A 108101-nucleotide genomic window follows, 5' to 3' on the forward strand; every position below is an offset into this window, starting at 1 on the left:
AGAGAGAGAGAGAGAGAGAGAGAGAGAGAGAGAGAGAGAGAGCTTGAAGATGTTTAATGTGATATCGTGGAAGTGACATAGACGGCACTAGTAACACTGTCCATTATTCATAAAACTCTGTTTTTCAAATGTATCGATATATAAACATATATAAACTGTATGAAAATGTATGCAACTTAACATACTAATGCGTGCGTAGTAATCATCTACTATGCATGTTAACATATGTCCTCACTATATACAGTATACCTGTACACTTTCAGTCAGTCATTTTGCCACACAGCTTTAACATATATCAATATATGTTATCATGAAAAAATTGTCAGAGGGCGAAAATGGCGAAAGTAAAATCGCGATGAACGTTTTCTCTGCATACAGTATGTACATGGATAACTCCATATATAATATGATTTTAAAAAAAATATGTATACTGTACATGTCCTATGTATATACAGTGTACATGTATTGTACACAAATATATATAGCATACATAATGTACATACACGTGTTAAATACATTTAACAGAGTATTCAGATCATATGTATCTACATGTAAAATTATATATGTTTTATGTTTTCATTAATGGATGTTCTGCATAATATCAATAGTAGAAATATATTATACATTGTTTTATAAATGTTTTTTGTTCTATTGTCCTCTTCATTTATAAATATACTATTAACGGTTTGGGTTTTGTTTTATATTGTTTGACGTCCTATTAACAGCTGAGGTCATTTAAGGACGTGCCTCCATGTGCGTAATGTAAGCGTGCATGTGTCTATGTGTGATAGGGATATTGACCGTTATTTTATCGGCTCATTACGAAAGTACGGACCTGATGCCGACTGTATAGTGCTATCTCACTGAAATACTATGCCTGATGCACCAAACATATCATTCCACCGACACACGTAATATCAACTTTACACGTACACTTCTACCTACTGCATAAACTTAGGGATAAGATGGATTCGTTTTAGCATTCAAGGCAGTATGAAATTATATAATCCCGTATACGTTATATGTACATCCTAACAATACAAGAAGGAGAAGAAAACACAGAGGTCCTGATTTGTAGCATCTTTATTAACCTGTACAATAACAAATGGCGGTAGATTATACCCTCTAAACACTATGACCCTCAAATTTGCACTCAATTTATACGAAGAACGACATTCCACTCAAGTATAATGGTACACGTAGCTGCTTTCGTCCATGGTTTCTCGAGTTGCACTTAGTGCTATTTATAAAGGCAATGCATTCCTATAAATACATTTAGTAATTGTTCGAAGTAAGGTCATTTACATTAAAAAACTTGTGTAAAACGTTGGAGGCACATGGTGAGTATTTATATGAATTGCAAAAAACGATTTGCTTATAACAATCTGTGCAATTAAGATGCGATTTACGAGTAATGCTTTAGCAATGATCTTCTCAAACCAAGTTATAGACACAAATTGGAGAAAAAATGCAATGAAAATTAAATATTGATTTCCTTTTTTGTTATTACATTTTGAAAACCTTTGATCTTATTAACATCCCACTAGAAATATTTGTGCGTTAACCCGTTCATATTATCGATTTAAACTTCAAATAGTTTGAGAAAGTATAACAAACAGTCTAATAAGGACAACACATTAAAATTCAGTCGTTATCACACTTGGGCTAATACTTCTGTCACCGACACTGGTTTATACGTGTATTTCAGTAAAGTGACACCATATTTTATATTTCAAGCAGTTTATCCTTGGTATAGTATTCCAATCATCAGTACTGGATTTAATGACAACACAGCACATTTTTAAGTCATTGATATAGCATTGATATAATTTAGTCATCAACACTGTATATTGCTCTGCAGTTATTGACACTGTACTATAATATATATTGTATAACACACAATGTTTTCTACACCCTTATTGGCTGGATCACAATCATGTAGAGGCCGGTGATTTGTGATATTGACTTGGTGTTACTATTTTTAGAAACAATAGGTCAGCATTAATTCTACGATGTCATTCGGTTGTACATGTAACGTCACAATGCTCTCAGCCACATGAAGTGCATTCTTCCTCATATCTGTTCATATGTTCCATCTTGTTTTCTCCTGACATTTTTCATATGTACCAACTTGTTTCATCCTGACAGTTTTCATATGTTCCATCTTGTTTCCCCCTGAGATTTTTCATATGTTTCATCTTCTTTAGTTATATGAACATCATATCAATGTAGCATTTAATGTAACAACTGATAAAAGAGCTTTTCCTTCATCTCGGTTAACATACCTTTCTCGTGTTCATATAACCACATGTTCACATCAAGAACAGTTCATAATTGATAACTGATAACTCAAACTGTAGTTTATATTTTCGTCACCGACAGTGTTAGTTTTATTGAAAGTTTTCACATCGTGGTTTACATTACAGTCGTCGACACTATGATATATTATTTTATTAACACTAAATTTATTCACTTCTACTCTGCTGTTATGTATTTTAAAACAATACTATATTGTGTGTGCCTCTATTGGATTAACGGATTAACTGCTCCGACACTTCCCTGAGTGTACAGAAGTTAAAACCATCGGGACTGTATGACTATACGTTTTTATTACAACTGCTAACTAATATTAACGCTCGCTAGGCTATAATGTTCCCCTTACGAACTCATTATCACGTATATATATGTTTGAAGCAGCGAGAATCTTTGATGTTGTAAATCCTCAACACAACCTAGACGCAATGTGCGTCATAGATTGTACTATCACGAGGAAAAGCTTACAAATGATAGGATTGTACCGAGAAATGGAGTACAAAAGGTCATCGAGGTCAGATCATCATTTAAGTGGTCAATTAACCATTGGCTAAATGTCATTGTGCACGTGTGGCGGTGTATATATGAACAATGCGAACAAATGGTTTATGTCACAAGGAATAGCTGATAAATCTAATGTTTTCTCCACTAATCTGTGAGCGTTAATGTCGTTTGTTTGACTACACAAGTGTTTGTTGTTTACTTGAGATACATGTACACATGTGTGATAATATGAGCAGTATAATAGCTTTACAACAAACACAGCGTTTTATTTCCTGCTGCACTGAATTAGCGAAAATGTCTGTAGGATTTACGTGCGCATAGTTGAAATGGCCATTGAGAAGACCATTATTTTAACATTAAAAGCGCTCTGCTATTGATTCTACAGATTTCAAGGGATATGAATGGAAGATTTAAATATAAAAAAAATCCTCACTAATTAACCCGCATAACAGCATCTTTGTTAAACGATTTTGGATAGAAATGGTTATTTGTTCTATATGTGGGTCAGTTAAATCTAAAAGTGGCCTCAGTTTATTAGGAGGATTGTTGAAATTATGAAGCCTGAACGTCTGGTTCATTCACAAATTGCCTACTCGATCAGAAAGTAACATTGGCATTGGAGAATAAAAGATAATTTTCCGTGAACAGTACTGAAATGTATATCAAAATCTTAAATGGGTTTTCATTAACGTATGATTTGTTATGAACCGAGCATCTGCGAGTTTCAAAATTTTCAGCCAGAATTTGTACGATCTTGAGACTCTCTTTATCATATAATTAACAAAAATATACACCACTATTAAGTTTGCGATCAATTTAGCACGTGAACATCAAAGGAATTACATTTTTGCCTTTTATCAGTATTCTTTTGACACCAAATAGTAGCATTATTTTTTAGTCAAAATGGGGTGAGATGATATTTCCCCATAGTACATATAGCATCCTGCGTAATCGCGTTTTTTGGTTTATTTATATTTTTTGTTTTTCAGATGACCCCTGCACTGACCCAGACAACACCAATTGTGTAGCACCGCCATTTGTCTTAGCTAACTAATAATCTCACTTGAGTAGTAATTGGTAATTGCCTATATTATTTGCTTGCGCCATACCTGAGTATAACTGTGTCCATCTGGTAAAGATTACCTCCTGTCTTTTTTACGTCCCTGCCAACAACACTGATGGACTAATAGTCACTAATATCCCATTCTGCCTTGTACATGTATTCGGACCGCAGTTATCGTTGATCATGCTGTTTCCAAGAACCACATGCATATGATTTATTTCAATTACCAGCACTGACGTAGAGAGATAGCAGGTGCAAGTTTGTGTTCTTGCTGTTCGAGTCTGAATAGATGTAATCACACGATAAACTATATCACCAGGTTTTTAGCTTGGGGACTCTTTTTTACTGCCGCAAACCTCCATCCGGGTCTTTGCTAATAATTTATCAGGCATTTGTCTTTGTAAGGAATGTTGTAAAAAGGGGCTCTTATTGTATTGTTTGTTTGGGTGGGGTTTTTTTGTTCAAAACGAAACGTGAAATACAATTTATTTTATTTTATTTTAAAACATCGGATATTCATTTAAATGTCACAGATGTTTTGAAACTTTATGTACTATTTTCAAATATTGTGCCATGCACATGCATTTATAATTATTGTTTTCATGTTACAGAGGTAACGTTGATAGGAAATATTGCCATCCTTTTTGTTGAGGTATTTTTACAGAAAACTAATATCCACTAGTCTAGCAAAACAAATCATACCAGAAAGAACAATGGATCCTCATCCTTACATATTATGGACAGAGATTCAAATGGTATTTAAACGCACTGCTATATGTAAAAAGATCAAATTGTCACCTTTAAAATCAACATAAGCAAACTGGCTTGATCTTTGATCACATCGTTCTGAAGTTAGATCTTCGAAATCCAAAGATTATTTTCTGTAATCTTGTCATGTTAAAATCTAATGCTCACTGTTAACCACTTCGTACAGAGAGAAATGATTAATCGATTGCAAGGTTGATACCGGTCCTTTTACAAAGGAGCTTCACTAATCAAAAGCGATGATACCTTTTATTTTGTATCAACACTGGTATACATAATGCTGTAACATTTTTAGACAGGTCTATTGACGTATTGACAGCTGGTCATCTCACTTTCATCACTTCTGTTGAGATTTTCACCAAGATGCATCGAACTTAGGGATTTTGAAAAACAAGCACTTAATCTATTGCAATAACAAAGACGAACAAATTCCAAAAAATGATTTTATGTATTTAAACTGTAACGTTAACATGACAACCATTGCACAAACCATCACTATATATATATATATATTGCACATCTTACACTCTTAATTTGCATATTCACACCTTTTTAACTGGTTGAAATAGTTATATGTACAATATGTACATGGACAACCTTTGGAAGCTGAAAGACACTGTTTTATGCTCGGGTTCACAGGGACTTGAATGAAAAGCACCTTTAACTGAATATACGAAATGACATTATTTCCCTTATAATGTAAATACATTTCTACAATTACATGTGCAACTCTGTATTACCAAATATACTCTTCTATTCAAGTCCCTGTTTGGTAGTTCACACTTGTTAGCAGATTAATACACACATAGTTTACATATAATACATTACATGTATCAGCTGTGAATAATTTACTCGCACATACACTCACACCTTTTACTCATTGTTGAACACATTGTATAACCGATATTTCCTAACCCTAACATCTCCAGTCAGTCGTGATACGCTAGAACTATATGCAGCTCGTTTAGGCAGTGAAGGGAATACAATACTCTCACCCCAATGAGCATCAATTACATATTCCGTCTTTGCGTATTGCAGAGTTATCTTCTCTTGTGAGCACGTATTGATTGTAACGTCATTGGTTTGTGAGAGTAACATCATCAATTTTTGAGAAAACGATGTAATCTTCTCACACAAACCAACGACGTAAACAATCAATACCTGCTCACAAGAGAATATAACTCTGCAATACGCAAAGACGGAATAGGTGAATGTTGGCAAATATATGTGTATATGGAGGAGAAAAAATGAATATGTCAATAGTCTTTATTTGAAATAAATATTGTTTCATGAAGTAAAAGACAATTCTTTTAAATATTTTTCAACCAGTGTGTCCTACCATGTGTAATGTTGGGTATATTCACAAAAAAACACAGTGTTTGCTCCTTTAGCAGTCACCTCGTATAAACATTGCACAACAAACATTACTGTCAACAACTAGAAGACGGTAATATAGTTTAATATTAGATATGACACTTTTTCTGTCAAGAATCTGTTCCTATCAGAAAGAAATATACAGCTCTTGAACCATGTGTCACACCACTGTTATATGATCATAGTCTATGAATAGGGGCACTAACCTGGGCATAGCAAACGCTTAATACTTTTCCTTTTCATACCGAGGAGATAGTATTGCAATCGGGAAATATGTAAAACCTTTTTATGATAGTAAGTCCTTAAACTACCACACGACTGAAAATGATTTCGAGATCTACAGTGTAGTCGAAATATCGAAGTGAGTAATAACAGTTACATTCTTACGAAATATGTACATTGACGTAAGGATACTGAACCCAGTCTCCCTACCCCGAACGAATTGCTGCAACCTCTTTTGTTGCAATGATCATTGAATACTATTATAGAAAAGGGAATATGTTTATCTTATCATGAAAGTACATGGCAATTTAATATTTCTCTTAAACAAAATGCACTTGCACTTCTTAGAATCACGTATGAGTTTCACGTTGAGTGCATTTCGTTTGAAATCAAGCAGATGTACTGGAGTCGTATGCCTACACTTATCCTATGTTTTTGTTAGACATGTGGACTTTACCATTATAATGTATCCATAGACTTGTCAAAATATATCGCTGTTATCTGTTTTCATAGTAAAGTGCGGGTTTCCCTGCTAATGAATTATTCTTCGTAAAAGCTAGTTATGTGTTTTTTTTCCTTTTCGCAACACGCCCAAAAACTTCATTAAAGACATGCATTGTTATCTGCAGACAGACTTTTCAGTTTTTCCAATTTTGATAAGATTAAGGTGCAGATGTGGTTTTATGATGATAACAAGCTTAACGTTAACTGTTTTTGGGATTTAACGTTAATATAGTCCGACAGATTTGGACGACTAATTGTGATGAAGTACTTTCCTAACAAACATTGTCGGACTGTTGGTTAATATTCAAAATACACCAAGAGTGTGTACCATATAATATGGTATCATATATTTTAGATTTTGGATGAATTATTCAACTGGATTTTCAAACAACCGATGGTCCTTTGTTAACGGGCGTCATATCATCTGGGGCATATCCGAATTCCTCATTTAAATACAACTGCTTAATTGTACATGCGAGTACATGTTTTATTGATTGTAATAATGTTGCGTGTTGAAATAAGGCCCAATGCCTCACAATATACAAAGTTAGGGTGGTTAATCACCGTACGTCCTCGCACCGATGATATCTCCGCATATATTGTTGCAACTTTATTATGAGAAATGTGAGGATGGCTGAGTATCCAGTACTAGGACCCAGTCTCGTATCCCCTTTTTACACAGTTATAGTGACCTTGATTCACTGATTCACTTTGTCTGAGACATATTGTATTTAATTTCAATTTGTCAATTTCGTATGTGAGAGTCTCTTTCGATGGCAAAGTATCGCGTAGTGACAGGTACGTTCTGGAGTCATGGTCATTGGTTAACAGTGCGTCAGTTTGTCATATATCATTTATTCTGTTACCTACAAGTCATAGATGTTGTATTTGTGTACATCTGATGATCGAGGACTGTTGCATATTGAAATAGCATTCCCAACTCTACACAGAGCGATGGGCCTTTATTTACTGCGAAACAGCCAAAGTTTTCTCATCCCCAGACAAATTTTGACTTTCGCAATAGTTGGCCTAAATATTACAAGTGATAAATGGCAAATTCCTATTCAATCTGATTGCATTTTTCAATATCCAAACAACTTGTTGCATAAAATTAAGTTGTAGTTATACAAATTAATCAACTAATCTACAGTTGTAAGTGTTGGGTAAATATATTTATACATAATGATGTTTCTTGTGTAACATTATAAAAAGTAGTAAGTTCCAACAATGTAACACAATGTCAGATAGTGTTTTTGCTGTATAAAGGCAAGGCAACATCAGCACAATCAAACAGAAATGCTGTAGTACAATGAAACATGCATATATGCACTTACAATAACAAAGACAATGGGATCAAAAAGAAAACATAGCGATGGAAGTCCTTTAAATTGGAGATTTGCTATATGCAAATATAAATCTTATTATTGTTTTCATAACTGAGACATGTGAAATGGAATTAGAATAAATAGGATTAAAGTTTCTCTCATTTCCCTGTGTATAAAATAGAGATGTCCAGTGTAAGAAAGGGATGTAGGAAATTTCTATCTTACACCCCATTTCACGTGACGTGACGTCACAATGACTCAACGATGACTTGACGTCATGAATTTGGAACTCTCCAATGCAGCAATGCGGAAAAGGCGACGTGATGAAATTAAAACCTTTTATTATATATTTATCGTACATGTTAGAAAGATGTGATTATTTTTTTTCTGCGCAAACAGTGTCTGCAAATATGGGATATATGCTTAATCTGGCCGGCTAATTCGATTTCGTCCAAAACGCTCAGGGGGAAAATTGATATTTTTAAAATGGTGGCCAGTCCAAACGCATTTTCATGGTTTCTGAGCTTACTCTGGTGATTGGAATGAGAGAAAAATACTCTTTCATGCCCAATGGTGTAGGATAGGGAAATTACACCCGTTGAGATTTTCAAAATTGGCAAAATCCCGAGGCTTTACCAAATTTGCAAATTCCTCGGGTGGAATTTCCCTATCATACACCCCTAGGCATGAAAGAGTCTTATAATCTTCATATTGATATCGTTTAAGCACTTGTTTTATAAGCTATCTTATCACTTCCGATTAAAAGTTACATGTGCTTTCACAAACATGTATTGCTATCGTGAACACAAGCCATTGCACTCACATTCGTACTTTTGTCACGATCACTTTTTAAGCTGCTGCTCCTTCAATAAAAAATGTGTCTTCCTTTTTGATTGGGATTGGCAGAGATAGAGTAAAAGAAATAGAAACAATTTAGCAAACAATGAAACAGAGGTACAACATGTCAATAAGTACTAAAACAGATGCGAAATCGTTGGCAATGTAAAATTAAAAAAAAAACAAATCTGGGGTAAAATGAGGGGAATACAACTCTGGCCGCTTTAATGTCAATTAACTCAAATCGACATTAGGAATATAATATGTACGTGACTATTTACAAATAATAGTTTTCTGAAGATTCTTCCTCTCTCTGTTTTTCTCCTCACAAGATTGTTTTCTCTTAGGATGGCAGTGGTTTAGACGTAAACCTCAGGGAGAAAACTAAGTACGGTTCGATATATGAAAAGACTGCTTACTCGTCTCACCCCTCAAGAAATATGAGTATTATGGCACATGATGCAGCAATGATTTAGACTGACGTTTTGGAATTTAAAGCAGCATGTTATTTCTAAAGACTAATTAAAAGCATAAAGATAACGGGGAAGTCAGGATGATTTTAAATGTTAACTAATCATATAGATAACACTAATCACTATATGCATTGCTAATATGTATGGTCTTAATGATTCTGCAGGACTCTTATATAAAATATGTACTTGGATGAACTACATAATGACCAATATCCACAGCACTTCCACGTATACCATAGGCCAGATACAGATTTACAAATTGTGAAGGATCAGGGAATTCGAGAAAATGCATGTTAAATCCCATCCGTAAATAATTAAGATATAAATACTTAAAATATAACCAGAATCCTAATGTTCAAAGCCTGTTTAGCTTGATGAAAATTCAATACGCTGTCTTCATCAGAAAACTAGAGCATTATGGACTGGTATATTTTTCTGACATTAACTTGATTTATGAGGATGGAAATGAGTGAGGAGTTTTTCACACCATTGTAATGTGTGTTTCCACAAATATAAAATAATTGAGGGCTGATGTAAAACGAAAATAGATATATTTCTTTCATGTTGCTATTTGAGGAGGGTTTTGAAAAAAATCGAATGACAATTGATATCTAACTTTGAACAAATCACATCTTCGTTTTCACATAAAGTGTTAACAGAATTACATGACTGAGCAGCTATGTCATATCAATAGCATTCTCTATTTATGAAAGTCACATCATTCTGTGGTCACTACCTTCTCTGTTGCATGCGAGTCGACTATTTTAATTATAAATTATAATACATTGAAAAAGAAACTCCTTGCTTTAGTGATAGGTTATTCAATTCATATCCATACTTTAAAATGATCAAACAGGTAAAAACAGAAACACAAATCGTTTGTAAAAGCGGAACATGTATCTTAAAGTATGTGAACTATTTGATGAGTGATAACCAGAGGAACACTTACCACATATAATTCATGAACAGAACGTTTGCATTGACGGCATAGAGAACCATTAGTCATATATATTACAAATGCACATGATAAAAACACCTGTTTGACCATGACTTATTGCACTCTTCCACATTTAGTATCTTCTATTATAATGGAAACGAACGGCAAACCACTTTAGACGAGTTCCACGATTTGCCTTTTTTTAAATCGTTTGATCCATCTACCAATCAAAGTTTTTTGAGTTAACACGTGCCATCGACAGTCATCGCTTGGCTTGATATCTTTGATTGACTACTTGGTAAATTTCTTTGCTTTTCTTATGATCCACTTATGGTTGCATACCAACCTATTGCTACTTTTCTAAATTACTATATATATGGAGCAGTGATTTCCTTCGTCAGACAGTTTCAAACGTACAATGTACAAGTACGAAACAAAGATTTCTCTTCTATCGGGTGCTTTGCCATCGCAGCATTATCGAAGGGGAATTTCATAAGAAAACACTTTAATAGTCTTCCTATGCATGATTCGTATAGAACATCGTAGGTTTGCATCAAATGTTGAACATAAGATATCAAATGATGCCTATTTTCCCTCCAAGCCATCGACACTTGGCCTTCACATCTTCTTGAACTAAGTTGAAACACATAGCAATAAGCGAGAGTCCAAACACAAGGTACATCGCGCACAGGACGAGTTTCTGTTCATTCGCCCACTGGTCCATAGCAGTCCCTGGGACTACGTCACCGAAACCAATGGTACTTAGAGTAATAAAGGAAAAGTAAGTTCCGGTAATGACATCCCAACCTTCCCAAATTGAGAAAAGAAGTGTCCCTAGCAATATGTACGCTGTCATTACTAGTATACATAATGATGTAGGCACATGGATTGTTTCCCCTGGTGATTTCTCCTCTCCTTGGACAACCATTTCTTCCTCGATGCCTTTTTCTGGATCTGGTAGTCGACGTTTTGTTGGACTGAACAACACACAGCACACACCACAGCAAACTTTAGCATAAAGCATTCGGAACCCTGTGGCCATTAGGTCACCTATGTTTGTTAGGCACAATAACGTTAGAGGTATTCCAAGCACAGCGTAACCAATGGTAACAATCCTACCATAATCCGTCTTCGGAGCCACGTGACCATAACCTGTAAAAATCATAAACATTGTTATAAAATTTAAGTATACTCTAATATATTGATACGTATTCAAAACTGTATTCGATGAGTATGGTCGTTTTATGATGTGAAAAATTTCAGCTGTGTTTGCTCATAAAAAGGCACACTGATATTTAAGAAAATACCTCTCCGGTAAGATTACCAATATAAATTAATTACATTTCCATCGGTTGTGTTATCACGATAAAGTTTCATGGAAAACAATGAAAGAAAATCACCAATGGTCATGGAAAACTGAAATGGATTAAATTGACTAACCACGACTTAGAAATATGTAACATTCACTGCAAATAATAATGTCATTAATACCAATAAAATCAAAAGGTACTTCTATAATTTATATCATTCAGGCGTTACAACCATGTATTGGTAACATAACAGGCATACCAGTTGTCCACATAAATGTTTTGGGGTACTAGTAATTGTAGGTTGTACACTAGTTATTATACTGTTTTCTATAAAACATATCCTGGGGAGACATAAAATGGTTGCGTCATCATGTTCAGTGTAGCACCGGAATATGAACTAGAACCTTTATTGACATCATTTCGTTCCTGTTACGGTTTATGTGTTTATATTCATCTATAAAAACAAACAAGTGTATCACTTATGTTTTACGTCCGTGCACGAAACTGTCTTGCGATTGATATATTGGATATATAGATGTTCCATTCAGTTTTCACATCGTCAAAGATGTGCATGCATGAATATTCAAAATTAATTTGTATTCTTGGACCATCGGCATATCATCAACGCCGCTATCTTTACTGTGTGTTTTATGTCGTCATTCTGACGTCCCCACAGATCCATAGTAGGTATTGAAGCCTTGAATGCACAAACAAATATATTACATCATTATCTCGTGATGAATGGTAATTTTCGACCACACACTTGTGTTGACATAACTTGAAATGTACAGGACATGTCAGCCACTAATCATATTAATGCAATGCAAATGATAATTACAGCAACGAGATGCAATTTGAACGTACATGTAACTCAAATAAATGCCCTTTTGCTAAGACAATGGTTCCAATATGGTTTGTTTTATAAAAAGCAAAACTGATGAATATAATCTCGATTAAGATATTATTATACTTATGTAAACTTCAGGACATTCATGAAATTGTAGACTTAGTGACGACACATATGTACAATTAAAACCTTTGATTTTATTCCACAAACCTAGAGTGTTAGTTATTCAGGAGGTTGGTCTTTAAATACCACGTTACCACGGTTAGGTTTGGTGATGGCTATTTCGTCAAAACAGTTTCAGCATCAAAGTTGACAGCCACTTAGTTTGTATGTAAATGCCAATACATAGTTTCTATAATTGTTCAGGTATGTGCATACAACGAAATACATTCTCACTGGCAGACAAAATAATGAAGTGTGTATGTTTTTCATTAGCTCTTTTTCTCATCGAAGAACAATAATGCATACTGTTTTATTTGTAGATGCTATCTGTAGATGATCATAGAGATACACTTGATTTACATAAAGTAATTTTCAAAAACAAAATTGATAAAACTAGGTCAGACTATGAACAATGGAATTAATAACGCGGACTAACTGTGCGAAGGTACATTATCGGGTATTAAGGACCGATACGTGATATATCAAGGCACATTTTATTATTTTTACATAGTAAAAACAACGTAAGTGATTTTTTTCGCCAATATGTCTGACATAGGTTTGTATGCATACGTTGAAAAATACAATTTAACTTCTTGGTTGAAAGAGATGATTGAATGACAGCCACAGAAAATTAAAATACCTAATAGATTTGTGTAATTTACAATAAAAAGATAAAAATGAAGGCAGAGGGAAGGAAGGAAAGAAAGGAAAACGATCAAAATATGAATCAAATATAAAATATATCAAACATTAAGGCTGCAACCAAGCAATAGTAGATTAATAAAAAGAACCAACCTTTTATCAAACAAGACGTGAATAAATAAAAGAAAAAATATTCAATAGCAACGCACGTTTGTTTTAAATTCAGTATAAATCATAGAGAAGCGTTTTCAAGGTCGACAAATGAGTTAATTACTGCTGATTTACATTCATTTTCGCTGTTAGAGGATGTTAACTGCATACGAGTAAATGATTGGTTCTATACTTACATATATCATCGCATGCATTACAATAGACCCAGAAATCTAACAGCACAGCGTAACATATAGTCATGGATTTTACGATTTGCACCAGACAAGAATTCTTTTGAACCTAACCAGCTGAGATATGACCTAATTCAATCCAGGTTTGTGTAAAAGCAAAATACATCTTGTTTTATTCTCAGGAATAATTCGAAAAGCTCATTAATTCACCTAGAAAATTAGACGCATCTTCGCTGGAAACACGTGTTCGTTAGTAAGGAAAACCTGCATTTATCATGGCATATGCTCGCAAGTACACAGACAGGAAGGGTCTGATGTATGTATGCTCACGATACCGGGTAAACCAACAGACTGACTATCACCAATGCACTCCCAGTAATGAGAGTCTGCAGATAAATGATAGTGTTCTGATTGATTTATAGACACATCTCGGAATATTCTGTCAAACTAAAACAGATCCAGTGCTAATGATAAGTGACAAATGGATAGCTCTGACTATTGCGAGAGGTTCGCGTATGTATGGATTACCTATTGGGCGGGGTTTAATGTATGGTTGCACTTTTGAAACGTTTCTAATGAGGTTGACCTACATTTTCGGGAAAACAGATGTACATGTATTAAAACTTCACAATAGAGTTTCATCAATCTGTACCGTCTCTACAGACAATAATACCTAGGCCAAAAGTGACTCGCAAGATGACTTTAAAATAATAAGTGATCAATTAATTATGTTTCACCTCTCAAGCCTGTGATGTATTATGTTATTTAAAAACACATCCTTAGTTTGTCTAAGCGAGTCATGCAATGCACGCGACACCTGTCGTAATATGAAAACAATTCCGAAGAGTACTCTGGTGTGTATAAGATTATGATTTATAATGTATTATTAATTATCTTTTGCATTAGTAGGTGTCAGTTGCAATTAGTAGACTAGACTTTGTGCACATCGACGCCGTAGGTGTATGGAAAATGATTCTTCAAAGTGGATCCAATTAACTGTTTTCGACAATTTTATACACACATTGAAAAAAGCTGATCGTGTGCACTCATATTGTCGACGATAGATATAATGTTCATACATACATAATTATAGGTCGTCAAAGAAACACGTGACATTATTTATCTAAATGTCTAGGGTTGGGTCAATGTGATGTAACTTTGAACGTCCTATAGCTTGTGCCTCAAGCTACTCAATTAACTCATTGGCTTTGCCGCAAAGAAATCATTAAGGAATATGCTTAAGTTGTGATGTAGACTAATCTAGCTGCTTATGAACCCTATGACACGTGTGCGCTCGTTTTATATATCTTTATCATTAGGTGTGTTGGCGAGGTTACAAAGATAAGCAACAGGTGACAAAGAGTTGAAGGAGGTACAAACTACCAAGGATAGTATTCCTATGTCATCAGATCCTGAAGTCAATTGCTATTCGCCTTGTACGGTGTCGTAGAATACCAAGCTGAATGGCTACAACCCTCAGGTGTGTTATCGTACTCAAAGCGCTTTAGACGAATTTTTGGTGAAAAGTGTATTCTTTTCAATCATACAATAGCATCGTCAAAGTCAGAAAATGAATCACCAAGCTGTGGACAGACAAAAGAAGTTCAAGACACGTGACACTCCTCGTATTGGAACACATAATGTAAATGCATAGTTGAATGGCAAGTCTTGTGACTTTTCAGGCATTCATAATGATTAGGATTACAGTATCTAAATTATATATCACATAACCTGATCTTGAAAATCGGAAAACATTACAAACGAAGTCATACAAGGAATAGTAGAGAATCAAGCAAACTACACATCTACGGAAGGCTAAAACAGAAATAATCTGAGTTAAAAATGAGCCTTAGTTATGAAACTTGCACATGCATGTTTTCCGGAAATCAAGTTTTCGTTGAGTTGATTGACGAATGCATCATATATTTATATGTGTTTTTAAACTGAGATTGACAGCCTATTTTTTAAGAATATTTAGTGTTTTCATCATGCAGACATGCAGACAGATAAACCAATATTATAAAGTGGGACTAATTATGTCAAAGAATGAAAAGTGTGTGTCTAAAGTGTACCATATGAAGAAATGCATCCCAAGGAAAGGCGCATATAAAGTCATCTTCAATACAACATCAACGTTACAAGTTTTCACCGTTTGTCTACATAAAACCCACGTATCACTATTTAGAAACCTACAGTGTTACATATACCTATCACTTTCTTATTATATATTGTACATCTGTTGTAATTTGACTGCCGCTTGCACTATATATAGATATATGTTATAAACATTTTCCCCAATACAAGACATTGGGGTAACTATTCCTAGCAGACCTACTAGAAATACCGAGCATGCTGACGGACCTTGGTATTAGTGAGAGCTCACGTGTCAGCGCGTGCACTAGTTGGTTGTGGTACGGAGCTATGGCTGCGGAACATGCGTGAATTTAGGCGCGTGCATTGCGCGTGGTTGATGACAGAGGTCTTTCAACGCATAGCGGTGTCAGTATCCCTGTTGTAATATACCCTCGCTCACACAGGAAGAAGTGTTCTGTATTAACCATAAACACCAATCATGAGACAAGGCAGTTCAGTATAAAAGACATGATATGTTAGGCGCTAGTAAAGAGTTGAATTTGTTTTATGTTTGTGTTTTTGATTATAATGGTAGTTTTAATCGATCGACTTTATTTTTAACCTGATATACATGTATAAGAGTAGTATGAAGTTGCAATTTGATATAGGTATTGTATTTGATATAACAATGCGTAAAACAAAACTACCAAGGTGACTGGTGCATATGCTTCAAGAGGTAATACTACATGTACTATACTTTGCTCTTGCTGTTTGTATATATAGACACTTTCGTCTGTTTAGACTATGCATTAAAACTATCCTCATAGTTTTCGTCCACAGACGTGAATAGCTTAACAATCAGTTAAAAGCATTCATGGTCAAGAAATGTTATATTTAGTTTGAAAATTAATTATATTGTATTGTTTACATTAAATATGCATCAGAACATATCTGAAACCTTAAAACAATCTTAATATAAAAATGTAAAAAAAAAGTTAAGACTTCGGCAAGAGCTTTTGTTTTATGATGAAGGTTTTGTGTCAAAACCATTTTAGAATAAAATTCATAAAAATCATGCCAAATTGATTTTTTTAATGATAAGTTTACATTTGATATATACAAACTTTTAGAAAAAATAGTATTTCAATCATTTTCAAACTTTAAAGGGACATCACGTGAAAAGGCGTTTTTTTTAATGAATGTATGTATTGTATGCACTTCCACTTATGTTACCTCGCTATCCCCATATTCAAAGTCCGTTCCAAATGTCCAGTTTGACCACTTGAATTGTTCGGGAAAGCCCTGCTAAAAATAGCACCGATAACGTCACCTGACTAGGCAGTAAACACAAGTGGTGCGAGCGAGATGAAACGGTTTCCAACGGGGCCCCCAGAGAGGGGCCGTCGGGCAACTGCAACCTCTTACCGCACTATAAAACCAAGTTATATGATTTCTAAGTCCGTATTCAAACTTATTGAACAGTAATTATTCATCATTAGAAGTTAATTGCACACTTGCCAGTGTTCAGAATTGAAATTTATTTAGCTTTAAACATAAATTTGTTGCCAATAAAATTAAACAAGGGATGGGCACAAGTTTTTACAATTTATCACAGCCTTCTCCCGTCATACATTTACAATTAAATGTCAACAATGATAATAGGCATAAACATAAAGTAGATATTTAAATAAATATTGAATTTAATACCAGAATGTGGCCGGTACAGATGGTACGGGGCTAAACACCTTCCCTACACCAAGGGACAAACCTTTCTGATTTTTTTTTTATATATTGCCGGGGCAGAGGAGGCCGGGGATTCATATTAGTACTAATTTAAATCTTGCATGTAAAAACAAAAATAATCGTTTAATTCAGCAATATAATTAAATCATACCATTTTATTGAACCCGGTAATATTGTAAATTATGTAAATCCACGGACTTAGATAACACGTATCTCGGTGACCCAGAAAATACGCCGTGGGCCATCACAACAGTTATCCTTGGAGGGCCTCATGGCAAAATCAAACTAAGCAGTCACTTATCCCTTCCTTTCGCATAAACCACTGTAAACTCTCTCCAATACATGCCCATTAACATACTGAACTAAGTTCATCTGTGTTCAAACTCAGACAAAGATACTAGCGAGCTTAATAGTTTAAGATATTTATTCATAACATAAACAGCGCTAGCATTTCTGTTGATTCCATATCAGCTTAACCGGCCATCCGGAAGAATACATGCACCGTACTAACTGCTACGGCAGTTATTTTCTCCTTTGAATTCTGCCCACCTGCAATAATGATTCCGTAACGTACTCCTTGCGCTATCTTTTGACCATTTGGCACATTTCGTTTCGTAGCTGACACGGTACAACACTTTTCTTTCGCTTACTTCACACGGCGAGTCATTTTGTTTACAAAGTAATGGAGTGCTATGCGCATGCGCTAGTAGAGGGAAATCCCTGAACAAAACGTTGGTCAGACAGGTAGAAATACCGATGATTTTCTTAGATTTAATCATTTTTATGAATCTATTTCAGCCAAATCCGATCGTTATTTTCCATAAGGAGTCTCACTTGATATGTTTATGTAGTATTTGAAAAAAAGACAAAAAATAAAGTTACTTCACCGTGATGCCCCTTTAAGGCAATCTAATGATCACATTTAATCGAAAAATGTACAGTTTGAATTAAATCACATGTTATATGAAAATGTTGCATTAAATTGTCTTCAAACTTATCAGATTCTTGACAATTGAACTGGTTAATAATTAAATCAGTCAGACGCAGCAGTAAAAAAGAAATTCATCAACTTTCGTTATGCTTCTATATAAAGCATTATAACTTTAAGTATCTGCATGACAGGGTTTATGTGATACTGTGACACTCACTTATTCGGAAACATTTTTGGATTCAACAAATAGGCCGATCAATAGGAACCTTAGAATATTTACACATAATACAAAATTTGTAATTTCGCTTTCTTACATGTTATTGTTCTATTGTTATTTTTGAAATTTTATTTGTATATTATTTCATGAATCAAGTGAAAAGAAGATACTCGCAAAATATACCTAATATACATGTACGGTATAACAGGATGTCAGATCAATAGGGGACCGGATAAAACAGGATTTACGGTATCACAATGGTATAACTAGAGAGTTGCACCTGTTATCAACTCTCGTCATTAAAAGCAAGCTGCATTTATAACATTTTGATTACGTGTATGGATTTCAGAAGGAAAAAAATCAAAATGAAGATTCGTCAAAACAAAGTCAAAAATCACAACAACAAGATTCACAGCTCCACAAAAGGTTACACGAGTCATACCAAACAACAAGGTATACATTATAATGTCAACCTTAACAGCAGTATAATGTATCTGCTTCTGATGGACTCCAGGAGAGAGCATCAAAACTCTAAACAAAACAACTTCTGACAATACAATTGTTTAAACATACAAACATTCAAAGAAATAGTCATGAGGAACAATACGGTATATTGCCTGATTTTGAGTTCCTTCTTGCACTGTAACCAACCCCTAGGATATCGTTAACATTATCTATACAATAGTGTACTGAATATGTCTATGTACCTACGACCATATCGGATTCCACGAGCATATGCTCGGCAGTGTTTGCCATTCCTCGTGTAGAGTCAGGTCGGCACTTACAAAATATCTCCATACTCCTGCGTTGTTTCAGTAAACAATATTGTGTTATGACAACATCCGTACATTACATTTATAGATTTAATATGCGGTCAACACCTTGTTTTCATTACCAGTGATACCGCCTCCGTATACGTGCAGTGGTAATGGGGGTCTACCGTTAGGTTCACGGTTAAACCAGAATTTACTTTGCTGTTTACTGTCGATTGCATTCATATTCAAGGTTGCGACTTTAATATCAACTTTCTTTTTCATTTATGATTATTACTTCATTTGTCTTCAGTATTTCATATCATTATTTTTTGTAATTATCAGCCATGTCTTTTCTTCTGTGTTGGTTGCTAATACAATACTTGATGTCACTAACCAATTATTGAAGGTATCAGTTAACATACTTGTTAAAATGTTGTTGTTTTTAATCTTTATACGAAAATATGATATGGAAAACAAACACCATAATGTTAACATTTAAGGGCAATATTTGAAAACCGATCCCAAGAAACACCAAACAACATATAATGACCCCTGTAACTACCCTGCAAGTGAAAGCATGTGCTCCGGAGACTTTTCAGTGCACTATTTCATACCACAAGGATAGCTCTCGTTAATTCCAGGAAAATATGTCGGTCACCTACGATCAAAGACACAGCAAACATGGCTTCCAAGATGTAAAGAGCTTTGTTTATTATTGAATCTTTATTACTACCTGTGTACTTATTGCTTACACGTTGGACTTGTATTTTGTATACTACTGTTTACAATTAATACCTACATTATAGAAGAACGTATTAATATGTGCTTTCAAGTAACAGATGTTGGGTGGACGGTTTCGCCGCTTCCAAGAAGCAAATAATGGGTGGATGGTTCCTCACTTTGTAGGCATGTTTGATGTCAAAATTAAAGAAGTATTGGAGATCTACTTGTCAAAAGACACAATTTGTTTGTTCCATTTGTCTCGATGCTAATACACATGTCAAGGTCAGCTTTAACGTTTACGGAAACATAATGTACTACAAACATGAGCTCCTTCCGCAAGTTATGTAATGGCAAAGTTTTCTGCATGAATCTTGATATGTGAACTGGCCCGATATCTCGATAATAGTTAGCTTGCATCTCATCTCACTACCAAAGTATGTTACAAGCATTACAATTTTAAATTAACACTCGTTAAATTTCTGTTTTCAATGTTGTAGCATATGAACCTCCTATGCATGTAGATGTTACAGGTCACATGTTGTTTGCTATGTCAAAGCCTATTACAAGTATCCGGGTTTTTTACCATTTTTATCCTGCTTGCCAATAAATTAAAGTTGTATTCCAGTTTGAGACTAATGCACATTAAATAAATTGGGGGTGGCCATAATGAGTATTGATATCAAACTATAGTAACAGATTACGCACAATAATTGAATTTTACGACTTTTAAATATCGATATTCTGCCGTACTCGTAATTATTACATGGTATTCAACTGTAAACAATGCCTTCTTTCTTTTATATCAATTTCATTTCAAAGTGAAAAGCCAAAAAAACAAATTCGTCAAACATCTACTACATGTGAAGACAAGGTAAATAGGACACCTTACGTTTTTGTATCACATTGTTTGACGTAGCGTTTATCATAATAAATAAAGACTATAGACGATAAACAGAAACCTTACTTTTTAATGACCCGTTTCCCACAGGAATGTCTTCATCTTGCAGACCAATTGGTATCACTGTTGTGCTTTGTGGTCGTTCGTGAGTTTGTGTAATTTAGTGTATCTGTGCTATTTTTCAATTTTGTTTTAAATCATTTCGTCAGAAAGTGTATGATCGTATGACGTATTTTTATGATTATTAATGTTATTTTAACATGGTTGAGTATATTCCTCTATCTTTTACGATAAACAATAATTATGTTCAAGGACTGTGTTCTTTAGGTTCTTATCATTTGATAAATATAACAGCATTCCCATCTTTAATGATGTAACACTATAACTGATAACTTAGTTACAACAGATATCAGGTTCAAGTTCTGTTAATAGGTGCTTTTTGAAATATCATCTCCCCTCCTAACCAAAATCAAGATAACATATAAAACGCGAAGAGTCGTATTCGTCAGATATCACACGTTAATCTATTCAAGTTCACTTCTGTTATAAGATGTTATGTAAAATAAATTCAACAACACACTTTGGCCGTCGATTTAATGGTTCAATATATCTCAAATTTCAACAGTTTTGTCAACTGAAATGTTTTCGTGTTATATTAGCAGCTCTACAGTTCAGGTATATTGCAGACACGAAGTGAATGAACCTCCATCAAAGATTGCTTTAGTTCATCCAAAACATCGTGTAAATCACACGGACAGTGTTAAGTAATTGCACTTGGTATCAGTATCTATTTTTTTCATTTTTTCATTTTCCTTTTTTTTCTTTCTTTTTCTGGGTATTAGGGGTGAGGTGTAGCGGTTATGAGGGGGATTTAATATATTGTTAGAAAATATAACCTTCAATTAAAATGTGTAATTGTCATTGAGGTTAAGTTGATATGAAGAATTGTTAACTTTCTTGAAACCACTAACTATAATCAATATAAACTTTTTTTATAGCATAGGAACTAACGGGCGACTCAACACGATAGACAACAAGAACTTAAAAGACTTAAAAACATAGAAAAGGAGAGATACCATTGACTTCACATAAAAAAAGAAAAGATATCAGGTTATCTAGAAGAATGCATGTTTCTCCACTACACTTGGTACCGGGCATTATAGTTCCCGTCAAAATCCAGTGGAAGAAATGGCCATTGAGTACTGTTTTAGATCCACCTGTTTTATGTATGTGTTTATGTAATCTGTACTACAAACATATCAATCTCATTTCGAGAAACAGCGTTACGTAGATTTGAATGGAAGGAGAAAAGCATTAACTGCCAGCTGTGCACGATTTAAAAGACGGTTGGAAATGGTTATTGAAATGTTAAAGTACAAGCTATAAAATAAATTAATTGGCACCTGATAGCTAATGTCTGTGAGATCTGACAACATACTTATTTCTGCTAAATGGAACAAGTGCCATCCGTGCGAGGTTGTGTCATCTTGAGAAAAAGTGTTTGTAAAAGCATAATTTGACCCAAAATTGTTTAACTCAGGCAAGATATAGACAAAAAAAGGTTAAACATGGAAACCATTGGAAAAAGTCAAAGAGCGTCAAACGACGTATTCCGAAAGGTTAGGCTTCCTCTGTCACTTTCTACTTAAATCTATATCTAAAGTAAGGGATCTCATGTTTTCAAAGGGACATCAATGTTGCAACAACAAAACTACAAGGAATACTTCCTTTCATAATGAAAATGTTTGTTTATTCGCGCTTTAATAATTAAGACGTTTATCTATTTTTTTAATATTGTACTGTATTTGCATATTTTGTATCCTTATGCTTTAGTTTTAACCTTTCAAAACATATCAAATTTTAATATGTTCAAAGACTTTTGGAAAAGAATTGTGTGTCTTTAAGAGGGTTTTTACCTTTTCCTGTCTACTTCTGTATTTGAAATCTATATTAAAAACAAGCATGTTGAGGAATATCCGAGCACCTGTTTACGAAGCTCACTATATCTTCTCTTATTGTCGTAAGAAAGTATTGTTTATTGTCATATTCGAGATGTTTTGTTTATGTCACAAACCTAAATGTATTATGTTTGATTCTCAAATAATTACTTTTACACTCTGAATACCAGCCAAAGTTATTAAAACTGACGAGTAAATATACAACAAAATAAATAGCCTTTTGTAAAAACAGCTACAATGTAAGTGATTAATTTCCATAAATAAATTCCTTAACTATTTTTTTATACAATTTCATTTATTTCACAAAGCAAAAGGCGATTTCTCATTAAAATGTGCATGCAAAGATTAAAAAGCCGTTTTATATATAGCAACCAAAGAGTTTCTACTTACATAGCCGTGTACATGTGCCGTTATTTCAATTTCATTGTATAACCATTCACTGTTTCTGACATACTGATATACATTTTAACTATAATTATGAGAATTTGCATATGCAATACCAATTCCATTCAAATGAATTCCAAAGAAAATTTCAAACTGAATAGAATATTTATTTCAAAATGTTGTTATATAACGCACGTGTATTTATTTGAACGGCTTTAGATGAATTCTAAAAATAACAACAGGCACTGTATCTCATGGAAAGGCGGTATGTAGTTTAAACCTTTTTTATTTGACACATAATTTAAATGTTGGCATGTTAACACGTTGCTCCATTACGTGTGTTGCTTTTTATGATTCGTCCCAGATTTCTATCCTAAGTCTTAGTAGGTTTGACTTTCTTGACGAACAGCATTACGCTAGACATATTTCTATTCTTCACCTAGATTCAGCGCAATAGTAGTAATTATTTTACATTAAATGCATCAAAATACCAAAACATAATTGAGAGCATATCCTCGGCTTTCCTTTAAAACGATTCTATGATGATGTAAATCTGGGTTTGGGAATTTTAATAACGTTCGTTTTCCGAAAACGACTATTCGATCAGCGCAAAGGGTCTCCGAAATAAGCGTGATTTTCTAGAAATATTTTCAATATATTTTCAGCAATTCTTGCCAACTGTCTCCTTTTAAGCCTTCTTTTACCTAGTTAAATAATGTGCGTCCCGTTGGTATGATTAATTAAGTACTAGCTTAAAGGTGTGTCATGCTATTAATTGCAGGAAGAAAACAGTAAGATCAACTGGTATTTGGTCATACTGGAAATTTAACCTTATTTCCTGTTCGGATTCAGTGAACGCACAAACATTGGGGAATGGTGGTAAATAATTAGGTAACACTATGGCGACATTGTCAAAAGTCATACATTGCTTAACATGTTTTCGTCATTCGTCGGTAAACTGTTGTTAGAGTGGAGCTGATACAATGTCCAGTTAATTATATGACAGCTATTTACAATAAGCTTGGTAAGCTGCCACGTCTATGTTTATAGTTTTACATAATATATAACATCTGCATAGAGATGTATAGATAGTGTAGTCTGGTGTATAAGTGTGCGGAGCTACCAGGTCAGGGCGACTTTATACGCATTTGTTTTTAGTTTGTTATTGGTAAAGTGACATTTATATATCAAAGCATGACGTAAGTAACCTCATGACGTGAAAGTAGATTATTTAAAGATAAGCAATGCCGTCTAAAAACAATACGCCAAAATTCCCCAAGATTATGCCAACTTTTTAGACAGAAAATTCTTATTACTAAGTATTTCGTGAGACATTTATGAGATTAGCAATGGAAAATGTGACTTTAAAATTTCTTTTGTAAAATATTATTTTATATAGCAAGATTTAAACAATGGAGTTTATATTAGAATCTAAAATGACGCGAATAGTTGGATTATTTTCAATGTAGTTTGAATTATTACATGTTGATAAACTTTTCGTTGTTAGATCGATTCTGAGAAATAGGTTAAAGGGTTCATAAACGTGTGTGTAATAATTATCAAAACATTCATGATTTATCAGCACTTCATGTATTATATACCTTTTCCTAACAAAACACATAATCTTAATTTACATTTATTGTCCTCCATTTGCCTTTAGCGCGCTAAATCGAAAATTATTAAACAAAAACAAACAAAATAAAATGTATATGAAACACATATAAATGTTACCAAGCTTAATCAGGGTTTCTTGCAATGATTGAAAAAAACCTTGCCTTTAATCTACATGTCTGAATCTTCATACCTCTACATGGATATCCCTATTGTGACGTCATAATATAATCTTGTGGTCTGAGACGTTATTTCATTATCATTTTCATACGTGATCCACATGACATGTATTTGCACAAAATAGCATGGTAGTTATGTGATAGATATATTTGAATACCAAACACTTGCAAACACCTAACGTTACATCCATGTAAAACCTACAATAAAGTTTTTAAAATGATAACGAATATATCATGTACTTCTTCGAATAATGTAGAGGCATTGTTGACATGTTAACGGCTCCTTAAAAAAGAATATACATTTTCTTCACAATAGTCCTCTAGTCGCCCCATTGTCTCCAGTAAACGCCACAGAAATATGGTAACACTCCGTCTCAACATGTCATGTCTCTTTTGATAAAAGTGGCACTCGTGGATTGTTCATCATTACACTACAGTCTTCCGCATTAACGCCACTTCACATTGTCGACTGGACCATGTGCTGTCGTCGTGAGGGGGTATAGTTACATTGTAGTATAAGTACTGATAGACACTTAAGATTGTCATAGTAGGTATTATACTAATGCTTTATTGTCACCAGCATATGACATATCATACACAGCTGTTAGATGTTCCGCCATAAATAACGTCTAATAAAAATATAAGTATCGACTGACAATGTTAAAAAAACAATTAAAATCGAAAACTGCTCCTACATTTCCAAAATAAAATATCTTGATAATTTATCATTCTTACATATTTTGTTTGTTGTAGCGAGAAGTATGTCTAGCCCTGAGACGTATATAGGATATCACAGCGTGTTTCATCTTCGCTTTCACATCTCGGCGTTTGGCATCTACAGCAGTCCTCAATCAGCCGAATCAAAATACCCAGGGCATGTTGTTTCTAAAGCCTTGCTAGCTTTATATATCTTCAATTCATACTTTAAAAAGGGAGTAATTTCTTATCATTTCTTAATAAACAAAAGAGGTTTTTTTATTTCGTGCCCTTAGTTTATTGTTGAGAACTCCTACACGTGTGAAATGTCGTTTCGGTAAAAAATAACAATGTGTTTTTTTAAACACAAGAATCAGAAAGAATTTGAAATCATTTGTTAAGTTGGTAAGGCTGTTACCATCTGGCACTGATTCCAGTTTGTCGCTGATTTGTTAGGTTGACAATATAGCTTCAAGCATAAATAAAGGTTTGTTGTATTTAGGTAAACATTGAGAATAATAAACAATAGGCGTACGTGTGGGATATGTGTGATAAACAGTTAAATGTCATAAACCTTTTCGTGGTTTTGGGAATGGTTAGGTTAAGAAAACAGTTTGGAGAACTTGATTTTGCTTCTACTAAGCTATCCGCCATTGTTCGTAGCTGAGCTCTGCCGTGTATATTATCTTACTGCGAAATGTGACGTCACCGTGGAAAGGTCGACTTGTGGGAGGATAAAAGAAATAATTCGAACAATATGATGGCACACACATGTTACCCAAAAAATTATAATATTATTTGTAGACGTGTATAATTCCCATGTGGGTTGACCGAATATATCATGCCTGATGCCAAAATCCGCATGTTTCTATGACCAATGTATACGAATAGCCTCGGTTAATGGTTATTTTTCATCGCTGCAGGTGGGGGATCGGGAAAAGAATACACCTGCTGTTCAACCCACTGCATGTATCGTAGGAGGCGAGTGGGAACACCTTGCACAACTGGGGATTTGCTTTGGTGTCCTCTATTTGGGGACACAAAAGCGACCAAAATAAATCTGCTGCACCCAATGCAAATTTTGGAATCTTTATCTTTCTTTCTACTTTTAACTACCTTTTATTTCCTAGCGCCTTGCTTGGCAATACCTCCCTTTTTGCCTTAATGTTGAGCGTTCGCCCAAGTGAGATAGGCAATGGGTTCTGTTCCCAGGCCGGGACATACGAAAGTCCTTAAAAATGGTAGTTGGTATTCCCTGCTTAACGTTCAGCATTTAGGGAAATGGCACCAACTTGTTAACCCGTTGTCAGTATAATGTGACCAGTCGGAATGCTGTGATGGATGCCTTCGACGCGGTGTTTCAGTGAGATAGCACTATCAAATCGGCATCAGATCCGCGCTATCACAAGGAGGCAAGCACGCCAACATACCCTGTCTCCCGCATACACACATGCAAGCACGCATACACTACACACGTGGAGGCACGTCCTTAAATGACATTAGCTGTTAATAGGACGTTAAACAAAATTAAACCAAACCAAACCAAATAGGCTGAATTTTATATAGCGATACTTAATCCTTATATCTTGTTACCTGTTGCTTCCTGGAGGATCTCAAGCAAGTTTACCTTACATTGTACGTGCGATTGGTATCAAATGAGCGTCAAAACTATTGAACCGGTTATAAATAATCTGAACACATACTTAACAATTATTTACATTAATTACTAACAATTGATGGAAACGCAATAAGCACTAATGAGCAGATTCAAAGACGTCGATATCCATATCAAATAAAATAGAATGTTTCCAATTGAGGTCTTGATAGCGACCATAGTCTTCAACAACCTGCATCTCTTGAAATACTTTTTTTTTCATTAAATTTGGATCACGAGAATTGCGATATTCAGAGCAACCATTTGACTATGGAATCATCTCCAAAGGGTACAATATATACTGTTGGTCAGAAAGGGGAGATATTACAGTTTAGAACGTTCACGATAGAAAATCGAAGCTTTCACGCTTATACAGAATATTATCCGTGTTACATGTAGTTATGGTTTTTTTTGAGTAACGATTTTGGAAATTTGCTAATGTTGAAGAGTTTATATAAAAATGTATGATTTTAATTAAACCGTTTTTTATGAATTTGAATCTTCAAGGTAGATTGTTTAGGTATAGTCGTAAAATAAAATATTCGTAAAAAGGTGACACTGTCGATGTTTCAAAATATGTTGAGTTATGTTGTGACGTCAGTGCTGATATATGCCGTAGCTGTGAAATAGAATGTCACGTGACGCATGCTTTCAGCAAGACATGCATTCATTACGTGTTATATAATAACGCGATACATTCTCAAATGTATAACGTCAAAAGAACGGGTCTCGAGCATGGCAAACAATTAGTGTAGGTCATAAATAACCAACAGAAATATTACTCACGTTACAAGGACAATCACATAAGCTTTTAACAACACCAACTTGTTGTATTTACAAACAATATCGCGTCAATAAAAAGAGCATATACATGTTATAAGTACGAACTTATGTCAAACGTAAAGTTCTTTGGAATGCTAAAAATGCCAAGGTCGGGACTACAGACATCGTTACTTACTATAATTTAGTACGTCTGTATGTGTCTGGGACCATCTGTTAGGCATACAATTAGCTTAGGTCCATGTGGTTATGATCATTGTTAAAAATGTGCATATCTCCATCGATCACTGGAATATGTCGCCGAGTCAATATTCCCGCGAACACGTTTTTCTTATTTCCAAGTTCTAAGCAGACGTGAAGGCAAAACAAACACTCTTAAAATGTGATATTACGTTAATATGCATGTAAAATTTATTACATGTAAATAAATAATTTATATTTCGTTATTAATGAAATTCTATTTGCGAATATTATGTAATCAAGTGGGCCACCCAAAGTATGGTTATCATTTAAATAAGGGTAAATATACTGTAACATATCGAAGATGTTCCGAATCATCACATTACATCTATAAACTTTGACAATGTATCTCCTTGCAAGGAAAAATACCTATTTGTAAAAGTAAACATGTTTTGAAAGACTGTGATACTCTTTATAAGCATTGGCCAACTGGTGTTCAGCCACATCAGTAAATCGTCGGTATTAGCAACACTGTACGGATTCCAGCTATTCTCCTGAATCAGTTCAATTAAAAACACATGGAGGGGCGACAGAGTCCTATTATAAGGCGGTCTGCCTCTGGGATTGACGTCCAAACGCATGCTTGCCCCGGAGCTGCCATTATTGTGTCGATTCGGGTTTCGTGTGGTGTTTACCTTAGCACTAAAATATTATTGTTTGTAGGTATACTGATGATCTCATTTATTTTGCGAGACATCCGTTCGTATATTATTCAAACACTGTCGCAAACTGAGCTTTACAGGGGAAGCAAAGCAGCGCCATCCAAACGGATATTTGCGACAGCATAATCACGATATACATAAACAGATATCAAAACGCGGTCAACAGCTCTATAGAGCTTATGTAATTTGTTTTTAAAAGTGCCCACCGACTTTAAATAAAATTTATCTTATCTGATTTAGTCTTACAGTGTGACACTTAATTATTGTTGTTCATGAATGCAATTTCTGGTTAGTGAATCGTATAAAGTCATTCCACTCATTCAGTTGTTAAATGCACTTTGCAGAAATATGTTTAAATTGTAACAGACAGGATATACATATTTCCTATTGATAAAACATTCTATATTTAATATTAATTCAACTACATTTTAAATGGAAATAGCGTTATTATTAACTTTTGTAAACAACGTTGGTAAAAAATAACAGCAATGTAATAATACCTATAGCTTGTTAGGATGTAATAGCAATTGTATTAATGTATCGGCATTTAGGGATGATACTGTTTAACTGTCACACTGTTTTAGATATGAAAAAGACGTCACACAGATACCAAAATGTTTTTGCCCACAAAAACTATGTTTAGTTAGTAGTTCATGTCTTGTTCAAAGCGGACAAGCCGTATGAACACACATGTACATACACATTTGAAGAATAATATATGCAATTACATGTGACGTAGAGAGAGACAGATAGAAAGGCAAATACTCGCTAGGGTTAATGAGTAATCCTAGTTGCCGTACGTGCCACAGTAGAGCGATATGGCATTTTAGCGCAGAGTGTCTTATAATTATGTTAGATTTACAGCTAATTTTGCGATTCATGAAAATAAGTATTCATGCAGTATGAAAGCCTAGTCAGTGGCCTAGCTTATTGACTCATTTAATTTAACGTTGTAGCCGTGCATGTGACGTCATATCTCTGGTTAACAATGAATACAATTGGTGTATAACTACAGTGACGCACAACTATGAGGGGGATATTGTTTTCCTGTCTTGCTCCCTTTTCTGTGCACATTAAAACTAGAAGTGACCAAAATGATGGCCGTATTACGAGTTATTGAAGTTTTCGGATATCTGTATCGAGTCCAAGTTATAATTCATGCCAGTGTTCATTAAATGTTAAATTTCCATTTTCTGGTTCCGGCTGTACCCGATGACCGCATTTCTTAAATATGGACTTTTATTCCCACGAGCTGATCCCGATTTTACCCCATGCCTGTTATACTGTATGCCCGTCTATAACACAAGGTTTATGCATCCCACCTAACCAATGTTACCGTTTCATATCACAGGGNACCCCCCACCCCCTGTATGTCTGATACAGCAGCTGTCTCTAACAACGTCTAGCCCCTGTTACCTACCCATCAAATCCTATACAGAAAACCTGTTTGATCCGGGTAATCTGATACATTTAGTCATAACTATGTAGCTACACTGCCGAAGTGTTACATTTGGAACGCATAGACGGAATGTGATGGTTGTAGCAACGAGACAAATAGACGGAACATGGAGGCTGCTACAATTGGAAATGGAGACAATGAGATAACATTACATATTGTTCTTATACTTATATAAAAATGATAAACTTCAACATTATAAAAATACTTAAAACAGTTCAAATATATGTATGTATGACCTTTTATTGAATCATTATTTCACGGTCCCTTGATAATATGATAAATATCATATTCTTTGACTTTGCTACCCTGTCTTCGTAATACAAGGCATCATTTATATTTGAAATGTATTTAAAATGTGACAAGCTGTAAATGGTGAAACAAAATTGACATTGATAAATACTAAACGGGTGAAGGGGAATAGATGGTCGACCCACCAACACAGTGTGTTATATTTGTGAGTTTTAAATATACATTTGTATAAAAGCATGTGATCGATATAGATTATAAATGGTAACCACGTACAGCTTTACCGTCACGTTTGAGGTACTACATGTAATAGACAAAGAAAGGTCGCAAACATCTTAATTCTTTTTGATTACATATTTCTTTACAATTTCCTGGTAGACACCGTTGATATCAAATAACTGATAACTGCAAGACTCTTTCCATTCGGAACCTGTCATGGTGTGTCGCCAACTTCAAATAGTGACGAAGATATCTGATTGGCGTTTTCCACTAGCCGGTAATAGAACCAATATAATTAAAACACGACATTACTCCTGTGAAAATGTCTGTTTCTAAATACGCTCACCTACGCTCTCTGCATCCCTGAAATTTGTCACCTAGTTTGATTGGTCTCATGTAAAAAAAAAACACCAATACGAATGGCTGTTGCTTGCCCTTTGAAGATCACAGAGAAGCCATACCCGACTTCAAAGCCGATATCACCAACAAGATGACGCACCACTGAGCTTTCTTTCTTGTCATAACATATTTCAAGGGTAGAGAGAACGTATGCGAGCGTCACTTCTGGAGTAGCATGCTACGACATGTTATGAAATGGGTTGGAATGGGGTCATCATAAATGCGAAAATAGTACACTTCAATCCTTAAGAATAGCAATATTATATACTACAGATCACACAGACACACACACATATATGCTACACCTAATCGGATTCTTTTTTATATTATAGTAACTACTTGATAGAAGTCACACATTACTTAAAACACAATAGTCCACCTTAATGTTCATGTATACTCAGGTTATTTATTGATTGACGATTCGGATCAAGTAGACATATAAAGGCTGAGAAAAACATTAAAATTATGTATGAAAGCTCTCAACATCAATCATTTTGTCTGTTTACAAAATAAACTGAAGTGAACCAAACTTACAAAATGTATAAGAACAAAACAAACTTTAAGCTAAGTCTTCCTATATTGGTACATGTAAGTGCCTACAGACAGTGCCTTAATAGTTTTATCGGTCACTATAGATAATACGTGCGTACACATGTTACGTGACTAGTGGTGCCTATATACATGTCACGTGACAAGTTGTGCCTATCTACGTGTCACGTGACGAATATAGCCTATAAACATGTCAAGTGACAAGTGGTGCCTGCATACATGTCTCGTGACCAGTTGGGCCTATCTACATGTCACGTGACAAGTGGTGGCAATATACCGGTTGGTCAAAACCACTAATGATATAATTATATAGGAGGTGATGAGACTAGACGCTCGGCAATCTGTACACCGGACAGGGAGTTGTAAACTTAATAAGGACCCAAAGACCTGGCGACGTTTAGGCTAACTGAACGATGCATCGGCTACTGTGACTGGAAGACATTCCAGCATGCATGTGTCATACATTCTGGGGCACCATAGAGTTTTTCGTAATAAACCGCCCTTATATGTAAAAGATTCTCGTAACACGAAATATTTGTAAGTTTGGTTGATGAAACATTATCAATATCGATGTAGATATATTCCGGTCGTTCTAATAGCGATATCTTTAACACATACATGGATAAAGTAATACGTAATCTTCCTAAGTATTTAACCCGCCGATGGGCCCCTTTCCCTCTGGTCTGCTGCTGTCAATGCGTAGCATATCTCTGACCACGCTATGATGGATGCCATTCTCTACACGTTCGCAGATTCTACTGTTAAGAAATGTTGCGGATGAATGTCATGTGTACATGGTGATGGTACAGTGGTCAGCACTTGACCCGATTGCTACCTGTTCCAGCACATATTAAAAGTAGTACAAGGTCAGTTGGCACGTCACGCTTTTACGATAGGCTATAACCATGCGCAGTTAATCGCACGAACATCATAGAACTGGTCACTTTTTTTATAAACGACAGAAACATTTAGTTAAAAAACAAACAGGTACTGAACATCAAACACAATAATCTAGTATAATATTATAGATTTTCAACTAAAATGAACCTCTTGTGATATGTACACTCATTTCTAGAGGAAGATCCAAAGACAAGTCTATAAGTGAATTTCAAATGTTCCTCGGGTTTCGAAAAGGGAGAAATTGATATAATATGTGTTTTTTGTAATGATCAAGTGATGTCATCTTTCAAAGACTAGAAAACCGGTTTTTTATCCGACTCTGCACGCAGAAGGAAGAGAAAATATGCAATATTTATTAAATGTCATAATTAAGACAATGAAACCCCTACCATGCGGTGAGGTAATACTAGTAAATACGTGTATTAACGGGCTGAAATCAAACTTTCGTTCTCTTTCATTGATGCTGCCGTGAAAAAGAACGTCAATTATTTCCTCCTCCTCCCCAAGAGTCTTTTAATCGTAAAACTGAACATTACTCAACGATATACACGAGTTCTACATTCTCTATCAATTTATACACGATAAAATTCGAGTATCTCGGATATTGTAAAGAAATAAAACTGAAGCGTGCATAAGACATCTGATGGAGATGCGATCTTGGATTGGTGTTTATAGTGTGGTGGTTATAGTTTTATGTCAGTGTGGATGAGTAAGCTGTACAGATGTTAAAATCGTATTCCTGCACGTGAAATACACGGGCGGAGATAGCGTGTTTACTGCTGACGTACATTGCAAGTTTTACGTATCGTATGTTTAAGACTCTGCTAGCTTGAAATATTGTGTTATTTATAGCAGTGTTCATTAACCATACGGAACGTATTGAAAATACACATAATGAAAACAACAGCGCAAACTTTGCATTCCCAGCTTCAATTCTTTTCCATCCGAACATCCCACCATCCCGTCCCCAAACACGAATCTCTTCACCGCCTACCCCACAAACACAACTACTAACTACAACCTCTGATCGTATTCAAAACAATGGCATTTCACAACATTACACTACCCATTTCAACACTTGTGCTTCCGATTTCCCCCATTTATAAATATTGAAATAGAAATATCATCACGTCCAGTTGCAAGCACAGAAAACCGAAGCAATATAATAAATGTGAAAACGAATGGAGAACAAGAAAATACCAAAATATAAAAAAAAAATATATGAAGTTTTCTAGTTAATTTATATTAAGGTCGATGTTATAAAGCAGAATTAAAGATTACCAATGACTATTTGGGAACATCCTGCTGAATTTCAAAATGAAGCTGTGGGGGCTTTGCTCGATACCACAGCCAGGAAACGGAAGTGATTTGCTCACTTTAACAGAGAGAACCGAAGCCAGTTTCCTACTCTCCGGGATTTTTACTGTGTAACCTATATTACGTTGCTTGTGTACTACTACAAATAGATAACTGCGGACCAACAACCTGTTGAATGCATTCTTTGTAATGTGAAAGAATGTAACGCAAGAAAACGTTAGCGTTCCAGTCCATCTTAAAGATTTTCGACGGATATGTCAGTGTGATATGTACACGCCAGCCTGATTGTTTTGTATCTTTTTGCAAAACCCTCCTCCGCGCGCGGTACAATTTTCAAACGATGGAATGCATTCATGAACATCTTCGTCGGTTTACCAAAATATGGAAAGCTAATAAACTGTTGGTGGTTTCTCTTTCTCCTTTTGCTGTAGTCAAAGGCCGTTATGTTTCGTATACAACTTTTTTTTTTTCATTTTTTTTTAAGCTGGTACAGGACATTTATCTTTAGAACTGTAAACTATTGAAAATATCATTAAACTATCACAACTTAAATAAAAATTTTGATATGCCAACTATCTTGGTTCGAATCCTGATTTTGACTCCAATGTTAACCGCGCTAACCACCATGGTTTGAACCTATCCCCTATTCTAGGTTGCATTAGCTTCGAAGTCAGACTTGCTAAGAACAGGGGTTCGAACCCACACTATTTTGCTCTGAAATCAGGGTACACAATTGGCACCAGGAATCAACTACACAACCCTAAGTTCTGAAGAATAGCGTATTAACAACAGGATTCGGGCGAGCAGGCGTCAAAATTAAATTATTTTGCTGGATTATATTTACTGAAACCGAACTTTACAGAAATCAGACATTTTATTGAGACAAATTTTCAGGAATCGAACATTAGCGGTTTGTTTGTAAACGTAATTTATTTAAAGAGGTCTAATTTTTCTTAGATTTTTTTAAGAAATGGGATGGGATTTTTTTTTTACACTAGAGCATGATATATGGAAAGCACAATATTAGTATTACAGATTTATTACATAGTTTTGTTTTTAGATATTGCCTATACAATGTTCAATTCGATTCAATATTTTATTACTCATTTTCAGTTGCATTATCCCTTGAAGGCAAAAATCAAACATACAAAGAAACTGTACAAAGGAAGCTACACTTGTAACACTAGTGTTAAAACGTGTGTGTTGATTAATTTGGTTCCAATCTGTATACTTATACGTCAAAATTCTTAATTTTATACCGTAGGCCGTACTCTATAATACTACATACTCTTTAGTGTATAAGAATTAAGCAGCAGTAACAGAATCGTTATTGTATAAACGGAGTCTAATTAACCACTGACTGCACGCGCACGTTGAATACTCTATTTGATACACCGTAATAGTGTAATCCTTCAAGGATCTTAAGGAAGTTGGCTGCAAATGTTTGAAACCTTTGGGGAAAAAAACAAATTCATTTCTGAGTGACGTGGACTACCGCCCTGAGATTAGAGAACTGAAATTTTAAAACAAGGGTGGTCTTTAAAAATATTTGGAAGTAAAACATACACAATTCTTAAAAAGTACAAGAGTACACGTTGAATAAAAACAGATGATCGTAAATTTTGAGAGAACAAAAAAAAAATATCTCTCTAAAAGAGAATGAGGTAGCTGTACATGATCTCTGCTTATAGTGGAAGAGGTTTGGCTTACATTTGAAATGCTGGAATTTATCCCGAGATGTGCTGATAGAAAGGTGTGTGGTTTTGTCTGTTCCTTTCTCAACCAGTAGTGTGTATGTCAGGAATGGGGCTCGTTTGCAAAGTCATCATTTTTGGAAGAGAATGCAACTCATGTAGTTTTTATTTTTCAAATGGTGCAACAATTTAGGCTAATGGTACAAGCATACTTCACAGCATTCTCAATGTTATTGAAAAAAGTCGTTCATTTTAAACTGAACGCATTTCACGGTAGATAAAGTATACTTTAAAGTTGACAAAATATACTATTCACGGGGAAAGTGTGCAGTTTATGGTACACAAACTACAATTCACAGTAGATCATGAACGTTTCAGAATAAACAAATACAAATGTACAATTCATAATAGACAAATTACACTTCAGGGCACACAAAATTAAATTAAATTCGTCAAAGAGAAATTTACAGAAATCAAAGAACAACTCTTATTAGACAGAATGTAATAAAGTATTATCCATTGTCGGGCAATTTTAATCCACAGTGGATTATAATTTAGAAGACTCTTTCATGCCTAGAAGTGAAGACTAGGGAAATTCCACCCTCAGGATTTTCAAATTTGTGCCACGACGTTTGCACATATTATGGGATGTCCCTACACGCTTGGGCATACAAGAGTATGATTGTTTTATTCCAATCGGCTTAGCAATATTTTCATTGCGGCATCGAAAAGTTCCCGATTTTATGACGTCATGTCATTTTTGTCACATTGTGATGTCACGCACGCGAAATGGAATGTAATAAAGAAATGTCTTGCATCCCTTTCTTACCCTGAACTCTTCTGTCAGAAACACACAGGAATGAGAGCAACAAGTTTTATGTAATGAATTTATTCTTTACTTATTTGTAACGGAGAATCGCCCATAACGCCTTGACATAAGTTCATAATACAAATGCTTGTAACCATGTCATTTAAATAAAAACAAATATCAGATTTAAGTAAATGATACTTGTGATGAACGAATTTTTGATCTGGAAGTAAATGGGAAGGCTAAAAATCGAACACTTTCAAACGAATTAATATTTTTTCCAATTCCAAATATACCTACTGGTGTCAAATTGATCAGATACACACTGGATACCTCAATAAACGTACTGGTTGCAAACGGTTATATCAAAACAGCTCATTATCTATGCACACGATAATCCATAGCGTAAACACTGAAACAGTTAGAACGACTATATCTCGTGGTCTGTTTTAAATGATGCAATGAAATTATCCCAAACGAGCATAATCAGACGCATTTTGCAGTTTTCTGCTCATTTGTTGTTGTTTTTAAATCACCACACCAATAAAAGCCTGTCGACATGAGTGTCAATGTTCTGTGACATTTTCATGACATTTTTCGTGACAATATACGATATTTTCGAGACTGTCATCTGTATAGCCTTGTGACAATTATTTAACTTCGAATCAAATATAATAGTAATATCTATCCATTTAAAATGAATTAAATTATCAATGCTTGAGGAAAGATCTCAAACTGAACAACCCCGGCCCGGACCTGACAACTTCAGAATAGTATCTCAAATGATATATGTGTCCATGCCACCCTGTAGGGGACAAATTATTATTTTCAACGAATAATATGAATTCTTTTCGTAGAAAACAATGTCTTATGCGCAAAGTACCTAGCCATACTATCATTATCAGATTATTTAAAAGTTGCCGACATTCAGCTGCTTTCATTCTGAAACGTTTAGACAGAAAACTGTAGTGTCTTATCATATGGCGTGAAGAGAAAATTCCTTAATATAAACTCACGGGAACGTCCATATCGACGGTAACAGAAATTTGATTCTGAGCTCGAACAATTTACTTTTCAGTTACGATTATCTCCACACATCACCAGCTATAAGTTCATCTCCCTGTATTGGTACACATACCGTGGGAATAGCATCTTACAGTTTGTTAAGGTTGAACTGTGAGATATTTAACACTTCACAGGTGCATTTCTGTTTTTGCTAGGTGAGAGATAAATATGTTTTGCCCACCTAAAGAAAGACAGTTTGCACTCGGCTTATTTCTGAAACTATCATCACAATTATTTTTTTTTCCTTTTTCTTTTTCTTTTTATTATATCTTTAGACGCGAAAGCCTTGTTTTCACTGGCTGGAAGCACGGAGCTTAGATCAATATCTTTGCGTCATTCATGATTATGCAGCATATGCAGCATATGGTGCCTACGCGATTACANGGGGGGGGGGCGGAGGAAACAATTATCATTCACGTGAGATAAGATTTTACTATCAACATACGACACCCCATAGGTCCAAGTCACCGTCGGAAGTAATCGAAGTTGCTGGAGCGGCTGAAACCCAGAAGTGAGGGTTGACATGGATTCGATTTCCGTGATTTGAGACAACTTATATATATAGCACACTATACGCATAGATGTATCATTGTTTCGCAGCAGTCAGTGTTATAGAGAAAGTATCGCTTGTCAATGTCATATAGTTGATGTAGAGAAACATGAAGGGAATATGAATTACATGTAAGTGGTAGTCATTGTTTCCTAAAACTCCTTAAACATCACTATCGTATCTGAATTTCATCACCACAAACAGTAAGTCTGTTTTATTTTGTGATCACTTATTTATCGCCTCGAGCTATTAATCAACAGTTTACTAAAGTTGCCAACACGGAGACCCCCCCTGAATAAACAGAGTTGTTGATAAGGGTACTTCACACACGAATCAAGAGAAATATCACGTTAAAAGTTTTTAATATGGATATATCACTTTGTAAAAGTACGCAAGCTTGCAATATCCAGGCGTTGAATTTCGTTGTTATCATAGCATTTTAGGAAATTAATTACTAAAGATGTTTTAAAGCACCGATGAAATGTCCTGTTAACAGTGTAACCCGTATGCATACACAAATGACGTCATGTGTTCTGAGGTTTAATGAGTACGTCGTCATTAAGTGGACCCCATGCCGCCATGTCGGCTAGTGTTTGGAGTTATCCATCATCAATGCATCCCGAAATACAAGTGCATAGCTCATCCCTGTTATTTTGATCTGGAGGAATATGGACTATGGGAAACCTTGGGACGACAAACCTGTCACCTATGACGGTAGCTGTAGGAGACTGATAGGGAAATCACGTACAAATACCCCCTGGAGTATGAACATATGGTCTGTTTTACGTTATCCCGGCTAGTGTTTTGGTAAGAACACGAATTCTCCTACATTGGAATCGACAGCAGGTTGGATTCAATACAGTCTCTGTTGGACTTATAAAAGGTATACATATAAACAATTTTACCATGTGGTGCTGAGCAAAATCTCCCAGTGTGAAGCGAAATGAAAGAATAAATGTACAAAGTCCATGCTCCCAAATATCTTTTTTCTCTCTATTTATATTCCTTTGGAAATTTCGTTTCACGATTGATGCATTGGTTTAAGAAATACGTTTCCATTTGTCGTTTAAGATAACGGTTTCTTGCTCTATCAAATTTTTCAAATATGGCACTTACGTATACAATTCTATTAGAACTATTGCTTGAAACGAATAATATCTTTATGACTTTGCAAAAAAAAAGCAAATAGTGAATTTAAAAAATCTTTGATACTGAAACGTTTTAATAGGGAATAATGGTATGCATAGTTATTATTCATTTCAAAATCAAATTTATCGTGATTCAATCATTTTGACATGATCGAAAATAAGTAGATAAAACGTGCATATTAAATAAATACAAAATGTAGATTTCTGTTTTGGTCTGGTTATAGGGTGATAACTACAGTGGACCCCGTGTTAACTGAATAGATGGCGAAGGCATCTTTAATAACTCGTGCTCATATATTTACTTTTTCTGTCAACTTTTTTATTCCTTAGTATGATCAGCTTATACATGTGTCATTTCTCAAACGTGTTATCGGTTCAATAACAATAACAGCCTGATATTTGCAGAAACTACATTTATTGTTGATGACGTCACACAATTGTGTTGCAACCGTGAAAAATTTACATAACTCCGCCCACATGTATAGGTTACGAAATAATAACTTCAGTTTGCGGAGACAATGGTTATCAAGTGAATGTCATGGCTCTGTAGGCTAAAAACATTGATGAAAACTAATAAAGAAATGTGGCATCTGTTATTTTCTCTCTTCTGACGTACAACACAAAATACGATGACGTATCACACAATTACGAAAAAAATGTAATACAGCATGCCTTAAATTATCGGGTATGTGCTGTCAAAGTCTTGGTTGCTGATACGCTTGTCCTACCTCCTAACAAACGTCGCAATGACCATGACAGAAGCATGCCTATTTATCATACTATTATATATAATTATATCCAGACGTACGCTATGCATACCATAGTTCGTCGCCTGACACGAAATACCAGCGTTTCGTTTCGGGACTATTGTATTTTGGTAACGTTAACGTTGTGGTGATATTTCTTCTGATATGCTTTGACAATATTCGAGTAATATATCTTGCTTGGTTAATGAAGTTTTGATGTATCAGTTGTTAATACCTGAATATTGCACAATATAGAAAAAGTACAAGCAGCATGTACAATTATTGCTTAGGTCATTATATCTTATGATAAATATAGATCATTCTACTAATGCAGAGGCAACACCCTTTATAATACGCAATGTATTCTGTTTGGCATTGTTATCATTTTTGGCAATAATACGATAACTGAATTTGATATAAAAACGATTTATGATGTAATATATACATCATTATCAGACAGCCTCGCCCACCTTTGTATTCTATTTGGCACAGTTTACAACATCTTTTGTCGAAACGCGAACTAAATGCATCAAATCCAGAATGATAGTTTCTTTGTGATATTTACATAAAACATCCCTAAATCTATTTCCCTATACCCGGTTTATGTGTATAGAGATGAGAGGTCGCTTGACAGACATGCTGTCTAGAAAGTTATAAAAAGCACAGGAAGACCTCCATTTGTGTATCAGGTGCGGTGAACCTATGTTATAGTATGACACATACATGTACATATTCATATATAAATCTCATTATTATAAAATAATAGGCATTTAGAAGTCTCAAAGCCAGATCTTTTTTTCCTGTTGCCTTAATTTTAAGTCGTAACGACTACGGCTTTGTTAAGTGGAGGTGCCATTTTTGCTATTTTTGTCATGGATAAATAATTCGTTGTACATGGTACAGCGGCACACGGCAACTTGTCGTTTCTACTATCCTTTATACTTTGTGAAATAAATATAATATAATATCATATAATATGAATATCAATGTTAATATGTTAACATAATTTTGAATAATTGTGTATCTGATCTGGGAGGTATGGAAGGGCTTTGAGAACACGGAACGGTTACGAGTGGATCTACAGAATGCAGCTTTATGGAATGTGATGGACACAGTTTATGAAAGTGTTGATTGATGTTTCTCAGCCAGTCAGATTACTGTTAACCAAATATTGTTTTAAACTGTATATTATATATATATATATATTTAGGGGATGATCCTACCTATCGTTTACCCTTCTTTTCTTGCTTTCCTTCTCTCACTGTGTCTACTATATGATCGGATAAAGTTAATTCACTGCTGTCCATTATGTATTATACAACATGATGTATTGAGGATAGGGCGTTACTAAGTTGGCAAAACTTGTGCTCAATCCTAATTGTCCTTATTTACGACAATAAAAATATGTTTGAATCCGTAAATTGAACAAATATGTTCTGTACCGGCCAAAATCATCTGTCTTTTTACCTAATATTAACTGCAGCATGTTTTCGGCATCCTTGTAAACCAATGAATAATGTAAAGATACAATATACACAAAGTTGAAACTTACTATGTTTTGTCATATTCTTGTTATATTAATTGTTCTGTTTACCATTTTTTAAAAGAGAATCTAAAACCAAATAAAACAATAAATCACAACAAAAACATAATCTCGTTTCTTACAGAAAACGTTTTTACACTTTTTTGTGCGGAAATGCGCTTCAAATAATTAGTTGACAGCTTGTAATCAAATTTCTTCGATCAGGGATGTGTTCACCACCACTTGGAGTTACAGGATCCCTTTATTTACTGAAACCTTAAAGTAAATTCAGACGGCAAAACAAGGATACACGTTGTAGTGCATACAGGTCAGCAGTTAAAATAACAACAGGGGGAAACCGAAATGTCACCAAAACACAATCCGAAATCAAACTGATAGTACTTGTACACAATATGAACTGATGAGCATATTTTAACATCGACCTTCACATCACCCAGGAAAATAGCATATTGTGAGATCATACTAGTGACCATAGAACGTGCCCATAGTCTGAGTCAACCTGTATCTGGCCGTTCAAAAGCAGGACTGTATCAACATGCACGGGATACCATAAAACTATCTTCTTAATTAGACCGACAAAAAGCGTTTTAGTTGTTTCAGAGGATAACATTATTTGCTATACATTAAAGAAGGTTTGATATAATCTTACATTAGATAATGATGTAAATGTACAAAGAAGACACGGTAATGTAGTGGTAGGACGCCATGCTCGTGACTGAAGGGTTATGGGTTCGAGTCACGGCACGGCACTGTGTTGTATCTTTGAGCAAGGTACTTTACTCCGCTTGTTCTAGTCTACTCAGCTACAAATGAGTACTTGGTTGGGCAGTGCTAAAATTGTAGAATGCTAGCTATGAGCGCCGAAATGGCAGCACCGTCTGTATACTCCGCTGGGAGTTGAAAAATATATTGGCTGGTTGCAAAGGCCCTATAACCAAGGATAACAATTTGTGAACCGCTTGTGAGACGTCCTACGAACTAGGTTGTGAAAAAAGCGGTATATAAGAACCTCGAATTATTATTATTATTTATTATTACTAGTTAATAAAACAAATATCAATACATTGTAAATATTATTTTCTTGAATGTTTGCGAAGCAGACGACGTTTGATCATAATCTGGAAACTAGAACATTTTTTCCAAAAAAATGTGTTTTAACATTTGAAAGAAAAAAAAAATTGAAGGGGAAAAAATAAATTTGTTCTTTTATGAATTAATGAAAGTGATACAGAAAAGAAATATAGTGAATAACTGATAGTAAATTTATCAAAATCATCATCCTTAGAGAGTATGTTCTGGGCACGATCGTTTAGAAGCTTTGCAATACTTGAACCTCTTTCAAACGCGCATCAGCTCGAGATTAGGTCCTGTTTACAAAATGGCGACTGGAAGTAGCAAGGCGGATTAAATTGGAATTTAAATTGCGGCAAGTAAGCATTGCTCACAAAGCCCATGTGGTCTGTTCATCTAATTTAGTCAAGATGTACTCAGAACAGTCGTTGTTTAGTCGCTAGGGTCATTTACAAAATAATTAGGATTATCATATAAACTTATTGTAATTATTAAATATAAATAAATAAATAATATGAACAATTTAATTTTCAGAAAATAATAATATAAACAAATTGACCTGTTAGAATCGAAATTCCATCATGTCCATATAGGTATTACGAGGTATAATTGTTCTTGCTGAGAAATCAGCTTAGTGTTGTCTGCTGGCTTTCCGGCGCGTGCTATAGATATTATGGCGGGAAGAAGCACGCGCTTTGCCAATCAAGCCCAGTGATTATCCGGTTACGCCTTAGATCAAAAGCCACTATTTTATTACTCAGGGTAAACAAGTCTCGAATGATTGAGCAATGTCAATAAATAACGATTCATTATTAGGAAGGAAAACGCATCAATGCTTATCAGCATAGAGTCGGTTGTTTATCGTTATTCAGTGAATGGATTCGTATAATGATGAGAAAGACTTACCTAAGTCCCCAGACTTCAAGATTGAATAAACTTATAAATAACCCTGAATAAGACTACGTGAAGCCTGCATATGAAGTATAATTCCTTTACAAAAGTGTTTCACGTTGAAATACATTAAACTAGTTTTCTATAAAAAGTAAAATTTGGTATCAATATCAATTTACAGCACATTTCAAATACAAAAACAGTCTTTACTAATACTACCGTAAAAAACAAGATATGATACAATTAAAATAGATTACACCTCAAACATAAATCAAAAGGAATGGGTAAGTTAGCCTGATCAACACCAAGAGATTAATACAAAAAAGGCATTTCTTGATTATGGTATCAACGTATTGTTACAATAATTGTTTTTATTTATTTTATTAACCCAAATAATGTAATGGTCAAACACATGTAAACAAAGAGAAAGCAAACAAACAAAAGTAGATTAGCACCAAGTTGTTCAACATTTTTCGATAATAAAAGAAAATAAGATTGTTGGCAAACAGTAGATGTGACTGCGGCGTTATAATGATATAACAGATACAAATATAGCCTTAACCAAACGTGATATCAAACATTTTGATTTTATTGCAATGTGTTCCATACAAAAACAGTAGTAACCCCTGTTTAACAGTAATACAGGTACCTTAGTGTCACAATAATAATCACTCGATATAAGAAATCACCTGGTTGGAAAGGTTTGAATTTCCATACAGAAAGCAAAACAATAGTAAATATTTACTGCATCATATCACCATTTTGTTCTCATAAACCTCCGTAATGGTATAAGAGGCCAACATAATAAAATATGTCTAGAATATCTCAACACCTATGTAGAAATAAAGCGAAAGGGAAAGGTTCCTGAAAGCCGTTTAGAGCCTTGGCGGTTACAGTTACAAGGTATTCACACGCTCACATTCACAGAATACATTCTATAAGTAAGAAGGTTAGAGAAAGACTCGTATATTCCAGTACAACATATTTACCAAATATAATCAGACTCTGCACAGTTTGATAAGAGACATACAGACTATAAACGAAATAAAATTTGCAATTGTAAGCATGCGCCAACACAAATGCGGGTTTATAGCATCACTGTCAAATATTGTTAATCAAGTCGTCCTAGACGGATGTGGTTAAATCATAGCAGCGTTGACTACAAATCCATTAAACACATAAGCTTTTCTCTTGGTTTATTAAAGAATCCTAGTTACTCTCTGTCAAATTTGATGTCCTGGAAGCTTCATATAATTCCAGCTTGGTGGATAATAACAATCATTTAATCAACATTTATATAGGGCCCAAATAAGTAAGCGAAATTACCCCGGGGTGCTTTTCAGTAAATGAATAATGATCGTTCAAGATGTATGCATTTATTTATTTATATGAAGAATATATATATCCTCATAATATAATTAGTGAGCATGTCGTTTATCTTCGTGTGTATATAGGGTAGTATGGTATTTAAAAGACGTCTGCAGTCTTAAATGCAAACGTAAACAGATAAGTTTTACGAGAGGGCTCCTTTCAAAATGTTAAGTTCGGTATTTCACGGGAAGTTAAGTCAACAGAAACATATATATATATATTATCAGAAATGACATGAGTTGCACCAGATATTTAATAAAAAATACTGATATATCACTATACCTTATAACTTAATAAATCTAAGTGGGCTTAGTTCCCAGCGTAACACTGTGTAATTGGATAAAATGACGGACGTTAACGTTTCTTACAATCTGAAGATATTTTCAGTTTATGAAATAAATATGATTTCTTATCTCTTGTGTTATTTGTTGGCATGTAATTTTAAATAATTCCTTCCCAGACAAAATATTTATTACTATGTACGTAATATATATGTAAACAAAAAGTAGCTTATATTTCTATGTCTACCGCAGTGCTCCTACTTATATTAGGTTACTCATTCCCAAACAAACGGCCAATCTGAAGTGACGGAATACAAGTGTTGTTGGGGTCTGGTTTGTATCAAACTCTAGTGCTGTCCGAATCGTTCGTAACACAACGCTTACGGCCACATTCCCTAGCACATACGGTAACCGAGCAATTGGCTGGGTACCTGTAAATTATCATTTATATGTATGGTTCCCGTCATAGCGGTGGTCAATCTTGACCTTTATGATTTTGTCATAAGATTTCAATTAAAGATTGTAATGTATTACATTGCTTTTTTACAACCATTGACGTTAAACGGTGCATTTATATCCTTATAATCCAAGAAATGAAATCATGATTTAAGAAACGACGTAGTGCCATAATCACATGAAGTACCCGTTTATTCTATACATTACATAGGAAAAACCGAAAATGCGTCCAATCATGAATTGATTATGTGTATTTGTTCTGATGTTATTTGTTTATGACAACATCCCCCTTAGTAGAGTTGATTACATACATCGACCCAGGGGTTTTTCATCGACCCCTGATACATGTACTACGCTGTATTGCTTTAGTACGTAAACATATAATAAAAATATGAATACCTGACAAGTTTGTTAAGTGTAGCTATTTGAAGAAACACAAATCTTACTTGACAACACAACCTCTAAGTATACAAATAATGGATTCCCCTTACTTATGTCACTCAACCTTATTTAATATTCACACTATAACACTGATCATCAAAATGACACCATTTCATCAAAGATTATTCAGCTGGGTTTCAGAAAATAAGAACTGAAATTGTGTATAAAATAGTTACTTAGCAACCAAACTACATTTAATTACGTAACGACTGCTTATGTAGAAAGAGAACTTTGTTAGTCCCATTGTCAGTTTTTCTGGAGGTCAATTCACGTACATTTGTTCGTATATATAGCTCCATATAATTATATATGTGTTTGATTTATTGAAGTTAAGGAGAACTTATTGGTCTTTGTGAATTTAAATAATAACTTATTTTTCAAACCACAGCATTAGTGCCAATTCCTCAGGCATCCTACGGTCTGTGTACCTTACGACCTCTAATATATAATCAGGTGCGTTTTAACATGTAATTCGTATAAAGAATATATATATATATATATATATATATATATATATTTCACATCGACAATACTGAGATAAGCGAGCCTCGTTCTATCTTTGTATAATCGGTAAATGTTATATACCACGGCTGTATTCTTCAGGTTCGGTAATACATAGTTCTGGAGTCATAAAGCAACGTTTTAATATTTAACTATGGCCACTCTCATTAACGTTTTGCAAGAAATTGATTCCAATTTTCAAAATGTTGTATTTGTTATGATGTAGGAATGCAGATATTGATTTGTGGTTTGGGTTCAATTTTTAATTACATGAACAATATTCAAACCTACGTGTCTATTTAACAAATGTAAAAAATCCTAAATAAATATATCTGTCGATATATCAATAAATATAAAGGAACTCTAAGTATGCAAAGTTTGAAAGTTTGTAAAATTGTCGTACTTGTCGATTGCACTGTGACCATATGTTATGATACCGCTTTGCAAATCCACCGTCGTATTTTAATGCAGGTTTTCGCTGTACTTCAGTATATATTTACAGGTGATGCATCGAACGTTTGTGCATTATAAAGTTATAGAAAAACAACAACAGGATATAAAAGTATCAACAAAACCATAAGTCCAACTCATTTGGACAAAATATACATATAAAAAGTACAAGGACAACAAAACCATGTGTTCGTGAGGCGTAAGAATATTCTGCTTGATTGGTGTAAAGGCACACTCCACTTTAAGCGCCCATGAGTATGGCACGTCACTAGAGTGAGAGCTAGAGTAGTGACAACGAGTCCACAAGGCACTATAATGAGTATTGGTCAAATAGTATCGACTTTCACATCAAACAGTAAAAATTCCATTCATCATACTTTATTGAGTAAACAACAGGATTGAACAGCAGGCTAGGCCTATATAAGTTCTCTCCTTAGGTTGACATGAAAAAGACAAAGATGAAACGGTTAGTAAGAAAATATTGATGCAAATTATATATTATAACTAGCATAAATTCTCAGTCTAAATATAGCAAATGGTATAAGGGAGATAAATCCATGTATGTTTCATTTATATACAAATATTTAATTGATATTTTGAGCTATACAATGCTCTTACTAAAAGTCAATCAGATGTAATTAGTATTAGTCAAGCAATGCCCCAATGATGTATTAAACAGAGGAATTGCTACAATTTTCTTTTTATGCAAGTCATTAATGCCCCTTGTTCATATCCTGCTGCTGTTACACGAAGTAGTTAAAAGTATAGAACAATGTAGTATCAATATTTATCCATTGGTTGGAGTGATACAAAATAATAAAAAGATGTTTTTTAAAGACTTTTGTAGACAAATGTATATGCACCACTTCTATAGATACATAACAAACTATGGGAATCATCGTGACACTGATACTTTGTTATGCGGGTATCGTTAGATACGATGAGTAGAGTTCAAGGCTCAATTATAAAGATACAAATTTTGACATACACATGTATATATGGTTAAAACTGACGATATCGGTATTGTTTTTCAGAAAACAAGATTTCCTTTTTCGTAAAATGTTATGGTAATCATCATCAGAATCTATCCTCAAGACGGGCTGAACCCAAGTGGTCTGAGGTGCGAAACCAAAAAGGGTAAATTGGCTTAAATTTGACAATCTTCTTTCTTAGTTCCATATATGTTAGAATCCAATCCTATTCCTTGATAAAGAAGCCCAAGGTGCTTTATCCAAACTTTTAATTTCATTACCTCCGATTTTCCTCTTTTCAACTGAAGAGGAGATAATATTGATCTTACGCTATTTAGTTATAGGATATTTCAATGACTGAAATATATTAGAAGTAGCTTTAAGCTTACTCACCAGGAGAAAATATCTTTTACGAAGATGTTGTTTTTTTTTTTGTTTTTTTTATTATCATTTGATTATTTGTTCTTTACAGCTTCCAAAAATGATCACTGTATAAAAGAGTAAAACTATACCACGTATATTAGTGAACTTAGCGTTAACAAAGCAATGTGACACCTTTGTTTCATTCCTTCCAAATACACGTTTGATTTGATTTTATGTAAACTATTCTTAACATGTTGAAACTTATGATATAATTATATAATTATGCCCCATAAAAAACTAACGTGCAGACAGAAAGGTATCAAAATCAATCTTCAATATATAGTTTTCAAGCAAACATTAAGCTTACACAGCTTGCAACGAGAGTTTTGTGTATAAAAACATGTATGCCAACTCGTTATTTGTACAGAAGTCAACGTTATTTACAATCTGTCCAACAGAACAATTCTAGTTGCTTAATTACTTATTCATCAACAACTTTTAACTTGACATATTGTGTACATATTGGATTAGCAACTGTTAGGTATTGCCAAAGTCGTTTATTCTGATGCATAAAAAATACCCAGCAATGTATCGCGTTATTTCAAAATGATATAATGTTTTCATACTGAATTACCTAATGTTTTATATTGCCAAAACTATAATAAAGATAAATTTACAAACAAATGTATTAACTCTGCTTAATTCGGTGATTCGTAAGTGAAACTACAACTTGACAAATTGTTTATACATTAGGCACAACAACACAAATTATGTCTATCATGTCTGAAGTCAAGTATACCCATCAGGGTATGCATTACCTCATTATGTATCTCCTATGCAAAAGAGTTCTCACATTACCTCATTATGTATCTCCCATGCAAAATAGTTCCCACATTACCTCATGATGTATCTCCCATGCAAAAAAGTTCCCACACTACCTCATTATGTATATCCAATGCAAAAGAGTTCCAACATTTCCTCTCTGTACATGTCATACTAATATCCAAGAAAGTTCTAATATTTCTTCTCTATTTATATCTTGTTCGACCATAACGAAGTTGTTTATCTCCCAACCAAAATATTTCCAACATTATCTCACTTTATATCTCCTACCTAAGGGATTTCCAACGTTTCTTCACTATATATCTCCTACCTAAGGAAATTCCAACGTGTCTTCACTGTGTATTTCCCAAAGCGTTCCACCCTTACACTATTGTGTTGCTGCTAAGTAAAGGTAATTCAGCCATTACATATGTAATCACTATGCATCCCCTATCAAAACCAGCACCAACATTACCTCATAATGTATCTCCTACCCAAAACATTTCCACCATTACTTCACGCAGTATCTCCTATCCATTAACCTAGACATTGGTTACAAAAGTGTAGGACTGGATTAATGATTAATCACCTGTTATAGATTGGACATGTAATCTTAATCCTAAAGGTTTTAATGTAAATAAAGTAATTTTAGAGATATTATTCAGGTACAGTTCACGCTTTCTGTGATAATGTACAGTGTAAGTTAATTAGTGCTAACTTTTGGAAGACTTGTTTTCTCAAGAATGCTTTCTCAAAGAAAGCGGTCGCGGTTGCGGATTGGTAAATGCGTCTGACCGTCGATGGCCCTTCACAATTGGGTCACAGGTACGAGGCGTATGTGGGGTATTGTAGCATGTAGGTATTTGTTCTCCGGGTATCCTTGTTATCCTCTACCAAAAAGCTGGCTCGTCCTTGAATTATTGTAGCTATTAATAGGACGTAAAATACAAACAAACCATACCAAAATGTAGGCATGATTTTGCTTGCGCTTTTGGATTGGAGTATTTATGAACGCTAAAATAGAGGTGCATTTTAAGATCAAATATATCTCTAGGGGGCTAAAGGACGATTGCACGTTCAGATCAAATGGAATCTTGATCGGTAAAATAAGGGTGCACTCTTAGATCGAATGCACTTCTGAACTCTTAAATATGAATGCGATTCCGGAGGAAACACACATAGTCCAGCAGGTGAACCCATACTTTTTCATATCCGAAACGGGGAATCGAAACCCAGCCGCCACCTAACCACCCATGAATATTGTTTTGACAGTACCTTTTTCGTTAAAACTAGGGTTTTCTGGGTGTTTTTTTCCTGATCTGTTTTACTCAATTATTTCCATTACTTGACATTTTAATGCGCTTCAGATTTATAATAATCATTCATTTTATTCCCTCACTGAAAAACTAACACCCCGTCAAAAACCGCACACAGACACATATACTTAATACACACACACTCGTCACTGACACCTATGACTAGCACCAACATCCCATGCACATATAACAAGATTTTAAAGGAACTTAGACAACGTTCTCGCCAGATGTACCGATATGTAGTAAATATTCCTTTGTTGTGAATCACGTGTGTCCTAATGAACAGTGAACCCCTGGACTCCAGATATCTGCTTTGTTAATCAACAATGCTTTCCTCTCGTTCATGGGTAATAAACATTCTCTAATATCTCTTTTTGTTTTCGTTTCCCACCCCGTTTCCATACTTTGGCCCCATAATCTCTGTGCGTGTGACTGCGTGTCCTACCTAGACAGTATATAGGTTAGAGTATGGCCGGAATTACTCTTAAACGAACATTACCCAAGTCCATTAAGACAAAAATGTAAATAATCTAGCACAGTGTAATAGAAATGTCAGTCTGAACTCTATAGAGGTGCAGAGGGCGGTAGCAATTGCCACTGAACAAAGGAATACAACAGGTATGTGACTACAACTTCACCGGTAAGTTAGCGGGGGCGGAACACTTTCTCCAAAAATACCGAGAGTATGAACATGTCAAGATTTCTTGTCATTTCTCGCGGGTCATATATGTGTGACAGACATTTACACAGCTTGACATCAATTTTTTAATTACGAACATGAGTTGTCATCTTAAGCTTCAACATGGCGATGAATATCAATAAAATGACACGTTTAAGGTAAAATATATGTACTGTTTCACCTGGACAGTCTATTGTGTATAACTACGAATTGGACTCTTCATTCCAGCCGTCAGAGATCTGGTGACTCTTGTAAACGGACATAGTTGTGGAATAAATGGCTGTTCTTTTAGTTTTTTTTGCATTTTGCATTTTGTTGAAACTACTTGAGGGTTCGAAACATAAAAGTTATCTTTAACATTCATGTTCTAAATATATCTAATATTCCTTAGAATAGCCAAATTTTGACGTCGCAATGTTTTTCATTTGGCTTTCATAGTCCATATAAACGCCAACTTGTCAAACACACGCAAATATCAAGAAGAATGATAAGTCATTTGGCAATCATATCGAATATGAATGCCAATAAAACTAATGCAGAGCCTATAGTTATTTTTTGTATATATTTAATGTAGAATAATCCAGTTTTTTACAATACTGTGACATCGACATTTGATGTGATCAGATGAAGCAATCGTGTACAATATAGCAATTAAGTAACTTGGTCACTACAGCACATATGTAGTTGTGACGTCAATATCACGTGATAACAATAACTATGTCACAATTCTGCCATGACCTTCATGGCTTAGATGATTGGCTGCCAATGGAATGTTGGTACATGTATGGTACATAGTAGCAATGTCATTCGGAAGGAAACATACACACGTGATGTAGGGGATTTGTTACATGGGGAATGAGTGATTTGAAAACCAACATACCAGCTAACATAGCTTGGAGGCTGTTTTAAATATTGTTCAAGAGAACGATTGGAAGTACTGAATAAAATGTTGAGGATATATACATTACGTATTAAGGTGGTATTGATCGTTTACTGTGCTTAATGTTGTTTAAAACTGTTGTTACAACCCCGTTTAAAGAATGTGTTACAATTTGTTTACCTGCATCTATGTTAATTACGTTTTAATCAGTTTACACTGTTCCTCGTATGAACACAGTAACAAAATATCATCGCGTTCCTAAACACAACCCCACAAAATAATCAATCTACCAATTGTTCACAAGTTTGCATCACACACTTTATCTTCATTGAAGTGCATACTGTGTGCGATATTGATAAATTCAGTTACAAAATGGTAAATTGAGATATATTAGGATCTGAGATAAAGCAATAATGCACCAAAGCTCTTCAAAGCTGTCTAGCCGTGCCACACGTCAGATAACCGTAAACAATCTTCTACGCTGTCACGGTAACAATGGCACATCAGACAACCAGCATGCTTTATACATTTTATCGGATTTACGTAAACTAATATGCAAAGTTGGTGTAGCCTTGTTGCAACAGGTAGATACTGGTGTCTTGAAATCGACCAAATGTTGTACATGGACAGTCAGTTATCTTTCAGTGAGACAATGAGGGTCTTGAAATAATAATAAAATAAATTTGAAGGTGTTATATATGTCTTATGTCTGATCAAAATGAAGACATTGATTAATTGGCCGCTGAAATAAAAAAACATATTTTTGAGTACATGTTTGAATTATAATACAAAAGAGAAGCTTGATGTTTTGACAACACTGTCTTCTTGAAATATGGAGCATATATTCATTTCAAAACGTGTGGTTTATGTAAACTGAAACATCAGCGTACTAGAAAACAAATAGTGTTATCTCAGTTTGGTTATCTTCGTCGTGTGGTTTGATCCACTGCTGACTGTATATGCCTATTATTTATCAGAAGTTTCTAAATGGTATAAAGAAACAAGTTGACTGCTATTACGTAACAATGACACAATTTTGGACTTACATTTGTGAGGATATTTTACATACTGTAGGTGATTATGGTAAGCTGAGTAAAACGAGGTTTGGTAATGAAACTTTGTAATAATTAGTGATTTTTTTAAAAATCAATCATTATATCGTAACATGGACAATTAGTTGGTAACATAAAGACATAAACAACAAGCGTGCCGTAGGAGTTTTACATTGCATTTTTATTCTCATAGCTGTGTTGTCTTGGTGGTATCAATTTCGTCATACGAAAGTCAGTGAAAATCGCTCATATATCGAACATCTCTTTAAATCGTTCGTTTACCTCTTGATCTCTATTATTTGATAAACTAAACACATAAATGCATTTCGAATGCAGCACATTATAATAAACATATACAATGTGGGTCACGTAATTTAGGTAACTACATAGAAAAATGTTCATGTTGAAAGTATCTTATACATATTTATTTTACAATTTATTGAATTTTTCAGTGTATAAAATAATTCCTTTTTTTTGGACAAGTAAGTTCAAGAAAGGTATTCCTTCTATCAGTATAATATGTAACATCAGCTTCAATGCAAGTCCATAGATGCTTAACCACACCTGACAGAAATTGACAGTATATTAAAATGGTCTGCATACTTATTTTTTGCATCAAAATACGTGTGTACCGTAACCTCAACTGAATCTTCTACAAGTTCGAGGAATTTTAATTGGAACCAACCAACATCTTACATCCCTCTTTATCATCGTTTAATTAACACAGATACACGTATTACTTGCATATAGGAAGTACAACACGTGTTTCTGCATCTGACGTCACAGATAGCACGATTTTCGGTAAGGGAAGAAAACGTCAGGAGTACACATACATACGTAGAGCACAAATGGATGTATCTCTCAGGGAAACCAAGGGAAACTATCTTTTAAGTCGGGTAAAATTATATGGGGGTATTTCTTATCATTACATTCCAATAATCGTTCTTGTTTTTCTATATATTCACATTTAAACCTGTGCAGAAATGCCTAGTTCCTTATTTTTGCGGAAGTACAATTTACGTAAGCTTTATTTCAAATGTACTTTTTGTTTAATATCATTCTGAGTGTAAAAATAATACAAATTACCATTATAAAATATTGAAACAATGCCGGTAAAATACCTGATTCCAGTACATATAACGTAAAGCAGGCGTGCCATACTGCAATGATCATTTGTCTAGCGTTATATGTTGTTGAATTCGTTATGGTAAGTGTTAGTATTAAAATCAGATGTAAAGCAAAGTTTGTTTAACAGCATGAACATATTTGCACACAATCTGCATAACAGCGAATAAATATTGTTGATGATGTTGAAGAAATCATTCGTCGACAAGTATGTAATATATATATAGCATTATATAAAGCTATCTCTAGGTCAAATATCTGCATGGAATGCCAGAATGTTAGTACGCACATCTGCCCAGGAGGCTCATAACACGGCATTCACTGCAAATCGTGTATCAACGCATTGCATAATCTTTCAACTATCGACCTTGAGAAAGTGATATATATAAATATATCATTTATTTTATTTATTTATTGACGTGTCATTCATAAATAAATGTTTTTTATTAAAAAAATAAATGTAACATAGCAAAACTGTTGCAACAAATAGTTTCATTAACATGAGGCAAGGGACTCCTATTTTAAACATACAACTTCACCAACTAAAACAGACTGGGGTAAGCAAACCTACTATATAACAAGAAACGAAATATTAATAGGATCAAACAACTGATTTCGTAAATCAAATGCGTCATTTTTGTTCAAAAGTTGGTTAGCTTAATCACAGTTTAACGACATTTTTCAACCAAATATTTTGTCAATATACAATGTAAATTTTCACAATATTGCATGAAAATTTACTCTACTAAATATTTGATACATGGTAAGTTGTTACTAATTCAATGGTTATGTCTTAACGATACACAAAACTAATCACTGATTGAACAACTGGGCCCTGGGATACTCTTGCCCAATCATATACAGTGTATTGGCCCTTTGTGGCTAAAATCTATATTTGTCAAGCGTTATTTGTATTTTCTATCTAAAGTCTATTTTGTGTTATAGAATTCCCTGTCATGATACAGCCTCATTGCAGAAAGCGAAAAGGGCAAAAGGTAAACTGTGGTGACAAAATCCCGGTATACCTCTAATAAATGACATTTTTACATGCATTAAAAACTAATTTATCTGATGATCTTGAAAAACGAGCACTTTGATCTGTATAAATATTAAACTGCACTATCAGCATATGCGTATTATAATTACAAAACACTAAATATGATTTTGATGAACACTTTAAATGATTTAAACGTCTGTACAAAGTGTGGTACCGTATTATGTATATATTCTTCAAAATTGAAACAAACATCAATTTAAAGCAAGGGCAAAATGTCTACTGGATCAGACGTAAATGTCATAGTCTGTATTTACATCCTGAGAAGCAATGAAATTTGATTTTTGATAAGATTATAAGAATTTTATGCACTTCCTGCTTGAATTTTATATTCTATTAAATAGATGGGTTCATCAGACAGACAAGAAAAACCCGTCTGTAATAAGAGCAGTTACAACAGCAGACACAGACGTGTAAAAACAGTGGGTAGAGAAACATGGTAACGCCAGAACTCATCTTGTATTAAAAGCACCATTAACGTTCAAGTGCACATGACAACACAATATTTCTGGATAGTTATTTCTAACTGTCTTAACATGTATATTCTTAAATCATGTTATATTAGAAAGCAAAAGCATCTATCTGAAAGGATTATAAATAAATATTAGCGGATATCCGTGTAATCATATCAGGAGAAAAACGTTATACATTCGAATCTGCTCGAAACCTCCTCTGTTAAAGTCTATTAAGAAACACTTTTTCATGTTTCCGATTTTAGTTTGAATAATACCTGTATTAAGAACAATGTACAAAAATATATGAGTTAACTGACCTAACCAGTTTTACTTAGTTTTGATCAAACTCTAATACCCCAAAACAACAATTCACTTGTAACCTGACAATTTTGCACGAATTGTATTCCCCACAGACTAGTTTTAATCGTGACAGCCGCGAAATGATAGCCCCGGAAAAACAAACAGCCTAACGGTAAGTGTCTCAAAACCCAGAGGTCCACATTCCCATCACTGCTACCGGGATTGAGAGTGACTGGGGTAATGACATTCCAATTTACTTTAAAGTAAATAATATAACAGAATAACGAGACGTGATATTATCATATGAAGTCGACATATTTGTTCACCTTTATCTCCTCCATTCCAATCTTTAGAGTTAAAGTTCTTATGTCAGGTTATTTTTTTCGTTCGCAATTGCTGAAACCTTTTCAACGTCGTATACGTTTTTTTCGGTGATATTTCTTTATCAGCATCGAAAATAAGGCACTGCTGTTATTCTTATCAGATGAAAGATTTAGCAACGACTGCAGCTGATTATAGATCACTCGGGTTGCGCATCAAAGAATAATTATACACGATATAAGCGGCATTGCAAACACTGACAATGACTCAAGCGACTTAGCTGGTACTTCTGAGTAGCATGTTATGTACCATGCCCAGTCATAGGACTTTCTGTGTGGGGACGACACAGATTGCCAGTAAAAACCGTACAAATGCGGCTTTCATATAACATCTTTATTACAACCAGATGGAAGGATAAAGAACAATAAGATACTAGGGAACCTGCATTACGCAATGAGAATAACTCTATCTTATAAGTTGGCGATCACCAAAAAGAGAATAAGAGGAAACGATTACAGAAGAAGTGTGATTGAAAGTCTGTCTACATGCCTCGGTGGTATCGACACATAAAAAACCCAGCATGTCTTTTATGCTACCAGATTGTACAAGGAGTCTTCTAACGTGGGCAATATACAGCGTAACTGTCTTTAAGTACCTACTTAGATAGGTAGTTGTCCGGGCTTCTTACTGTTTTGTCGGCTTTGAGGTATTGCTGTCCCCTTTATGAGGAGAGCAATGTTCATGTGTTAGAATCATAGATCTATGGATACAGTAGATGTGTCTCATGTATGAATACATATCGAAAAAGGTGTTTCATGTATGAATACAAACCGAAAAAAAGGTATCCCACGTTTTAATACAGACAGAAAAGGGTGTTCAAGGTATAAAAACAGACAGAAATGGGTGTCCCACGTATGAATACAGACAGATAAAGGTTTGCTACGTATGAATACAGATAAAACAATGTTTCCCACCTATAAATACAGACATACAAAGGTGTCCAATTTAATTTATGAATACAAACGTGCACAAAAACTAACGACATAAGTATGGTAGCACATAGGTACACATCGAATTTAAAGAAGCACATTATATCGTCATATCTTACCAAGCTTGTGCCGCATTTTTGTTGGTGTCAGTTTACAACGTCAAGATTGCTATTGTAAGTCAGACGAAGTTTTATTATTTCCGTGATCATGTCTCAATGGGCTTGAATTCCAAATAGAGAACAATGAAAGGGACGTTAAGCATTAACGTAATATGCAGCATGAACATTAGTAAATTAAATTATTAAAGTAACATAAATTCGTAGTGTGAGTGGCAATACAGGAACTGGACGACCAATGTAATATCGGGTAAACATAACAGGAAGTATATACAAACAAATCTGTTGGCACAGTCTCAATTGGAGTAAGGAAGGAGCTAGACAATCGGTGCTGCAGGAATTTCAATTAGCTAAGGAAAACAGACGATGCAGATAGCACCCCGGTCTTCACGCAATGGGCGCCTTCCTGATGTTACAGAATCAAGTCATGATGAAACTGTTTAACACTTGTAATTTAACTTTGACTTATTTTGTATGAAAAACGTACGCATTGACTTTTTGTTTTGTTTTATGTTTCTTGAGTATGATTTCGATAACATAACGCTTCTAAAATTGAAACTGTTCCTTGTGAAAGGATATATATATTACCCTGCAAGGAAAGCGTGATTGCCCAGTAAGAAAAGCGTGATTGCCCAGTAAGACAAGCGTGATTGCCCAGTAAGAAAAGCTTGATTACCCAGTAAGAAAAGCTTGATTACCCAGTAAGAAAAGCTTGATTGCCCAATAAGACAAGCGTGATTGCCCAGTAAGAAAAGCGTGATTGCCCAGTAAGAAAAGCTTGATTGTCCAGTAAGAAAAGCTTGATTGCCCAATAAGACAAGCGTGATTGCCCAGTAAGAAAAGTGTGATTGCCCAGTAAGACAAGCGTGATTGCCCAGTAAGAAAAGCTTGATTACCCAGTAAGAAAAGCTTGATTACCCAGTAAGAAAAGCTTGATTGCCCAATAAGACAAGCGTGATTGCCCAGTAAGAAAAGCGTGATTGCCCAGTAAGAAAAGCTTGATTGTCCAGTAAGAAAAGCTTGATTGCCCAATAAGACAAGCGTGATTGCCCAGTAAGAAACGCGTGATTGCCCAGTAAGAAAAGCTTGATTGTCCAGTAAGAAAAGCTTGATTGCCCAATAAGACAAGCGTGATTGCCGAGTAAGAAAAGCGTGATTGCCCAGTAAGACAAGCGTGATTGCCCAGTAAGAAAAGCGTGATTGCCCAGTAAGAAAAACGGGATTTCCCAGTAAGAAAAGCGTGATTACCCAATAAGCAAAGCTTGATTACCCAGTAAGCAAAACGTTATTTTTTTCCTGCGTAAATGTCAACATATTTCACTATATATTTCGAGCAAATGATTGATTGGTTGATTGATTGATTGATTGGTTTTACGTCCGCTTCACTACCGAGTAGTTGGTTATTCAGCAGACGAATCGAACAAATATACCATAAAGTAAATAACCTCAATGATGTTTCTATGAATACGATAAATGTAAAGTTATATATTTAGTTATCCTTTGGTTAACCAAAACTGCACAATAGACAGGTTCTGCATTTTTACAATTATTTTTATTATATTTCATGTATTGCTTGTACAGAAAGACTAAATCTCAGTACGTAGAAGTTATCATGTAGCAATATGAAACACATATATTTAAACACCATTTTAATTATCATGTGCTTAGCAAGCTCTAAATGTGATAATAGTTTGATGTTGAAAACCTCATTTTGAATGATATTATCTTCACAAATCTATTTTCAATGAAGTTGTAATTGTGTTTCTAAATTGTTAACGATATCAAATGTGCTGTTTTTGTAACGATTTTACATATATCAGGTATTAAAATTAATGCCATTTCAAAATTAAAATGATGATGAAATGGTTGTACGGGAACAAATAATGTCACCCATCATGCAAAAACTAAAACACAACATATGTAATTTTAAGGGGAATCTGCCCAAACCGACAAAACTAGGTTACCTTCCACTGTCGGTAATACGATAATATTTCTTCTAGATATGTTTAATTCCCCCAGCTATACGTGTAACACAATCGCAATTCTGTGATTAAGTTTATCATGCATCATAAAGGGGGAAAGAGAATTATACACGCTGTATACCAACAGTGCATAGGGTCAGTTTGTCCGTGATAAAGTCAGTTCTAAATCAGGTAGAGAGTCGATGTTATTATACTTGTAGTTCTTTGTTACTCGGACAAGAACTGTAACATGGCCATACTATTAAAACGTTATGGAAGGTTTGGTATCTACATGTACTGTACCTAGATTTCGCAGAGTTTGGATTAAACAATATGCATATTATATATTAATAAATATCCAAATAAGATATCCAAAACGTATATCACGGAACCATTCGTATTAAAGTATAAGAGAACCAATGATTCAAACGTGTGGTTTAAAACAAGGATGTACACGTCTCGTATAGACCCCCACCCCCCACCCCCCGCCATTTTAGAGAGTTGCTTGTGACTTGTAAAAATGCAACGGTAAATTACCTTGAACACAAATACAAATCATTCTCTCAAGTGTTGTGTAGTTGAAAATAAGAACAATTAGACGCTACAGACATATATATTTATATATATACATATATATTCTTCAAAGATGAGTCATATGCTTAGATAAAATATTTCCAGTAAAGATGTTGTAGCTATGAACGTTAAATCAACTCCTCAATATCTATTTCCAGATGTGAATCCTATACAAATATATGAATTTCCTCACGTATAAGAATCCTAACTACCTTCCAGTAGTCATGTGTGTCTATTCAGATGCTGAAAGTGGATGAACATATGTGCTGTATTTCTAGACATTTAGTTGATTATTTATGTTAAAAGTAAATTCGCAATGCGAATTGGTCGCGAATTCAAGTAATTTCTTTGTTGTAACATTAATGAAAAACTTCAGTTAGGTATGGAGCTATTTCGCGACTATATATTTCTCTAAATAAAATACGTTATATGCGAAATCATCTCGAATATTAAAATTCGCAAAAAGTCAGTAATGTAAAGATATATGTTTTGCTGAAAAAAATGTAATTGCAAAGATATCAACTTACTTTGAGATTACTTAGATAACAGGGCTTCGGATGTATCATGACCTATTTATTATTCAGTCCTGAAGTATGAAAAGCAACATTTTTCACAATGGAAGGAATTTTCTAAACATGCTCGCTGTCCAATATATCGTTTGGTTTGTATGTCCTTACAAAACAATTTAACGGTTTTATTGTTTTCGGTGCTATGCATAATTTAATCTATACCTCTGCAAAGTATAAAAAGGCACGTGCTGACGTAAAAATAGAATGTCTAGGGGTACCTTCGCATACTTAAAGACGTGATTGAATCTGAGCACTCTGTATGCTATTACGTTGTGTGCTATATTTAGATACACAGCACGTGTTTATGATTAAAGTGAAGAAAAAATAAACATTCAATGTGACTTGTAAGCGCAGGTAAACAGTCAGTAGCCTTGAGAATTATAACCAAATTATTCTGAAACGCGTACTTAATGAATAGGGTTGATTAAATATGACGGCTTAGTTAAAGTATAATATCACCATGGAAACAGTGTACATGAGGACGTCTTTTTCTTGGTTATGTCATTATTACATATATATGAACTAACAGGACTTTTTTCAAAGCGTTATTTTATTCCAAAAGACATCATATTTTTACTAAGTGCCAAAATGTATTACAAAACAGGCATCATTCCAAAATGAAATTTTCAAAAGAAACTGTAAACGTTGATAGCCAGTCACGTTAGACTCATCAAATCCGGAAACCTGTGTAAACTATATATTGGACCCGGAAGTGATCGATCAGATATAGGTTTCAATTTGATACATTATATTTTATTGATCAGAATATTTAAAATTATGTACCCCTTTACAGTGTTGTAAAATTGCCCCTCGGTACACTTTCTTAAAATACAGTGAAACCAGTTCAAATACAAATATCGTAGGACTAAGATGTTTTTATAATGATTGCCTAATTCTAAGGCCAATAGAAAAACTAAAAAGTCTGGTAGGAAGAAATATATTTCGCTTTAAACTTTTTTTTCCTTCTTTATTTTTAGTACACATACTTCATGAATACCCTGATACTATTTTCTTTTTTATTCTGCTATACTTAATTCATATCAACATTGTATTAGATAAATAAACGTATGACCAATATTCAACTATACTCTTATTCATTTATAAAATTCGCAGGAAACAGCAGAACGAGTATTAAATTTCTCGATGATAAGTATCGATTTATTGCTTTAAGAATAAAAATGAAAGTAATCGTATTCGCAACGAATTCCATTCCTTGACGAATTATCTTTAACAATTTGTGCAATTCAGTATCTTTTACTACGTAACGTGTTCATTCAATCTTATTACACCAAATGTGAAATAATAACAGAATTCCTTATCAAAAACGCCGAGTGAAAGATGCAATAACTCATTTTTCTTCGGTAAGTCTCGTAACCAAAGTATGTCACGTTATGGCATACATAGGGCACAGATATTGTTCTTTTTTTTCATTTTGTTTGTGCGGTGTATGCTAAATTCGGCCCAGCCATTGCTGCCTTAAACGATTGCAATGAATATAGTATACTCCAGAAATTAAGGTAACACGTACTGGTCTATGTTACGACCTAAGTGACGATGGCGTTTATGAGACCTTACATCTGTATCTGTATGTACATCAGTATTTATTTGATTTCCACGTTGTTACTCTTCACAAAAACACATCCTTTGTATGTCTCAGTCAGGTAATGAAAACACACAAAGGGTCACAGCGGTAAATTCCGCTTTGGGTTGGTCACAGATATTCTTGACATCTGTGAAATAGTTGTTATTCATAAATAATACGCAAACATAGCGTGTGTGTAACATATGATAGTTAATACTGTTCATGGAGAAGGCGACATATATAATACTCCTTACAAAAAAGGACTCACAATCCGCTTGATCATCCCAGTTTTAACTGCGTGTATGACCGACATACCTCGAACACAAAGTGTAATAATATCTATTTATAGTCTATATAGCTTTTTACTTAAGGCAGCATACATATTGAAATTACATAATCCTATCTTCTTTTCTGAACAACAAACAAGTCACGCCTCCAACATCCCCTGTCTATCATGTAGCACGTGTTTAGATAACAATTCAATACTTACTTCATATATTTGCAATTTTGTTTTTCAAATTAATCAAAATAATAGTTGAATTATCAAAGAATCTGGTATTTTACCAGATAGATTATTATATATTTATGGTAAAACGACGAGAGCAATATTAAGCCCACACAACTTTCTTGTATTATATAGCAAATATTGGATATCAAAGGACGATTTGGTCGGTATTTTCATATTATTTTGCACGGGAACTGTTCTGGTACGTAGGCCGCTAATCTAAACACACATTACACAAGCAAGTCAGATATTCATAAGTTTGTGTTGTTAATTGTTAACATATTTAATTGTAGTACTTACCAATGGTTGTCATCACAGTGATAGCAAAAAGAAGAGAACTTGCAAAAGACCACTGTAATTCGGACTCGCTTTGATCATCTTTGTTGTTCCACCCATTCATTTCCGTCGCCTTCCACACTTCCGTTTGGAAACTCACTAGAAGTGAGTTCACCTCTTTGGTAAAATTATCCCGGCTGCGTTTGTTCATTTCTAATTCAATTGCTAGTTGCATAATTTGCGTGATAGCAGATTCCCTTTCGTTTTTCACACGAATTCTGGTCTGTTGCTCGAATGGAGCTTCGAGAGCCTGGAAAATGAATCCGCCGAGAATGGAATAAGCTACAACGAGGGAACACAACCCTATATGGGAAAACAAGAACGCTATAAATTGCTTACAACAACTGATCACTTTCCGACGTTTTTCTAACATCCGACTCTCCCGTCTTGTTGCTAGGTGACGAGGTGGCGGTATAGCAGGTTCGTCGTCAAGTGGTTCATCCGAGGCCACTGGTTCATCACCCGGTTCAAATTTAATATGTTTCTTTGGAAGGTCATCGTTTAAATCGATGAAGTCATCCACAATGTCTGTTTCCTGTAGTAAAGCGAGTTTACTGAGGCTTAGATTAGTTTCGTTTTCTATGATTACCTTTGTGTCAGTTTTGACATGCGGTTCCCCAGTTTTATCCGATTTTTTCTCCGCGTCTTTTTTCTTGTTTTCTTTCACATCTTCTTTGTCTAATGACTTAACTGATCGCTTACTTGCCCTTCTTTTAGATAAATCCGATTTCTTACGATGTTTTGAAAGTCGTCTTTTCATTGTTATAATGTCCATAAGGGAAAGCTTTTTCGGAGGTTTTGGAGTGTCCTCCTCTTTTTCACACTCCGTGTTTACAATCGGGTCACCTGTTGAATGTTTTAGAATCCCAGCGAGTCTCGGGGCGCTATCAGGTGTGTCAAAGTCCTTTTGTACCTCCGCCGATAGAGTCTGAATTTCACTTAGGGGTGGCAATTTTTTACGCTTAAAAGCTGGAGTGGATTCGGGTGTTTTAAAAACTGAATAATCATCAATTTCTGATATATCAATAGCCATGTCGCTATCTGAGCTAGAATTTCGAGACGATTTTCTCTTTGTTTTATCAAGAATAACTTTTGATGTCGTAATCTTGTCATCAGATTTACCTTGTTCGTCCGAGGAGCAGCCTACGTTTTGTTGGTGTGTTTTCTTCATAATCCCTTCAGCGGTGGTGCGAAGATTCACTTTACTTTTTGACATTTCATCCTTTTTATCATATTTGAGACTTTCCAGCGAGGTTTGAACACTTCTAGATATAGGAGTGCTACGCTTTCGTTTCTCTACATCTTCGATTTCAGATTGTGTTCCCGTTGTATATACCAACGGCTTCGCAACGTTTCCTTTATTTGTTTTCTCTAGCAAGTTATTTGTAACATTAGTAATCCTTGGTGATTCGGATAACAAGGGAAATCCTTTTTTCGGAATGTCTGAAATCGATGCAATATCAGCGTGACTTTTATCATCTTTATGTAATCGCAGTTCTTTCTGTGTTTTTTTCTGTTCTCTTTCGGAGTCTTGTTTTCCTTTGTCGTACACTTTCTCCTCAATCATTTCACCTTGTTTATCCGAATCTTTTGAATCTTTTACTTTGGATTCTTTGTCTTTACCTTTTGATAAACTCCTTCCACTAAATCGCCGAGGAGATTTGTATGTACTTCTTGACAATGTCCTGCTCTGTTTTTGATCTTTTTGATCGGAAGCATCTCTGCCTCGCTCACGAGACTCAGCATTACTAAAATCAGATTCAATATTTTTCTTTTCATCGAGAGGAGTGGTACTGTCGCTTAACTTTAATCCTCTTTTCTCTTTTCTGATCGTATCCTGAGAACCAGTCAGCCACGCTGTTACATGGTCACCACCTTGTGATGCAGGTAGATCTTTAATGTTTTGTTTTGAAAACGGATATGTCCTTTTTTCCTCGACTTTATCTTTACTGTCCTGTAGTATATCATTATTTGTTATCTTTTGCGCTTTGTCATTAACATTTATAACCTCTTGTTCAACCTTAGATTTACCAAGAAACAATGATAAAGAGTCTGGAATCTTACCTTTTGTACATATTTCCGCTTCCGGTATTGGAACTGTCTCACTCTCACTTTTTGTATCATATTTCTCCTCATTATTATGTTTCACTAGTTTAGGTCCAAATGAACCTGAATGTAGAGGTAGATTCTGACTAAGATTCATGAAGTTAGAAAACGATTCTTTACGATTCTTTTCAAGTTGTTCAGCATCAATGGGGTCAGTGGAAGTAGAAGTACTTAGGGTTTTATCAAGGTTACTGGTTGTATGGCTAGAATGAGGGGGTTGTTTGTTTGATTCAAGCGAGTGTGGCGTTGCTACTGAATTCTGGCTTTTAACTCCATCGTTTCCTTCATCGATAAATGCACTGTTAGATACCATGTTTGATAATGGAACGTTGCTAGGAACTGCCTGAGATGTGGATGATGGATCGTTTTTGTTTTCAAGTTGTGTTTCACTTTTAGGGTTTTCATAATTACCCAATCCTGAATGTGTATGACTCACTGGGTCTTTATTTCGTCGTCCTATATCTGCACTAACTGACCTTCTGTATATTTTTTTATCTTCGTCATTTTTCGAAAATGGAATAGAACACTCGATATTTGTGAGATCTGGTAAAGATGACGAATGCGATTCCATAGATTCCGACTTCCCTACACCCTCTAATGTCGGTTTCAATTGGAATACATCCATAGGAGATAACTCACTAACCGGGGACTTACTGGTACTTTTTACCTTTTTAGCTTCCCCAACAGTCATACGTTTAATTTTGACACGTGGATCAGATGGAGAATCAATTTTGTCGACCAATCCAAATTCTCCCGCCAGTTTCCGATCCGTGGGGGTGACAGTGTCCCCTCGCAACGCTGCTACAACTGTGACGTCATTTCCCGCAGCGTCCTGTATCCCACCTGTACTAAGTGACCTTTGTTTCTGAAGTTTAGGCTTCCGGAAAAGATTTTTTAAACTCCGGCGTTCTGAAGTACTCCTTGAACGGGTTGCTCTTGGCAACGTGTTAACTCTTTCATTGCTAGGCTTATTTTCAGCACCATCGACATTTTTATCGTCCAATTTTCTTGTCTGCTCCTTCTGAGACCCGTTTTCCTCTTTATTCTCGTTTCCGGCGACAAACACTTCATCCGTTTCATTTTCTATTGCTATTTTAGGTTCGTTTTCTTTTCCCGCGACTTTCTTTTTCTTTTCTTTCTTTTTCGAACCTTTCCTGCGTTTTGCTTTGACTGCTTGCTCGGTTTCATCGTCTTCGTTCTTCATTCTGTTTTTTCCGGACTACATTTAGGTCTGTACAGTTCAATCACTATAGCTCAATGAAGGGTTGCTATGCCTAATGTCATATATTTAGGTATCGTAGCATTTCGTAGAGTCTCCGAGTAGCACGTGCATAGTCCTTATATCACAGCAGTTTGTCCATCAAATATTTAAAGATCCTGTTTCCACCTTTTGGTAAAGAAATCCTTGCCGGTTTTTTTGTTATTGCTTGCAAGAAAATATATCACATTTTAGAATCCCTATAAACAGAAGTGTGACGTTGTTGAATGTTATTTATTGCTAATTTGATCCATAAATAACATTGAAAAGTCTGTCCCAAACACACGTCTTCATATTTATGTATTACCAACTGTTGTACCAAAGCATGGCTTCTCACTGCGACTGTAGCGGAGAGGGTTCCCTCGTGCGATAGGGTAGTGTAAATGTCCTGATGTATTCGCCACGCGCGCCATCTGTAAATATACACACCGACTCTCTCCTCTGCAGCAAACCGGCCGTGCAAGCATGTACAGTTAGTTCTATCGACTGTCGGCGCTAATTCCACGCGCGTGTATTACTTTGTAAACTATGAACGCCTGCGTTTTATGCCTCTATTGTAGTGCCGGTGTTACTGACACCGATAGAAAGTGTCTTATACAAAAAACGCGATTTAAAAAAAATATATACACATCCTGTATCTGTCGTCTTCCGTGATGTAAAATTAACTTATCACTGTTAATTAGTTAATAGCGGTGAACAGTTGAGTATGACTCGCACTGTTTCTTACTAATTCTCTACTATCATCCAGGTAGTCAGCGTAAGACTACAGAGATTAACATGCCTGATATGTAAACTGCCTTCTGATTGGTTTATTGATAAGCACGTGCGCCCCATGAATAATGACCGATACCTCTCACAGTTTCCTAATAATTAACACACCATGTCAACGTAATGACCTGAAGGACCCTCCCAAATAACTTCTTTTACATCTCAGCATAGAGCCAGCTTGTTGAATCACCGACTTCAGAAGTGAATGAAGTTGTTCATGAAGTTCTAAAAAATAAAAGCGGATCGTAATTACAACACCACCTGTCGGCGTACTTGATTAAGATCAAGACATGTATCTGCATCAAAGTAAATCAATTCCCTATGAAAGACCTTTCTTGTTTTTGTAATTATCTTATCATTGTAATTTGAACTATTGAACTTGTTATGGCTATTTTGGTTGATCAATATTACTGAATGAAAAACATCCGGAAGGCTCGTATGGAATAAGATACACTGTATGCATACTTTCTCATCATATTATTTACATATTATTTACAATTTCACAATGCGTGTTATATGATTATACAGTGACTGTTAGAAAAAACGGGGATTTGGATCCAAAGTAACAAACAGGTTAATTACATTTTGATGAGTGACCGGAGCTTTACCTTGCGCCCTGTGCCTGAAATAGAGAGCTGATCACAATTGGACTGAAATTATTTGTTATTTGCATTCATTTTGGCCTTCACCTGGATATCGCACCTTGACGAGTTACGTAAGTGTCCCGTGTGGGGAAAGCTACGGTCCATGTAAATGTATAGGGTGGCTAGGTTTACCTGTATATGTGGTCCGGTCCATATGTGTTATAATTTTACATGTGTCGATTCGGGTTGTTTAAAAAACATCACCGAAACACCATTTTTAAATTTAAGAAAAAATATAAATATCAGCTTATATATGTAGCTAGAATATAGAAACATATTTCAATAATCAAGTTTATATGTTTGAACACGAAACCGTATATATTGTTAAGCCATTTCTCAATTTACTCCAACCGCGATTGTCATCGCACAACGTTCGTCCATCGTCCGCACAAATGTGCGCAAGCAATAATCGTCCTGATTTTGAGCGTTTGCCCATCGTGCATACATCGTGCACACACCGCACATTGTGTAACGTTGTGCAATCCCACAACTGTATATACAGGTGGTTGATATTTAAAGGTGACTCATCTAAACAGAGGATCGATATTTACAGGTGGCTATTATAGATATAGAGATGATTGATTGATTGATATATACGAGTGGTTGATATAAACATATTGATGGCCGTTATTAACGGGTTGTTGATGTATACAGATGGTCGATATTCACAGGTGGTTGATACATAAATATTGTCGATATACAAATGGTCGTTACAGTATTTACGGGTTGTTGACATATAGAGATGGACGATATTTACAGGTGGTTGATATATACCGGTGATCGATATTTACAGGTGGTTGATATATAAAGATTGTCGTTATTTACAGGTGGTTGATATATGCAGATGATCGATATTTACAGGTATTCTTACATATATCTATTGGTTGATTAATTCTATAATTCAATACTTGCAAGGAGAAACGGCTTTTGGTATGTAGTTGTTTTAAAGCGAATAAATATGTAGGTCGAATAGTGTTTGAATGTCTTGTTCTTTAATCTTGAATGTCTTTGTACATGTACATTAACCGTATGCGTCTAAAACTTGAGGACTGTAACACTCAAACACGCATCTGACCCGCAAAGGTGATACATTACATTCAGCTTGTAGCTTAGTCGATAAACAGGTTTATATACCAACGAAAATAAATATTAACATCAACTGCGCTTTAAGATTACTTCATTCTTCATGGTTTATGCATTTATGTATCGACCTCTGTCGAAGTCTATGTTTGTATAATAGACTCTATGTCTTCCACGTTATACAAATGTACAGGCATACAGGCGCTGTATCGTGGCTGTGATTCATTACGACTATTGCGACATACAATATTGGAACTGGACCAAAATAAAAGGTCGAGCGGATCAAATTTAACGTAGACATGATGTACACCGACTGACAGTAGTCATGAAGGACGTGGACAGATTGGAACCTATGTATGTCTGGAGGCTGAGAGTTGAGAGGCTCAGTGCTGTACAGTGTATATTGGGGGCATGTAACTTTCTGTTGTTTTTGAAGAATGAATATGGCACCTCTACCCCTACTAAGTCTTACGTCATTCATTAGCCTTGAATTTTTCCCATTTTTTAAAATTGTAACAAGACTAATTGTAAACTATTTTCCGGGTGGAGTATTTTTTTACTTAAATGTCGTTTTGTTGAATTTTCTTGTCGCATCTATTCGTATGTTTCGACAAACACATGTGTTTATTTGGAAACTGACACGATTTCCTCGCTTTCCTCTTCGGAACGTTCGTCAGTTTTAATTAGCATCGACGAAAAAAGTTAAACAATATAAGCCAACATTTTGGAACTGTTTGAATCCTTGCTATTCTTTACACGTTGTTTATTAGACAAATCAAATCACAACTTCGTTTTTTACGTGTATATGTACAAAAACTCAAATTTTATAGGTCGATTTTTTCTTTTCATGTGAAAAAACCACAAGACAATTTACACATATAAACTTTAACGAAGACGTCATAACAACGTCAAACAGCAACGAATGATGACGTCACTTTGACTATTGTTCCTGGAGTTGAAAACATTACTCTGGACATGCTGTATTATGTTCGCCGTTTTACGGAAACCATCAACTGCGAATTCCACAATGCAGCGAAAAATTCCTCTTCCAGACATTATTGAAAGACTAAAAAGAGTATAACAAGAATAAGAGTACAGTTTCATTTGTTCAGTTTAAATTTCACAGAACGAATTCTGGTACTTCTTGATGAAAACGCAAACACTCTCCTGTGCTAATTCAAATCTGTATACAGCAGGGCAAGTGGTAAACAAGCGTTTTTTACTTATTTTTTTTAACTTATTTTCAAGTTGATGAGAATGTTTTTAATTGTCATATAGGTAAGAAAATAGGCATAATCTTTTTTTAAGTATATGCTCTTCTATGTCGCAGGGTCTCTTTTAATTTTATTTCTAGTCACAAGCCCTATTAATTGATTCAAACTCCCATTATTGTTGTGGTCTGCAGGACTACTGTGAAAACTATTTATTGAAGGAATGTTTTCACCCCAAAACTATTCTTAGAAATGTTTAAGGGCAATACTACATAAAATAGCGGCAAGATTAGTGTGTGTCTAGGTGTACCTACTTAATTAAAGGCACGCGTTTACAGAAAGCAGACACTGCACTGGATAATATGTATATAATAAAGCGTTTATGTGAAGCAGAAGTTCTACTGACCCGCCTGGAGAAAAAAAAACAGTCCGGCTGTACATATCTAAATGTTTAAGAGAAGCAGACGTTGTATGGACCACAGTGTATGCATGTACATATTAAACGCTTTATGGGAAGCAGAACGTGTGGCCCAAGGCTTAAAAAAAGTGCAAAACTAAATATGCATGCAAAGAAGACGTTGTACTGGCCTAGTGTGAATAAACATACATAGTCAAGCGTTTATTGGAGGCAGTAGTTTTGTCGGTTAACCCTGAAACGGATTTAAACATAAAATAATGTTAGATTTGCAGCGGTGGTGTCCTTGACAGCACAGAACTCTGACGTCATAATTGATTTAAATTGAAAAAAAAACATTGTATTTTGATAAGAGAAAATTGGTTGTTTTTTTTTAATTTGAAGATATTTATTCAATCTACTCTATGTTTAAGTTTATGTTTAAGTCCATGGAGTAATGTTTGTACAAGCACAGTTCCTCAAGGATAAGAAATTAATGTATAAATACCAATTATCAGTAATTCGTCCCAGATTCCCACTGGGTGATCTTCAAGGCGATCTAAGCCCTTCTATCTGGCTGCTGTTATTTATTAAGTTTGTGTTTCTTTTCTACAGTAATTTTGTGATTTCTTTAAGGTGTAGATTTATTTATTTCCATGCCAAAAACGTTTATCCCACAAGTCGATTTTTTATGTTTGTTAAAGCTCAAAACACAAAAAAGTCCCGTTTCCCGGAATAAAATACAATTGGATTATCATAACAGACAATTTAGACAAACTTCTGGCAATAGTTTTACCGAATCAGCTCTGTAATTACATTTTCTATAGTCCACATATGATACCACACAGCAACTTAGTCATGTTAAAGATCTTACCACTGGTCTTACAAAACCTGATTTTAAATTATTTCCGCAGTCCCCATGTTCATCACGTGCACACCTCCTGCTATTGGTACAAGTGCCTGAGCCCTAAGCTGGCAACATGTTGACGAGAGTTTGAGAAAGACTGATGACAAAATAACGGAGTATGATAAATTACTGGATATGTTTCATTAACAGTCATTGATTGGACCAGTATAACATTTCCAATATCTCTGCGGTAGTCTCGTCATAGAACCTGAAATAAGCATCGCTAAATCGATGTCCCCTGTCTGAGCACTGTTCATCTGTGTCATAATTTGTCAAAGCAATGTCCCAGATTCTTAGGGAGTTATTGGCTTTCGGACCTGTAGACCTCTAGGCTATGACGTCAGAGAACGCGGGACGGACTTGTATTTCGTTAATTAGCGTAGAAGTCGTATTAAAATCTAAATATAAATATGTGAGAGAAATTGATTATATACCGAAATAGAAATCAAAATTGTTCCATTGCAGTGATTGACACATAAATGGATTACCATTGAATTAGTTTATTGTGAAATCGTCACCGCGATCGCAGTTACATGTAACTCACCGTATCTCAGGTTTTTGCTGGACTATTTGAATACGTAATTCTAAATGTATTTGAGAGGTGCACAAATAAGCTAAATGGTGTATATGTACAAACGATAAAGTTTAAATCCAACTCCGGAAGAAAAAGAGTTCCAAACTAAAAGTTAAATCTACCTGAACAGGTTCGAGGAAAAACTGACCTGCTGTATCTCATTGAATGATTAGTGTTGTATCCATAGGTTTTTTTTTAAGTGGAGCTTGAATAGCATGCTCTTTGGTATCAACCCCCTATACAATTGTGTCTATGCACTCCTCACCCGGAATTGGAAGAAACATGTTTAGGTCACACTTAAGAACGTTTACATACACATGTATATCCGTCTGCCACCTGTTTGCTGATTTATATAATAAATAACAGTTCAACAAAAAACTGAGTTTTTCTGATCATTGTGTTTATTGTTATACCAGCCTACAATACCGAACTATATTTTGAGAGTTGATTTTGCCTGAAGCGTCTGACCTTGCCTAATTTCAATATATAAACGTCATTCACACGGTTTTACCTTGTAGGTGAGATCGGTAAATAGCAACCCCTTGGATACAGATTTACCGAAGTATCACCCAAATGATTAAACGGCTATATTATTTATTTTCTTAAGCTTGATTTACAGAGAATTTCTCTTTGAATCAATCTGTATCATATTCTCATAGGTTCGTGTATATTTACTGCTTGTCTACCTTAAAATCAAAGAAAATAAAACGACGCTTGGAGACTTCTTCTGGCCATGTTGACGTCACGATCACTGCTCTATTGTTTTATTACGTCAAAATGGTGATCAAGACCCAGGGGGCAAGAAACACGTTTCTTCACCACAAGGGCAATTTATATTTAAACCAAAATAATAAAAGAATAAAAATATGATCCGGCTTATGCGTCGTTGTTTGGTGAGGTTTGTATGAGTTTTATATCTTATTGACACATATGCCATTAAAAGGACGAGTCAGGTTTAAAGTGATGGAGGAAAAATGGAGTACCAGGAGAAATAACACCGACCTACGACAATACCTGGCGACAGCCCTACATAGGCCTCGAACCCGCGACCTAGTGGTGGAGGGCTATAAGAATCGGTGTAATGTGATAGAGTACAATGTTATACTTTATACATTATATATATCATTGAAGTACTATGTTATACTTTATACATTATATATATCATTGAAGTACCATGTTATACTTTATACATTTTATATATCGTTGAAGTAAAATGTTATACTTTATACATTATATATAACATGGAAGTGCAATGTTATACTTTATACATTATATATATCATTGAAGTACAATGTTATACTTCATACATTATATATATCATTGAAGTACAATATCATACTTCATACGTTATATATATCATTGAAGAACAATGTTATACTTCATACATTATATATATCATTGAAGTTCAATGTAATACTTCATACATTATATATATCATTGAAGTTCAATGTTATACTTCATACATTATGTATATCATTGAAGTACAGTGTTATAGTTTAGCATTATATATATCACTGGAGTTCAATGTTATACTTCATGCATTATATATATCACTGAAGGTCAATGTTATACTTCATGCATTATATATATCACTGAAGGTCAATGTTATACTTCATGCATTATATATATCACCGAAGTTCAATGTTATACTTCATGCATTATATATATCACCGAAGTTCAATGTTATACTTCATGCATTATATATATCACTGAAGGTCAATGTTATACTTCATGCATTATATATATCACAGAAGTTCAATGTTATACTTCATGCATTATATATATCACTGAAGGTCAATGTTATACTTCATGCATTATATATATCACTGAAGGTCAATGTTATACTTCATGCATTATATATATCACAGAAGTACAATGTTATACTTTATACATTATATATATCATTGAAGTTCAATGTAATACTTCATACATTATATATATCATTGAAGTTCAATGTTATACTTCATACATTATGTATATCATTGAAGTACAGTGTTATAGTTTAGCATTATATATATCACTGGAGTTCAATGTTATACTTCATGCATTATATATATCACTGAAGGTCAATGTTATACTTCATGCATTATATATATCACCGAAGTTCAATGTTATACTTCATGCATTATATATATCACTGAAGGTCAATGTTATACTTCATGCATTATATATATCACAGAAGTACAATGTTATACTTTATACATTATATATATCATTGAAGTTCAATGTAATACTTCATACATTATATATATCATTGAAGTTCAATGTTATACTTCATACATTATGTATATCATTGAAGTACAGTGTTATAGTTTAGCATTATATATATCACTGGAGTTCAATGTTATACTTCATGCATTATATATATCACAGAAGTACAATGTTATACTTTATAAATTATATATATATCATTGAAGTACAATGTTATACTTCATACATTATATATATCATTGAAGTTCAATGTTATACTTCATACATTATGTATATCATTGAAGTACAGTGTTATAGTTTAGCATTATATATATCACTGGAGTTCAATGTTATACTTCATGCATTATATATATCACAGAAGTACAATGTTATACTTTATACATTATATATATATCATTGAAGTACAATGTTATACTTCATACATTATATGTACCATTGAAGTACAATGTTGAACTTCATACATTATATATATCATTGAAGTTCGATGCTATACTTTATGTACATTATATATATCATTGAAGTACAATGTTATACTTCATACACTATATATATCATTGTACATGTAGCACAATGTTATACATCATACATTATGTATATCATTGAAGAACAATGTTATTCTTCATACATTATATATATCGTTGAAGAACAATGTTATACTTCATACATTCTATATATCATTGAAGTTCGATGCTATACTTTATGTACATTATATATAACATTGAAGTACAATGTTATACTTCATGCATTATATATATCACTAAAGTTCAATGTTATACTTCATGCATTATATATATCACAGAAGTTCAATGTTATACTTCATACACTAGATATATCATTGTACATGTAGTACAATGTTATACATCATACATTATGTATATCATTGAAGTACAATATCATACTTCATACATTATATATATCATTGAAGAACAATGTTATACTTCATACATTATATATATCATTGAAGTTCAATCTTATACTTCATACATTATGTATATCATTGAAGTACAGTGTTATAGTTTAGTCATTATATATATCATTGAAGTTCAATGTTATACTTCATGCATTATATATATCACTGAAGTTCAATGTTATACTTCATACATTATATATATCACTGAAGTTCAATGTTATACTTCATACATTATGTATATCATTGAAGTACAGCGTTATAGTTTAGTCATTATATATATCATTGAAGTAGAATGTTATACTTTATACATTATATATAGCATTGAAGTACAATGTTATACTTCATACACTATATATATCATTGTACATGTAGTACAATGTTATACATCATACATTATATATATCATTGAAGTACAATGTTATACTCCATACATTATATGTACCATTGAAGTACAATGTTGAACTTCATACATTATATATATCATTGAAGTTCGATGTTATACTTTATGTATATTATATATATCATCGAAGTACAATATCATACTTCATACATTATATATATCATTGAAGAACAATGTTATACTTCATACATTATATATATCATTGAAGTACAATGTTACACTCCATACATTATATATATCATTGAAGTTCAATGTTATACTTTATGTTCATTATATATTATTGAAGTACAATGTTATACTTCATACATTATATATATCATTGAAGTACAATATTATACTTCATACATTATATATATCATTGAAGTACAATGTTATTCTTCATACATTATATATATCATTGTACATGTAGTACAATATTATACATCATACATTATATATATCATTGAAGTACAATATTATACTTCATACATTATATATATCATTGAAGAACAATGTTATACTTCATACATTATATATATCATTGAAGTTCAATGTTATACTTTATGTACATTATATATATCTTTGAAGTACAATGTTATATTTTATGAACATTATATATATCATTGAATTACGATGTTATACTTTATACATTATATATACATATCATTGAAGTACAATGTTATACTTTATACATTATATATATATCATTGAAGTACAATGTTATACATTTTACATTATATATATCATTGAAGTACAATGTTATACTTTATACATTATGTTTATCACCAATTCATGTACGAATAGTGATTTACTAGTACTTCGAATATTTGCCTTTTTAATTGCTTTTTTTCAATTTTAAATTCGAACATTATAAATCTTGATCTAATGCCTGTGTAGAAGGAAACACTATTATTTGTGTCTCCGGCATAAATAACCAAATGCGTCATCTCGGAGAATCAAGGAATCGTGTTTTCCTACTACAAATGTAATAAATATTTTATCATGCCGAAATAAAACTACTATCAAGCGGTAGAGAGGATTATGTTAATGCGCAATTGCTGTCGTCTGTTTCAGTCGTGCGGAACTCGGTTATAATAAGTTTGCCCATTTTTCAAGAGAGGCTCCTAATATGGGAAATATGATTGGGGAAACTGATCGTCATTTGATCGAACCATCTCATCAGATACGGTGTTATGAAAATGAGGCATAATACAAGTTTTTAAGTATAGATTTCAATGAACATTGTGTTATTTTTCTCTTTTTTCATATCCGGAAGAGAGGAAAAAATAAAAGTGTTGCTTTATCAAAGAAGATTCTTAGTCACTGGAATCTACGCAGAAGACTTGTTTACACTTCCGAACTAAGCTCTCAAGTTGTCTTCCGTTGGTTACGGATTATACATGTGCATACCCAAATATGGAGAAAGTATCTAATATTACAATACCACGTATAACAGAGAAGTGTTTGTTATCACCGTTAATTACATTCTACTTAGCAGTAAGCGCGTGAACCCTGGATCCCCGGCACAGTATGACTCGGGAGGTTTCTATATTTTTATACATGGTCCTATCCCTTCTCCTTACATATACTCAATGCGTGGAACATCCCGTTGGTAAACAAATGACTAAAGAATCGTCCGTAAACTCCTTAGCATCAACGTATTAAAATCACTCTGAAACTATTTCATACTTCAAAAATTCCCTTCTCATATTTCAAATTTCAAACAACAGTAAGTGGTTCGCCTTCCTCAAAGGTAAGTGGCGACTGTTAATTCACAGAGGAATGTTTCGGTACTGTACGTCGTAAAATGCTTAAAGAAAGAAGGGATTTTTTTATGCCAAATGAAAAGATGACAATTTGCACGTAGTGAACTCAAGCAGAGGACCATGAGGGGATTAACGGAATTTAACTCTTTAAATAAAATGTCTGTAATGACTTATACAAGTATTTTATTTCTATTTTAGAAACAAGTTCCTAACTTGAGAATCAAGACTTGCGGTTGAGAGGTCATATGATTTCCTAAATATCGATTGTCTAGCGTTTATCGAACAAATTGAAAACAGGAATATATATAAAGAAAAATTACATGTAGTCTTGCGTTGAACAATCTATATTTAAAACATGAATTGATCGGTATATTTGAGAAATTTATGTAGTTTCGCTCCACAAAATTTATTTCAAACTTTTCTGATGTTGTTTAAGAGGAACTTTAAAAAATACTATTAGCACCGTGTAAGACTACACCTTCGTTTTTGTGTCTCCGTTCTTCATAAAACTGTCCCAGTAATCCTCAGTAGTCACGATTGGGTCACTTTGTTTGGTACAAGGTAAAACACGTGGTTAAAGTATTAGAATGCTACAATAAATAAATAACAGAGTAGGAGCTTTATATGAAATATATTTGCATTTTTATGAAATATCCCCTTTTTTCTCTCCCCTTTACCGAAAAAAATGTTGTTACACAAGTGTCATTCAGCATTCCCGACATAAATCTCTAAATACTGTTGTACTATAGTGTTACCACATCAAACGTCAGCGAGGAGTGAAAGCTTACACACAATTAACACAAGCGTAGCAATGTTTCCAACAAAATTAGAAACATCGCATTGAAGATGGACGATTTTGACATTTTCTGCGTTGTAAGCGCTGCATTATTGCTTTTTATTGCCTATGGAAATGAGTGTATAATCTTTAAGATCTCTTTAACAAATATAACTACAGGACTTTATGTATCTGCTTCATTAAGGAGCTATATGCAGATACTGGACCAATTTGTCGAGTTATGCACCTGCTAAATACCATACATCCTTGTTAACGGAAGTCGAAATGTGGTTCTAATTTCCTAGAAGATCCGAGCGATGCGGTCAATATGGCACAAATAGGACATGTTATGACGTATAAATAACGAAAATCTAAAATTTGAGAAGGTTTTGTTTGATATGTCGATATTATCCGGAAATGTGATGACCTTAATACATTGTACCAGTATTATTTTTTTGTATTTTTAGTTTTCTTTTTTTATAAAGATAGGATTCGTTTTGCTTGGATCAAAACAGAAAAGTAGGTGTTGTATGAATCTCTCGTCGGAGATTCATTTTATATTAATATACATTACCTCCCACGGACACGTGCAAAGAAGCATGATGCGGAAGGCTACGCGATCGACAATAAATAGGTGCAATAACTTGATAAAATACACCAGTTAGTGTTCCGATTGCAGGTGTTAATACTAATGTCTAAGAAGCTGATATGACGATAAGATTCGTTATATGTTTCTAAGACTACAATCAATCTCCGTTTGATTGACTGTATTACCATCTCATAGGAGCATTGCTGTGCGTATCAAACCACTCACCTGTCAGCTTCGCCACTTTAGAATGAACACGGATGCCTATGTTGTAAAAAATCAGTCCGATATCTTTGTTTTGTCATGTGTGTGTAATTTACGTGTTTTAGAATTTGATTAATCAAAACGAAGCTTAACTCAAAACAGTTTGTTTTTCAGGATGTTTCGTTCTCACATTAGCTAAGGTCTATAAAAGAGTGTCCACAGATGATTGGACACAGGAGGGCGACTTTAACGCGGTGTCTCACTGACATGTCTTATCCTGGACACGGTAACATAGTATTCACCAAACTACATATGCACAGGCTATCCAGAGATGTCTCAATAGGCACCACAGAACAGAAAGGGTATGTAAAAATAGAATAAACAATTTTGAAAGAAAATACGTTTTTGTTAAGTTTATTTCCTTGCTGCTTTCCGTTCCATTTCCTTTACAAACAAAATCAGGCTAAACAGCAAAACGCTGTAAGCGTTCGGGGTATAATGTTTTACTACCTTAAAAAGATCCGGGTGTTCGATAACAATATGCGGTGTTGTCTTCAGCAATAACAACAACTAGCCTACAAAGAATGATTGACATCCCCGTCAACAGTACGTGAACATATTAAATAAAGATTTCTTGTATAACTTAGAAAGGCAGACTGAAATCGCGACGGAAGAGTTCTAATTTGCCTGGCTTGCATGTATTCTGCTCCAAAGAACGACACCGTCGTAATGTCTGATAAATCAGATGCAATGTTGAGGTAACAGTATGTACTTTTCATCGCGTGATGCATTACACAAAAATCCCGTGATACAAGACAACTTTCCTTTTTTGACGAATAAGTCAGTATTACATTCACCATAAACAAAGTGATATTTTACAGTTCTGTCATAATTTATGGTGTAGAGCACTTGCATGCCGTTATGACATTTCCTACAGGTGTAGCTAGGCTGTTGTAATTTTTTTCACGTTTCAAACTGTTTCCTGAAATAGAGACGGACCTTGTGATCTGATGTTACTTCCTGTTGAGCATTGGCAAAACTTTCAACACCTGCAATAAGCATGTGCATGTCCGTCAGGCTTTATTGCTGCTATATAAAACTCAAAAATTGATTTGTTGCATATGCAAAAAATGACCCATGCTAACACTGATACCTAGCTTTTGAAGATAACAGAGTAGCGACACCCGACCTCAAAGTCTGTCTATTTTACCGTTATGCTGCTGTTTTTTTCATTTTGTATCCATCACATGATCAACCTATGCTACTTTTAACATCCATAAGTTGGCGTGAACATAATTCAAGTTCAAGTTCAAGTTCAAGTTCTTTATTACTTTAAGTCGGTTGACTTATCAGTCATAACATATATACAAAACANACACACACACACACACACACAATTCAACTTTTATTTGACAACTTATTGGATAACTATACTTTACAATAAATTACAAATTACGTATATGTATTGTGCAATCAACACTCATTATCACTCCCACATCATTATTGTGCATTCAACAATCATTAACGCTCTCACATCATCATCATCATCATCATCATCATCATCATCATCATCATCATCATCATCATCACCATCCTCTTCATCATCATCATCATCATCATCATCATCATCATCATCATCATCATCATCATCATCATCATCATCATCATCATCAGCAGCATCATTAACATCTGACATTAACTACAACAACATGTAATCCGTAACGATACAAATGTCAATAATACATAGATAGACATTCAGGGGTGCAGAGCATGTAAAAGAGCGTAACCGCTGCACATTACTGTTATATGGATGGAAACTGCAGTCATCTTCATCTATGGATGGATCCAGCTGGAATTGGTGTTATTGTCAATCAAATGCAAGTCTGTCCGGTTTGTAACTGCAGTCCATTTTCATTAAGAAATCTTTAATAACCAGGCGAGACTGTTTTGCACGGGAAACCGACGTACATCATCTTTTTGATACGTTGTTCTTGATTCGTTTGAAACCGATGACTTTGGTTCATCGGAAAACAATACCTTTGTTTCATTGAAACCGATGTCGCTGATTCATCAGAAAACGATGCCCGTTGGTTCATCGGAATCCGATGTCATCAATTTATCAATAAAATGAGATCTGATTCATCAGAAAATGATGTCATTCGGTTCATTGGGAACGGATGTATTGCTTTCCTTCGTTCATTGGGAACGGATGTATTGCTTTCCTTGGTTCATTGGGAACTGATGTATTGCTGTCATTGGTTCATTGGGAACTGATGTATTGCTTTCCTTCGTTCATTGGGAACTGATGTATTGCTTTCCTTGGTTCATTGGGAACTGATGTATTGCTGTCATTGGTTCATTGGGAACTGATTATTGCTTTCCTTCGTTCATTGGGGACTGATGTATTGCTTTCCTTGGTTCATTGGGAACTGATGTATTGCTGTCATTGGTTCATTTGGAACTGATGTATTGCTGTCATTGGTTCATTGCGGACTGATGTATTGCTGTCATTGGTTCATTGGGAACTGATGTATTGCTGTCATTGGTCATTGGGGACTGATGTATTGCTCTCATTGGTTCATTGGGGACTGATGTATTGCTCTCATTGGTTCATTGGGGACTGATGTATTGCTCTCATTGGTTCATTGGGGACTGATGTATTGCTCTCATTGGTTCATTGGGGACTGATGTATTGCTCTCATTGGTTCATTGGGGACTGATGTATTGCTCTCATTGGTTCATTGGGGACTGATGTATTGCTCTCATTGGTTCATTGGGGACTGATGTATTGCTCTCATTGGTTCATTGGGGACTGATGTATTGCTCTCATTGGTTCATTGGGGACTGACGTATTGCTCTCATTGGTTCATTGGGGACTGATGTATTGCTCTCATTGGTTCATTGGGGACTGATGTATTGCTGTCATTGGTTTATTGGGGACTGATGTATTGCTTTCCTTGGTTCATTGGGGACTGATATATTGCTTTCCTTGGTTCATTGGGAACGGATTATTGCTCTCATTGGTTCGTTGGGGACTGATGTATTGCTGTCATTGGTTCATTGGGAACTGATGTATTGCTTTCCATGGTTCATTGGGGACTGATGTATTGCTCTCATTGGTTCGTTGGGGACTGACGTATCGCTCTCATTGGTCATTGGGGACTGATGTATTGCTCTCATTGGTTCATTGGGGACTGATGTATTGCTCTCATTGGTTCGTTGGGGACTGATGTATTGCTCTCATTGGTTCGTTGGGGACTGATGTATTTCTCTCATTGGTTCATTGGGGACGGATGTATTGCTTTCGTTTGTTCATTGGTGACTGATGCATTGCTTTCCTTGGTTCATTGGGACTGACGTATTGCTTTCCTTGGTTCATTGGGGACGGATGTATTGCTTTCGTTTGTTCATTGGGGACTGATGTATTCCTCTCTTTGGTTCATTGGTGACTGACGTATTGCTTTCCTTGGTTCATTGGGGACTGATGTATTGCTTTCTGTGGTTCATTGGGGACGGATGTATTGCTTTCGTTTGTTCATTGGTGACTGATGCATTGCTTTCCTTGGTTCATTGGTGACTGATGTATTGCTTTCCTTGGTTCAATGGGGACTGATGTATTGCTCTCCTTGGTTCATTGGTGACTGATGTATTGCTTTCCTTGGTTCATTGGGGACTGATGTATTGCTCTCCTTGGTTCATTGGGGACGGATGTATTGCTCTCCTTGGTTCATTGGGGACTGATTCCCTTCGTTCAGTTGAGACTTGTCCAGTATGGATGCGTCGATATAAGGTTATTTTTTACTGTCACGGATCCCAGAAAAAAAACTGAAAGCAAAAAAATGGTCGGATGCGTCCATTTTGAAAAATACGCCAAGTGTCTTATTGAAACAGATGATTCATACACACCTCAAGTAACGTATTTCAAGACAGAAATATGGAACTGTTATCGGACGTATGATAAGTCTATTTTGCCTGTTACGCCGGAGGCAGTAATACTGAGAAGATCTTTGGAAGCATGCTGGTTTGCATTTGTTAATTGAAATTTTCCCAAAGTTGGATTGAAAAATTCACGTTTTCTGAAAGTTTTAATAGAGAACGTAATTCAAAACTATCAAACTTAAAAGATGTGGATTTTTAATGGTTAGATGGAAATGATAATATCAAATGATATACATTGTCTTTTAACATTGTTTACATAAACCTACAAAATGTATTCCGAACCGAATGAAACCATTTTTTAGCATTTATGATTACGTTTAACACAGCTCCGTTCAATCATACTCTCCAAAATGCGCTGCCGAATTGAATATGCTTGAACGGGTCTGCGTTCAGTCTGCCATCATTGAATATCAGTCATTGAATATATGTTTGTCAATTTTCCAACCTAACAATTGATATTGGTCGTTCTGTGTTAAAGGGCCACAAACAACGGACATGTGTTTGGGTCAAAAAACCTTACTTATATTTCATGAGGGAATATTTCTATGTTTCACTTTACTTGGTAGGTGGTAAAAACTACGACTTTTCACGAAATTGAATCCTAAGTATTCACTTGACTATGACGTAATCAGGCGAGATCGACGCGCCCTCTGTTAACCTCGTTTTTGTACACGAGATTTTACACAAGCTTTGGGTGATTTAGGTAATAGCTGTTGATGAGTTAAATACGGAAACTTCCTATAAACACTTAAATGCAGTTATCTCTTCAACAGAGCATATATATCAATCACGGTATATTAGTAAGACGATAAATTAAATTGTGCTAAATTAGTTAGTAATGTTTAGCCTAAAATTCTTCCGTTGTATATTCAAATGTTATGTTTCTAAATGATTAAGTGCCAATATACCATCTCCTGATATCGTTTATTTCATTATGCAGTAAGACCTTCATGCAATGCCACCAAATTTCTTTCGAAACGATAATGTAATAAAGGTGCTGGCAATATGTCGAGAGCGAATTATAAAGACATTGTCCAAATAAAGAAGAAAGGGGGACTTTGAAATATGTTTGCAGTAAGAGAGATCGCACATGGAAAAGTTGTATTTATCAGTTTGTTCTATAAGATACAGTAAACTCGTCTGAAATTGATAGCATATACATGTATAAGCATGCGAGTATCCGCTGGCGATGCCGTTGGATTAGAATATGGCCAACATACGGGCGTTTTGCTCGTCACCCAACATCTGCAAGACGGCGGCGAATGGTTCGATTGCTTACAGGTCTGTTGGGAGTTTCAGTAGTCTGTCGAGTAGTATATATAATGCGTTAACTGTATGTAATGATCTGGACGTTAGCTGTATGTAATGATCTGGAAGTTAACTGTATGTAATGATCTCGAAGTTAACTGTATGTAATGATCTGGAAGTTAACTGTATGTAATGATCTAGACGTTAACTGTATGTAATGATCTGGACGTTAACTGTATGCAATGATCTGGACGTTAACTGCATGTAATGATCTGGACGTTAACTGTATGTAATGATCTGGACGTTAACTGTATGCAATGATCTGGACGTTAACTGCATATAATGATCTGGACGTTAACTGTTTGTAATGATCTCGAAGTTAATTGTATTTAATGATGTCGAAGTTAACTGTATGTAATGATGTCGAAGTTAACTGTATGTAATGATCTCGAAGTTAACTGTATGTAATGATCTGGACGTTGACTGTATGTACAGATATGGACGTTAACTGTATGTAATGATCTGGACGTTGACTCTATGTACAAATATGGACGTTAACTGTATTTAATGATCTGGACGTTAACTGTATCTAATGATCTGGACGTTAACTGTATTTAATGATCTGATCGTTAACTGTATGTAATGATATGGACGTTGCATCGTTTCAGGTCGACGTCCTGCTAAAGGAAGGTGTTTTAAATGTTCTACTCGTCGTTAACGTTGCTAAAGGTGATCAATCGTAACTCTTGTGCAATTTTACACATGCGCAACGTGACGTGTTGTTTCCCCGGTGTGTCGGGTACATGTCCTCAGAGTATGAAATGTATGGAAAGCAATTTCTGAACTTAACCTCAAACAACTCCAGTGCAATTTTTGGATTTTTTACCTGCTGTGGATGCTATTCCACAAATATAACGTTTGTATTGCAATAAACGCTATGTTAGTCATCAATATATGTATAGTGTACACTTAATTTGGCTGTTCCAAGTATGTTTTGTGAATAGATTTCTGTCCGTCTAAATATTAGAACGACTAAATGTAACATTACCTAAAGAATAACGTATGCTAATTTACTGCTTTTTTAAATTGGTATATTTTGTTTCCTTTTTTTTCTTTTTTATTTCTTACTTTTGGTAAATACTCCTCACAACATTATCATCTATCATTTTTCCGGACAAGTAGTGTTGAATATCCAAAACATAAATTTAAGATTTTAACGTAAATGTCTGCATTTGTATCACAACCAGAATAATTATCATTGCGGTATATACTTATCGTTGTAGACAGTTTTGTGTGTTTGTCCTTCACTCAGTGGTGTAATAGGTGTTTGTAGCGTAATAGTTATAAAAGTCAGTACTGTAATGTAAGCTTTACCGTCAGTAACATGCTCTGTGTGTTGGGGAGACAGAAAGGTGTAATCTGCCGTGTTGTGTGAACAACAAACATGACTCTCCTGTCATATATATTACATGTTAGACCATGTATTCGCGGGACCCCGGCATGTATAATCCTCAACAGATGGTACGGGAATGTCAGCCCTCTCTCCAGAGCTGTTAACATGCTTCCAGTAGGCTACAAGATGGTGGTTTTACTTGTTCTGTAAACAAGTCAATCAATCACAGATGTGTGAGTAGCGAACAATTCTCAGATTAATTTGATAAAAATAATTGTATGCTATAAACGTATGAGAAGTTACCAATTAAACCTATGATTGTTATAGAGGATAGTCCTTGTTTCTTGATGTTTCTTGATGAAAAGGTACATATAACAATATATAAACAGTTATGTTTGACTGATGAACATGTTGATATGTGTCACGAGTGCGCAACCAAGAAACTAACAAAGAATGTTCTTTTAAATATTTATAAGGACCTGGCTTCCGGAAACAGATTGACATATCTTCCTCTATTAAAGTGTTGAAGCATGGAATGCTGTATTTTGAAGTCGCATAACAACACATCAAAATTATTTCAAGCAACAATGTACAGGGTCCATCGATTGTTATTTTTCACACTGGACCCTGTTCTCTGATTCGTTAGTCTAGAGTGAAAACACCAAAGAGTTTCATGTGTCAATGCAGAAAAAGAATACCAAGATCAAACATCAATATCAACTAACGTAATCGCATTAATTATAGTCTTAATTGCAGAGCGTCATCGTTGAAGGCAACGTTGTGTCACTTTTGAATATGTCACATCTAGTGCAAAATGATACATGAGCTAATTGATAGCTTGCTGCGTTTATATGTCTTTTGGAATCAATGAATCACATCGTTAATACAAAATAGCAAGATCCGCGATCAAGATGGGAATGAACAGGGAAAGAAAAAATGGACATCGAGAAATCCACCACAGAAAAACTAGAGCTGAAACAACATGCTTTAAAACCGATTTTTTGTTCCACATTTGGCATTCGTCTTAATGTCTTTAAAAGTGATAAAAATGCAACGAACAAAATCATGGTAAGCAGGTCTCCAGTCATTCAAAACACCGGGATATAATACTGGTATAAAAGACGAACGTAAAATGTAGTGACCGTTGACGTATCTCAAGCAAACAAAAAAAATAAAAATAAACTATTGCTAAAATCTTAATATAAGCTCTGGAACTGATAACAAACTTTGATATGTAATTTAGTAACTTGTGGAGGCTTGAACGTTACTATGCAGAAGGGTAAATTAAAGTTGTCATGCTTGTAAATGTTTATTAAGTAACATACGAGCTAAGTCTTAACACATTATATCGATTATTCTGTATAGTGTTTATATATGACACAGGAAGACAAACAGTACATTTATATTCCTTCATTAATTCATACAAAATCTTAACTATTCAAATGATGACATGGCGACTTATTACAAGTTTATTAATTTGATAAACAAAAAGTATGAAGACATACCAGATAATGTCTACACAAAGATGTCACCTTTCATACTGACCAATCGGAGCAGTGCTTTATATTACTTGGATTCAAATCAAAGCCGTTGATTGGCAGATAATTCAGAAATTATTTGTTATTTTGACACACATTTGCTACTCAAGGTTGTTCAATTAATTACACGATTTAAAACATTCTTACCAGATAGTAAGAGCAGTCAATATGCAAACAGTGCACTAAGTATCCAACAGCAAACTAGTTATATCCCCTATTGGGAATACGTGGTTCTACATTGGTGAAATAACAGACCACTGGAAGTCAAATGCATTATGTAAATGGGGATAAACAAATGAACAGTGTGCATTAGTTGTATGTACTAAGTTCACAACCGCTTACTTAAGTCTATATACTTTTCCCTTAGGTATCGGTTTAACCGATGTCTATTTAATTTAGACAGATATTTGTCCATATAATGTTTAATTTAATATTGCATTTCTTGGAACCAGCACCGTTTTGGATGTTTTGTAGATTAATACTTGTCTATGATGTATTTGTTTGAACCCAATGACCCTTTAATGAAACAAATGATAATGCATTATGTATACCTTTCATGGTACCTATATCCCAAGTAACGACGTCAACAGCTCAACTCAAAACAAACAAACAATTCGATGTGAATAATGGACCTTTCTTCCGTCAATGAGAAGACCGAATAAAAATGATAGCTGGAAGGCATTTACCCCCTGACTGTAATAACCACCTCAACCCACTCTAGTGAACTGTTAGACCCAATACCAATTAGCAAGCCAGTAGGGGACAGCGCGTGCGGTATTAGTGAATAATGGTAGAACTAATGAAAAATGAAATGTACTCTACGTACCAAGAAGGTGTGCGGAAACAGGAGAAAGCAGAGAAAAATATAAGATTATTTAATCTATGGTTATAACATAGATCAACGTTTCACTATATACACAAACAATTTACGTATTAAACGTATCGCAACGTTTCAAGCCCCCTTTGTCAGGCTAAGCTCGTTTGTGTATTAAGTAGAATCTTAATACATATTTCCAAACTGTGGAGTTTATTGAAGACTAAGGTTCTAAACGCCAAGGATATTTTTCATTGTTTAAACATTGTGTTTATGTCAATGTCACCACCATGTTAAATATAAAGAAACTAGTGAAGATGCATAGTTATATGCAAGCAGAACTAAACATAATTTGTCGCTTGAATAGAGAACTATTAGTTTTGACTTTGTCATTGAATCAATTTGAACAAGTATGTACATTTATTCTGTGTTCTTTTTTTCAAAGTTGTTGACGTTTTCATCGAAAAACGACAAAAATAACACCTATGAACAGAATAGCATCTATAACTCAAAAGTTCACAAGACAAATATGATCACGCGCCAGGACAACCGTGCGTGAGTGCAACATAGTATCATCTTATTTATCTACATGTATTCTAGTATGAATGACGTACATAATTGTATCCAAAAGTACTTGTACATCTTTGACGTCACTAGAGATATTTGAAACAAAAGATAGTGTTAGCCTTAAAGGTCAACGTGTCTTTTGTTACAGGTTCCACGACACCGCATATCCGTGAAGATGAGGAGCACGGAATGAAATAGAGATATCTGCAATAATTGAGTTATTGCCTGTTCCATTGTAATTATATTTCTAACGAAGACGAATATGTTGTCAACACATTTCACGCTGTAATTTTGAGTACAAGTTACCAAAAATGATTCGCAAAATATTACTGACATATCAGACAAAGGGTTTGAGGGATCTTTTGAAAGTTTCAATTATAAAGCATCTTCACCAAAATCACTGTGGTAACAAACACCACTCAAAAGATTGTTTTACCATTAAAGGAAATTGAAAAAAACACTTCATTTTATTGTTTCAGGTATAATGCTTAATGCTTGTACCAGCAAGCATACATTGTTGATTGACAATTTGATGAGGGGACATTAAATGCCATTTCCTTAAAGAGCTTAGATAACTGTTATGTTGTAATTAATACAAAAAATGTCACAAAAATAAATGTCACAAATCTATTTCTGGTTTTGATCGTCCGAGGCAGATTATATTACTAACGAAAAGTAATTTGAAAGTAATTATGCATGAATCATATTAAGATCTTAATAATATTATAAAACAAGTAAGAAGAACATGTTTGTGACACGTGTTTCGTTTTCTTTATCTGCATCTGTTTTCGATTGCCTTCTTTTTCTAGTGGTTTGCATTCTTTGTCGCAAAACCCAAGTGTTGTTGTCATTTACAAAGTGCATGAATGTACTTAAAAAGCAATTACCGGGGACGCTAGTAGTTGTTCCATGTGGTAGACCACACAGGGCTACTTTTTTGTCTTCCTAGTTTGTGTCAACGCTGGGTAGGAACGATATACACGGGTAACGACAGTCGTTAGTATTTTGTAAGAGATAATTTTGTGATTTAATTCGTAAAAAAATAAGCAGCATTTTTAAATTGCCAATAAATTACTTGCAGTTGTCATTAAAAACAACACGGTGAAAGAATTACTATTAGTATGAGTAAATTGATAACAAACAGATGATTTGGCTAATTTAACGACGAATTGTTTACTTTCATCAACTTGTACAAGTGTAAAAAAACATTGTAAGACGGCAATACCTGTTTTAGTCCATATGATTAATAATAGTATACAACATTTAATACAGCGCCTTAAATAGCTAGAACAAACAGATTTAAAGCGCTTTACAGTACATAGATATACAATTTATACAATCAATACAATTAACATAAACGTTAATCCATACATGTTTTGAGGAATTCACAGGAGCTGCTTTATCAGTCACCTGGCTAATATCTCCATATGTGTGTATACCTGTGTGTGTGCTGGAGATGTATTGTGTTCTGTTTGTAGTGGGACCGATAGTACCACCTCACCTGTATGCTACAGCCTAGATACCGCAACCTCCGTTCCAGGCAATTGTATAATACACCTAGCTATTGGAGGTGTGTGGGCAGGGGACAAACATTTTATCTGAATACTTCATGCTTATGACGACTTTAGTTCAGAGTCCATGCCTGTTTTATTGACCCTTGATGAAAATACACGTTATCCAATTTTATGGTATTTATATTTGAATGATTGCGAAACTTACATGATAGAAATAGCAAATACGTAACTATTCAGACAACTCTGAAAGTATTAAATGCGTACAGATGAAGTGAATTTGCTATATAATAACTGGGAAGTTTTCGAAACGTGTGAAGATGTACTATAAAAGCGGTTAGGTTTTTTAATAAAAAAAATAATTCTACAGCAAATGTAGAAATACAGCAATTTTCAAATCGGTGGTTCAGGGAAAGCCTGATAAAATCAGCTACAGGTATAAAGTGCTGTACGACGATCTTAAGGGATTGACAATCCACTTGCAGCCTCGCCACTTTATGACTAATGATAAATATTTATAATAAGTAGGAAAGCAGCACCTATCTAAATATGAAAATACATTTAGTCGATGGAGAGAGTCTAAATCCTAGAAATGACATCGCAAAAATTAGTATCGACAAAAATTAAATGATTTGCAGTACATCTCGAACACACGGTGATAATACTTTACAAGGATGACATTTGGTACAGACAGTGAACATGTTTTCTTATCGTGATAGTGACGTCTGTTTGGTTAAGATTGGTGTCACCTGATTGTTGTGTGGTGGTGGCGTCTCCAGAAAAATCACCTCAGCCCTTCAGAACACTATGTGCGCATGCGTAGCTACCAAAACCGACAAGGTCAGGTAGATAGTTAGTAGTAATCTTCACGTGGCGCCGAATGTCGTGATGTGAGGTGTGACATACATGTAAGTGCCAGCCACTTAGGGTAGAAATTGTGGCAATATTAGAAAATTACTCCGGGCCGTCGGATAATAAACTATCGGTATTGCTATACCCTTATTATACTGAGCAATGATTACAGCGTTCGGTCCTCGATACCGCCCTTTGAGTTCCTGTAATAAAATAGTGAGAAAAGGTATCATTGTTTCGCATTTACGTACCATAGCAGATGAAAAGTGTTGACTCATGTGGGTTTTATGTGAATGGAACGACCAAAACGGTATGAAGTAATTGTTTGAGTAATTTGATAAAGGTGAAACCGTATGTTGTGATATAGGTAACGTATAACATGTATTTATTGAGTCAAGGCTAAGACCACGTGCAGGCACAGATGTTACCAGCATCTCAGTGTCAATAGAGTAGTGTGGGCTTACAGTGATACCAGCCTGTAAGTGTCAATAGAGAAGTGTGTGCATACAGTGATACACGACCAACGTGTACTGCTTACTGTTAGCGTGGTAAACACTACCGCCCGAAATATAGTGTTACTATTGGCAGTATCGTTAACTATTTGTTGGTGTCATTTTACAGATGAGACAAAGCATACAACGCATTCAACTAAATTACATAGAACATACACGGGTCGAAACTCAGAACCTTCCCACCGCAATGTTACAACTTACCAATGTTTCTATTAGGAATTGTGATAGCATTATAGCATAATGTAAGATAATGGCAAGAAGAGAACATGTATCATTGAAAACTCGTTTATGTTCATTAAACATATATCTCTAGAGGTGGAAAATAAAAATGGAAAAACAGATAAGAAGTGGTTATTGCAGTGGATAGCGTATTCGCCTTAGAGCAAGACGGTCGGGGTTCGATTCCCCATTCCGTTAAAGGCACAAATGTCTGTGTATTGTATCTCCTGTCTGATCTGGGGGTTGTCTCCGGGTTATCCTGTTCCCTTTCAAATTAAGACATTTGCACGCTGCTATCCTGGTCAACAAGTGTGATTCTGAAATTTTGTCATCATTTTTAAACTTACTTAATGAAACTTACTATATAAAACTCTTACTTGCGATTCTAACTCTCTTGGAATCCATGGCAAATGCAAATCACCAACATTTAATGAATTAGTATAAATGCATTTAAATTATCATATAACAGTAAAACATCGTTATACTGTATATTTTAGCGAAATATCAGCGATATAAAGAGGGTTGACAGATGAAGGAATCGTTAGACAAATTACATAGGATAATATTTGTACGAATTGCCCATGGACACGAAGGTCATTTTATCGCTGTTTTCTTTGATGAATCTGAACAAACATTACTGTAGGAAAACCCCAAAAAAACGATACATTATTACGGTCAACCCCATGAGTACAGTAACTGGTACATACACACAGTAGATAGGAGAGTCGGGGATGTAATGATCAGGAAAGGAAAAGTTCACAACATGAAATGGAGACGTTTATCACGGTGTAGTATTAAGATACCGCTTTTTGTCATGTCGTTAGGACAGATTCAATAAGTGGTCAATCTAGAGTCCTTAATCCCATGTCCAGGGAGTAAATAGGTACCACGTCTATTTGTGGTATTAAAATACAGGATATATTTGAGAGTGAAAATGAAAGACTCGGCAAGGCTTTGTTACCTGCCCTGATCAGCTCTCCGATTAATCAAGCCTCATTTGAAAACCAGTTAACCAAGAGACGGGCATATGTTGCCTTCATGGGTATTTAAACAACCTGCTGGAACATTTCCCAGAAGATCTCAGCTTCAACATATCTATTATCAACTAAAACTCCACGTAAAGTAAATTGCATGCATACAAATACTTCTTTGCATTGTATGCCGATGTCTTTGGTTGCTTTCCAACAAGTGTCTCGTATTGGGTACACCGACAGTATATCAGCCTTTTGCAGCTCGATCACACAATGAAGTTGATGTATCGGTCACAATAGTATCACGGTGCGAGTAACAATATAATACAGCGTATGATAAGCCTAAATAACAAACAATAGAGGCTGAGCAAAAGGTGTTGATGACGTATGGTTTAGCCTTTCTAGAGAGGGAATTGCACAGACAATAATGTAATTTATGTGTCGGGCTTTCTTTAGCGATGCTTTTTGCTTTTTAAGATTAAAATCTTAAAAGCAAAATATATATTCAATCATAAAAACAACGTTATTTACCCATAAATTATCAAGCACTGCATAATTTTCATTAAAAACACACCAATAAGGTTTTACTTGCAAAGTTTATGAAGACCAGTATAACACTATACATTCCTGTGCTCTCGTTTGGTTTTACTTTATGTGCGTCCCTCTTAGGGAATTCTTCAAAGACAACAGCTGCAAGAGGATTTAAACTCCACTGTCGGTAGCACTACTGCGTCATGTGTGTAAAGCGCTATGGGGAATGAGACGCAATAAAATAAGAAAGGCATATTGTTTTCTTTAATTGGTTTCGAATGGTCGCTTGCCTTTCCCACTAGAAGGTCTAAAGTGCCTTCAAAGCTTGCCTCTGTGTCATCAGTAACCACTAGACAGGTCACCTCGTCTGCATTGCTTATACATTCTATATAAACATACAGCAGTGCACAGCAGGTACAGCATTAATCACTAACACAATGTACTTCACGGGGTGTGTGGCCAATATGCCCATATATAATTTATCAATTCAAGTGAGATATTTTCAACGAGTGCATTATAACTAAGCGCACCTGTGATTACAGGTCTGTAAAACTTGTAATTTATAAACGATTAGACTCTTGTCAGTACATAAAATGAAGCACCCAATCATAGCATGTACATTTGTATGTATGTTCCGTGATTGGTTGAGAATATGTAAATTTTGCTTCTTTACGTTTGCCAATACAAAAGAAAGAAAGAATACTATACAAAATGAACACAGAGTTAACAAAGGTATATCACAAAAGATTTTGAGGAGACACCATCACAAATGGAAACACTCCATGAACTAGAAATAAATATTAAAAATATTAGCTTCAGCCAAAATATAACGTTCAAAGAATTCTAAGACTGAAACTGCCAAACATGTTAGCCTGCTTGGAGTGGCCTATCTTTATTTTATTATTACTGCGAGACCGGTGCCTAACTCTTAGGCTTGCAGAAGGATATATGGGATAGGTGTATCCCATGCAACGACCGGTTGTTTCCCTTCTCATTTATAAAGAATAATAAAGAATATTCAAGGCACGTGTATATACTTCAATCACAAGTATCATCTTTACCAAAAATATACATCATTGACCCTAACAATCCAAAAACATCATTGTATTAAATCAAAAAGTAAACATTCACGTAAATGTTGATAGATTAGACCGAAAACATTGAATACAGTTTTTATCACATTTTCTATGCATAAAAGAAATTATATTTACCACTGCCAACTGAACAAGTACCTTGTGTTTGATAGTAACAGGAAGTGCAACTATACGAACCGTTATTTTCTATCATTGCATTTTTTTAATTATTGTAAATATTCTTTAGATAATTTTTTTATGAAATGACTCACACAAATCGTTTAGCTTACACTATGCCATATAATATGAGAGAAAAATGATGCCAGAAAGCATCTGTTTAAACGTTTAATAAGCCGATAGGGAAAGCCATACATAGGAAATATTTACTGCAGTACCTTGTACAAGGTAGACCTTTATTGCAGCATATAGTTTGGCTTGGTTCGGTTTAAGTCCTATTGACAGTTATAGTCATTAGGTACTTGCCAGGCTTTTGTAGTGAAGGGAAGCCGAAATACTCGAGAGGGAAAAACACAGCCAACCGGCCAGTTCTGCCCCACGTACAATTGAGGCCTCGAACCCGCGACAGTGGTGAGGGGCTTGTGAAAGTATCTAGACATGTCCGGATGATACATATATCCAGTTGGTCCATCAATAATAATAAAACTCAAAAGTCTAATGTTCAGTGCGTTCCGGAAACACATAAATAACATTTGCAAATGCAGATAAAAATGAAGAGTATCTATAAAACGTTTAGTAATGTTACAAATTGGCTACTAAACATTAAACACATTCCTAAAATTTCATAAAAAAAAAAAAAAAAAAAAAAAAGTTATTAAAATGTTTTCACTTGCTTGTGTTTGAGTAGGAAAGCGCAAGCTATCATTTTATGTTAAAATTACCGTTATTTGTTCTTAAAAACTGTGCGCACGTTCTATCTATTAGGCTCAATAAAATGCATCCATATGTTATTGATGATATTAACAAGAATCTCGGGAATAACATTACATGATTAGATATTACACACGCCCCTCCATTCACCACCCACAGTGTTTGGTAACATAAATTAAAGTTCCTAATATTACTACGGAAGCTATACGCTAGGTAAAGCGTATGGATTGCCTTTATCCAAGCTTTTAGCGATGAAATTCTCAATTACTTTACAACATGAATTGACGTCACATTGTGGTAGACGTTCGTATCTATCGAGGCCTTTAACTCGCATAAAAACTAGCACTAATTTAATTGCCGAGAAGCTCAAACTCAATATCTGTTACGGGATGAGTATGAGAGTAAATTGATTAGCCCATTCCTCAGCAGTGTTTACATTTTAATTTAGATTAATTAGTGCCTCCAAACGACAAGAACAAAGATAGAAATGTTTAAAACAGTATGCCAACCGAAGTGACTGCCGGCTTTATAACGTTTAATTCCTTGTCTGGTCAGACAGGCTTTTTACTCTGTCATATTTTGTTACATATATCAATCTGTCTCACAATCAGACTACATTTGCTGAGAACGATGTTGTCTGGATTATAAAGGCTCCACTTTAAAACAATCACTTGATTATGTACAACATTGATGGCCACATCGTCTATAAATGAATACTTGCATGACCCTTCCTGACTTGTAACGGTACATATACATATGTACATGTAAGAGGTTAACTTGGAGGCGGGACCGTTAGCACTTTTATGAAAGCTATTCGTATCAAAGAGATTACATCAAAAACATGATTTTTCTTTGTCTTCATTAACATCTAGACGCATATAGGTTTATATCGTTACCACATTGTGAGATACAAACATTCGCATTTAGCTTGGCTGTTTATTACATTACTGTTATTAATTCAAACGTTGGATCTGTACATTTCATTTAAGATTCATAAACGGGTGAGGGATGTTCAGTTAAGCGACAGTTTTAAGACAGGTTATGTAAACTTAAAGATGAGTTTGATGAATTTCAAATGACATAAAAACAAATTCAAAATTGTTTTACGTACCTCGACTGCAATATTTCCATTTAGTTGCATTTGATAGTCGACTTTGGCCTTTGGAAGTATTATCGCGCAAGGTGAATAGTACTAATCATGAACCTTATATTTTACTGTACGATTTGCATTGGTTGTTTTTGTCTTGTTTCAAATGTGACATCGTAATAATGACTAGCAATGATGAAAACGTTAAAGAACACTACATAAGCATATTCCTAAATACACAATATTTATACTATTTACTTTTTTTTATAATATGTATTTACAATACAAATGTAAAACTTGTACCGTTACATTTTGCAAATGGTTTGCTTGGTTCATTTTCCCTGTTTACAAAGCATGTAGTAAGTACAGAGATGTAATCTGAATTAAAGAGTAACAGTACGTGTTGTCCGTGAAAACTGCGGTACTGTTGTTGCTAGCTAGATCAACTTATCAACAGTTAAACGCAACATTTAAATTATAATATTATTTTTCAAAAATGTTTAAATTCAAAAACCAAAGTTTTATGTTTAAGTATCCAAAATAATAATCTTGACTAAAAACACAAAAATATTTGTGAATTGTCAGATAGTTCTCAAAAATGACATCATGAAAATTTCTGTTCATGATTCGTTAAGCCAATGCTTTGAACATCCGGGCTGTAGTCAGCAAAATGTGTTTAGCCTTTCAAACATTACTAGTTACAGAAATACCAGTTTAGTGTGATTTTAGATGCTCAAACACCATAAAGTTCAGTACATGTGACGGCGCTTTTACCTTAAGTCGTAGAACAGTCCATCGCCATTCAACGGGTCAAACAGGCGATGTTTTGGAAGAAAGAATGACAATCAAATTGGTGCATTATTTTACTCATAATTAGAATTTGTTAATATACATATATATTGTATAGGTGTCTAATAAAGTCCATTGCCTTAGAAAGCACACTTGTTTCAAGCTGTTAATGTTTCAATAATGTAAATAATGTCTCCTGACTTTCGTTATCTAATCACTCAGGAAAATATGCATGTCTAACATGTTGCAGTATGACACTATAAAGACAACACTTGTAAAAAGGTCCAAAAGATGGAACACTCGGCATTATAATTCCTTAGTAACTATATATATTCGTTTAAACACATCACAAAACACATGACAAGGAAACGTGTATTATGGTACAACCTGCTCGAAACTGAAGAAACATCGTTTCTTTTCAGAAACTCTCGTAGGAGTTTTAGCCCTTCAATACAACAAAAAGACTATCAGACTACCATTCGCTCGGTTTAAAAGGCATTCCTACTGTTGTTTATGTCTATTTATTATCTTCACTTGTTGACCCTTGTCATTGAAACAAGACAGAATGCGTTTCTCATGATAAATAGTACATGACGCTGGTAGCAGGGTGATATGAAGTTTTGTTTGCTGGAAGTGGTCATATTCCCCGAGGGTAAATGACGATTTCACAGCTGATATGGTTTACTACAGCAAACCGAAACCAATGACTCTGATACTGGAACAGTCAGGGCTTTGCTATACTTATACCTAATGACAAAATGATTAGAGTGAATACAGTAACAAATGTGGGGGTTGATGCTATCACCATCAGTAAATAACAGGCGAGATGTACACACTGAATGTAGATATCTTATCATCATTAGAGTTATTGATGGTTAGTCCATTATTGATTTAGCGTTTCAGTGGTCAATGGTAGATTTGACCTGTATCAAATATGGAGGATCTGTCATAAGTTTCCTTTCAGCCAGAGGCTCGCAAACATGAAAAATCAAAAACTTGTATTTTAAATATAATATGAAGGGTAGATTCTTTTTATCATATAATATAAAGTCAACTGTCATCTGAAACGATAAACATTGCGTCCGCTTCATAATTGATTCTTCCTATTCGATTGTGACGCCATTTCCGCAGTGATCCAACACACGTTACATAAACATAATGTATGTGATGGCTTTATAACACTGCACAACACAGTATACATATGATAAATGAAGGATCTTACTGGAGTTTTAATCTCATATGAGATTTATAAAACGAGTCTAAGGATTTTTTTAATTTAGGCGAGCTAAACTGAATAATTCGTGACGAATGTAAAATCCTTTTATCACATAATCAAGATTTGTGGCATTTTCAAGTGTAAAATGCCAATTTTCTTGCAACCTTGAAATATATAAAGCCGCCATTTTGACTCCAGTGTTTAAGTCTGTGACGTCATGCACTTGTCCTATGCGTGAAGTCACAATTGAAAAATATATGACAGGGGTTTATTCACTGGATAACACTGTACATTATGTGGTAAATAAGATTTTACTTTCATTTTTTCTTTGGCGACAAAAATTCCTGCGAATAAGAAGGTTGTACTGTTGTCAAGAAAATCAGTGTTCTTTATAGGCTCATCAAACTTGTTTTAGCGTATATGTAATAGGATTTAAAACGTCATCTTAACACAATCGTCCTATCAACCTTCTATGTAACTTAGTTCGACAAAAATATCGAAATGTGTCTAGATATTTCAAATATATAAACGGTGGGCGCTTAACTCAATTTTTGACTAAATTGTATTCATTTGCATTGTTTATGCTTACGATGTTTAATATTGCATAATCTGTTCATCACATATCTTTAATTCAACTATATTTTAAGATTGTAAGCAATAGTAACTAAGCTTAATGTGTCAAAACTGCGTGGTGTCAATGTCGATTTTTGAGATTTCAAGTCAAAATGAGAATGGTTTTTTTTTAGTTATTTGCAACAATTTTTGTTAAATGATAAATGGAATCTTCTATTTCAGGTTAGATATATCTGAAATGGAAGCTTATGAAAGTTCCTCTATTTATCATATGTTAGAACGACGTTATGACGTGACAAAAAAGGCTCGGAGTCAAATATCGATATTTGAGATTTCAAGTCAGAATGAGACAATGTTTTTACAATTATCTGCAACAATGTTTGTTAAAAGATAAATGTAATCTTCTATTTCATATGACATATATATGAGATCGAAGCTCATGAAACTTCCTCTATTCATCATATGGTAGAATATCATAACATAATCCTGTTACTAACGGAGTAATTATGACATACATCATAAACAAACAAAAACACCTGAGCTTATAACATCATCAGAACATCACAAATTTTGAGCAGGATAAAAATAAACTAAGAATGGTACACATACTTCATTTGTATTTAGGATAAAGAAGAACTTTCTGAAGTAGACTCTTATCCCAGGACTATGTACGTTTTTTGTATGTGTCTTGCTCGCTACTTAGGACCATATAGCAGTAACAGACCATGACAGCATTATCCATCTCCATTGGTGTAGTGTTAAAACTGCTCACAACTCATTACGTACCACACACGTGACGTGACACACACGAGACGTACCTTCCTCATGATTCACCGCCCAAGCCTCCATTTACCGGTACAGTGAAAGGTAATGGAAACATCAGGTGGGTTATAATAACACTCCCATCAACAACCTCTATTGTATTTGTCTATTGTTTAAATGCAAGAAGAAATGGGGTATCCATTCTTATGTCTAGCGTAAACTATATATGGAACAGAACAGAAAAGAACAGAACGTTAGTGAACAGTCAGATCGATACAAACGATACATGAGTAACATACATAGTAAACAATATACAGCATTGGAATAGTAAGTTAGCCTGGAGACTGGAATGTTTGTATAACACATTTCAGAAAGTTACAAAGGTTTTGCATTAATTTCATATTAGTTGTGCAAAATAGTTCACGGTATGTGATAGTATTTGGAAACCGGAAATAATATCTGGGAATATGTTTACATCTTTACGAAAAAAAAGCTACATTCAAATACATAGTGATATTCATCACCAATAACTTATTGATCACAAAGTGAACATATACGTTAATCCCTACGAACATTTCCCACCTACAAACTACAACAGGAAGTCGGTGGTTACATGTTCTTCAATTTTTCGGTAAGATCAAAAGTTAAGGTTCTAGCTTTATTTCATTTTTAAACATCCTATAACATACACTTTTACCAGACTGATAGACTGTATCATACCACAGTTTAAAACGCTGACTCTTGAGTCTTTCTTAAATAATCTGAGGTAGGTTCTTATTATACTGAATCTTGATGTTTGGGTTGACAACGATACGTAGCTGAAACCAGTTTCATTAAAAATATTTTTAACAAAAGTTAACCATTTATGGGTACGAGAACCACTTATATGATCGGCAAATTGGGCTCAAACAAAACCATACATAAAAAAATCACAATGGATTTGAGATCACCATGCCCAACCATGCTGAAAAATCATTCCGAATGTTTCCCAATATATATAGAGCGAAATTCCCAAAATATTAAAGGTTGGTTATCATGTTAATCTTACTCAAGTTAATAAATTTTCAAATTGAATATAAACATGGCTTTTAACACGTTATGGTTTACCATTGGACAAATAAAACTGAAGATATGTAATGATAAACATGAAAACCGACCACCTAATTGGGGCATTCGACTCCCTTAATGTTCGTTTAGTATCTGAAGAAGATTATATGTTTCTTTATGAGAGACTAAATGTTAGCCATAACGACAGGAAAATATATTTAATTTGAAAATTAACAAACTCGTGTTAGATAAACATGCTACCCAACCATCCCTCGTTGTTGGGGCCTCTACGTACTTGATGTTGATATATATTTTGGCTGCGTGATCTTCTGTGATATTACCTATTTTTGACGCTGACCTCTCACCTGGTTGTATTTCTTTCGAAAATCTGCACGTGAAGAGGTTTATCTCTGTTCAGCCTTTATAGATTTATGTTATAGAACATGTACTTATTCTTTTGTATATACGGGCTTCAAGCAAGACTTGATAGTTCATATGTATTTTGAACACAGTAGGAGCTCGACAGAAAAATGAAACAAAGCCCTCGTACCCTTTTTGACAATACAATTATACCGTTTTTTCACTATGAAAGGTTTTCAATCATGTGCCTTAAACTTGTGTTTGTAATAAAATATGACTATAATGTTTCTCACAAGTAATTTTAGAGTATCGCTGTGCCACTAAACAGGACCATATATCATAACATCAGACGCTGCTTAAGTAAACCTGTGCATGTGGTATTTTCATAATTATTCCCTGTCGGCCGATCTTAAAATAGAGACACAACAGGTAAGTCGTTTCCAAACTACCGGTGGTAGTAAAACTAGGTAAATGAGTTACCGTCACAAAAAGTAACTTCTCACTTTTTTTAACATTAAAATTAAGGAGCGGATCTAGGGCAGGGTTTTGGTAGGGGACGATGGGGTACACCAAGTAGTAGGTTTGTTTTGTTTTGTTTTTCTGTTTGAACACTATTTGATTCACTTGAGTACCAGCGTAAAGGCAACTACATTTACGTTTACGCACCTGTTAAACATCAAATTCCAATCTCTTATAAAACATTTGGACCCATTTTTCTTTGTTCTATCGAGTTATGCACTATCAAAAGACATTTAAAAAAAATCGTTACAACGGAAATATATGACACATAATGGATACATCAACTTGACAGCTCGTCTGATCATAATCTTTGACAGCGGAAGAGTGGAAAAGAAAGACGGGAAAAGAAAGTTGGTCCCAACCGTTAAAATAGTCATCATCCGACACACGATTGTGCATGACGTCCTACATTCCTCACCGCTGGCTATTATGCTCTTTGATGCAACAAGACGATTTATTCTCGGAATCCTACATTGAAGTTTTTATTCGATAACTTAGATTTGGTGTGGATGTGATTTTCTGTATTATGTTTCCAAACAGAAAATAACAAATCTTTCATCGAAATAAATTGTAAAACAAAAACATTTTTAGAATCACAGCCCGGCCGAGTAGCCACTTCACACTAGACTGAGACTTCGGTTAATTGTACAAACCCTGACTCTAGTGTGATAGATTTACCGACAGGTTATTATATGGATTGTCTGGGAAGGTAGGGCACCTGTGCAGTGTGGCACGGGGTAGTAAAGGCTCACTTCCTGTCTGTCGTCATAGGTACGATTTAGCAGAGAGTTTAAGGTAATAAAATCGTCTTTAAAATTGGATTCCATATTGTATCGTTCTTAGTTAAACCAATATAAATATTGTATAATTCAATTTTTAAACTAATATCAATATGAAAGTCAAACAAAAAGGTATGTCATCTTCATTTACTTTTGTACAAAATGAGCAATGTCTTCTGTTAACTTGGCAATAGGTAATGCATGGAGAAAGTAACGCAGGAGGCATGGCTGTTTACTGTTACAAACAAGAGGAACCTTGAGTAAGCCGAGATGTAGAAACAATCGCATGTTTAAGTCAGCCATTCTAATTTTTATAACAAACAATCTAACAGTTGATACTTCAAGTAAACTATTATCGTCAGTATTTTGTACCTTTTTCTTGAATATACGATTGTCGATGTCGATAGCACTGTATATCAATGGCTCGCGTTGTCCTCTACTGTTAAAAAACTTATGTGATTTGTCCGTTACTTTTAAGTGTGATTTCTCCAACACTTTTTCTATCTTGAGTTGTGTGCGTGTCTAAAGAGTTATTGTCCTTTGCATAAACGTTTTCTCATGAATACGTTTAATTTGATTTCTTTTCAATCTGTAAGGTCTAATCGCCATGCAGTTATGCATGTCTCAATCAAGACTTTTGCTCAATTTTTTTTTCAAGACGGAAACATGCATATTTTGACCTGAGATCACGTACGTTAACATTTGGTCGATTGGCACATTGATTAGCGCACGCGACACCAAGTCGGACGGTATTGGCTTCTCAGATCGGGTATTGAATCACTGCCCGACCACGTTGGTTTTTCTCCGGGTACTCGGGTTTCCTCCCAAGCTCCCTGCGCTCTCACCATGAAAAACAAGAGTATTCAATGTAAGTTGAAAACAAATATTGAAACTTGTGTAATAAATCATTTTTATTTGTTTCATATAGTTCTTTCGTTGCTACCAGCTTTGATTTCTAATAATGGCTTTTTATTCACAACATATTAATAGATAATCTTTGGCTTCGTAATAAAATCACATGGTGACGTTTTCATTAACTTAACAGCGATGAACCATTATTAATAATTTGTTATTTATTACAACAACAAAAAGAAGAAAAATATCTATATATATTATTACAAACGATCTGAAAACAATATTTAATCATGTATCATTGTCGAGATAACGCTGGTTGACAATATAATATATCATGACATTATCTAAGATGTTTACAATAGACATTGATTCTGACAGCTGTACACTGTTCTACATATAGCTGTCCATTGTCTATGAACGTTTACACATGCTCAGTAAACCCGTAGGGTCTCACAAACTGAAGAGGGAGGGCCATTATTCTGGCACATATGGTGTGAATAAAGCTATATGGATCGCCTCGCATAACATGGCCGGCGTCTATAGACAGATAGTATGACGTATCATATCAATATATACAGCTATCGGCCCGTCTACGTAATCTAACACGTGATGTGAGGTCATTCCAAAGGTCAGCAGAAGTCAAGATGAACCGTATGGGTTCGATTATTAATATTCAGGCTCGCCGCTTGGTTGATTAAGTTACACGTGCTCGCCTGGCCATTACAAAATAACTGTAGTTATGTAACGGACAAGGGAATATAACAAAACTACAGTTATTTTGCAATCGACCAGGCGAACTCGTGTAACTTAATCAATCAAGCGGCGAACCTAATATTATAAAAGATTAACTTTCTTTCCAGAAAATATTGTCTTGTTAAGATTTTATTTCTATATTTGACTATTGTATTAATGAAGATGCTTGGAAGTAATACATGTATCTACAAGCATGTTGTCTGATTCGGTATCGGTCAGTTACTAGTGCTATTGTAAATTTTGTTGTCAAACGTCAATACTAGAAAAAATATACTGGTTTCATGACCGCAACATATCATGATATCCAATTAACATTTTTGATATACGCTACAAGTATATCAACATATCCATAACCCCAAATCGCACAACCATATAACAATATTGGTAAGTTTGTCAGATCAATAAGTTTAATCTGACAATCAATTGGCAAATTTATATTGAGGATCCTTGATTTCAATGAAACATAACCGTAGTGGCCTGATCGTCTATATGATTCATTGCCGATGAAAGGGAAAGTTTTAAACTGATAATGATTGCTGCATGTCAATCAAGAGAATTCCTGTTTGTGTACGTATAATATATGATACTATAGATCGTTACTGTAGTCAAATTTCTAATGTAAGGGACATAACCCTTGGAAGCTTGAAATAAAACATTCCCGAATATTGCAACGTTAACATTACACTGTCATCAAAAATGCTACCAGTCCCATTTGTTTTTGACAATATACCCTCCATATGTCAAAGTTACTTTTCGTGAATTGCCGCCCATATTTGAGGACAAAACTTTATTTAGATTTAAAATATACAGTCCCCTCCCAACCCCACACCGCCCCCACCAGAGACGTATACGTGTCTTCCTCAACCTATCTATTGAAGTTCTTGAGGTCATAATGTCAATATTTCGCTGACAAAACTAGGCACACTTGTACCTTCCTTAACACCTTTTAGAGCTTCCGTTCTTTACAGTACAGCTTGTACGTTGTAACTATGGTCATCCATGTGAGAATGTCTTTTATAATTGTTTTTAAAACTGACAACATTTCCTCAAATGAAAGACGTATTTTTAGTAAATTTCAAACTTCAATTGTTGAGTTAATTTTGTTTTAAAATCACTGGACCTTAATTCAATTGTTTTAGCGCAAACGTTCATGAAATCTCGTAATAGATATTGAACTCCAATATCAATGCGATGCATATTTTCACTGTCATCATATCATTGTAAATGTTTGTTGGGAGAAGACATTATCGCTGAAATACATTTAGGAACAAACAAGTTTAAATTCAATATAAACCAAAATCAGAAGATAATGTACTCTGGTGTATTTGAACCAAAATATCAAATATCAGTGAATTATTGAAATTCTTGACCAGCTATAGAGACTCCGTGTGAACATTTTAACAGACCAGAGACATTATCAATCCAAGTTTCACTCATTGGATCAGTTGCAGCTGAATTACTAGTAGCCACTTGATAAATCAGATGTGATTTTTGTTCCTCAGTGATTGAAGAGTTACATACAGGGAGATAATTGTATCGGTTTATCAACGTGTTGTCTCTGGCAGAACCCCAGACGCGCGGTGTGTGAGCCCTTTCTATCGTCTCTTGTGCACATACCTGTCGGATTATATAATTACTTTGTCTTTTCTAATGGTCCGTGGGGACATTGGTTTGGTGTATCAAGTCCAAATCGTTTAAAGAAGACGTTTTCGTTTTCTTCATGTGTTTCTTTAGATGAGTTTACATCTGAGAATCATTCGGGAACATTTCCAAATTTTAATTTTATAATGAAAACTGGTAAAATAAATTTGAATGATATTTTTAGTGCATAAGTTAACAAAAAAAAATATGAAACGATCATGTGCATTTTGGATTAAAGATATGATAACCTTCTGAGCAAAATGTACGAGATAAATACATGTACATTCTATTTTGGTAAAAATTAGGCGTGCTACTCGGGGAACAGATGGTGTATAGTGTAACATTGTGATGCTAGCTGAACACAATAATAACATAAATACTACAAGACCTCCCTAGTAGAATCACCTATCACATCGAGGTGCCATTATCATTAATTCTAATGTTACACTGCGCCACTGCATTTGGCAAAACGTCATATGGTCGAGGGAGCCTCGTTTCAGCGGCCTGTTACGGATCCCCGTACCACTGTGATACACTGTTACTTAACATTTAGAACTAGGGCCTGTTCGTTTATTCGGAACAACCGGTCTTTCTGTTTTTAAATGTAACATTTTCGGACCTGCATTTTTTTTTATGTCCTGTCGGACCTGCATTTTTTTATGCAGGCCTTGCAATGTTTTGTCAAGGCTCACCTGAAAGAAGCATTAGCTTACAAGATCCGACCTTATTTCACAAACGAGCAACTCTGGTACAACCGGTACAACCGTTTGGATCGCGATAAACGAAAGCGGCCCTGTTTTATCCGGCATGACCATAGCTTTGATAAATCATTTCTGAAAAGAAAACCATGTTTTGTGGTTCTTTTTATGAGAAATAATAACGATCAAATAAGGAAAACAAAAATTGCGCTATAATAGGGTATGATGGGCTTACAATATAAAATGTTAGTATATGTAATGCTTAATAAGAAATATAGCCACGTATCAGTTACATTGGTTAATGTGCTATAGGTACATGTAGTGTCAGGACCGTTCCGGAGTTTAATGTTTTATTGTCCAACCACCTGTCTACTGTATACAGTTTGGAGTGTAAAATTTAGCGGTACTAGACCGGGATTCGAACCCTGAACTGCATATCATAATACTACTGCTCTAATTGACCGAGCTACCTAGTCAGAGGAACTAATCTGGCCCAGCTGTGCTACAGTTTTATTTTTATATCTTAACAGAAGTTAGGGTGAAGTTACTGTATATAGGTAAAACCACAGTGTAGTGGGACACGGATCCTTAAGGGGAGGTTACTGTATATAGGTAAAACCACATTGCAGTGGGACAGGGGTCCTTAAGGGGAGGTAACTGTATATATAGGTTAAACTACAGCGAGCGGGACAGGAGTCCTTAAGGGGAGGTAGTTGTATATAGGTAAAACCTAAGTACAGTGGGACAGTGATCCTCAAGGGGAGGTAACTGTATGTAGGTTAAACCACAGTACAGTGGGACAGAGATCCTTAAGGGGAGGTAGCTGTATATAGATAAAACCACAGTACAGTGGGACAGGGATCCTTAAGAGGAGGTAACTGTATAAAGGTAAAACCACAGTACAGTGGGACAGGGATCCTTAAGGGGAGGTAGCTGTATATAGATAAAACCACAGTACAGTGGGACAGGGATCCTTAAGGGGAGGTAACTGCATATAGGTAAAACCATAGTACAGTGGGACAGGGATTATTTAAGGAGGGGTAACTGTATATAGGTTAAACCACAGTGTAGTGGGTCAGGGATCCTTAAGGGGAGGTAATTGTATATAGGTTAAACCACAGCGATCGGGATAGAGATCCTTATGGGGAGGTAACTGTGTATAGGTAAAACCCCAGTGTAGTGGGACAGGGGGTTCTTAAGGGGAGGTAACTGAATATAGGTAAAACCACAGTGTAGTTGGACAGGGATCCTTAAGGGGAGGTAACTGTATATAGGTAAAACCACAGTGCAGCGGGACAGGGATCCTTAAGTATCAGGGCCGGGTGCAAAGGCCTTATTAGGTTAACAAGTCAAAAACACAGATTTCAAAGTGCTATTCTGTTTTTTTCAGAAATGTTGCAGAAAAAGTATACCATGTCATGTAGCGAAGTGTCTACGTTTCTTGCTGTATACTGACTATGTCCAGCAGTCCAATCCTCGCGACATCGATGTTTTTTAATGAAAAAGGGAATAATAATACATGCTCTCTTTCGTATGTGACGATTGCTGTAGTCAATATGTAGGTTTGAGTTATGTCACCAAATAAGATATTTTTATAATTAACTAAACTTGACTATCCATATTAGCCATGTGTTGATTCCGTGTCTTTATTTAAATACATTTTAATGTGCCGTGTGCTTATTGCTCCTTCGTTATGACGAAAGGGCGAAAAATACGTTGACGAACATTTCGCAGGTTTATGTGTTGTAAGTTATAACATTATACAATTATCATAAATACGTGTATTATACCACACCTCTCAGGGACGGATCCAGGATTTCCTAAAAGGGGGGGGCCGAGAATTTTTTCTCAATAGTCAACGGTGTGTTGCGAAAGGCAGCAGCCCGAGCGCGTAGCGCGAGGAGGGGGAGGGTACAGACCCCCTCCCCGTAAGGGGGGTTTGGGGGATCTCCCCCCAAAAAAATGTGTTTTCTAGAACGTCTCAGAAGCGATTTCC

General features: G+C 34.8%; 1 protein-coding gene across 1 annotated transcript; it reads right to left on the reverse strand.

Moving 5' to 3' along the window:
- Positions 1–7455: 7455 nt before the first annotated feature.
- Positions 7456–67301, reverse strand: LOC110445426. The gene is made up of 2 exons (XM_021490046.1): positions 63162–67301; positions 7456–11469 (listed from the first exon to the last, which is right to left on the reverse strand). Exons 1-2 carry the CDS (start codon positions 66505–66507, stop codon positions 10892–10894), a joined length of 3924 nt encoding a protein of 1307 aa, XP_021345721.1. The 5' UTR covers positions 66508–67301; the 3' UTR covers positions 7456–10891.
- Positions 67302–108101: the final 40800 nt, after the last annotated feature.

Source organism: Mizuhopecten yessoensis, unplaced genomic scaffold, assembly GCF_002113885.1.
Source record: "Mizuhopecten yessoensis strain PY_sf001 unplaced genomic scaffold, ASM211388v2 scaffold245, whole genome shotgun sequence".
NCBI classification, from domain to species: Eukaryota; Metazoa; Mollusca; class Bivalvia; order Pectinida; family Pectinidae; genus Mizuhopecten; species Mizuhopecten yessoensis.

What these genes read in the sequence shown, in the direction of transcription:
- LOC110445426 (XM_021490046.1), bottom strand. Translation starts at nt 66,507, where the DNA reads ATGAAGAACGAAGACGATGAAACCGAGCAAGCAGTCAAAGCAAAACGC. An exon ending in CACTGTGATGACAACCATTG is followed by an intron (nt 11,470 to 63,161) that starts GTAAGTACTACA and finishes TGATTTTTACAG; the next exon opens with GTTATGGTCACGTGGCTCCG.